The sequence below is a fragment of the Puma concolor genome, chromosome B4 (assembly GCF_028749965.1).
Source record: "Puma concolor isolate L17-30 chromosome B4, mPumCon1.1.hap2, whole genome shotgun sequence".
NCBI lineage: Eukaryota > Metazoa > Chordata > Mammalia > Carnivora > Felidae > Puma > Puma concolor.
In genome coordinates this window covers 3,739,166-3,866,298 of record NC_141673.1, presented here as the reverse complement: position 1 = coordinate 3,866,298, position 127,133 = coordinate 3,739,166, and the positions used below count along the sequence as shown (strand labels likewise).

Here is a 127,133-nt window from a genome sequence, read left to right as displayed (position 1 = left end):
GCTGTTTCCAGACACGCTGGGTCCCACCTAGCCAAGCCCCGGGCGGGAACTCTAGCTACCTGACCTACCCGTGCCCCTGCAGTCCTGCTCAGATCGCTGCCCCACGCCCTGGTAATCCTCGCAGGTTCCCTAAACCTTCGCCACGACCGGGACGCGGGCCCTTCGTCGGCCCGCCCCGTCGATCAGAGGCCGCGCAGGCGCCGCTGTCCCGGGCCGGTCGCGTGGGGAGGGCCCCCCGAGGAAAAGGACGTTGGAGATTGAACACAGGCAGGGAAACTGAGGCTCAAAGAGAAGTGGAGTAACAGCGTCGCTCCCAGGTGTCCCCTGCGCCCCTTTCGGTGGGACGGGAAACTGAGCGCCGGACCCCGAAGGCCAGGGCCCAGCCCTACGCAGCAGCCGGAGGCGGGAGCGGGGCCGGCGGGGAGCGGGGAGCGGCGGGAGGAGCCGGGCGCGCGGGCCGATGCTGCCCCCCGGCGGCGACACCACGGACGCTCAGACGCGGGCCCGCGGGCGCACTGGGGCCGGGGCGTCGCGGGCCGCGGGGCCACGCCGGGTCCGGGTCGGCGCGGTGAGCGGGGTCCCCGACCCTGTCACCGAGTCCGGGGACCACTCCGCGCCCCCCGCCGCCGCCAGCCTCAGTCTCAGCGACCCAGAATGAGCGAATGGTCAGGAGCTGTTGGGCAGAGGCGGGGCTTGAATAACGACGGCCGCGATGGTGGCCCCTCCCCAGCCCCAGTCTGGGCGACCGCTCGAGACCCCCGGCCGCGCGGACCCCCCCCCCCCCAGCCGCCCACCCCCGTCGGATCCCGAGCCTGAGGTCCCGAGGGCGGGTCGGCTCCTGAAGCAGCCGGGCAGGGCGGGGCAGGGGAGAGGGGAGGGTTCCTGCGGGTGGGCGGGACGCCTGGGTCCCTTTGTGCCTCGGTTTCCCCGGGAGGGCAGGACGCAGAGCAGCGCCCCTCCAGACGCAGAGGGACAGCGGCGCGGCGTGGTGCTGCCCCCTGCCGGCCACGGGAGGGAGGCGGCGCGGCGGAGGAAGGTATCTCCGGGGTTGGAGACCTGTAAGTCCCTCCCTGGACAGTGTGGTTTCTCCTCGGCGTCTCCAGGGGGATGGCTGGAGCTCTGAATGGCTTCAGGGCTGGGAGACATCTGGGGTGGGAAGAGCTGTATGAATCCCTTTCCCGTGTGTGTGTGTGTGTGTGTGCGCGGGCACACACACACACACACACACTCGCGTCCATACCAAAACACGAAACTGGCTCCTGCCCCAGGGCCTTTGCACACACTGTCTCTGCTTCCAGTGCAGCGTTCTTCCCCTGGTTCTGTGTGGCTCCGGCATAAATGTCCCACATCGGAGGGGCCCACACATTCCTCCTCCTGAACATACTCACTGGTATTCCCTATCGTAACATTCCATTGTTCCCTTTGTGACACTGAGGACAATGTGCCATTCCTTGTTTCCTGTCTACCGCCAGCCTGTAAGCTCCATGGGGACCATGTCCACGTCTGCTTTGGTTCTCGCTCAGCAGGTGCTCAATAAACAATCGATGAATGAACAAACGACTTTCCAGGAGGGAGCCGGCAGCCAAGACCCAAGATGTTACAAGCTGTGGGGAGCAGGGGCCTGACAGGGACTCTTTTCAACCTTGAGATTGAGCTCAGCCACCATCTCCAGTGCCGAACGCACCCCGTTCTCACCGCCTTTCTCCTGCTTTGCTCTCGTGTCTTGCTACGGGCTTCACCGGCAAGTGTTTCCTGAACCCCGTCGGCTCCGCCCCAGGTTACACTGAGTGTTGGGTGCGGCCTCGTCCAGAAAGTACCCGGCTGCTGGACCTCACGCGGCCTCGTGAAATGGTGCTAGCAGACTCACTGCGCAAAATGAGGAAACTGAGGTAGAGAAGGAAGTGCTTGGCCGAGGTCGCGAGTTGGCGAAGCTGGGACTTGAACCCAGGCCCATCAGGCGCAGAGCTCGGGTTCCTTCCGCTGCGCGTCTCGGCCTCTAGGGAGACAGGGCCTGTGCCTCATGCACACGTCCACGTCCCGATGCTGGAAGTCCCCAGTTCAAGGTGGGGCACAGTGTGGCAGGAGGCCATGAGGAGGGTGCCAATGGCACGGGACAAACCCCAGGGGTAGGGAGGTACGTGAGAAGGGCCTGGAAAGGAGCAGATTTGTGGTGGCAGAATTCCTAACAGCCCCCCCGCAAGATGTCCTGCCCTAATCCCAGAGACTGTGACTATGACGAGATAGCATGCCCGTTACGTTTCGCGGCAAAGGTGTCATAAGATCACTAATCAGTTGACTTTGAGTTCATCCAAAGGGGATCCCAAGTGCAACGGACCTAATCATGCCAGCGCTTTACCAGCAGAGAATATTCTCTGGCTTGAGGCAGTCCGAGGGATTTGAAGCACGGAAAGGATGTGGGCACCATCACCAGCTTTGAAGATGAGGAGGCCTCGCGGCAAGGAATCCAGATGGCTTCTAGGAGCCCAGAGCAGCCCCTGGCTCACAGCCGCCGGGGACCCGCCACCTCGGTCCTATAGTGTCAGGACCTGAATTCTGCCACGAACTCCCCAGAGCCGCCTGGGCTCCTGCCTGCCCTCACGCGGGCTCCCACGTTGTGAGACCCTGAGCGGAGAACCAGCCGCGCCTTGCCGGACTTCTGCGCGCACACAACCGTGGGATAACCACGGGGTGTTGTTTTAAGCTGCTTCGTGTGTGGTAATCGACCCCACGGCGATATAAAACGGGTACGGTACGATTTGGACGTGCGGAGACAGGGAGGCAGAAATCCAAATGACCGAACAGCATGAACAAGGGCTTCTGGGCGCTGGGAGGTCACGGACCAGGGTAAAAGATGAAACCAGGAGACGGGGGCTCAGACACAGACAGGCGCAAATGCCAGGCCGAGGAGCAGGGACTGGATTTCATGGGCACTGGGGAGCTATTGAAGACTGGTGAGGGAGAAGGCCCACCCGGGGTGGGTCCTGAATGGAGCGTCCCAGGCTTGCCTGAGCGGCCGACCCCTGCATTACCCTAGACCTACTTCTCCAGAATGTCCTGGGGAAGGGGCCTGGGAATCTGCATGTTTACTAAAGACTCCAATGGCTCTGGAGATCAGCACATTTGGGAAATGCTCCCACTGGACAAATGAACGTTCTGAGTCCATATCCCAGGTCCTCTCTGTGCACAAGGTTTTCCAGAGCCCCTGGCAGGGAGGGGGCCAGGGGAAGGAGTCCCCCCACTTCGTGGGATGGGCAGTGCACCCTCTGGTGAGTGGGGACCGGCGCCTGCCTGGGAGAAGAAGCTGTAGGAGACAGATGAGTTCCAGCAGAAGCTCGAGAGAGCCACGCTCCACGTGCTGCCGAGGGCTCCCCTGGAGAAGGACAGACTGAGCTTCTCCCTCCCCCGAGGGCAGACCCCAGAGCTGGACAAGATTGCATGGGGTGCCCAGAAGCCCAGAGAACTGGACGGAGTCAGCTCCTGCGGCCGGCCACCATTCCCCACAAATAAAACGTGCAGGCTATCCTATGTGACGGGGCCATGACTTCTGACCTCTGCGTAGGTTTTGCACCCAGCAGGCGAGGCATTTGTTGGGGGGCTCAGGGCCACAAAGTTGCCATTTGGCTCAAAGGTGCGGGGGGTCAGGTCGGCCCCTGTGGAGGGAAGCATCACACATTGTTACCTTGGTGACCGGGTTTCCTCCACTCATCTCCACTCTCAGGTGGGTGTCGTCCCCTCCACTGACACCTGCTGGGCAGACAGAGGACCCAAGAGAACCCCACCAACCCGGCTGAACTGGGATTCGAGAGAGGAATCCACCTTTACGGTATCAGTGCGCCGTGATGGGGGGGTGGTTTGTTTATCGCGTCTTGTGTGACTTACCCTGGCTGATGCAGACCCCACCTGCCTGGACAGGGGGGGCTGATCCCCCCCCCCAGATGTGGCACTTGAACCCAGAGAGGCCAACAGCTCAGCGGCCCTTGTTCAGACTTCCAGCTTACGGTGGCTTGTGATGCGCCTCTCCCACTGCCCGCGAACACAACCGCCAGGATGAAGAAAAGAAAAGTCTTAGAGCGAAGCACCATTGTGAAATTTGCATCAGTGGGTTGCTTCCCCCTTGGCTTATCGGGGTTCCTCTGCTGAGTCAGAGGTCTGCACCTGCCCAAATGAGAAGTAGGATTGTTACGGCCAGAGGGAGAAGGGGGGACACGGCCCTCCCTAGTTAGAGACTTTCCAGCCAGGTTTTTGCAATCCAGAGGGAGGGTCTGAGAAAAGCGGAGAGCGACTGGATATCTTGACAGCAGAATAGAGAGAAAACAGGCACCAGCTACTGGAAACCGGTCACTTGGGCTGCATGAGCCGGAGTGGAAAGGAGACAGGGCCCCCAGGATTTGGGGCCAGAGAGGAACAAGGGGACGGGGGGACCGGCATTGGTAGGACACTTGGGGACACAAGGGGCCAGGCTTTGAAGAGTTGCTCGGACATGATCCATCATATGGAAGCTCAGCCGGTGCCCGAGGACGGCCACCGTCAGGAGAGTGTCACATACCTGCCCAGGTGGAGGTGCTCCAGCCGAGATGACCGACTCTCCCAGGATGGGAGGCGGGGAGGTTCCCCAGCATGAGAGACTTCCCGTCCTGGAACCGGACAGCCCGGGAGGACCAGGCCACGTCGGCCACCCTCTATACAGCCGCTCTTCTCACTGCTGTGGAGCGAGAACCTTCCATCAGGGTCTTGCACCTGCCAGCACAGAACCCGTGAGTTTTCCATCGGAAAGACGTCTGTCTGCCTGGGACCCAGGACTTTCCCTCCCTGTCCAGATGTCCCTGGGCAAACCCCTTCCCCTCCCTCGTTTCAAAGACCCAGGACACTCAGAAGCCCCCCGGGACAGAGGGTGGGAGCAGTGACGGGCAGTGAGCATGGAAGACGAGACCCCGTGTCGGCACTCGGGTGGGGCGGCCAGTTGTGAAAGTGCCCTCCAGAGGACCGCACGCCGCATGTGCAGAAGGCGGTCAAAGCCGCGCTCGGGCAAATGCATTGCTTCCACCGCTAAAAGGGAAGACGAAAATCAGTAAAACCAAGTACTGAGATTAAGCGTGTTCGTAAGAGGGGCGCCTGGGTGGCTCCGTCAGTTAAGCTGATACTCTTGATTTCGGCTCAGGCCGTGATCTCATGGTCACGATCTCATGGTCGTGAGATCGAGCCCCATGTCAGGCTCCGTGCTTGGCACGGAGCCGGCTTAGGATTCTCTCTCTCCCTCTCTGCCCCTCCCCCACCTCAAGAAACGAAAAGAAAGGAAAAGAAAAGAAAAAAGAAAAGAAAAGGAAAAAGAGTTTAGTAAGAAATGTATTAATCCAGGATTTGGCAAACTTTTTCTGTAAAGGGCCAGATGGTAAACATTTCCGATTTTGCAGGGGCCACACGCGGTCTCTATCATATAATCTTCTTCGATTTGTTCGTTTTCTTTACAACTCTGTAACCGTGTAAAATCCATTCTTCGCTTGGGCATTTGGCCCCTGGCCGTAGCTTGCCGACCCCTGTCTTAGTCAGGACTTTTCCTGTTGCCAATGACAGAGGCCAGGCTGTAAGGAATGAAAGAGGGGAACCTTCGAGCAGGTGACTGAGGCGCCCAAGGCCAGTGCGGCTTCAGGCAGAGCTGAATCCAGGGCTCAGGTAAGATTGCCAGTGATCTCTGTTCCTCCTTCTGTGGTTCTGCTTACCTAGGAGTTGGCCTCCTTCTCAGGCAGCCCCTTTCCACCCCAGGCAGCAGCCCCTCCCAGCCCAGGCCCCTACCCTGCAGTCCCAGGACGCAGGAGGAAAGAGCTTCCTCTCCCACGGTTCCAACCAAAAGTTGCAAGATTGACTCTCACTGCCTGCGATTGGTCTGGCTTGGGTCACAGGCCCCTCGGTGAGCAGGGCAGGAAGAGAAACCGTGTTGTGTTTAGCACACACGTGTGGCACAGACTCTGTTCCTGGACCTACTCCTCGGCGCAGCCCTGTGAGCGAGCCCCCACCGACAGACGAGGGAACTGAGGCAGGGGGACGGGGGCGCTCAGGGCCTTGAGGATGGCAGGGCCCTGGAAACCTGCCCAAGCACGCTCCGTCAGGAGGTCAAGGGAGAAGGGCCACAGGATCATCTCCGAAGACGCCAAAAAGGCCCTGAGAAAACTTCAAGACCCTTTCCCGCTTTGAAAAAGCCCGCGACAAATAGAAACTTGGAAAACGTGGCCCGGAGTCTACCTCATTCCCATGACAGGAAAGGCCTGGACTTCACTAGCTCTCCCTCATCTCCCCCTCCCCCCACAAGGGCAGCCTTTCAAGCCCTGGGCATTCTGGGCTCCTGACACACGCCCCTAATGCCACTCAGCCCGGGGTCTGGGGCAGTAGTCTGTGGTCCACCGTTCGGGTCGGTGGCCACGCCCAGCTGCCAGGGGGCTGCACTCCACAGGACAGGAGGGAGCCCAACCAGGGGAGAAGGGAGAAGGGGACGATGGCTTCTGGAGGACACCCAGCAGCCTGTCACACCCTTGAGATTCCTGTCGCACCACGGCCCTCTCCGCGACCACTGCCTGACACCCCCCATGCCACTCGGTATGTTTCCATGGGCCCCTCCAGGCCTTTGACTTCACAGTTTCTGGTCTGGAGGGTGTGGCCCCAGCTCCTCAGCGCCGTGCAGGAGGCCGTATACCCAGGGTCAGGTCCCGCCCTGCTGCACCGTGTGATCCGGTCCACCCTATGCAATCCCCCCAAGTTGATCACACCTCGGGCTTTCGCACGTGTTGTTCTCCTCTCCAAATGCTGTTCCCCCATACACCCAGGTCTGACTGGGTTCAACCGCATATTATGACCAAATTCCAAACAGCAGTGCTTAAGCAAGATAAATGTGTATTTTTCTTTCCCATGAAAGAAGTCTAGATGTAGGTAAACTAGGACTGGGATAAAGGCCATATCTGGCATCAGGGACTCAGGCCCCTGACAACTCATCACTCTGCCTTCCTGAGCATGTGTCCCTTCACCTCTGACTGCAAGGTGGCTGCTAGGGCTCTGCCATCACATCTACTTTCCAGGACGCAAGATGGAAGAAGAAGGACCAAATAAGGGCATTCCTCGGATCCATTCCAGGACACTCCCGCTTACTTCTCATTGGCCATTGCTAGCTGCAAGGAAGGCTGGGAAATGTAGTCTTTTCACTGAGCAGCCCTATCCCCAGCTAAAATTGGAGCTCTGTCTGTTACGAAGGCAGATGGGGAGATGGACATTGGGTCACACAGTCACCAACCTCTCCCCACCCCGTGATCTACTCAGATGTCCCTGGCCTGGATCCACCCAAATGATTATTCAGACCTCCTCCCCGGGGGTTCAGCTCAGCCCTCCTCGCCGACAGCCAGGTCCAGGAATTCTGTGCTGAAGGAATAAAAGAACAGGTGCACACACACACACACACACACACACACACACACGCCCAGCCATTCCTGTTCACAAGAAGAGTGTCGAGTAGGACCCACTCAGGGAGTGACCAGCCAATCATTTGGGGGAGTGGGAAGCTCCTTTCTGAGCCGAGGATTCATCCTCAGGAAGCCGGATTAGCTGTCTGAAATGTCATTGCAACCGTGGCCATAATCCTATTTGCCAGGTTGACCTCCCCAAATCGATGGGACCTGAGTTCTTTGTCTCAGGCACTGGAGCGGCGGCACCAGGGCTTGACCGCTGGCTGCGGCAGCAGCCGGGAATCGGCGTCCACGCCCCACGTGACCCAGAGTCCAAGCATCAGGTCGGAGCCCCTGCTTTAAGGGTGGGAAGAAAGCGCAGGCGGGGAGAACCGCCAGGGTCGCCCGGTGGCCAAGGAAGGACTCACGCCCAAGTGCGCCGGCCCCGGCATCCAAGGGGGTCCCCTGGATGCACCACCACCCCTCCTGTAGCAGATCCGGCATCCTACCCGTGGGCTGGGGTCCCCGGCCTGGCCACGTGGACTTCCTTGCCTGCCTCGTCGAGGGCCCTGGGGAGGTGGGAGCGCGGACCCCGCCCCTCAGCATGCGCCCTCATGGGGGTTCCTCATCTTGGCCTGAGACGCACACGTGCCACCAGAAGGAGCGTCTGGGGTGTCGGGGCAGGATCCGGTCCTGGTCCAGAAGATGCCTTTGGATCTCGAGTTCTGGCCCTCGGTTTGGCCAGCTGTGAAATGGGACGTTGTCACCAATGCTGAGTCCTGGGCCAGCCCTGATGACCTGTGGCCTGTCACCTGGGCAGCACCCCACAGTGGTGAATGAATGAGCGAATGAATGAATGGAGGGGGTGATGGAACTGTGTTGGCCCATCCAAATTTGCTTCCCCCTCTGCCCCCCACTCACCTGCATCCAGGTTTAACCCCCATTCGGAGCTGCTGCTTGAGGGATCTGGGGGGTTCCCGTCTTTTTTTTTTAATGCTTATTTATTTATATTTGAGAGAGAGAGAGAGAGAGAGAGAGAGCAAAGTGGGGGAAGGGCAGAGGGAGAGAGACACAGAATCTGAAACGGGCTCCCGGCTCCGAGCTGTCAGCACGGAGCCCGACGCGGGGCTCGAACCCACGAAACGCAAGATCATGACCTGAGCCGAAGTTGGACGCCGAACTGACTGAGCCACCCACTGGGGGTTCCCAGTCTTCAGAGTGGGTGTGAACCCAGCTCCTCTGCGCATGCTCCCTGTGGGAATCGGGGGCTGCATTCCTCCCCAAGGCACCCCATGGGGGGAGAAGACACGGTCTGCCATGTCTGGACCGGTGCTGGGGGCTCCCCGGGGCCGTCACAACTGGGTCCTGCAAGCAAGTGTGAACGGAGTGACAGCCCGCAGGGGTGCCAGAAAGGCCTGGAATCAAATCACATTGGCTCTTTAGCCCTTCACAGGACGGTAACAGCAGCGGCAGCAAATATATAAATATATCGAGTGAATACGTTGCTGGGATGGTTTGCTTGGCCGGGTCCACCTGGCAGGTGCGTCCTTCTCTGGCCAGGGAGGTGCCTATTCTGGCCGAACTCTTATGAAGCCAGAAATGTAGGTGCAGACTTTCTGAGGCCCTGGGGCTTTGGTCCCCTCCGGGGCCTGTGGCCCAGGATGGGCAAGTGTGGAGGAACCCCTCCCCCCGCCCCCCCCCCCCCCGCCAGATAAGGGACAAGCTGAGGGGGCCTGCTGTCCTGTCCCAGCCAGGAGACCCTGGGCAAGGTTCCAGCCTCTCTGGGCATGGCACTGTCGGTGATTGGGGACAGAGGCTCATTCCCTGGCACTGGTGACAGCCAGAGGAGGAGGGGAGGCCACCGGCGGAGTCTGACGGTAGGCCAGAGCCCAGGGGTCCCACGGAGGTTTCACAAAAACTGACAAGAGCCTAGGGCTGTGAGAACCCCAGGGAGGGCTGCCCAAACAGCAGTGGTCGGGGAAAGCTTCCTGGGGGAGAGAGCCGTTGCCGGGCTGCTGGACGTTCCAAGGGACAATCTTTGAGGCCGAGGGACCAGCATGAGCAAAGACACGGAGGTGAGCAAGAGTGAGGCCTGTCAGCTGAGCCTGGAGGCCACGCAGGCTTGGGCTGCGCTCCAGTGTTAGGTGAGTGGCTTCCTTTAGAAGTTTCGGAGCTTTGATCTAGAAATGGGGTGTAACGCCTGCCTGTCCCCATAGGGGACCTCCCTGTGGTTCCCAGGAGCACAGTCCCTGCACCCCATCCTCATCAAGCCCACTTGCACTGAGGCTCCAGCCCCCACTCACCCCCTCTGACCACAGGGACCCCCCCCCCCCCATGGTCTATTTTGGGCACATTGCCTACAGCATCCCTTCCCAGCCCTTCTTCACCAGGAGACTCCTGAAACGCTTCTCCAGCCCACTGAAGTGGCTGGCACCTCCTCCAGGGAGCCCTCCTGGTTGTCCCAGCTAGTCTGAGACACTCCCTTCCCTTGTCCCGTACAGCCCCTTTGCCCTCCATCTCGGCCGGGGTCCCAGGGTGCTGAATCTGTCCCTGTCCCTCCGAGAGAGAGAGATCTGGGCAGATCTGGGGCCGATGACCGCCTATACCCTGCCTCACCCCCACCAACCTGAGTCCAGAGTCACGGCTGGGGTATGTGTGGAAGGGACCATGACCACATGGCCGGGGCTGGCGTGGGCTGCCCACTGATGACCGCTGAGAGTTTCTTTGGCAAGTGATCATGGTCGTGATGGAGACGGTGACGGTGGTATTTGAGGTTATGACAAGAAGGAAAATCTCTTCCCCACCCGGTGGGTCCAGTTTTGAACCTGGATTCCCGCCCCCCCCCCCCCCCCCCGTTACCATCTCTGCACAAGAGCTGCCCAGTTCGGCTTCAGTTTTCCATGGAAGTAACGGGAGGAGACGTGACAGGTGGTTCGGTCACCCTCTAAAAAGTTCCGCACCTAATTCTGACGTGGGGGCTCCTTCCGTCACCAAGCCACTGTTGGACAGCAGCCAGGGGTGCCCTACGATTGCACTCAGTGCAACACCATCTGCCAGGAGACAAGTGTCCAGCCCCATAAGCTAAGGACATCGCTGGCCCTTGGGGACTGATCCTCCCCTCCAGCCCCTCTCCTTCAGGTCCTGGGAAGGGGGCGGGAGGGCAGAGAGGGAAAATTCCAGCCCTCTGACCCCCAGGTGGGTTCTTCTGGTGACCAGCCCCCCTCCTCAGGTGTGGGCTCCCCCACCCCACCCCAAGCCACCTGATTCACATGACAAAAGACACCTTTGCCTTCTCAGCTCTCAGGAAATTCCCGGGGAGCTCCCGGTGCCAGAACTGCTCTGCAGACCAGCACACGTTTCTTGTTACAGGTCACAGTGTCACCCCTCCCAGCCCCGCCCCCAGTCCCGGGCCCCGGGGTCTCCTCGCTCTGCGTGGAGGGCAAGGGGCATCCTCTCCTCTGCGGGTAGACGCAGCATCGCAGCATCGGCGTGGCTGGAGGTCCACAGTGCCCCCGACAGGCTGGGAGGAAGTGCGTCCCTGGGAGATGCAGACCGGAGCCCTTCCGGGGCTCCCCGTCCCCTCTGCGCCTTGGGGCAGGAACACCACCCACGCCTGAGAAATCAGAGGTGTCTGCCTCCCCACCAGCCCGTCCCCAGGACTCGTGTGGGCAGTTCTTTGTCCCCAGGCCGCCCCTGGCCTCTGGCTTGACCTTGGGGTCTTTCCACCCCGGGTTTCTCCTGTGGGTCCCCGGCAACTCCCAGTGCGCCCACCAGAGGGCGCCCTGCAGCCAGGAAAGGACGTGGCCGCGGGCAGCGAGTCGGGAAGGGCGCGGGAGGAGTGTGCCCCTGGCGGGTTCCTTCACCTCTCGGGAGGGGTGTCTGCCTGGGGGGCCGTAGGGGGGCATGATGAGGACCTGGGTTGCTCTCAGCTGCACCCCTGCACCCCAGGGGGCGGCGAGTGGGACGCAGCGGAGCCCCCCCCCGCCCCCCCCCCCCCCCCCGGCGTTTTGTGTCGTGCGCGGTGCATGTGGGCGTGCGGGGCCTGCTGGAGCCACTGCTCCCCACTTTCCTGGGGCACAGCCACGAGCGGGGCTGCCGCCAAACTTGCCTCCAGGGACTGAACCAGGGTCCCAGCTTCTACCCATCCTGCTATTTCCCTTGTGTTTTTATGGTCACGATTATGATTATCTAGCCTCCTCGTGGGTGTGAAGAATTTCACTGTGCTTCATGCCTTTTCATGGCCGCGTAGTACCCCGTGCTCTCTGTCACCGGGGCGAGGGAGAGGGACCCTGGAGCCAATACCTAAACCCCAAGTGGCCAGGGCAGCGGTAGAGGCGGCGGGGTGGGGGAGAAACTGGGACTCCAGGGAAGTTTCCAGAAGGCATGAGGGGTGTGGTGAGTTGGCCCGCAGAGCAGGTCTGAGGCTCCTGAGCTCCAGGCTGGGGACACCCGGGTAGGGGCGGACCCGTGGAATGGTCCTCCCCGATCGCAGCAGAGAGGGTGGGGAGGAAGGGGCGTGCACACACACACACACACACACACACACACACACATTCTCTCACTCTCTGAGGACCAGGGATCGGGCCACCGGTCCAGCCCACTCGCCCAGCAAGACGTCAACCAACAAGTACTTTCTTGCGGCCCGCTGTATGCCAGGTTTCATGCTAAGAGATTTTGGAAATACCAAAATAAGCAAAAAATCGAACACCTTCCTTCCCCTCAGGGGGAGAAAAAAAGCCAAGGCGAGCAAGAGAGAAACCCAGTCAGAGCTGCTCAAACTGCCCTTCTCAGTGCTGGGAAAATTTCAGGTGCCAGAGAGAGCAGAGCAGGCAGATCCCGGAGGGCTTCCCTGAGGCATCGCTGCTTGGCTGAGTCTAGGGGATGGGAGCAGAGTCCGGAGTGCTGCTGGCATTGGGTACGGGACGCGCAAGGCCCCGGGTACGGCTGGGCTGGCGGACCTGGGCGAGTGCCACAGGCTAGGGACAGCGGCCAGCAGCCGGGTCCTCGGCCAGGTTGCGGCGAGGGTGGGAAGGCCTGCCCGCTGGAGCAGGGCTGGGGCTGGCGCTCGGACCTCCAGGCTCGGGGAGGGCAGCTCCACTCCAGACGTCTGCCCTCTGCACTGATCCGGGGGCCCAGGTCCTCCCGGCAGGTTCTGCAAGCCAGCCTCCTGGTCCACAGACCCGGTGGCAGGGGGATCTTCCTGTCTCCAGGGGCCAGCCCTGGTGTCACAGAAGAAGGGGGCTGTCAGCGGCTTTGACCCTGACCGGTCACTGGAGCACCCAGCCCCCGGTGCCAGAATCCTCACCCTGATTGTTGGGCCGCACCCAGAGGGAGGACGGTCTGTGGTGAGGCCCAGAGGCCCAGGTCACAGACCGCCCTGCAGAGGGCCCGTCGGCTCCCTTGGCCCAGGCTGAGGGGGCGTTTCCAGGGTGGGGAAACCAGGGAGCAGACAGACACACTGGGGTGTGGTCATGACCGCTGAGCCCTGCAGGGTGCAGGGGGGGACTGCCAGGTGGGGGCTGGGCAGGGAAGGCCGGGTGGCAGTGACTGGGGAGAACTCATACAGTCCCACTGGATACAGCTGGGACCGAGACAGGCAGGTCCCAGCACAGCTTAGAGCCAGTGTTGGGGGGAGGGGGGCAGGGCAGGGGTAACAGACAACACATGAGCACGTTTAACACGAGCGACCTGACTGGAGGGACCCTCCTGCAAGGGCAGAGAGGGACACAGGCCATAAGGAAGCATCGCAGCCGAAACCTGGAGGACAGCGTGTCAGGCAGCGGGCGCAGCCGGTGCAAAGGCCCTGTGGTGGAAAGGTCACCCTAACCCCGGGCCAGGGCTGCAAGAGAGGTGCAGATGAGGAGGGCGATATTTTCTAAAGCTCCCACCTCCCCTCCAGGCAGGGTCTTAGGGCCCCTCGTCATTTTAAAGCTGAAAGGAATCGGTCTGATTCACATGGAGATGCTTCCTCTGGGAATCTGGCACCCTAAATCACAGCGCCTGGATGCGGGTTCACTCCAGGACATGCTGTCTTCCTGTGTGGCTGGGAAGGGGCGGGGAGGGGTTCTGGCCCCAGGCCACCCCTCCCCCGCTGGCGCATTGTCTGCGCTGTGGCTGGAAGCAGCTCCTGCCCGAGGCAGGCGGGGTGTGGGGACCTTGAACCAGTGTCCAGCAACTTGCCCGCCCAGAAGCCTCTGCCGGCACCACTCTCTGTGACCAGCCCACCGCTCCCTGGGCTGGACATTGGGGTGGGGGGAGGGAAGACAGAGGGGAGAGAAAAGCCAAGACCTAATTTACAAGGGAAATGTCTCCGGGACCGGCCACCTCCTCCTCCCTAAAGAAAAATAATCCAGCCTTTAGGTTCCCACTAAGCCAGTGTAGCCGCATAGTCTCAGCTCCTGGCCCCGTGGGAATTCGGACCCGAGACTCCACGTCCCGGGATCGTTGCGGGGGGGGGGAGGGGGGCAGAGGTCAAACCCGGGAACCGGTAGGTGTCCACGGGTCCCCATGCCACCAGCTCTGGGCTGGGGGCTGCAGGGGCTGAGACCTCCCAGCCGGGCTCTACCCCCGAGCATCCTTGAGGAAAGAGGGAAATGGATTTCTCTCCTTCGCAGTTGAATTTGTATCTAGACCTCTGCATCTAGCAGCCTGACGATTCTGGTCAACGGGGTAAACAGAGCCAACTCAGAGTCCTGTTCCAGCAGCATCTGATGACGAAGGCATCACGGCCAGGGGTGCCCAGCCTTGGACGCCATCTGTCCAGGCAGGCACCCCCCTGGGGGTCCCCCTTCCAGCCAGGCCTCGGTTACTGCACTTTCTTCTTGGGGAGTCTGCAAACGAGCACCTGCTCTCACGGCCACTCCAGGACCCTGAGGCAGCCTGCATAGGCTGCGACCCTTCTCAGGTCCAGCCCCTGGTCCCCATTGACCCCACAGCGGTGCCAGGTCGGGGTCACCGGCTCCTCATCTCTCCAGAGCGGCTGTTTGGGACAAGAACTCATGTTGGCCGGGGTTCTGGCTTCTAGAAGTTTCTTTTGTTGTTTTTCTTTCAAAATGTCTCAGCCATGCTTTCCAAAGTCTATTTTAATGTCAAAAGCTGGCAAGAATGTCTGTGATCCCTCCCTGAGATATCTCCCCCCGCTCTGCGGCTGCCTGGCCGGCTGTGGGGTGCCAGTCGTGGAGAGAACGGCTCATCCCCCACACCAGGCAAGGATGGTTATGCCCCCTTGTCGGAGGGGTCATTGTGTCCAAATAAATGAGCAGATCAGAACTGTGTTCAGCGTGAGCATCTGAGGGCCTGCCACACACACACACACACACACACACACACACACACTCTCCCCCCATAACCTTCTGTGGCTCCCCGTTGCCTCCCTGAAGTCACAGCCCACCTGAGCCTCCCACCTGCCCCCACCTCCCCAGGCCCATGGGAGTCCCACCTCCCGGTCTTGGCTGACACAGGCCTCTCTGCCCCGGTAGCACACGTTCGAAAAGGACCTTCTCATCTCCTCGGCTTCAGAAGAGCTGTCGATCCACCTGGTCTGATCTTTCCTCAGCCTCCTTCCCCCCTGCTGTCCCCGACACCGCCTCCTGCTGGCTGACGGTCTCCCCTCCGGGGCGCCCTCCTGCAGGCAGCCTCTTCGGATGGTCCCCGCCTGCCCCCGGGGCTCTCGGCCCCCACGACTTTGTCCGTTGCCCCGTCTCCTGGCCAGACCGTGAGCTCCTAGGGACAGAGGGTTAGGGTGCCATCTGAGGGGCCTGTCCGATGAGAGGAGACAGCTCAGCCTGGGGGGCGAGGGGCACTTTGGGCCTGCTGTACTCGTGAGGCCAGGGGCCAGGCTAAAGGTGAACCAAGAATCGGAACAGGAGAAGATATAGAAACAAGGTGGACAGCTGCCGCTTAACTTCTACCTGTGTGTTCCTTCCATACTCAGCGTCTTACAAGCGCCCACTGACGGGGCAAGTGTGGGCGGAGGGGGTCCCGGCACCACACTGACTAGGGGACCAGGGCTTTGAGCCCAAGCCCAGGACATGAGCATCCCAGGCTTTCCCAAGGGCAGAATTCCACATCACTCGGGGGTGGGGGCATCCAAAGGGTGTGGGGACTGAGGACCCCGAAGAAAGGAGTCAGGCCTTGCCCAGAAAAGGTTTAGGGGTACAACGAACACGCCATGGGGCATGTCATTAAAAGCAGAGGCCAAAAATGAAGGGAAGGCGAGGGCAAGGAGCTGAGTCTAAGTGGAGCCAGAGAGGTGCTCACAACTTTGGTTCAAAGCTCCCTGGCGGCCAAGGCAAAAAGGGAAAGCAGCAGTTTACCCAAGTGACTATTCCATGGGTAGAGTCTGAAGGCATCAGATTTTAATCCTGAAGCTTCCCTCCGGGGGAAGGCGTCATGGGGACTGGGGGTTAGTGTGGGATTTCCTTCCGTCCTGTACATGTTCTGAGCAGCAGCTTGGGCCAGACCCGGGCTCAGCTTTGGGTGAAAACCCAAGCAGGCTGCTGAGGCATTATGGCCGCTCTGCACATGCCCGCCCTGCACCTCAGTTCGTCCTCCCGGTGGCCTGGTCCCGTGTCTGTCGCTCCTTCAACTGTACAACTTAAGGAGATGGAAGAAAGAGGCAGTCTGTCCCTCAGGATGTAGCCGGTCTGTCTGTGCTTGGCGCTCAGTCTCTCAGCTTTGTGACTTCATTCTATGGCCGTGGTGTGCTCTCTCCCCTTTGTCCCCAGGATGCCGTCACAGGCGCACTGAACCCTGGGCCACGTCCTCGTGACCTCATCTTCCCGGCCTCTGGACACCGGGCCTGCGCTGCAGGCCTCGGCCCTCTGCCTAACTCCCTGGGCACCCCCACCTCCCTGTCGTGCCCTGAGCCACTGCCTGGCGCGGGGCCCTTGCAGGGTAGCAGGTGCAGAGCCCACAAAGGCCTGAAGGTCTCGTTCAAAGTGACGAGAAAAGGCCGGGCTTCCTCACAGCCCAGAGAGGCTGCTCACAGATGCCGGCCGCCAACCGTGTCCGATGTTTGTGGTGGCCGCTGGGTTCACCGCTAACGGGTGGATGCTGACCGTGGCCATTTTACCGTGCTCACGGCCTCCCTGGGTCCAGAATTTGGACGGGACACAGCAGGAACGCCTCCTCTCTGCCCCACCCCGCCGGGGGCCTCGCTGGAGGCGGCTCAGGGTCTAGGAACCGGAACCACCTGCAGGCCAGCCGGCTGACCGCCGACCGCTGTGGGCTGAGACCCGTCCATGTGACCGTTCCTCAGCAGCCGGTTCCAAGACCGAGTGCCCCAGGGAGCTGTGCCACAGCCCTACCCCCGCACTCGCACGGCACCCTTCCATCCCTTCTACTTGTGGAGGGGCAGGGAAATAGATGCCTCCCCTTGACGGGGCCTGGAAGTTTCTAGAAGAAACTAGCTATAGCGCTCCCACTGTTCATTGGCTGTAAGCACGACTGTCTAGGCTTCCCCAGCAGGAAGGGATTTGGCCGCTACAGACGGGTTCTCTCCATCCCACACCGGCCAGGGGGCCGCCTTGCTTCTCCCGGGCCTGTGCTGGCCACTCACCCTTTATGTCGCCCGACCCACCCCCCCCACCCCACCCCTGCTCCTGCGGACCCTGGGGGCTGAGCGGGACAGACCCTCCCCTCCCCCACCTCGGGCCGCCACCCCCGCAAACTCCTCAGCTCTGCCCACACCTGTGTCCCTTTGTCAAATGCTCCTCGGGTGCCCCAGAACCAGGGTGCTATCTGCTTCCTGTGCACAGGGACCCTGTCCAGACACAAAAACCACGGTGCGGGGGTGGGGGAGACGAGTACCCTGAGAGGGTCTCCCCCCCCGACCCCGGGGTCTCACTGTCTGCAGGGCTCCGGCCAGGGGGCTGTGGCTTGTCCACGAAAGCCTCCCACAGAACAGTCCTGCCTTGAGGAGGCCACCGCCCAGGGGTGGGGACAGGGCTGAGCGTTTCGACTCCAGAAAGACCAGGCCCCGGCGGGGGAGCCTGCGCCGACTCAGACAGCTGAATAAACAGCCCCGGTCATGTTTGCAGGCCCCTGCAGCCTGGCCGCTCCGTAGGCTGCAGGCCGCTCAAGGCCAAGAGCAGGGCGGCTTTCCCCAGTGGAGGTGGGGGGAGCCACTCGCCCGGTCCCAGCTCCGGGCCCCACAGCAGGCAATGCCATAGCTGGCAGGAGGGAGCGAGGGACGGACGGACGGACGGACGGACGGAGGGACAGAGGCTGCCGGGGGCCCGGGGACGTGGCGGGAGGTGGACGGAGCTGGGACCGGAGGGCCGGCAAGAGTCACCAAGGCCCCCGTTTCGGCCAGGCCGGGCCTGGGGGGTGGCGTCACCCTCCCTGTGCCCTTTCCTCACATCCCTAGAGCTCAGGGAGCCCACTCCCCGGGGCCCAGAGGGCTGCATCACGAGAACGCATTCTTGAGGGGGCCTGACCACCACCTTGGGGAGATTAGTTCTGATTTAACCCCCAAATAATAACTTCTCAGCTTTCCTAATTGCATCCAGCTGCGCGGGGTCGCCCCCCCACCCCCCGCCGGCCGCATGGAGGCTTCCCTCCCGCCTCGTACCCCGGCCTGGACCCGAGAAGGGAGACCCTGGGACACAGGGATAATGAGAGCCAGACGCCTCCTGTCCGTACCAGGCCCCACGGGGGCAGAGCTCACCTCGGCCGGGCCCGTGGGGGCCTCGTGGCCTTCCGTGGAGGGGACAAACGGACGGCCTTTCCGGCCACTGACCCCAGAGCCAGAGCCACTCACCGGCGCAAGGTCAGACCTTCTAGAGCCTGCCCGCCCGGCCGTGACCCCTCCCTGTGCCCTCAGCCTCCTACACCCTCACCCAAGCCGCCCCCCCCCCCCATGTGCGCTGAGTATGGAAAGAGGTTTCGTACCTCCAGCCGCACGGCCTCCCTCCCCGGCCTCCCTCCAAGCCCCACGTCCCCAGGAGTAAGTACCCCTCTCCTGCCCCAGGCTGCCCGCGAGGGTTGACGTGAGCCGTGTGTCTGCCGCCCCAGACCCGGGAGGACCCTGAGAGCAGGGCCACACCTGGCTGCTCCCCAAATCCCTCGTCTTGATCCACGACGTCTGTGACTGGACAGACGTAGCGTTTTCTGTGCACCAGGTGCTACAGCATCTTCTGAGTGTCAGCTCACCGTGCTCTGTGATGTGGGCACCCTCGTCACCTCCTATGGCACAGAGAGGTTGAGCGAACGCCCAGCGACACACAGCCAGACAGGCGGGGGGCTGCCCAAGGAGGCCGGACGAGCGCTGAAGGACCAGGGGGCCAGGCCCAGCCCCGGGGATGTTTACGGCCCAGTTACCGTCTCGGGCCCACTTACCTCTGCTTGATGTGGAGGCCAAGGTCACAGGACAGCAAGATAGCTAACACCTGGATTGCCTGTATGCGCCCCCTCCCTCCACGTCAGAGTACCCGGTCAGGACCCTGGACCCCAGTGGACCCACCGCATGACGCTCACCTCCTGAGCATCCGTTCATTCAGAGGCCAGCGTCTCAGAACAGTGGAGGTTGAGAAGAGGACGCCTAGAATGACATTAGAGGTCACGGCAAGACTGGCTATCTGGCTGGGCCTCGGCCACTGGCCTCGGAGGCTGAGAGGGATAGCCTGGGCAGGAACAGGAGACTGAGCCCCTTCCCTTGCCTCCTGCCCCCTCCCTCCTGCCCCCTCCCCCCTGCCCCTGCCCCCTCCCCCCTGCCCCTGCCCCCTCCCCCCTGCCCTCTCCTGCCCCCTCCCTCCTGCCCCCTGCCTTCTGCCCCAGTCCCCTGCCCCCTCCCTCCTGTCCCCTCCCTCCTGCCTCTGCCCCCTGCCCCCTCCCTCCTGCCCCTCCCTCCTGCCAGGACCAGGCCAAGTCTCCCTCCTGCCAGTCTTGGTGCTCATCAGTCATACCAATCTGTCTCCTTCCTGGTGGGAAATTCAGGGAGATGTGGAGGGGCTTGGGAGGTGCTCACCTGCCCTCCACCTGCTCTGTCCCCTTGGGACTCAGTGCCACACGTGGGGCTGGCGATCGGACCCCCGGGATTCTGGCCCTGGTGCCACCCCAGCTTTGTGTCGGGCCCATCCTAGGCCCGGTCAGAACCTCCCTCTATCTGGGTGTCAGGTCCCCCACCAGCAAAAGCTGACGCCCGGGTTCAGTTGGATGATGGCCCTTCCACCTCTAAAACCACTTTCTCTGCTGGGTCCCGGCCGCATGCCCAGCCCGGTGCCAGCATCATGCCCACTGTGATGGGTACCCAGGCCGGGCGCTAGCAACCAGCGAGCAGGAGGCTGGTGGGGTCTGGTTGAAGAGCCCGAGGGAGCTTCGTGGAGACCAGGGAGGTGAAGGTCGTCAGACATTAGAGACCAGAGAGCATTCCTGTGAGGCAGCACCTGCAGACGGGACCCACGGGCACATTCTTAGCTGCTGACCCATCAGCCCTCCCCCCCTCCCCTCTGATGATGCTGCTGGAAATGCGTGTCCCCAGAAGTGCCTTCCACAGTGTGGTCACCACATAGCCATGAGCATGTTGCTAGAGCCTTCTGAACCCATCTGCGCCCCCCGTGAAAACCTTTGGTGATCAGCGCAGACCTGGGGGGTGTGCAGGCCCTGGCCTGGGGGGCGGGGTGCTCATCGAGTGCAGATCCTGGGCCTGGAAGCTAAAAGCTGGGGAAGCCGGTGGTAGCTCTGGGCACTCCCGGTGTGGGTGTGGGCCCTTGGCGCCCCTCTGACCCAGGGCTGGGGGTCTCAGGGTAGTAATACCACCTCATTCTCACCCCTGCACCCAGGGCCCAAACACACACCTTCCTGTTCCCATGGGCTGGGCCCTTCTCTCCTCCAGGTGGGTGACTACCCCACCCCCACAGAATAGGGAGCCTCGGTTTCCTCATCAAGCCCCAAGAGGCTGCTGATTGGGGTGGGCACTTTTCCACTTGAGGTATCTGAGTGCAAACATCACCAGCCACCTGATGAAGCATCTCCCAGCTGGCCCAGTGACCCCTCTGACTCCCTATCTGTAAAGGGACAATCGTGGCCATACCCCACCTGTGGGGGGCATGAGACGATCCACTGAAATAACGCAGGTGATGCTCTCAGCCAGGGAGCCTAGCGGGTGCCTTGTAGGTGCCTCTGGGTCTGTGGGTGCCCCAGCCCTGCAGGTGTCCCCGCACTAAAGGGGCCCCTATTTGTGGGTACCGGAGCCTGTGGGTGCCAGGGTTTAGGGTTGGGTCGCCATGAGTCCCTACGGCCACCAGGGGGCAGCAGAGGGGAGCAGTTCCTTGGGCGAGCTGGAGTCTGGCCCTCCCCGGGCGGGCTTTGTGCAGGGAAAGCAGCAGGGAGTCGGAGGAGGCCCAGCGGGGTCACTCTGGGCCAGCAGAGGAGTCTGGGCTCAGATCCTGGCCCAGCCACTAATTCCCGCACGACTCGGGCCTGCCTGGCCCTCCTCTGTGCACCCGGTGCTGTGCTGTGGTCCCTGGGTCTCTTCCAATGCGGAAATTCGAGGCGAGGCCCAGAGAGAGGCTTACCCCACACAGCTGCAGACCTGGGGGGGGGGTGCGGGGGGGAGGGCTCCTGGCATCCAGTTGAGGCCCCCTCTCTGACCCCAGCCCCGGGGCGCCTCCAGTCTCCAGATGGGGAGATTGAGGCCCAGCCAGGAGCAGGGGCTTGGCCCACGTCACTCAACAAATCAGAGGCAGACACAGGACGGGCTGGGGCTGCGGGCTGCACACCACCAGCGTCCTAAATTCCCCCAAGAGCAGGGGGTCTGCTGGGCCCAGCCCGAGAGGGGACCCTCCCCTGGCTCCCAGTGCCCGGTGAGCACCCCGGGAGGCCTCTGCGGGGCTGCTGTTCCAGGGCGGTTTCAATTCTTAGCGCCCCTTCATCCACCTGGGAGGGTGGGGGTCACCAGGCCTCGCTGGGAGCCCAGCACGAGGTGGGGGGGGGCCTGGCGGGGAGTGGGGGAGCCACAGGGGAGGGAGGGGAGTCGCGCCCGGGGACGCTCCCCTGCTCAGTTTCCATATCCGACCAGCTACCCGGAAGGGGAGGTGGGGGCCGCCTGACGCGGGGCCCAGAGAGGCCCTGAGGGGACGCCGGGTGGACAGCCCTCGGAGGGGCCAGCGCGGCGTCTCCTCCAGGCTCCGACACAAGGGGGGGCGGGCAGCCTCGAGCTCTCTGCTCTGTGGCCGGAAAAGACTCGTGTTCCAGGAATATGCAGCTTGGCAGGTCAGAGCAAGGCCGTCGTGTGGTTCCCAGACCCCGATCAGCACCGCAGGGGTCCTCCCTTGCCCCCTCCTACCCCGCCGGGGTGCCTTCATCCCTGCTATGATGCTGGGCGTAGCACGGCCTCTCTGGGCCTCGGTTTCCCCACGGGGTGGTGGCGCAGTCGCAGGGTGGGGACCCTCAGAGTCACTGAGAGGCTGCAGGCCGAGGCCGGGGCCAGGGGGCCGAGGCCAGGAGATGAGGAAATGTCTGGGGTCCCCCAGCTGCCCTCCGAGCAGGGCTGCGAAGCGCCAAGGCCCGGAGCCCCACTGCCCGACCTGGCTCCCTCCGTCCCCATTTTAGCAGCCTCAGGACAGGCAGGGCAAGGAGGCCACGGGCTGCCGTCATCCAGCCGAGCTGGGGCCCGGCCAGCAGCGTTTCCCGGTGGCCTCCTCCCGCGCTCGGAGCTGCATTACCTCATCAGGAAGCCATTCCGGAAAGGAGCTGCAAAGCCCCGGGGGGTAAGAGGGGAGCCGAGCTCTCCAAGGCCCCTCCTGGCGGCCTCGGGTGCCGGACGGGGGCAGGCGTCACGCCTCCGGGTGTCTGCCTGCCGAGCGACCGCTGGGAGGGCAGCTGGCTTCCGTCAGCTTTTCGGGGTGACCGGGCCGGGCTGGCAGCACGGCGGTGCCCTTGGCCGGCTGGCTGCTGGGTGGGCGGAGGGTTTATTTCGAGAGCCGGAACCGAATGCTCGGACAGAGGGGGATGTCAGGTCCAAGCCGACGGCGGAAGCCCGGCCCTAGCCCCTTCTGGGCCTCGGTTTCCCCTCCGTCCAGCATCCCTTCCCCACTTGGTTCTTGTTTCCGCGCCACCACCCCCCCCCCACTCTGGTGGCCACAGGGAGCACTGGACATAAGTGAGCACGTGACCGTGCTCCCTGCCGCCTGTTGATGCAAACCAGAGGCCCGGCTGCCTCCAGCTGGCTCTCAATGGGCTTTTCTGGGCCATGTGGTCAGGGCTGAGAGGGGCAGGGAGCTGGGGGGCGGGGTGCAGCTGGGGTGCTGGGGAGAGAGGAGGAACTTCCCGTACGGCCCGGGGTGGGTCCTGAGGGACGAGGGCACGGGGCAGACAGAGGGAGCCCTGGACCCTGGTTCCGCCCTCCCTCCCAGCTTAGATTCCAGAGAAATCTCTGAGCCTGTTTTCCCATCTGTAAAATGGGGCTAAGCGAGGCCCACCCACCCACCCCGGAGAATGGTTGACAGGACCCCTGAAGCCATGCAAAAGAGACAATCGGAGGCACAGGCAGACGGGCTTTTGTGGGAGGCCTGTGGGCAAGCACCAGCTCCCCCTGGGCCAACTTCCAGTCTTCAGACAGTCAGGGCCGGAGGGGTCTTCCCAAGATACGAGTCTGTTTGGTGCAGTTTCCGACCACAACCACCCCCAACCCCTCCCCCCCCCCGCCCCGCCTCCATGCCCTGTAGTACGTGCAGCTCTGTCCTCCAGCCTCAACTGACCGCCTGCGTGCCCACGCTCACCGTATCTTTTTTCAAACTGTGCCTGGAGAACTCCTACTCGTCCTGCAAAACTCCAGGTGAGGTGCCCCCTCCTCTGGAACGTCTCACGAAGTTGTTCTGAGAGCCAAACATCGTACACGTGCGAACACACGGGCACGTTTCCAAGGTGTCGACTGTCACATTCACAGCTGTCCGCGTTATTAGTTAGAAAGAGATCCAGAAAGTGCTACTGGGGTAGGAGTCAGCAGGAAGGTTTTCTGGCTTGGCGGTTAAGCCCAGCCTTGGCAGATGGTAGAATTTGCAAAGAGGAGAGGAGAAGATTGGAGACCAGGGGTAGGTGGAAGTGCGGCCGTTTTAAACATGTCTGCGATGGGGCGCCTGGGTGGCGCAGTCGGTTGAGCGTCCGACTTCAGCCAGGTCACGATCTCGCGGTCCGTGAGTTCGAGCCCCGCATCAGGCTCTGGGCTGATGGCTCGGAGCCTGGAGCCTGTTTCTGGTTCTGTGTCTCCCTCTCTCTCTGCCTCTCCCCCGTTCATGCTCTGTCTCTCTCTGTCCCAAAAATAAATAAACGTTGAAAAAAAAAATTTTTTTTTTAAAAACATGTCTGCGAATGCCTGGGTGCTCCTCCCGTTGAGAGGTGGGGTCCGCGTCCTCTCCTCTTGAATCTGGGAGGCTTGTGACGACTTCAGCCAGCAAAGCGTGGCGGCAGGGCAAGGCCGAGTCCTAAAGGGCCGCAGAGCTCGCACCCTGGGGCCCCAGTTGCTGCGTGAGAAGCAAGTTCGGGTCCCCCGAGGCCTCCGTGCCCGAGGAGGCCCGGCCTGCATGGGAAGCCCACGTGGTGTGCTGGTGCAAATCACCCCAGCCCAGGCGCCAGGGTGAAGACATATTCTGTCAGCCTCAGCTGCTACAGCCCCAGCCGCTCAGGGTGTCCCGGGTGTGGCACCACACATCACAGGGCAGAGGACAGTTGAACCCGCGGGGCCCCTGCCAAATACCTGACCCACAGAATTCACAAGTAGAATAAAATGGCTATAGTTTTATGCTGCTGCTTTGGAGTGGTTTGTTATGCACAAGCCAAGCCTGTCCGACCCCAGAATTCCATCAGTAAGGAACAATCTCCCCAGGTGCTCTCGGCATTCACAGCCCAGCCCCATACGTAACCCATCCTGGGGAAGGTTCATCAAACGAGTGGATAATGTCCAGCCTCACGCCAGCCGCACCATAGAGCCTTTTCTGAGTCACTTCCCAAACCTGGAAGAGGGTGTCCGTTCCTCAGAGCTCCCACAGGCCCTTGCGGCTTGGATGGTTGTGGGTCCAGAAGTTCTGGGGAGTTATCCAGGCTCTGCGTGGCACGTCTGTCCCCCCCCCCGTGCCCCAGTTTCCCCACCCATGGACTAGGGCATTGAACTCATCATCTCTGTAGTCTCTCCAGACTGAATCTGCCTGAATGGGGGCATCGTGCACTTGTGAGCGTCCCCTTCACATCCTCTTATCCACGGACTCTGCTTCCCGAGGAGGCAAGGGCTGTGACTGGAATCTCCCTGTGACATGCTCAGCACCCAGCCCTGGGCCTTAGCCCAAAAGAAGGATGCCTCTGGTGTCTACTGAATGAATGAATGAATGAATGAATGAGTCAGTGAGTGAATGAATGAAAGAATTCTTCCTGTGCTCATTCATTCGATCAATTTCCCACACGCACGACAAAGATTCCCTTATAGCAGCTCCAGGAGTCTGCTCTTAAACATCTCACGTGACGGCGAGCTCACTACCTTTCAAGGTAGCCCACTTCTTATTGGGGCAGCTCTGATCAGAGAGCATTTCCCTGAGCCAGCCTCCTTCCTGGGCCCCACGGGTAGCGGCCAGAGAAGGAGGGAGAGAGCACATGACTCGAGGAAGGAGCCCTGGGCACCCCAGTCCTCAGAGCCTGCGGCTCGTGACAAGTGCTGGACAGCTGGAAACCTCGGGGCTCTCTGCGGCCCAGCTGCGGTCCTGGGCGGGCAGGACGAGGGCAGCTGGGGCAGGGCCAGCACCCCAGGAGGTCTGCGGAGACTAGGCAAGCAAGTGGGCAGAGAGCAGAGCTGGGGCGGGACAGGTGGTCTGTGTCCGTTTCCATGGCTTCAGTGCCTCTGCCTGCCCAGCCTAGCCTGGGAAAAACAAGCTGGGCACTGGGCGAGTGGCGCCTGTGACCGCCAGGGACAAAGGCTGGGCTGTTTAGGCACTCGCGACGGCCAACGGGGCCTGCCTGGCGGTACACGGGCTTAGACTAGGCTGGCGGGGCTAAGCCGCCAGGCTCCCAGCCGGTCCTCTGGGCCCCTGGGGCGCAGGCTGTGGCTGGGGGCCTGCAGGGGGGAGGCTAGGGGGCCCCCGGGGGCAGTCACACAGCCCCCTCCCTGCTGAGCCTCTCAGGAGACAAGACAGCAGACAATACTCGACAGCATTTCTCCCTCTGTCTCTGAGCGAGAGGCCAAGAGACCTGGTGTCGGCGGCCACATGCCTGTGGGCCTCCCCCTACCCTTCCTAAGGGCGCCCCCAAAGAGTGACCACACACGGGCCTACGCGGGAAGGGTTTTCGCTGCCTCTGTGGGCGGACGCTGTCTCTGGCCGCAAGCCAGGCAGACCCAAAGCCCCACCGAACGGCATACTGGCTGTGTCCCCTCCCTGCCACCTCCTCCACTCCCCCTGGTGTCTCCTGGGATCCCCTCCCAAGGAAGCCACGCTCCCAAGAATCAGTGCGTCAGGGCCGGGCTGGCTTCTGGAGAGACCCGGAGCGAGCCAGGGCCCCACAGAGGGTCTCTGCGTGCATTTCGGTCTCACGGGCTTCTGCTGTCCCGGAGCTCAGAGCCCCAGGAGGCTGTACCGTGTTGTCCCGGTAGCTATGACCCTGGGGAGTGTGGGAAGCGTCAGCAAAGAAGGGCACTGAGGCCAGAAGGAGCTGGAAGCCATGAGCCAAGGGATGCTGGGACGCACCTACAGGGGAGGGGTTTTGAGTTTGAGGAGGTGGGGAAGCTGCTCAGAGCAAGGGGTGTGCCCGACCTACAGACCTACAGAAGCCCCGAAAGCCCCCCATCTGGGTCGCTGGGACCCGCCCCGCAGCCCTTGCCTGCTCGGGTCTCAGCCCCACAGCTGAGAAGGGGGGTGGGCTCTACCCAGCCCCGTGTGGCAGTTCGGGCTGGCAGGAAGTCACGCACGGGCGGGCTTCGGGGAGCAGGATGTCTGGGAGGAACAGCCTGGGGTCACCCCTGTGGCCGGGAGGGCAAGGACGCAGGCGCGGACAGGGGCCTGACCCTGCAGGAGCGCTCTGGAACAAGAAGGGCCCCCAGAGCTGGTCCGGCTCGGATGGACTCGGCCGGGCTTATACTCTTGACTGCATCCATCACTGGGTGTGGCCGGCCCAGAGGGTCCATGACCTTGATCCAGGCAGGTCTCTGCAGCTTGAGGCCTACCCTGCGGGGGCTCGAGGCCAGGGCTGTGTGTGCTGGAGGGAGCCCCGAGGTGGGGGGAAGGGGGGCTCAGAGCACCCGCAGGCAGGCGCTGACTCGGGGGCTCCGTCCTGTCCAGCCGCCTGGGACACCCCCCCAGCCCTCACGCCTGAGGGGCTGAGCTTATCGCCTTCCCCGGGCTCCTCCTGCCTCCTGTTCCTGGTCCAGGTGACGGGGCCAGCTTCATGACTGTCTCGTCCATGTGCCCAGCACGTGTCCTGGGGCACAGCAGGCCACCGGTGAACACAGAGAAGGGAGGGAGGAGACAAAGGACAGAGGGAAGGAGGGAGACAGCAGTGAGCGCGTGAATGACATCAGAGAGACTGTGGACGGGTTGTGTCCCCTTGAAGAGCGCGAAGGATGCCCTCTGGGGCCCCGCGACCCTGGAGGCCCTGGGATCATCTCAGAAAATGTCTTTGAGCTCTGGAAGGAGGAAAGAAGCCACCTTCACTCAGGACCGAGAGGCACTCTGGAACATTCCCCGGAAAAGGCTCTCAGGGGCAGAGCTGAGAGGCTTCGTGGTGCCCGCAGGACCCCCTCGTGTCCCCGGCGGCCGCCCTGCTGAGTCAGGGCCTGAGTCAGCTCCTGCCTCCCACCTGCCTCCCGCGGGGCACCGGCCGGGTCTGCGTGCCCGGCGTCCTGGCCCTGGCCAAGCCCCGCGGCCCCGGGCACCCGCAGCCCAAGCCACTGCTCAGCAGCGCTGTGTGTTGGAACTTGCATGTTTCTGAGCTCAGACGTCCTTCCAGCCACCCTCCCACGGTGCTGCCACAGCCTGTCAGATTGTCACACGGATAAGTCCTCATCCCAGGTGCTGGGGGTGGGGGGTGGTGGCTGCAAAAGGAGGTCCCTAGACCCGGGGCGAGGCAGGGCCCCCAGGGCATCCCCCCGCCTTCCAGCCACCAAGCTCAGCGGGCAGGAGTCCACACCCTCCGCTCCACGTCCCCACCTGCTCGTCCAGGCCCCGGCCCGTTCCCTCCGCCTCGTTGGCAGCCTGGTCCTATCTCTGCCTCATCACCCACCGCTCCCTTCCCTCCGGCGCCGGGCACACTCAGGCTCCTCCCTCCACAGAGAAGAACACCCTCAATGCCGCACGCACCTCCAGAAGCTGCCCCTTCCCTCCCTCTTCCCGCCCACCCCCACGCACCCACCAAGACACCCCTCGGCCACCCTCCCCTGAAAGGCTCTCATCAGTCAGTGATGAGCCCTCTCTTGCCAAAGCCAAGGTCGCCTCCGATTCCATCTCACAGCATGTGACACAGCCCACACAGCTCCTTCTGGAAGCTCCTTCCTTGGGCCCGCCCCTCCCGGAGCTCCTGGGGAGCTCCTTCCTTGTGCTGCGGCTGGCCGGGCACCCCCATTTCACAATGAGGGCTCCCCCATTTCACATCTTCGGCCCTGCCCCAGCCCAAACCCAAGGCCTCTCCAATGTCTCTGTGGCACCAGCTGAAGGGCAGAGAAGAGGAGGGCTGATGCTTATGGAGAAGATGGAGTGAACCACAGTGGGACCTGGACCGTGAGGCCCCAATGCCCAGAGATGCTGCTGCCGGGGCAGGTGGTCCTGTCTCCCCGGTACGAAACCCATCTGCAGAGCCATGGACAATAATCATCTATCTGCCTTATAATCAGTTTTTTTTTTTTGTTTGTTTGTTTTCTTATTTTTTTAATGTTTATTTATTTTTGAGAGAGAGAGACACAGAGTGAGAGTGGCAGAGGGTCAGAGAGAGAGGGAGGCACAGAATCCGAAGCAGGCTCCGGGCTCCGAGCTGTCAGCACAGAGCCCGACGAGGAGCTCGAACTCATGAGCTGTGAGATCTTGACCTGAGCTGAAGTCAGACACTCAACCGACTGAGCTACCCAGGCGCCCCTATTTATTTATTTTGAGAGAGAGAGAGAGAGAGTGAGCAGGGGAGAGGCAGAGAGAGAGGAAGACAGAGAATCCCAAGCAGGTTCCACGATGTCCACACAAAGCCCGATGCAGGGCTCAAACTCATGAACAGTGAGATCACGACCCGAGCAGAAATCAAGAGATAGATGCTTGTCTGACTGAACTACCCAGGTGCCCCAGGACTCTTATATATACACTGAGCTACCCAGGTGCCCCAGGACTTTTATTATATATACGACACAACTCTGGATTTGTCGTTTCTTGGTTCTCAATGAGAAGCTAGATGTCAATGATATCATCATTTTCCTTCACAGAACGGGTCCGTTTTTTTTCCACATCTTTCAAGATTTCCCCTTTCCCTCTGGCTTTAAGAGGTGGTTTCCCTTGCGTTTCTCTTGCTTGGGGTTTGCTGAGCTTTTTGGATCTATAGGTTAATGTTTCCTGTTAATATTGAGGCGTTTTCAGCCATTAAAGCCTCAAAACTTTTAACCCCTACATCTCAATCCTCTCCTTCTGGGGCTCCAATTACGTGAATTTGGACCACCCGATAGGGTCCCACGGGTCTCCAAAGTTCTAGTTTATTATTATTATTATTATTATTATTATTATTATTATTATTTTGCCAATCTTACTTCTCTTTTCTCTTTGGATAGGATACGTTCTGCTGACTTATCTTCAGGCTTACCGATCCTTTCTTCTGCCATCGCCAGAATTGGAGCCCACCCACCTAGTGAGTTTTGTAAAACTCCAGTTATTGTTTTTTTTCAGCCCCAGAATTTCCATGAATCATTCCCATTTGTCCATGGAGAGTCCCTATCTGTTTAGTCATTGATGTCATACTTTCATTTAATTCGTTGAACCCATTTGCCTCTAAACATAGTTTTCTTTAATTCTCTGAATACATTCACAGCAGCTGCTCCGATGTATGTGCCTGCTAAATCTGAACTCAGGACCCCTGCACACACAGTTCATCGCTGTTGACCTCCTTTGACCTCCTTTGTGACGCACACTTTCCTGTGTCTTTGATGCTCTACTCATGCGGGGTTGAACACTGGCTAGAGGAGAGAATACATTGTAGAAGCTCTGGAATCAGAAGCTGAGTGAGGTAAGATCAGCAGGGGCCCGAGTGCGCCAGGAGTCACAGGTGCAGGAGGGTGGGGGACATCCCCAGAGGTCACACTGCCTTATCCTCTGCCCAGAACAGTTTTCCTCACCACGCATCTCACCAAATCGTCATCGTGCTAGACTTGGCTTCAGAACCACCCCCTTAGGGAAGTCTCCCCGCCCCGACGAGGATGGGACCCTTTGTTAAACACAGTTCTGAGTACTTTCTACCCCTGTGGTAATTATGAACTTGGTTCGGGTAGTTTCTTCCTTTCTATCTATCTCCCCCACCACCCTGGAAGGTAGATGAAAGCAATGATGAGCGGTAAGCTGTTACCACGCGCCTGGCACACACGGATGCTCCATAAATATTTGTTTAATGAATGAGTGTTGCCCACTTTGCCTCCAGGACATTTTCCCAATTTGCTGTCTCCCAGCAACACATAAGAGTGTTCGTTCCCTGAACTCTCACTGGTACTTATCATCTTTTATAAGCACGTGCTTTAATCTCTTTATAAGCTTTTCCAATCTAATAACTGAAAATCTTATCTTAGTTTGCAGCCTTCGAAATTAAACCTTTCCCATAGATATATTAGACGTTTGAACTTTCTCTTCTGTGAGTTTCCTTCCCATATCCTTTGCAAATATTTTGTCTTATTGGTTTGCAAGGGGGTTTTATTTATATTGAGTTAGAACTATTTTGTATGGCACCTATTTTTTCCCAGTGATTGTCTTTCAAGTCTGCTTCTATTGTTTTTTCCCCCATGTGGAAATTCTGGTTTTTTAAATAGTTTTGATTAAATATAATTAAATATAGAGTCATATTATTAGTTTCAGGTGTACAATATAATCTTTCAAGAATTCTATACATTACTCAGTGCTCATGATGATAAGTGCATTCTTTTTTTTTTATTTTTTTTAATGTTTATTTATTTTTGAGACAGAGAGAGATAGAGCATGAACGGGGGAGGGTCAGAGAGAGAGGGAGACACAGAATCTGAAGCAGGCTCCAGGCTCTGAGCTGTCAGCACAGAGCCCGATGCGGGGCTTGAACTCACGGACCTTGAGATCATGTCCTGAGCCAAAGTCGGACACTTAACCGACTGAGCCACGCAGGTGCCCCGATAAGTGCATTCTTAAACCCCTTTATCTATTTCCCCCACCCCCACTCCACATCCCCTCTGGCAACCACCAGTGTGTTCTCTGTATTTAAGGGTCTCAGGGTTGGTTGGTTTGTGTGTTTGTCTCTTTTTTTCTCTCTTTGTTCTGTTTCTTAAATTCCACATATGAGTGAAATCATGTGGTATTTGTCTTTCTCTGACTCATTTCACTTAGCATTATGCCCTTCAGGTCCATCCGTGTTGCAAATGGTAAGACTTCTTTTTTATGGCTGAGTAATATTCCTATCTATCTATCTATCTATCTATTGGAACCAAGTAAAACCTTGGTTTGCCAGCATAATTCATCCCAGAAACATGCTTGTAGTCCAAAGCACTCGTATATCACAGTGAATTTCAAGAACCATTGGCTGAGTTGTGATCATGTGACATCTGGCATCATGTACGACTCATATTGCAAGACGTCCCTTGTTTATCAAGTTAAAATGTATTAGTAACGCTCGCTCATCTTGCAGAACATGCTCCCAGAAGAAGTTACTTGCAATCCAAGGTTCTACTAGATATATATCGCATCTTCTCTATCCATTCACCTGTCGGTGGACACTTGGGTTGTGTCTGTACCTTGGCTATTGTAAACAATGCTGTGCTGCGATGAACATAGGGGTGCATAGGTCTTTTCATGTTTTGGAATATAATTTATTGTCAAACTGGCTAACATACAGCGTGTTAAGTGTGCTCTTGGTTTGGGGAGGCATATGCCTTTTCAAGTCCGTGTTTTCTTCATTTTCTTTGGGTAAATACCCAGTAGTGGAATGACTGGATCCTTTGGTAATTCTATTTTTAATCTTTTGTAGAATGTCCTTACTGTTTTCCACAGGGCCTGCTCCAATTTGCATTCCACGTGTAGAAATGTTTCTTTGTATATAGCAAAAATCTTCATTATTTCTTTTATGACCCCTGATACGGGTGCCATTGTTTGGGAAGATCTGATCCACCTCAAAATCGTGTAAGCAATCTGATCATATTTTCTCCCAGTTTATTTATGGTTTCATCTTTTCAATTTAAGATTCTTAATCTACCTCAAGTTTATTTTGGTGCAAGAAGAGAGACACAGATATAATGTCATATCATTTTTCAGAATGGTTGCCAAGTTCCCCATCTCTGATTTAAAAAAAAAAAAGTAGACGTAAACAGAGAAATTTGTAGCGCACACCTCTCTCTCTTCTTAGATTTTCTGTTGTGTCTTTTGATCCACCCACCCCAGTGACGGTCCTATAATATTTTGAAAATGTTTGCCGTATATTTTACTGATAGTAAATCCCACTGGAAGCCACTTTATTTATTCTGCTAATATTTATCGAGTTCTTATTTTGAGTCTGGCACTGTTCTAGGTGCTGGAGACACAGCAATGACTAACACAGGCAAGAATTCTGCTGTCATGCAACTTACATTCTGCTCAGACACCCACTGCTCATCCCTTCAAAATCTGGAGGCCAGTACATGGCAAGTGCATTCAATGTTGGAGGGTAGAAGACAAATTCGGACATATAGTACTGTGTCCCCAATATTAAGAATACATTGGTTCAGGGACGCCGGGGTGGCTCGGTGGATGAAGCACCCAACGCTTGGTTTCGGCTCAGTCCATGATCTCGCGGTTCATGAGTTCGAGCCCTGCATCGGGCACTGTGCTGACAGCCAGGAGCCTGCCTGGGATTCTCTCTCTCCCTCCCTCTCTCTCTCTCAAAATAAATAAATAAACTTAAAAATAATAAATAAATATATAAATATATAAATAAATAAGAACTTAGCTTGCTGCTAGCCACCACCTTAAAGGGCACTCTGGCAGATTAGACTGCATCAAAGGCATAAGCAGGTCCGAGGGAGGTAAGGGGTGGACTGTATTGGGCACACGTCTCACACGAGCAGAGCCCGCTCGGCCCCACTCTGGTACTCCAGCCATCGCCGTGGCAGCCGGTTTCACAGGGGTGTACACGGTTCACAGACAGTCCCGTGCCTTGGGCGCATGCTGGACACGTCTCGCTTCCCGCCCTGGTGCTCCTCTGAGAATGTGGCGTGGACGCCTGGAGGACCCCGCTCTGCCTTCATGCTCACAGAGCCCAGGAGCGCCACGAGCCGACACCCTTGCAACCATCCTTCACCGAGCGTGAGCAGGAGCTGGTGATAAACTCTTCCTGCTTTCATCCCCTGGGTAGACAGTGCTAAGATGTATTTCCCAAGTACCCCAGACCTTCCCGGAGGATCAAGTACCAGGCCCTGGTAGCAGTGATCAGCCTGGTAAAGCATTTTCTGTGGGTTTCCTATGGGGAATCCCTTATGGGGATCTCATTCCCAACTAAGCTGTCTGCGGGCCCACTTTTGTCTCAGGCTCTGCTTTCAAGGAAACCAGATTAGGGCCCATGCCAATGCAGAGACACAGACGACCAGAACTACGCTCACAATTTTGAATAAATATAATAAGTGCTCTGAATACTTCTTTTTCAAACTTTTTTTTTTTTAATTTTTTTTTTTAACGTTTATTTATTTTTTTGGGACAGAGAGAGACAGAGCATGAACGGGGGAGGGGCAGAGAGAGAGGGAGACACAGAATCAGAAACAGGCTCCAGGCTCTGAGCCATCAGCCCAGAGCCCGACGCGGGGCTCGAACTCACGGACCGCGAGATCATGACCTGGCTGAAGTCGGACGCTTAACCGACTGCGCCACCCAGGCGCCCCTAAACTTTTTTTTTTTAACGTTTATTTACCTTTGAGAGAGAGAGAGAGAGAAGCAGAGCATGAGCAGGGGAGGGGCAGAGAGAGAGAGTGGGAGACGCAGAATCCAAAGCAGGCTCCAGGCTCTGAGCTGTCAGCACAGAGCCTGATGCAGGGCTTGAATTCACAGACCATGAGATCGTGACCTGAACCGAAGTCAGATGCTTAACCGACTGAGCCACCAGGCGCCCCTGAACACGTATTAACTCAGAGTGATGGGATGGGGTTGTGACTTACAGCTATCGTCCAATGGTAGCCACTAGTTGTGTGGGACTATCTAAATTTAAATTTGAATTGATTAAAATGAAATAGACTTTAAAATTCGGCTCATCAGTAGGACTAGCCACAGTTCAAGTGCTCAGTAGTCACCTGAGGCTAGTGGCTACTGTACGGGCAGCTCAGATACAGAATATTTCGACCATCACAGAAAGTTCTATGGGACAGAGTTGCTCTGGATTATTTGCTCAATACCTGCTACTTTGTGCAAGATTATTAGTATGAAGAAAAAAAAACAAAAACAGAGGCAATATGCCCTTGGCTTTACTCTCTGTGTTCAGCAACTAACAGAAACATACACTAATAGAGTTGAGAGAGAGAGAGCCCATGGGAGAGAGAGGGGAAAAGAGAAGGAAGGAAGGAAGGAAGGAAGGAAGGAAGGAAGGGAGGAAGGGAGGAAGGGAGGCAGGAAGGGAGGGAGGAAGGAAGGAAGGAAGGAACATAGCTTAGTCGTGGGCACAGAGGTGACTTCAGCCATCTGGAAGGAAACCAAAACCTCCCTTTGCCACTTCCCTTTTAACCTTCATGGCACTGAGCAAAGCTCCGGGTTTCAGTGTCTGAGTCTTTTATCCCCATGGGCATGAACCCCCTCTCTTGTGGGGCAGGCGGAAGAACCCTGCCCAGCCAGCTCTCCTTGGACTCCATGCATGGGTCTGGGACACTCCGGCCCCTCTTCTCTAGCTCCTTGCTCATTCCACACGGAGCGGTTTGGGTACCAGAGGAATAGGGGAGAAAGGACAAAACGGACAGGACTCTGTGATGGTGTGGGGTTCAGAACAAAAAGAGAGCCCAGGATAAGTACCAAGTAGCTGCTGGCATTTACTGAGCACTTACTACGTGCCAGGTACCATGTTACGGCTGCTATGTGATTTCACAGAGGAGGAAACCGAGGGTGGGGGAGGCCAGGCATCCTGATCAAGGGCACAGGACCAGCGAGCAGCGAGCCAGGGTCAGGCCCCGGCAGGCCGGCTCCAGCTCTGGCCTCTCAGCCTCCATGTCCAAGGGGACAAAAGCAGCAACGCGCCGTGGGACCTCGCCATCACCCTCGCGCCAGCCCCGGCCGGCCCAGCCAGCCACCCACCCTGATCCCTCCGGGGCCCAGCCCCAGGGCGGTGGCAGCCTCGGGAGAGGTGGTGCTGTGCCCGCTGAGGCCCTGGTGGCTAATTTCACACAGGAGCCCCACCCATGATGTCAGCGCCTCCAAAACCTCCTCGTTAACTGCTCCCCCCTCGTGACATAACCCAGCCTCTTCCGCGCAGTATCTGTGAGGGACCCACCGCGTCCCAGGTGCTCGTAAGGAGCCAGGACGGAAAATATGACTCGTTTCTTCCCCCAGCGTGGGATCGCTTTTCCATTGCTAATTTCCGAGGAATCCGGTGAAGTAGTGGAAAGATCTAGAAGGCGGGAGACCTGGTTCTCTCCCTGGCCCGCCTTGGCTTTAGACAAGAGCCCCCGGGGCCTCAGTCTCCCCTCCGGTTGGCCAGCCTCCAGGGGCCATGACGCCCAGGGCCCCATCCAGTCCTGACTCCAAGAGGCGCAGGTGTCCGGGAGGCCAGGGGGTTTTCACGGACAGCAGCCGGCGGACATCTGGGGCTTGCAGCCTTTGTGGGTTTTGTTTGCGTCCAAAACGTGTCTTTTGGGAGCAAAGACCAGTCCACCACGACTTCCCAATTTCATTTCAGAAATCGTCTCGTACTATTAGGAGTACAAAGGACTCAGGCATTCACAACGGGGTCCCCCTCTGCAGCCACCCTCTGGAGGTCTCAGCTTCGTCCCCCCTGATGCAGCCGGATCTCATCTTTCCCGCCTGCCCCGAGGTCCGTAGCATTGTCACTGCCATTTTGCAGCCGTTCTACTTCCTACCAGAATCAGATCAGCCCTTTGCCATCGCTTCCTCCAGGAAGCCTTCCCTGACTCCCGGGTCCTGCCCAGGCGCCCTGCCAGGCACCCCCCCAGTCATGTGGGCTGCGCCATGCAGCGTGCGTCCCGTGCTGTAGAGACTTCCTCTCCCGTCCCGCCAGCCCACACTGAGAGCAGCAGCCCTGGCATCCAGCACGGTGCCTGTGATCCTTGCCATCCTGATTGTCACGGGGAAGAGGCAAGGACCGGGTGCCCGCTTTCGGGGCCACGTCAGAGTGCCCTCTCCTCTGCGCGTAGCTGCTCCTGGATAGCACCCCGCATCTCGGGGCCGAGAAGTGTGCTTTTGCTCTGAGGGCAAGAGTGCCCCCCCCCCCCCCCGCAAACCCTCAGGCACCCGGGCACTTGTTTTTACTCACCTCGCCCCTCCCTCATCTCCTTTTCCGACCCTGACTTTTCTGTCAACCAGACCAGCTCCTGTATTTTCTTTTAATTCCGCTATCTCTAGTGATGCTGGCCACCCATGAGGCAGCGTGTATAAATGCAAAGAAGTGGGAAAATTTGCCTGAGGAAGGGATTTCCCTAAAGTGCATGCTCAGTGTCCCTGAGAGCGCTTTTAGAATGCTCCCTCTGCCTGGAGTGCTCCCTTTACCAGAGGTGCTCCCTGTGTCAGGAGTGCTCCCTCTGCCTGGAGTGCTCCCTTTACCAGAGGTGCTCTTTGTGTTAAGAGTGTTCCCCTTGCCAGGGGTGCTCCCTGTGTCAGGAGTGCTCCCTCTGCCTGGAGTACTCCCTGTGTCAGGAGTGCTCCCTCTGCCTGGAGTGTTCCCTTTACCATGGGTGCTCCCTGTGTCAGGAGTGCTCCCTCTGCCTGGAGGACTCCCTCTGTCAAGAGTGCTCCTTCTGCCTGGAGGGATCCCTGTGTCAGGAGTGCTCCCTGTGCTATTAGTACCACTCTGCCAGGAGTGCCCATGTGTCAGGAGTACTCCCTCTGCTAAGAGGTGCTTGCTGTGTCAGTAATCTTCCCGGTGTCAGGAGTGCTCCCCCTGCCAGGATGCCCCCTATGTCCTAGGAGAAACCTCTGCCCACAATTTCCCCTCTGCCTGAGGCGCTCTCCGCTCCCTCCTCCTGACAAGAAGCTACTCCTCCTTAGGACTCAGCTCAGGCAGCTCCCTCCCAAGGGGGTTCCAGCACCCTTCCAGTGCCTCCTCTGTTCCCCCTCAACACCACGCCCACCACTCACCATGCCTGGTCCCTCAGCACATTCACCACCTGCTTCCTCACCCGTCCCTCCCCGCCCCTCCTCTCTCCAACCAGGCTCTGAGCTCCCAAAGGACAGGGACAGGGTCTCATATCCTTTGGGGGGGTCTGTTCCAGTGTCCAACCCAAAGGAGGGCTCAGTGAGAGAGTCGGCCGCTGGAAGCCCATGATGCCAGCTCATTCACGAGTCCTGGCTGCGAAGCCTGTGTTCTCGTCCTGCTCTTTAAAAAGTGACCCTACTTACAGTTGATTGTTGAACAATGTTTTGTACGCTGTGTGTCTTATACATACTGTGTTCTTACAATAAAGCGAGCTAGAGAGAAGAAAGTAAGAAAATCATGAGGGGGCACCTGGGTGGCTCAGTCGGTTAAGCATCAGACTTTGGCTCAGGTCATGGTCTTGAAGGTCGTGGGTTCAAGTCCCACGTCGGGCTCTGTGCTGACAGCTCAGAGCCTGGAGCCTGCTTCACATTCTGTGTCTCCCTCGTTCTCTACCCCTCTCCCGCTAGCACTCTGTGTGAGTGTGTGTCTCTCTCTCCCAAAAATAAATAAACATGAAAAAAGATTGTTAATTTACTCCCAAAGCCAAGAGTACACTCTGTGCCCTGTGTATTAGCTAACTTGACAATAAATTACATAGAAAAAATAAATAAATAACTGGAGAGAAAGTAGCTCAGACCATCAGTGATGCCGAGGAGAGCATGGACCATCCTGGTGCCATAAAAAACAGAGATGTAAAATTGTGCATGTGCCATGAGCTCACGAGGACAAAAAATCTGTGGGGAAAAATGCAAAGGAAACATCCAAATGCTAACAGAGTTACTGATTTCCATTTCTTTATATATGCTTCTGAAACACAAAGACATTTTCTATAATATACATGTATTACTCTCATAATTCAAAAAGTGAAAATTGGAACACTGGGGAAAAAATTAAAAAAAATAAATTAAAAAATTGAAAAGAAAAAAAGAAAACCATGAGGAAGAGAAAACACGTTAAAGTACATTTGCAGAATGTAATTCTGTAATTCTGTAAAATTCATTTACTGTATATCTCGGAAAAAATTCACTTAGAAGTGGACCTGTGCAGTTCACACCGGTGTTGTTCAAGGCCCAAGTGTGTATTTAAGAGAGAGAATTCTTCGAGATCCTCCCATTTAACCTGGGGAAACTGAGGCCAGAGAGGGAGTGTCTTGCCCAAGGTCACCTCCTCTGAACCTCTCGCTCCTGTCCTGGGCCCTCTCTGTGGCAGAACTGAGCTCCCGGGCACCTCTGTGGGAATGCACTTGTATGCGCATGCACACACACACACACACACACACACAGGGGCCGACCTCACGCCTGAGCGGCCTCAGGCTGTTTCTGTAAGATGGGCATGCCAGCCTGACTCCTTATCACATAAGGACTCTGAGTCCCAGGAGGACAAGGGGCCAGTCACCAGCCATCTTCAGGTCTGGGACATCTGATTCTGGGTTGGGGGTGTGTTCAATTCAAATTAGCAGAAAGTGCTAGAATTGCCCAGTTGTGGGCATGTAGGTAAGAACCAGAGTAAACGCTGTTTATGTGCTTCCTGAGGTACGGCCTCTGACCTACCTAGTCACAGGGTAAAGACAATACCCAGGCGGGTGAGGAAAGATGCCCCAATGCCCACGTGTTGGCCTGGAACAACCCTTCTTACAATTTAGCGACTGGCGGAGAGGGCCCTCCCTCTTTCTTCTTTGTACAGCCACTTACGGGACTGATATGACCTCATGGACAAACTCTTGTCCCGGTGATGGGGACACCGGGGCCACTGGGCCAAGGAACATAAGGTGCAGCCTTTAAAAGGGCCACTGGGTAGGGGCACCTCAGTGGGGAGCTCAGTCGGTTGGGCAGCCGACTGGGGCTCAGGTCATGATCTCACAGTTTGTGGGTTCCAGCCCCGCATCCGGCTCTGTGCTGACAACTCGGAGCCTGGCGCCTGCTTCGGATTCTGTGTCTCCCTCTCTCTGCTCCTCCCCCACTCATGCTCTGTGTCTCTGTGTCTCTCAAAAAGAAAATAAAACATTTTTTTTTTTAATTTTTTTAAGGGCCACTGGGGAAAGGCGTCAGTGACAAAAGGAAACGCTACATCCGGCCAGACGGCTGGATGGTAGGAGCTCACCTCCCCAGGAGGGAGTTTGGCCCAAGGAGAGAGAACGCTGGAACCCACCCCGGGGAACACGAGGGTCTTCTCCGGTTATCTGGGGCGACTTTTACTCTGGTTCCGATCATTTAAGGGATTTTAAAAATAAAACGAATGGAAGAAACCAGAACGGGCAGGTGGGAGGCAGGAAGGGAGGACGGGCGGGCACCGAGAAGGGCCAGGCCCTCCGCACCGCAGGCCGGGGCGCGCGGCGGGGGGCGGGGCCTCCGGGAGCCCCACCCCCCCCAGGGTCGCCCCCGCCCCCAGCCCCGTGGGCCGCGCCCGGCGAGTCCGCATTGGCATTCCGCGCCGCGCCGCCGGGTGCGTGCCCGCGCCGTTCCCAGCCCGCCGCGCCGCGCGGGGACAGTGGCGCATTGTTCGCCCGGACACCCCGGGCGGCGCAGCGCCCTCGGGGCTTGGCGCGGCCCGGCCGCGATTTGCATGCGCTCCAGTCACAAAGGTTCAAGGTCAGGAGCGCCGGGCGGCCGAGCCCCGCCCGGCCCAGGCGCTATTCTTCGCCCCGGCGGCGGGAATTCCTCGCCGCCCGCGCCCGGGCCGCCCCTGCGCGTGAATGCCCGAGCGCCGCCGCCGTCTGAGGCGCTTTGTGTCTCGGCCGGGCCAGCTGGGCCCGCGAGGGACGTGCCAGCTCGGCCGGCGGCGCCCCCCGCGCCAGCGCCCCTCGCCCATGCTAATCAGCCTGGCAGCGCGTCTGGGCGGGCGGCCCGGCCGGGAGCCCCCCATGTTCCCTGCTAGGAGGCCCCCAGCCGTCCCCTGCTGCCAGGAGGTCCCCAAGTCCCCTGCCAGGGGCCCCTCCCACTCCCACCCTCCTGCCAGGTGCCTTCCACGCCTCCTGCCTTGAGCCCCCTCCTCTCCAGCTGCTAGAGTCCCCCAGCCATGTGAGAAAGGCAGGGCCACAGGGCGGGCAGCGACCGGCCAGGGAGCCCAGGCCTAGGACCCTGTCGCTGCCGTGACGACTCTTCGGTGGGCCCAGGGGCAGCCTCTCTGCGCCTCAGTTTCCCCAGAACAGCGGGGCGGGTTGCCGACGGCTGGTGGTCTCCAGAGGCCCATCGGGAACGGGGGCGTGTCTTCCAGCGCGCTGCCGGGGGGAATGCGGTTGTTGGGACAGCCTTCCCACCAGCTAGCCTCCTCTGCAGCCTGGTGGCCTGGGGACATTCCCCCTTCCCTAAGTCTGGGGTTGCCGGCTGCAGAGACGTTTGAGGACTCTGAACTCCCCAGCGTGGTGGTGTGGGCGCTGCCATCATGAGCATGGTTGTGGGAGCGTGACATCATCCTCACCCCCCCATCAAGGCCCTCCTCACACTGTGTTTCATTGTCCCCCACTCGACTGGGAGCTTCTTGTGGGCAGGAGCTGCTCAATCCCCACCGCACGGTGGCACCTAGGATACACTTACCGTATAATGAGATGAATGAAGGCCACCCAACGTGGATTACACTGAGCCGCGGTGGCTGGGGACACGGGCAATGGCAGTGGGTAATCCCAGCATTTGGAAACATGCCCAGAGCCTTTCTTTCCACAGAGGTGGAGGCAGGCCTCTCTTGGGCCTCTGAGCTGTCTCCCAGGAGTGTCCCCAACCTCTGACCCCATGGGGAAGCTCCGAAGTTACCGGGCAGAAGGCTGCACGCTGGCATATGTCGGCCCTCCAGGGCACCTGTCAGGAGGTCTGGAGCTGAGGCTGTCGGGGACCCTCCACCTTCTGTAGCACCTGTGCTCATGGTATCTGTGTGCAGTCAGCAATCCCATCAGGCGCTAGAGGACTGAAGGTTGGGGGCCGCGGGCACTGTGCACGGGGATGTATTTCCATGGGGCTTCCAGCAGCAGCCAGGGCTAAGCTGGGCCTCGTTGCCAGTCGGCCCGAGTCATCCCAGGCCCAGGAAGGAGGGACTGGGTATGTGTTGGTGGCACAGGGCACCAGAGAGGGGACTCCCAACGCCATACAGACCCTCAGGTGGCAGAGAGTCTGGCCTTTGGAGGCCGGCAGACCAAGTTCAAGGCTCTTCCCCAGCACTCACTCAGCCTGCGCCCCGGGTGGGTCCCTCTGTCCCTTTGAGCCTCAGCTGTGACGTGGGCGCAATTATATTTTCCTTCCTGCTTTGAGAATTACTTAGGGTCACACTCCCTCGTTTCCTGTCGCCGTGGCTCCCATTTCCAGTGTGTCCCTGACCCTGTCTCTGCTCAGCAAATCCCACCACTAGGTGTTTTTCAACCACCCCAGCACATGATGCTCTCCTGCAGGGAACATCCTCTCCAGCCTGCCACCTCTCTGTGCCTCTCTCTTCTCTGTCCACCCCTTGCCATCTTCTTGGCTGGTTCAGATACCACCTTCTCCGGGAGTTGCCCCCGATCTTTTCCTCCTCCCCACTCCCTCCTCCCAACTACCTACACCCTCCATGCCATGCTAAGAAATTTGACTCAAACCCTGAAGGCAATAGAGAGCCACTGGGGGGGTGGGGGGAGGCAGGGCGGAGTGGGGGAAACATGGAGTAGCGACCCGGTGACTCCCCCCACCCCCACCTCCCGCCGGTGGCCTCAGCAGGGAACGTGCCGAAAGGTGTTCTCAGAAAGACTGGAATTCACAGACTGGTCACGTTTCAAAGGAAATCTGGAAGAACTGCTGAAGGTCGCCAACCTCTTATTTTTCCATGTTGAGAGCTTAGGAAAAATAATTCATTATCATTTCCCTTTTTTAAACGTTATTTTTAAACCAGGAAAAGTAGGAACCCAAGCTCAAGATAAAGGCCGATTCTTCCTGCTGAGCACGCGTGGTGTTTAACTCACCACGTCGTCCTTACATTGTCACTTCGCCCTGGCCGTCTCAAACGTGGTCACGGCCAGGCCCGCACAGTGGGGTTTTCTCCTTGCGGTATCCCTTCCTCTCTGGACCGCTGCTTTCCTGGCCTCGCTGGGTCAGGGGGCCCTCCTGACAGGTCCCCTGGCTCCCCTGGGGCCCTCTAAGCCGGCAGCTCTCAGAGGCCTAGCGGGGTACCCAGCCAGTCAGAGATGATAGTCAAAACACGAGCAGCGTCCCCGGAAGTGGCCTGCAGCTGTGACGCGGGCCTCTCAGACCACTAAGATGGAAGTGCCTTTACGAGGACAGAGAAGAGGGGACAAAGCACAGACGCCTCTGTCTGTCTGTCCCCGTGGTGCAAGGTAAGGCATGTGCAGATGTGAGTGTCGGGCACGCACACGGGCGTTCGAGCCTCCCGATCCAGGCCAGCAGGCTCCAGTCACTTGATGGGCAGAGGAGAGCAGCGCCAGCACGAGAGAAGGGTCTGCACGGAACCTTGCAGAACGTTCCAGATGTCCTGGAACATCCTCACTTCCAAGGGCAGGCTGTGATGTGGACGTTTTGCTGATGGGAAACCGGGCATCGCTGGTAATTAGCACTGGAGTCCTGAGTCCAGCCTCAGAGCTGGGAGGCCCTGCGTGACCACAGAGGGCTGCTGGGCATTGACCAGAGGGGGTGCCCAGCCAGGGTCACGCAGCATAGTTATAGTAGAAAGACAGTTGTTCCCGTAGGTGACAAGATGGCCCCCGCTAGAGCTCAGACCTCTGGGCCTCCCTGCCCACCTCTCCTTGGAATTGTTCAGCAACAGTGAAAAGACAGTGGCGTTCCTGTCATGACGGGTCTCCTACTGGGTAGACCTCCGTAGGGAAAAAGCCCACCTGCGTGTACTCATATGCTGCCGATGCTGGAAGAATCCATTAACCCTTCCTCAAGGGCTAATTTGTAGTGTGTGCAGGAGCCTTTATTATATTTTTTAAGTTTATTTATTTATTTTGAGAGAGAGCACGTGCATGTGTGTGGGAGCAGGGGAGAGGGGCAGAGAGAGAGAGAGGGAGAGAGAGAATCCCAAGCAGGCCCCTCACTGTCAGCACAGAGCCTGACAGAGCTGGACACAGGGCTGGAACTCACAAACTGTGAAGTCATGACCCGAGCCGAGATCAGGAGTCGGATGCTTAACTGACTGAGCCACCCAGGAGCCATGGTGAGAACGTTTAAAAAGCAAATCCTTGGGGCACCTGGGTGGCTCAGTCGACTGAGCACCCAGCTTGGTTTCGGCTCAGGTCATGATCCCAAGGTTCGAGCCCTGCGTCGGGCTCTGTGCTGACAGCTGAGAGCTTGGAGCCTGCTTCAGATTCTGTGTCTCCCTCTCTCTCTGCCCCTCCCCTGCTCACACTCTGTCTCTGTCTCTCTCAAAAATGAATAAATGTTTGAAAAAACCCCACTATTTTAAAAAGTGGGCTACAGAAATATATTTAAAGACAAGGTGAATTGTTCATTGTGTATCAGTGAAAATGCAGATTATAAAACACGATATATGACAACAGTGATTTTAGGTACTTATTATGAATAGAGAAGAAAGGCGGGTCAAATAGACACACTCGAAAGTCAATTGTGGTTTCTCTGAGTTGGGATTCCACGTATTTGTTATTTTCTCATGGGTGCTTTTCTGTGTTTGTAAAATTGTCAACAGTGACTGTGTATTATGTTTGCAATCAAGAGAAAAAGGGGTGTGTATATGTGTGTGTTTATTGTGTGTTTCAGTGGCCCCGAAAGAAAAGGCCAAGTTCAGATAAAGATCCATAGTGATTCACTGCTTCCCTAAATCAGGTTTCTGTCTCCAGGCTTGGAAATTGTTATGGAAAATGCTGGATGTGTAAGGCCTGGCTTACACTGTCTCCCCAGAGCAGAGCTCCCTAGAAGGGTTGTCCCCGACCTCCTGGCAGAGTCACCCATAAGAAGCTTGCCGCTCGGGCAGGCCTTGTCCTGCCCAGGCATTCTTGGAACCAGAATCCAAGAGAGATTCCTCCCCCCACCACCCCCCAGAAATATCTTTTTTGTGTGAGTGCTAAAATGTACCTAACATGAAATTTACCATTCACCATTTCAGGAGCGTGATATACATTCCCAATTTGTTGTGCAACCATCACCCCTGTCCTTTCCAGAACTTTTCATCATCCCAAATGGAAACTCGGTACCTAATAAATAGTAACTCCCCATTCTTCCCTCCCCCCAGACCCTGGCCACCACTGTTCTACTTTCTGTCCCTGTGAGTTCGATGACTCTAGGTAGCTCACATAAGTGGAATCATTCAGTATTTGTCCTTTTGTGCCTGGCTTATTTCACTGAGGACATACGCTTTCGAGATTCATCCATGTTGTAGCAGGTGTCCGAATTTCCTTCCTTGTTAAGGCTGAATAACATTCCATTGTATTTACATACAACAGTTTGTTTATCCTTTCACCTGTTGATGGACATTTGGGTTGTTTCCACTTTTTGCCTGTCGTGGATAATGTTACTATGAACATGGATGTGAACTATTTGCTAACGTCTCTGCTTTCAGTTCCTTAGGGTGTGTCCCCAAGAGTGGAATTGGTGGGTCAGGTGGTAATACTGTGTCTAATTTTTCAAGGAACCAAGGAATATGTTCCTCACTCAACTGCACGACTTTATACTCCCATCAGCAATGCATGAGGACCCCAATTTCTTCACATCCTCACCAAGGCTTGTTATCTTCTGTTTGTTTTCAAACAAAAGCCCCCGAAGTTAAGTGTGAGGTGGCATCTCATTGTGATTTCGCTTTGCATTTGCTAATGATGAGTGATGTGGAGCAGCTTTTCAGGTGTTTATTAGCCATTTGAATATCATCTTTGCAGGAATGTCTATCCTCTCCACACTTCTTATCAGGTTTGTTACTGTTGAATTGTAGGAATTCTTTATATATTTTAGAAGCGAGAGATAATTTTTTTTGTATATTGAGTATTCTTGGGTCATATCCCTTGTTAAAACATTCATTTATTACTTCATTTTAGAAACCATGCAAAGATTTTTTAAAAAGTATATAAGAAACATCAGTGATTGTAATCTCAGATTTAGCAATTGCATATCCAGAAATTTGCCGCGAGGAATTTAAATTTTTTTTTTAACGTTTTTATTTTTGGGACAGAGAGAGAGCATGAACGGGGGAGGGGCAGAGAGAGGGGGAGACACAGAATCGGAAACAGGCTCCAGGCTCCGAGCCATCAGCCCAGAGCCTGACGCGGGGCTCGAACCCACGGACCGCGAGATCGCGACCTGAGCTGAAGTCGGACGCTTAACCGACTGTGCCACCCAGGCGCCCCGCCGTGAGGAATTTAATGAGCCTGCACAAAGATGCAGCTACCAGGTAGTCCATCATAAAAGGAGGGAGCCAGAAAGAGATGGAAACTGTAAACATCAATGTCCAATCACAGCATATAAATGAAATAAAGTAGGGACCACCCAACAGAGGGCCGTGTGATTACAAACAGCACTGTAGATGCACCCAGTGATGTAGGGACATTTATAATACAGCTGTGCATGAAAGGAGAAAGTTGCAAAACAATGTTTACACTACCATCCCAATTATGTTCCGAACATATGCGTAATTGTGTAAAACAAGGAAGGAAAAACGCCAAAATGTTAACACTGTTAATCTCGTGTGGTGGACTCTCGGGTTACTTTGAGTTTCCTCTTTGTATTTTTCAGTTTTCCAAATTTTCTGAAATAAACAAGTGGCTTTACGGTCAAAAAAAAAAAGGAGTTGTTTTTAAGGCATCCGTAAGTATGTGTACAGTGTTATCCCGATTACGTAAAAATCTCTATATTTACCCCCCCAAAAAGGAACTCTCGGCCACGGTTGGGGCTGCGAGATTCTGAAAGCGTTCTCATTTTGATCTGTGCTCTCCTGGATTTTCCAAATTCTCCATTGTCTCCTTGTTTTGTCACCCGATTAGGGAGAAAGAAAAAATGACAGGAAACTGGTAAACTTTAAAAAAATGAAAATCTAAAGTAAGTGAAAATCAGAATCAGATGAAATTTAGCTCAAACATCTCGGGTAATCCAGCGAAGGCCTGGGGAGGCTGGAAGGCGGGAAGGGCGGGACGCGGAAACTGAACCACCACCCGCCGCCGCGGCCTCACCCGGCCCCGCCCACACCCCGCCCACGGCCGCGTGAGGCCCCGCCCCAACCTCCGCCCACCAGACTGCGACGCTACGTCCACACGCCCAAAGGTCGGGCGTTCGGGCTCGGCCGCGCAGAGGCCCCGCCCCCAGCCGCGTCGAGGAGACGCCTTCGCCCCGCCCCGCCCCCTGGGCCGCGCCGCCGCGTTCGCGCCTTCGTCCGCCGCGCCTTCGCCCCGGCTTCCGGAGCCGGCCGCGTAGAGGCCCCGCCCCCTCGCCGCCACGCTGCGTCCGCGCCGCCCGTCGCGCTGGGGCTGGCTTCCGGAGCGGGACGGAAGGGCGGGCGGCAGTCAAGGCCAAGGCCAAGGCCAAGGCTGAGGCCAGCGGGGCCAAGGCCGCCCGGGCCCCCCAGCGGAAGGGCGCGGCTCCCTGAGGAGGGCCCGCGCTCACTTCCTCCCGTCCTGCTCGTTCCTGCCCCGCCTGCCCCCAGGTGCACGGGACGCGGAGGCCCAACGGCCCGAGGCCGAAATCAAACGAGGGCGCGGCGGCGGGGCCCCGGGGACGCGCACCGCACTCCGGCCCGGCCGCGAGGGAGAGCGGGCGGATCAGAGCGCGCCGGCCCGGGCCGGGCCTCCCGAGCGGGCCGCCGCAGCGCCCTGGAAGCCACGGTGTGGGCCCTCACCCTGCCTTTGCAGTGCGCACGCCAGGCCCAACCCGTCGCCGTCCCGGGGCGGGGACTGCGGAGCCCCGCCTCCCTGCAGGCCGTGACCGGGGCCTGAGCCGGAACCCTGCGCGGTGCCGCAGCTGCGGGCGCCGCTTCAAAGAAGTTTGAAGGCCCAGGCATCCCAATACAGCTGCCATTTATTGAAAATCACGTCGTAGGCGAGCGTGGGGTATATGCCTTTGTGTCATCTCGTGACTCTGCGCAGCGCCAGTGAGCGCCGGTAGGGTCAGCCCCACTTGGACAGAGGAGGGGACGGAGATCGGAGAGGCAGCTTCCCCCAGGCCTGGCAGAAGGGGCACAGACTCCATCGGGGCCCAGATCTCCGATTGTGCGTCTCAGGCTTTTACCCTCTGCGAACCTGGCTCCCGTGATAGTAGTCTCCTTTCAGTGGGCACAGCCGGCTGCCAGCTCTGTTATTCACCTTAGCTCACTGCTGCCTCATTACCAGCAGGAAGAGCCTCCTACCCAGAGGGAAGCCCCACTTCCCGCTCTGAAGGTGCCCAGCGCCCATGAGCTCTAGCCCAGGAGCCCGGACACCTTGTGCCAGGTGAACACCCACCTGTTACATGGCGTCCTCTGCTCAGGCGATAGGAAAAGACATTCTCTGGGCAGATGAGGGTGTGAAAAAGTAGGTGATTTCAGGATGACTGGTTTGTTGGTCCAGGTCAACCATGGCGCAAGGCTGTGAAGTGTGGGTGAGAGCACCCCCGGATATTCGCGCACACACACACACACACAGCCACAGACTCGGTGTTGAAGAAACCAAAGCCCCGGTTCTGTCTAGGCTGCCTGCCTCTCCTCGCCACCCACTGCTCTCCCTGGGGGACTCTGAGGGGGCATTCTGGCTTTCCACGCGGCTTTCCAGGTATAGGAAAGCCGCGTGATGCTGGACGTGGGCAGCGGACAGGACAGGACACGGGGCCCGAGCCCAGGCCAACTCAAGGCCCCGCGCAGTGTGCCTGCAGCAATCCAGATTTTCCAGCCTCTAAATGTACCTCGGAAAGGAAGCTGCACATTTAATTTTTTTTCTTTTGGCTCCATATGAAAGAACAAAGCCTGGGAACTGGACAGGCCCCTCTGTAAACAGAAAACACATGTTTTCTAAGAGAATGGGCCCGTCCTTTCCTGATCTCTTCTCCCATGGACAAAGGCCTCTTTAGGCCTCTGGACTTTGGGAGCAGAAAGGCCTCAGACCCCGGGGGGCTGAGGAGAGGTGATTCTTAAATAGTGTTAATGGGTCCACCCAGCGGTGGGGTGGGCCTGGGAAATGGTCCCAGGCAGGAAGTCCCTCAGGGACCCAAACAGGGTTTAGGTAGGAAGAGAGAGAGTCTGGACCATTTGTGTTCTCCAAGCACGTGAGACTCCTCATGGGTTCTCCCCGAGCTAGCTTGGGATGAACACGTATTTCTTGGGGCCTGCTAGCCACACACAGGGGCAGAGACCTCTCTTGACTCTGAAGAGAGGCCGGGCCCTTTACGTCTGCGAAGAGTGTGCTGAGCCTGAGTGCCCACGGCTGTGTGACCTTGGGCAAGTTTCTTAACCTCTCTGAGCTTTAGGTTTCACATCTGTAAAACGGGGATAACAATATTTGGTTGTTGAGGATTAAATAAGACAACAGGTATAGCCCTGTCAGACACATAGGAGCCAATTCATAAGTGAACAGAATCAAATGTGGTGCCAGTTTCAATGCTGGGCTATTTGCGTGGCCCCAGAACCCTCCACAAATATGTAAGATGCCTGTACTCCAAGGGCGTCTTCCCGTTCCCTTGTCCTCCGCTGGGCACTGGCTGAGCGCCACGTCTCGGCCACCTCCACACTGGCTGTGACACCTCTTTGGAAGCAGCCGCCTCCGGATGGATCGTTCCTTTGAATCCGAGAAGCAGCCTCATCTTTGTCCTCAAGGGGAGACTTGATTTGGGGAAATAACCAGACATCCTTTGGGCCAAGTCTGCCGAGGAGATGCACGGAAGCCAAGCCAGGGTCCCCTGTTGAGGGGCCAGAATGTGCCTTGACCGTGAAGTCAGGAGACCCTGTGACTCCAGGTTCCGAGAGCAGTTTGGAAGGAGAATCTGGACCTTCCGGACTACTAACCACCACGGACAGGGGTGGGTGCCCGGTGCCAACGAGCACACGTGTGAGAAAACACAGAGATAGTCACACACACCCGAGCCCAGGGGGTGAGCCAAATCAAAGCCAGACTAATTAACGGGAGGCTGCCTTTCATCTCAGCCCACAATTCGATTTTCATGGAAATCTTGGTGGGAAAATTCGAAGTGTTTCTGATATAGGCGAATGGAAGGATACAGGACTTAGGAGGTTGGGCGTCCCTCCCGGTTCTGTCCGTAACCAGCTATGTGGCTTACTGGCTGGTCACTCCCATCTCTGTAGTCCTTGGTTGTCCCATCTGAACAATGGGGTTCATGATTCCTGTCAACATGAGAAGCAAATGGGGATAAAAATGGATGTGAACGTGCCTAGAAGCCCTGACCTCGTGTGTCAAGGGCCTTGAAAACCGCTTCTGGGAATGTATTTGCAGGAAACCAGCACAGCCACACATACAAATGTCCACGGAAAGATGTTCCCAGGAGCATTATTTATATAAAGGAAAAAACTTTAAAGAGATTATATGTCTGACAACAGGGGCAAAAGTCATAACCCATCCAGTAGATGGACTATGCCCCAGCTCTCAGGGGTGCTCCAGGCAGGAAATACACAGGCCCCGCCCACATGGTGGGTGTATCTCAACCTGTGCCACTGGCATTGCTCACCAAAAATTTTTAAAAAGGGAGAGAGAGAGAGAGAGAGACAGAGGCACCTGGGTGGCTCAGTTGGTTAAGGGTCCGGCTTCAGCTCAGGTCATGATGTCACAGTTTGTGGGTTTGAGCCGCAAGTTGGGTTCTGTGCTGGCAGCTCAGAGCCTGGAGCCTGCTTCGGATTCTGTGTCTCCCTCTCTCTCTCTGCCCCTCCCCTGTTCACGCTCTGTCTCTCTCTCAAAAATAAACCTTGAAAAAATAAATTTGCATCCGCAAAGCTCTATGCACAGCAGCCAAAGCATCAGAAACAACGCAATGGTCCGCCAACAGCTGACCGGGTTAAGAAGCTGTGATAGGCCCAGGATGGGAATACTATGAAACAACAAAAGCTTGAGCTATTGGTAGACTCGGAGACACGGATGCCGGTCCATTATGCTGAGCAAGAGTTCATTCTCTGTGGGGCGGGTGCCTGGCTGGCTCAGCCGGAGAATGCAACCCTTGATCTCGGCGTTGTGAGTTCAAGACCCCCATTGGATATAGAGATTACTTAAAATCTTAAAAAAAAAAAAAAAAAAGAGTTCCTACTCTGTGATCCCATTTATATTAAATAAAGGTAAAATGAATCTACAATGATATGAATCAGATCTGTGGTTGCCCGGGGCTTGGGGGGCAGGGCTGCCGACAAGTTGAGACTAGGGGACATTTTGTGGTAATGGAGTTTTCTCTCTTGACGGTGATGGTAGTGACATGGGCATACATACACTTGTCAGAGCTCACCGAATAGCATAAGTGGAAGAGATCTCACGGAATGGAAATTAGACCTCAATAAAGTTAATTTTAAAATTCTTGGTGTTTATTTTCCAAGTCCTATAGAGGTTACTATTTGGTGACACGAAATGCTTAGGACATATTGAACGAAACGGTTGTGAAATAATCTATAGTATGATCCTACACACACATATGCAGTACGTATACATGGCTGGCTTGGAAAACACCAGAAGGACTTCCATCGAAATGTACCTAGTAATTATCTCGTGGGTAATTTTTGTTTTCTTGTTTGGGGCTTTCCCATATTTCCAAATTTTCTGCAGCACGCGTTTTTCTTTTCATAAACAAATAAGAACAAATATATCTCTTTTCCCTTTTTCCAGCGAGAGCAGGCCGGGGACGTGAGGCTGGGTCCCAGGACGGATGGTGAGGACACCCCCGGAGGGGTCCAGCGAAGGGGAGCTCCCTGGGAGGTGATCGCGGACGATGAGGGTGCGAGGGGTGGGGCCCTCCCCTGTCCCCAGTCCTTTGGCCGGGGTTTCAGTGCTGGGTTATTCACCGGCATCACTGATGGAGGGAGGAACGTTATCCTTGGCCCGGAAGCCAGACCCTTCCATTTGGAGTGCGGGGACCCGCGGCTCCTCTCCCGAATGCACTGGTCTCCTGTGCTGCCCCGAGCACGGGCGGGGGTGGGGGTTCTGGTCTCTCTGCTGCCCAGGCTGCTTGCTTTCCCCCCTGGAGGAAGTTGTCCTCGGTGAGAGTTGCAGGGACCGGGGTGGGGGTGGAGGTGGCAGACCCCGCAGCGGATCTCATGCCCTCCGTGGCCCTGGGAGGCCGGGGCCGTTATTCACCGCCACCACTCTCTCCAACTTTGGGGAAGCTGAGGCAGAAGTGATTCACTGAAGTCACCCAGGCGGTGGAGCTCAGACTTGACCCCACGCCTGGATTCTCACACGATTCAAGCTTCATTTCCCGGGAGCTTCTGGGCCCCAACTGGCTCATCAATGCGGGGTGGGTTTGGGGGCCCGGGGCTGAGTTTTCTCCCACGCGCGTTGTCTGCTCCGGGTTCTTGTGCGACTTCTTTTTTTTTTTTTTTTTTTTTAATTTTTTTTTTCAACGTTTATTTATTTCTGGGACAGAGAGAGACAGAGCATGAACGGGGGAGGGGCAGAGAGAGAGGGAGACACAGAATCGGAAACAGGCTCCAGGCTCCGAGCCATCAGCCCAGAGCCTGACGCGGGGCTCGAACTCACGGACCGCGAGATCGTGACCTGGCTGAAGTCGGACGCTTAACCGACTGCGCCACCCAGGCACCCCTCTTGTGCGACTTCTAACGTACGCACATTCGGTGGACCCGGCAGCTGAGCTTCGCAGCGGAATGTGAACTTCTCTGAGAACAGGGCTCTGCCTGCTCTTGGAGCCGCTGGGGCCCCGGCATCGCCCCGAACCTAAGGCCGCTTCCCTCTCGCCAGCTGGCCTCACAAAGGTTCCGAGGAGGAGGCCCGACCGACTCGGTTTCTCTTCCCTTCCTCACTGAGCAGATTCTGTAACAGACTGTAGAAATGGAAAAATAAAAGCCTGAAACTGTTAAAAACAAAAACAAAAAGTGAGTGTGTGTGTGTGTGTGTGTGTGTGTGTGTGTGTGTGTGTGTGTGTTAAACCAAGTCACAAATGGGAAAGAAGAGACAACAGCAAGTTAAGGACACTTGGTGATGTAGTGTTTCCCGCTCAGGTCACGATCCCGTGGTTCATGGGTTCAAGCCCTGTGTCGTGATCTGTGCTGACAGCATGGAACCTGCTTGGGATGCTCTCTCTCCCTCTCTCCGCCCTTTCCCCACTTGTGCACGCGCACACGCACGTGCTCTCTCGCTCTCTCTCAAGATACATAGATTTTTATTTATTTTTATTTTTTATTTTTTATTTTTTTTCAAGATACATAGATTTTTAAATAAGTAAATAAAATTCAGTTGATGAGGTAAAAGAAAGAAAGTTTAACAAATGTCATGTATTTATATGTCTATTTATAGAACTATAAAGAAAGAAAACGTAAAGAGAGTGGCCAAAGTCTTTGGAGTCCAGGGACCAGGATGGAAATTTTCTCCCTTTCCATCTTCCTTCCTTCCTTGTATGTTCCTTTTTTTTTTTTTAATGTTTATTTATTTTTGAAGGAGAGAGAGACAGAGTGTGAGCAGGGGAGGGGCAGAGAGAGTGGGAGACACAGAATCCAAAGCAGGCTCTGGGCTCTGAGCTTGAACCCATGAGCCACAAAATCACGACCTGAGCCGAAGTCAGACACTTAACTGACTGAGCCACCCAGGTGCCCCCCCCACCTTTTTTTTTAAGTTTATTTATTTGTTTTGAGAGACATAGAGATAGCACAAGCAGGGGAGGGGCAGAAAGAGAGGGAGAGAGAGGGAATCCCAAGCAGGCTCCTTGCTGCCAGCCCAGAGCCCAACTCAGGGCTCCAACTCATGAACCCATGAGATCATGAACTGAGAGGAAACCAAGAGTCAGACACTTAACCGACGGAGCCACCCAGCCCCCACCCCTGCCTCCACTTATGTTCCTTAAACTTTCTATAACACTCGTATTTTTTTTTTTAATTTTTTTTTCAACGTTTATTTATTTTTGGGACAGAGAGAGACAGAGCATGAACGGGGGAGGGGCAGAGAGAGAGGGAGACACAGAGTCGGAAACAGGCTCCAGGCTCTGAGCCATCAGCCCAGAGCCCGACGTGGGGCTCGAACTCACGGACCGCGAGATCGTGACCTGGCTGAAGTCGGACGCTTAACCGACTGCGCCACCCAGGCGCCCCAACACTTGTATTTTTTTAAGTATTCTCTACACCCAAAGTGGGGCTCGAACTTACAACCCCGAGATCAGGAGTCGCATGCCCTACCGACCAAGCCAACTGTAGGCGCCCCTACAGCTGAATGACTTTTAAAATAAGATGAGATAAACTTATATGAAAAGTAGGTAAAATACATCATATGAAAATACATTATATATAAAATACATTATATTAAAATGCATTATATTAAAAGCAGTCAGACTGTCCGTGAGCCTTCCCGTCAAACGGTAACCATGACAACCAAGGGTACTTTGGACTGAGTACCTGCTATGTGCCGGGTCCTCTGCGAACATCTCCCATCACCCTGTCTCCTCAGGACGCCCTGCAGGAGGGACCGGGCGCCCCCAGCCCAGGGAGCCGAGCCCCTGAGACAGCAAATGAGGCAGAGCTGAGGGCTGGACGTGGACGCCTCTGACTCTCTTGGAGCTATATTCCTTCCATAACAGCTTCCTGCGTCTTCAGGGGGCACGTTTTTCCTAAATACAATGGTCGTGGATGAAAACATTTTTATCTCGTTTACATAGAATCTGGGATTATTTCTGTAAACAGAATTTAGTAAAAGAAATATAAAAGTCATAGTTTTTTTGGTTTTGTTTTTGGATTTTCTGTTTGTTGGTTTACTTTATGACATCGTTAACCAATGTCCAAACTAAGGACCAATGTCCAAACCAAGCTACGTAACTTTCTGGGCCCAGGGCCTCTTGTTCGCAAAGGATTAAGACTTTTTTTTTTTTTTTTTTAGAAATTATTATTATTATCTTTTAATGTTTTATTTATTTTTGAGACAGGGAGAGACAGAGTATGAGCAGGGGAGGAGCAGAGAGAGAGGGAGACACAGAATCCGAAACAGGCTCCAGGCTCCGAGCTGTCAGCACAGAGCCCGACGCGGGGCTCGAACTTGTGGACCGCGAGATCATGACCTGAGCCGAAGTGAGACGCTTAACCGACTGAGCCACGCAGGCGCCCTAAGGATTGAGAAGTTTACGAGGAGGTCCACAGATCATTGATCATGCAGCACCTGCACAGGCCACGTGCCCATCGAGCCTCCCCCGACAAGGTCTTGATAGGATTTTGGTGGAGCCACGGTGACATCCGCTTTGGGGACAAACGGAGCACCAGTGACCGCACATCAGAGAACAAATGGTTTCAAGCTTCGGAAAGAGGCGCAGTTCCCGAGACATTTTCCAGTCCTGAAAAGCCAAAGTGGCTGCAGCTGAGGAGAGGAGTCGCCAGGGAGGACGCCACGGGACAGAGCAGGTAGGTCTCCTTCCCCGCGCAAGGGTGGGGCCTCTGCACAAGGAGCTTTCACAGAAAGCAAGGGATCCCTACAGCATGTTCCTGTGAAATGTCACACCCTGACACGGAGTCTTGATAAAACTTCAATCGTGTCGCCGGAGTGTGTGTGGCTGACCAGCCGAGGTCTAGGGGAGAAGTGAGCGAAAGCCAAGGCTCACACTTGCTCCAGTAAAAACACAGTAAGAGGGGCGCCTGGGGGGGCTCAGGCGGTTAAGCCTCCAACTTCCGCTCAGGTCATGATCTCGCGGTTCGTGGGTTCGAGCCCCGCATCGGGCTCTGTGTGGACAGCCTGCTTCGGATCCTGTGTCTCCCTCTCTCCCCGCCCCTCCCCTGCTTGTGCTCTCCCTCTCTCTCAAAAATAAATACGCATTAAAAAAAACCTTAGAGGGGCGCCTGGGTGGCGCAGTCGGTTAAGCGTCCGACTTCAACCAGGTCACGATCTCACGGTCCGTGAGTTCGAGCCCCGCGTCAGGCTCTGGGCTGATGGCTCAGAGCCTGGAGCCTGTTTCCGATTCTGTGTCTCCCTCTCTCTCTGCCCCTCGCCCGTTCATGCTCTGTCTCTCTCTGTCCCAAAAATAAATAAACGTTGAAAAAAAAATTTTTTTTTTAAATAAAAAAAATAATTAAAAAAACCTTAGAAACACAGCAAGAAACTCCATTCCACCTGCCGTGGCGAAGGGTCTTAGGCTTCGTTGGCAGGTGGATTTCCCTCCACCGCCCGCCCCCAGATGAGGCCCGTGGGCCCTGGGAACACACTGGAAGCCTATGTGTGTAGGTTGAGGAGGATTCCGCGGCTCAGAAGACGGCTCCGCACGGCACTCCAGCCAGCCCCAAGCGCAACCCCCTTGCTCATTTTCTCTTTAAAAAACAAACACACAATCCACCCTGCTTCTCCCAGCGTTTCGGACACTCTGGAGTAGCAGGCCTGGAACAGAGTAGTCTCTCCATAAACAGTCTTACAAGGAAAGATGGACAGACACATGGATAAACAGGGCAGCGCAGGGGCATCCCAGGGCTGATTGGTAGGTGGCTACTCTGTGCCCCCCAGCTCCTGTTCCAGTGCTCACAGGACCCCTGAAGGGACGGGGCTTGGGTGGTGCACAGGTTCCCAGACCTAGGGCCGCTCAGCTGCCTCCCCCAGCCCGGATGTGTCCCCAGGACGCTGCCCCGGGTAGGTTCCAAGCCAGGCGGAGCCAAGAGGGCAGAAAATGAAGAAGAGCAGCCCAGGGCTGCCAGGTGTGGTCAAGGCCTGGCACACGAAACATGTGCCCGAAGGGCAGGAACGGGGTCCTGCATTCACTGCAGATGCCGGCTGGGCCTCTCCGCGGTCCCCTCCCGGACACCGGGGCTCACCAGCTGTCCTTCCACTCTGAGGACAGAAACATAGGGTAGCTGGCCGCAGTGGCTGACTCAAGCCCTTTGCTGGGGGGACAAGACAGACAGAGACCCAGGGGCTGCTGCTGCCCCGGGGACTCGGTGTTAGTGTCACTACCTTTCAGGAAGCATATGTTCTGCTCTCTTCGCCACCCCCTCCGCCCCCCAATTTGCCCAAGACACTTGGGAGTGGGTTATAAAACACACAGGTGCCCCAGGAGGGTGCCCAGCAAGGCTGAAGGAGACCCTCCAGAGGGGGAGGGGTGGTTGTTTACCAATTAAGAAAGAAACAACCCCAAAAAGCTCTGGGCGGAATTTCAAATTGTCGGATTTCTAAGTAGCCAGCACCCCCCCCCCGCCCCCCTCCAGCGTATTTCTTTCTTTCCTCCCCTCTCCCGGCCTGCTTTCCCTCTTTGTTGCCAAGCTCAGACGTCGCTGCTGAAACCCAGCCCAGCGCCCGCGAAGCCCGGAAACTTCCAGCTCCGCGACCGGGCGGAAAGTTGGGGTCGCAAGGCCAGGGTGACAGTGGCGCCCCAAGGGCCGGGCGCGGCGGGGACCCGGGGCGCCGCCCGTCGCGGCCTCGCTCCGCCCGGCCGCGCCGGGACCTCGGACAGTCCAGGGGCCGGACGTGAACTTGACCGCGCGGGGCTCCCCGGGACGACCCGGTAAGCGCGCCCGCTCCCCCGCCCTCGCCCCACCCCGTGCGCCGCGGCCGGCCGGGGTCCGAGCGCGCGGCCCGGGCTTCGGGGCTTCGGGGCTTCGGGACTTCGGGGCTTCGGGGCTTCGGGACTTCGGGACTTCGGGGCTTAGGGGTGGGCGGCCCGGGGTGCAGGGGCCGGGTCTCGGGCCGGGAGGGGGCGCCGCGGCCGCCATGAGAGCGCACCGCCGAGCCCCGGCCCTCCAGCGCCCCGCGAAGTCTGCCCTCCCCGGCCTCCTCCCGAACAAAGCCTCGGAAGTTCGGGAGGGAATCTTCCCGACACGTTCCCTCCCGGGGGCTGCTGCGTCTGGGCGGCGGCCATCCAGGCTCTTAAAGGGGAAACAAGACCACTCGGGCTCTCTCCTCTGTTTCTTGCACGCCCCCCCCACTTTGGCTGAGGGAAGCAGGGGGGGCGGGGGGGTGCCACTGCACCTCTAAGGTGGTCACTCTCTCGGGCAGGGGCCTGCCCGGGGGGCTCCACGCTCGGATTAGGGCCTGCCAAGAAGAGGGACCCCCCAACAGTTCAGGGAGAACCTGCCCCATCCGGGCCGCAGCAGGAGCGGTCCTGGGGGCTCTGGGGGGACACTGCTCCCGACCCACCCCACTTCGCCCGGCAGCTTCTCTGCAGCCATGCCGGGGGGCCCTCCTGAGCAGGACGCACCCGGCCACAACGTCCCTGTCTGCTCTGCCTGGGGTGACTGTGCCAGGGCAGCCGGAATGCCAAGCCACCATGACACAACATGGCAGCCGTGGTCGGGGCCTGTGGAGGAGAGGGAGCCCGGGGCCTGTGGGACCTTGTCCGTGGGGAGCAAGGGCGGGGACACGGGTGCCTCCTTCACCCGCTTTCCTCTGCCCACAGACCCAGGCCCAGCAGCCACTCCAGCCCATTTCTCCACACCTTTCCCCCTTTGCCTGAGACAGGCCTGTGAGTGTCCTGATCCCTGGAGGGGGGTGCACCTACGGGATAGGGAAGCCCCCCCCCCCAACCGGGTTGCTGGCAGAACCTCGAAAGCTCCAGAGTTCTGCCTTGGGTCTGGGCCTGGATCTCTAAGATGCACTGAATGCCCCCCGACCGGAGCGGGGACTGCCTGCGTGGCCTTGCTCTAGACAGTGGCCAGGCTCCTGACCTTCTGGAGATCTCCATTCCCAGGGCTCCCGGAGCCCACAGTCCTCAGTGAGAGGCCCGCAGGGCAGTGGCTAGAGCACCCTTGCGGGAGCGAGGCCTGGGCCAGCTGGGGATTGGGCAGGTCACCACCCTCAGTGCCCCGGACATTCCAGCGGGGGCCTCCAAAGGGCAGCCTGCAGGGTTCAGGCAGGCCAGGTGGGGCCCAGTGGAGATTTTTCAGGGACCAAGGAACAGAGAACAGATCCCAGGCCTGCCAGCAGCTGCCAAGAGGGTAAAGGCCTAGGGTTCCAGAACTGCAGACTCTTTAGGAGAAGAAAACCCATACTTGTGCATGGAATGTCCAAACTTTGAAAATATCACAGGACAGAAGAAATATATCCTTGGGTTGAACCCAGCCTGTGGACCCCCACTGTGCAACCCCTTGGACACATGAGCTGGTTAGTGGTAAAAGGAGGCAGATTTCCTAGTGACCCTAGTCCCAGCTCAAGCTCTGGCCAGGAAGCCCCATAGATCTGGGGAACAGGGAGGGGAGGTGATCCGCACCCCACTTGCCCCACGTCTCAGGGAAGTCGTGGCCTCCGCATACTGAGTGCTCCAGACAACTGAGGCTGACGTTGCCCCCTTGGGCCCACGTTTGCTTAACTGAACTGATTTGAAGTTAAAAATCTCGCTTTGAATCAGGTAACAGGACTGCCCCGCCCCCACGTCCTCGGAGGAGCCTCGGTGCCCTCTCAGCCTGTGCCCACAGAGCTCGCTGTGTAGGACGCAGAAAGCGAATCTGAACTTGAACTTTCTTCCTGTCCCAAGCAGTACAGTCAACCTCCAGGTACGAAAACCTGGGCCTGTTGCTGCACAGCGGGCGGGCCGCAGAGAGGCGGGGCTGTGCCTCCAGCCCGGGGGCCCTGGGAGACTGACCTCGTCTCCCGGCATCCTCAACTTCCTCACTCATAAAATGGGCTCAGTACTGGCTCTGACTCAGTGGGATCGTGGGGAGGATGGCGATACCCGCGTGCACACTTAGCGTGGTACCAGCACACAGTAGGCACTCAGTATGCGTTCACTGCTCCGTCGGACTGCAGTCCGGGTAGACCCTGCCGCTGGCTCCCCTCACAAACCCACCTGCTTCTGGGGCCGTTCAGGACTCTGTCTCGCCATTTCATGTCAACCCTCAATTGCTTGCCTCTCCCCGCTTCCTTTGTTTCTTTTCTTATCCTCAAAGAAAGCATCGCTGAGCCTCTCCCCTATGTCGACAGCCCTGTGCTGAGCACTGGGGATCGAGAGGTGAGTCTCATACACACGGTACCTTGAGAAGCTGCTGGAGGCTCTGTGCAGCTATGACACCGGGGTGAGGTTCTCTGGGCTAATTTCCCATCCAGAGAGGGTGTTTCCTGCACAGTGCTCCTGCTGGCAGCCCTGCAGTCTTTGTTGAATGCCTCCAGAGACGAGCAGCTCACCACTTCCCCGGTGGTGTGTCTGCGGCAGCCTCGTCGGTATCCCCGAAACTTGACTGTTTGGACCGGGTGTAGACAGGACTACAGCAGTGGCTCTGGGTCTGAGGCGCCTGGTTTTACAGGGGGGAGGGGGATACACACACCTGGTAAGAGGGTCCTAAAAAGTGGGTGAGGTGCTCGTCTTAGAAGGGACGGAGGCGTGTTGTTACAAAACAGAGCCCCGTTTCCCACTTTTGCCGGTAGCCTCTGTAGCAAGGAGAAGAAGACGACAGGGCTCTCTGAGCGGGACATTAACCAAACATAGTACAAAAAGCTGGTCGCTGCACTAAGGAAGCCGGGGAGCCAAGCGGGGGCGTCCGGAGGTCTCGGGTCGCCCGCTGGGACTCCGGCTGCACAATCCGCAGAGCTCAGTATGAAGGGAACGCGTGCGGCCCTTGTTCAGAATGATCAAGAATTTCAAGATGGTGACAGCAGGGCATTAAACGAAGGGTGGGCCCTTCTGAGCACAGGGCCTTCCCTTTGTGACAGGTCACCAACTCGTGAGGCCGGCAGGGCTCCTTGAACGCGCTCCCGCCGCGAGCGGAGGCCGGAGAGGACCCCCAGGCGGTCCCTCCAAGGAGCGTGACTCCTCTCCCGCACTGCCTCTTCCTTCCATCACTGATGTTACATGCTAATTTTAGAGCATTTTGAATCCTCACCAAAGAAGAAAAATATTTTCAATCACCTGGAAAACCCCGCTCTCGGAAATAGCCAGTGGGAGCGCCTTCGGCAGCTTCCAACTTCCACAGTTTGAAACAGAATTAGCATTTTAGCTTCTTCTGGTAATATGTATCATTTTATCTCCTGCTTGTTTCACTAAATATTTTATCACCGCCCCTTCCCAAGTCAGAAGATCTCATTCTTGCACCGGTTGATTGTTAATGACTAAATATTCCGTTGGATACATCTTTTTTGACAACCCTTGTTATTGGATGCCGGCTATTTCCTGTTCTCTCTGGTATAAACAGCACTTTGAGGAATGCCTGTGGGCACATTTCTGCCGATTTCCTAGGAGAGCAAAGGCTCTTAGGTCCCAGAAGTCTCTTGGGGGGGGGGGGTGTCTCTGAAGTGCCTCCTTGGCCACGGTCTCTGGATGAGGACCCTGGGCCCAGGGAGCAGAGGCCCCGGCCCCAGAACTTCCTGCCTGGCCTATCGTGAGGACAGATTAATGATAATGAGGCGGAAGATGGCCCCTTATCCCACCGAACTGTGGACCGGGTTTCGGGGTCTGGGCTGCCTCGGTCACTAAGCCCGCCAGGCTGGGGATGCAATAAAATAAGGCTTAGCGGGGTGCCCTCTCTTGGGCAACACTCGGACATGGTGGCGTGGAAAAGCAGGAAGAAGGGGAGGAGGAGGGGCGTGGGGAGGAAAAGCAGAAGCCGGGAGGTGAGGTGAGAGCCCCCTTAGGAGAGGAGGGCTCTGCGGGGCATCTGGTCACTTGGCCGAAGACTCCAGAGGGCAAGATGAGGTCTGCCAACCGCAGCCCAGCACGGCCCGCCACCGATGCGCAGCGGACTTTGTGTGGCGTGGATACGGAGGTGGGCTGCACCCGCAGCCTCGCTCAGAGGCGTCTGGACATGTGGGGGAGGAAGGGAGGTGGTGTATGAGTTTCCTATTGCTGCAGTAACAAAGGTCACTGGTTTAGTGGCCTCCACCAAGGCAAGCTCATTATTGTGCAGCTGTGGAGGCTGGGAGTCCGCAATGACTCACGGGGCTAAAACCAAGGTGCTGGCAGGCTCGGTTCCTTCTGGAGCACCACCCCCCCCTCCCCCCCCCCCCCCGGGGGAGAAACCTTGCCTCGGCCTTTTCTAGCCTCGAGAGGTGCCCACATTCCTTGGCTTCTGGCCCTTCCTCCATCTCCAGGGAGAGACTGCACCCCTCCTTCTCTGATCACCGTCGGTCCAGGGGCTCCATGTTCAAGGGTTTGTGTCATTACATCGGACCCAACCGGATAATCCAGGATCCAGGCCCTTAACTCGTCCACCCGCCCAGTGGATTTGGACTCTTCTGGGTTTGCTCCTGGGCTGAGTAAGTTCCTGCCAGAGGCCCTGTTATTGGCTCCCCACTTGGCCTACCTCCAGGACAGAGGTTCTGGGAGCTCAGGCAGGTTCTCTGCTCAGCCAGGAGCTGCTTTGCCTCACCTAAACCCCACAGGGCAGGCATCATGGGCGCTATTATCCCCATTTCACAGGTGGGCAAACTGAGACCTGGCGAGGCTGGATGATGTGCTTAAGGCCACACAGCTAGCGGGGGACAGAGCTGACCCTCAGTAATGGCGGACCCTAAACCCAGGGCCCCACGGGGCCTGCCACCTGCCCCTAGGAATACAGCCTTCCCTGGCTCTCCCTTAACCATAGCCCTTGATTCTTTCCAGAAGGGCGGCAGGCCTTCCTGCCTCTTTTCCAGAACAGGCCGGCTGTTCTCAGGGACAGAAAAGCCACAGGGCGGCCCTTGGCAGGGGGCTCGTGTGAGCGCGAAGGGATGTGGGAGCCTCACCAGGCGGCGGGGCCTCACCGCGGCTTGCGTGTTGGTAGGCGAAGGTGTGGATAGCAGAAGACACGCTTGTCCCAGCCTGGAGGGCAGCCGCCCTGCCAGGTCCTGCTCCCCGCTGAGGGCCTTTGGGACGTCTCTTAACACAGAACCAGCACAGCACGTTGACCTGACCAATGCAGAGTTGCTCTGAATAAGGAAGTGAGGAAGAGAACGTTCCTGGCTCAGCATCTGAAGCTGGGCTGGCCCTCCATACACAAAGGCAGGCAAGGGCGTGCACCCCACGGCTGGGACTGTGCAGAGGGCACGGCCCGCCTTCCCTCCAAGCCACCCCCTGCAGCCGATCCCCCCACCCCCAGGGGCCTGAGCCTGGCACGGGAGGAGTTAAGCGGCTGCCGCGGGCACCTTGGCACACGGAGCTGCCCAGAATGTCCGGCTCCCCACCCCCACTGCTTTTCTTCCCTTTTTTTGCCTTTTTCCTTCTTAATTAATCATACGCTGCTGCCCAATTTAAATATGGAAATGCCCAGGCCTGGCGATGCAATTATTCCCCAGGCCAGGCGGGCTGTCCGGCCCTGGGCTGCGGGGAGCATCGTGGCATCGCCTCCTTTCTGGTGTGTGTGAAATTATGTGCACAAAAGGCGTCTCCTTATCTGAGTGTGTGAACTAACTAAATAAATAAGGGCTTTTGTTTGTTTCCCGGCTCCTGCACATGACTGTTTTGACTAAAGCGCCCGTGTTGTCTGTGCCTTTATGGGGCTCCGGAGAGGGGCCGGGGGCGGGGGGCGGCCGCCGGGCATCTGGGCCTCTCCCTCCCCGGGCACCGCCGCGGCCCGCACCCCTCCCCGCACACACCCTCGCCGGAAAGTTCCCCTGCCCGGGCCGGGCTCCCAGGAGGCTGGCACGGTGCCAGGCTCGCCGCCGAGCGCGGGCAGCGGGGTGGGGCGAGCGGAGGCGGCGCCGAGGACGTGGCCGGGCGCCCCGGGCGCGAGCCGGACCGAGGCCCGGAAGGTGAGGGCACCCCCCCCCCCTCCGCCCCCGACACACACACTCCCACCCACCCGGGCGGGCGCAGGGTGGGCACGGGGCGGCGGTGGGGGTGGGGGTGGGGGGGGCGCCGATCGGGCCCGGAGCTGGAGGGCGGGCGGTGGGGGAGGGGAGGGCACAGAGCCGGGCAGTGCCAGGCGGCCGCCCGCCCTCCCTCCGGGCCGGGGCTCCGCGGGGAGGCCGCGCGTGCACGGGGGGCCAGGCGGGCCGTGGTGGTGGCCGGAGGAAGGCCGGCGGGGCGAGGCGGGGCCCGGGGCTGTCAAGGAGAAAAACATCCCAAGGCCTGCAATTTGCTGCCCTCAGCTTTTTTTTTTTTTTTTTTTTCCTCCTGCTTGGGAGGGGAGGAAAAAAAAAAAGCAGTGCTTCCTCTGGAGGCGGATGCAAAAAGGATGCAGAATTTTAACCATCTCCTGCACCCGGTCCTTCCTCAGCAGGGTGTCCAGGCCCAGGCCGGGCACCGCGGTGTGGACCGAGGGCGGGTGGTGAGGGTGCCAGGTGCCCTTCTCTGCCAGACGCTGGAAAGCCCGCATCCTCTCCAGCCCGCATCCCCGTCCAGGAGCTGGGCCCAGGGCAGGGGGTGTGAGGACTGGAGGTCATGGGGCAGGTGGTGGGCCCCCGGCGGGTACAGCTGCCTCTGGTGTCACCGTCCCCTGCCCTTGGTGGCTTGGTGGGCTTTTCTCTGGGTGTCGCATGGCATGCCTCGGCACAACGCTGGGGGGGGGGGGGGTCGTGTCTTGGTTCTCCCTGACTTGGGGCCTTCGGCTGTTCTGGGATCCCCCGGCCTTTCTCGTGACCAATTTCTGTGCTTAAAAAATAATTTGGTAAGTTTTCCGGCGTCTGGCAGGGGCTCCACACACCGTACATTCAGGGCCGGACGTAAGGAATGAATTCTACGGTGCGGAAGGTGATTTGGTCACCGGAGGGACAGCAGGGCAAGCCCCGGGTGCGGAAGGAGAGGCCCGTGCCCCTCGCGGCGCTGTGTGGGGAGCGGTCCCGGGAGCTTGGTGGGATGGTCCAGGGAGGCACAGGGCCTAGGGCCCATGAATATGTTTTAACTTTAATGTCCCTTAAAATCCGGAGAAAAAAATGACTGCAATCATAATGAATAATATAATGATGAATTCAGTCATCTTTATATACCAGTGCAGTCATAACATATAATTTTAATATGTAAGGAGCAAGGGGCCATGAGGCAGAAGCATTTGGGTCCCTGAAAGTCACGATGGGGCCCTAGGCTGGTCAGCCTGTCCCAGGACAAAGGGTCAGGTGTCTGGCTCCTGGGAGGCCTTTGGGGGCCATCTGGGTGCCCTGTGAATCTGGCTTCTCCGAAAGCCAGCCAGGACAGGTTGGCACAGCCAGCTGTGCAGAGGAGCCAGGGCCCTTGTGTGTGTGTGTGTGTGTGTGTGTGTGTGTGTGTGTGTGTGTGTTCCTATGCACACGTATGTGTTTTACAAAGGATTCCCACGCACGTCAGTGTGAAAGACCCGGTTCTGGAGACAGGTGAACCCAAGGCTGAGGTCAGACGTGGCCGTGAGAGCCTGGTGTTCCTGGCCGTGGGGTGAGGGGTTGTGACTCGGCCAGGAGCTATGGTGGCATCCCCCCCCTGCCCCCGGCCATTGTCTCCCTGGGAGAGAGGGGATTTGGAAGCCCACTCCCAGCCCAGCCCAGCTCTGTGCAGTAGACACAGAACACGAGCTGCAGACCGGGCCACATGCGTAATTTCACGTGGCTGAACACCCACCTTTTTTAAAAAGTAAAAGCAAACAGATGACATTCCCTTTAATAATACAACTTACTTTATCTAGTATATATTCGAAGGAGTATATTTTAGTGTGTAATTAATACGAAATTATTAATGAGTTTTTGCTTTTTTTTCTTCTATGAAGTCTCTGAAATCCAGAGTGTATGATCCACATACATCTCCATTCAGACGGACTCCCTGACTTTCAGAGGCTTAGTGGTCACATGTGGCACGTGGTGAGGGACTACCGTATCGGGCAGTGCGGGTGTCGCAGGTCCCCAGGCCCACCACCACCCACCTCCACACCCCAGAGTGGAGGAGACTGGTTTTTCTGCTTCTATTTTTTTTTTTTTTTTTTTTTTTTGCTGGTGGCCCTTCTTGGCCAGGGTCAAAGATGCTCGTGGTGTCTAAGTCAGGCCCCCAGCATCCCCGAGAGCTGCAAGCTTCCAGGATGAGGGGAGGACTGCTGGGAAGGGTTTCTTCGGCCATGCTCCCAGACGCCAGGGGGACGGTACAAAGGGCTGGCTTCAGGGTACAATAGTGGGGCGGTTAGTCACAGTGCCGGGCAGCGGGCAGGCACACAGAGCTCCCTGTGTCTGTGCCTGGCCGGGCTGGGCCCTGCAGCCCGGTTTCCCCTCTCTGCCTTTTGTTTGCACCCCTCCCTACTCCCCGATTAACCCCCTGCTCCCCGTTGCCTACCTGGCTGCTTGGCTGGGCCATCCTTACTAAGCTCCGGTTTCCATCAGCCACCCTGGCCAGGGGCAGGCTCCTTCTGGAAGGAGAGCTCAGGCCCTGCACGGTTTCACTGGCAACTCTTGGGAGAGGGGCATCGGAAGAGCTCCGACGCTGTGGTTCTGCCGTGTTTGTGTGGTTTTTGCGTGACTTAGAGCAGTTTTTGCGTGAGTTAGATAGCCGTGCGTGCTGGCTCCCTACTTCAAGATCCCATCAGCATTTGAGAGGGTGCCTCGTGCGAGGGGCTGTGCATTGCCGGAAACAATGAAAAGCCAAAACTGTGAAGAATTAAGGAGTGGCCCCGAAGCGTGTGCCCGCACGGCACATTTCAAGGCGAACAGACTGATATAAATATTTTAATCCTGTGCAGAGATGATGGATAAGATAAAATAAATTAGTCATGTCCCAGCCCTGTCTGGGGACACTTGGAAAGCGGGACTTCGGCTAGCATTCGGTCCTTAGCACTGACAACTAAACTCTCCCTGCTGGCTTGTGATCCTGGCGACCCCGGGATGGAATTAGCTGTTTGTTGTGATTTGACAGTTAAATTATTAACATGTGGGGAAGGTAACTGCCCTGCAAAAGGTATAAAATGCAGTTAGCAGTCTCTCTCTCTCTCTGTCTCTTTTTAATTAAAAATTATCTGTGCAGAAATTCTGCACCCTGGGTTGTCTTTGCTAAAGTAAAGTGGCATGTGTTTTCATTTTAGAAGGCAGGGATGGTTTGCTGTGCCCTGGGTGAGGAGAAGGAAAAGAAAGGGTCTTTTGAAAATGTGCCCATCTACTCCCCGCTTAAAAATTCCAAGCGCCAGACGGTTTCCTTGGAGGAAAGAAGTGTCTCCGATGCATTTATCTTACCTGTTGATTACATGGCATAATTACTTTTCACAAGAATTTAATCCCTGTCCGAAACCGAAGGCGTCTGTGGAATGTGAACGGCCTAGGTGTGCTTGGCCCACAAGAGGTTGACATCTCGGTGTTAACAATCACCGCGTGCCAATCCCGGGCCCAGTCCGCTGTCCGGACGGCACAGGGTCCCCGTGCCGTAGCCTGTCCCACGACTGCCTTTCGAAGTGATGCAAGACATATGTTCGGCTCACATCATTTTGTTCTGATTTATTTTAAACCCCTTCAGATGATTTTAGCACAAAGAGTGGTATATCTTCCTTGCATTCGGAGAGCCATTGGATTTTCAAGCTGGAGTACGATTTTTTTTTTTTTTTAATTTTCTCAAAAATCCAAATTTAGCACTTGCCTTTTAGAGTAGAAAACGGCATGCTGGTTCGTCTCTTAACTCACCGCGAAAGAGAGATCCTTCAGATCAAATCCGTTTGATTTGTTCATTCGTTCCCACCCATTGTTGTCAAGGGGCTGAAAGTGGCCCACTTTTACAAAATAACATAAGGAAAAAGGCGTGCTCCCACCCAGCCTCATGAGTGCTTGTGGGGTGGACTCCAGCCCCAGAGGAGTCACAGACGCGTCTGGGAGTCGAGATCCTTCCCCGGGGGCGTGTGGCCCTGGGCTCCCACTCATCCTTGCGCAAAAGACAGTCCTCGCCTGGATGAGCACCGCACACCTGGGCCGGCCACTTCTCGGCGCTCCCCGCATCTCTCAAGTGATAAACAGACCCTCTGCAAATACCATTCTTTTAAAACAAACCCGACAAAATCTTCCCTAATTGCAGTTCTGCCCTGGACCACCTCCAGAAATGGAGGAAGAAAAAAAAAAAAATTGGACTAACGGGAAATACAGTCGATCCCCGGGGAAAACAGCTCGCCTGCAGGAAGGTGCCCAGACCAGGTGTGGAAGCCGCTGTGGACACCTTGGGAGACTCAAAGGCTCAGCTCCAGTCCTGGGGCTCTTCGCTTCTCTGAGCCTGCTCCCCAGATTTAAAACGGGAAGCGCAGTGTCCACCCGCGCCCCGTGTCAAGGGCTGTTGCAGAAATACTCCCACGGCAGAGCCAGTATCTGCACGGCCAAGCTGCTGCCCGGTTTCATTTTCTGTTTGCGAGTGTTTTTCCAAAGGGTGAAGTGCTAGAAACACGTGAATGGCCATTATCATCGTAGTAACTTGTCCGGCAACATCCGACTCTTACTGTTTACGTTACACTCGTAAATACTTAGCAGTCATCACTCCATTCTTCCAATGAAGTCTGTCTACCTGACTTACAAGGAGTGTCATCTGATCAGTAACATGATCCTTTTCTGCGGATGAAAGCAATTGACGCTCATCGTAGAAAATTTGGATAGTACAGAAAAACGCGTGTAAGGGAAAACTTGTTCATCCCGGACTCCACCAAAGCCCTGCTCTTGCTTCCAGGATTTCCTTCCAGGCTTGGATTAACCCCATGACTTCGGTGCTGGGCCCTCCTGCCCTCTGTATTCTCGTTCTTCAGGGCCAGCTCCTTCCTCGCCCATAAGCCGCCTCCTTCAAGCAGGCCCCGCCAGGCCCTGGTGTTCTGGAGAGGACCTCGGGCTCCATGGCACCCAGCCTTCTTCCCCCCGTGCTCCGCGAACCATGTCAGGGCAGGCCAGACAAACCGCCACTGCGGCCCCATGACAGAGCCCTGGCTGACTCAGGGCGTTGGAGGAAAGGGGAGAGTGGCACGAAACACAGCCCCTTGCGAGGCCCGAGCCTTCTCCTCCGGGCAGGACAGGGCAAGGGGGCGGCAGGGCAGCAGGCACCTGGCAGCTTGGTGGAAGGGGTGAAAAGCAGGCCTGAGGTCCGGATTCTCGGCAAAGAGAGCTGCGTGAGCCAAATTACTTCTTAGACACGCAAAGTTTCGTCAGAACTGTTGAGATAATGTTTCCAAGGTGTTCAGCTTTAGGGTCCTGACTTAAACCCACCGCGAGGCTGGGGGTTCATGCCGAGTGGCTTGGTAGGGCAAAAATAGGCCAGCCTGCAGCACGAGGGCACAATTCGCAAACACCGTGTTGGAATCAGGTACGTGCCTCGGCTGGTCTCGCAGATCCGTCAGGCCTCTGGAGGGGGACAGACTGATTCCCAGCCAAATTGCTTTCTGGAGCAACTGTGATCTGGAGGGCATTCTAGAATTTCCAACTTCGCTTCTTTTTTTTTTTAATTTTTTTTTAATGTTTATTTTTATTTTTGAGAGAGACAGAGACAGAATGCGAGGGGGTTAGGGGCAGAGAGAGGGAGACACAGAATCCGAAGCAGGCTCCAGGCTCCGAGCTGTCGGCACAGAGCCCGACGTGGGGCTTGAACTCACGAGCTGTGAGATCAAGACCTGAGCCGAAGTTGGACACTCAACCGACTGAGCCACTCAGGCGCCCCTCTAAGTTCATTTCTGATAGGATAGATGGAGTCTAACCCCCCCTTAGAATAATGTAGTTTTTCAGCCCCCTAAGATCAGACCGTTAGAGATTTATTAGTAACCCACATTGCAGACAGCTTGCACAGGCAAGGCCATCGAGGGTAGTGTGAGTTACAGCAGAGAAATATTAGCAAGAACTAAAATTTGGAATAACAGGGACCCGTGGGGTGAATTATCACGTAACACAATAATGCAATAGTGTGTCCCTGTTAAAATGCTGTTGACAAAGAGTTTGCAGCCGCGTGGGGAGGACTTGGGGACGACAATGGATACAACATTTCACAAGCAGTAAATATATATGTAAATTATGTAATTGTACGCACATGTTTACTGTTGGGAAGGGAATATAATAGACTATTATTTCTGGATAGTAGCACAGAGGTGAATCCTCCTTTCTCCATGTGCTTTATACTTGAATTATTGATATTTTAGGCTTACTGCTTACATGATGTCTCTCTTAAATTTCTATCTTTAAATTACTCAGACTTCGGACTTTGCTGTCCCTTCTCGAAACACGTGGTATTTTTATGAGCAGAAAAAAAATAATTTTTAAAGGCGTGTGAGTCGAAACAGAGACAAACGGCAAATTTTCCTTCAGTGGTTGTGGATAGATGGCACGTAGCAGAAATATTCGTTAGGCCAACAAATATGTATGTAAGTAAGTATTATTCGTTTCTTATAAAAGACCTACACCTTGATAGCTTATTAATCAAACACTCCATGGGCCCGGTAACCAAATTTGCACAACCAGGGCATAAACATCTCAGTTAAGATTTTGCGTGAACTTGAGGAGAAATATTTTTGTGCCCTTAGTCATAGCATTAAGAAGGAAAAAAAGGCATTCTTGTTCTTCTTGGATACTTTTTTGGATGAGCAGCCACCATAGTTACACCCTGCGCTCCATCTGGGACTTCTGCATTCTGCTTCTGCTGCTGGGTGTTTAAGGGCCATTTAAAAGATTCTTCAAGTTCTTATCTGGAGGAACACAGAGATCTTGGGATTCATAATGTCAGATCATAAACTGTGGACTTTGGGTGGAAATCTTAGTGGTTTATTTATGTTTGCTCGCCTTCTTTGAAAAAAGAAACAAAACAACGTTCTTCCACCCCCCTACCCCCCCCCCCCAAGCTGCACTTTGCAGGACTTCCATATCTCAAAATATTCTCCTGTGGCCTTATAAGTCACCTGCTGACTCACAGCTGGAGACGCACGGGAGCATCTCTTGCGTCAAGACACGAGGCGGGAATTTTCTTTTTGAACCGTAATGCTGCAGGATTTTGTGATGCGGGAAAAGGCCGTCCACGTTTCCATCTAAAATACCTTAGCCTTCGAGCAAGTGTCATTCTTCTTCCCTGTAAAATGAATTCCCAGGAGCAGCCGCGTTGGGTAGGCGAAAATCTTTAAAACGCAGGGGTCCGGGAAGGAACGCAGTGCCTCCCACCCCCCACCCCCCACCGGCTCAAAAGGCCCGAGTGACCCTGCGCGGCCCGCCACGGGGCGCAGGTGAGCCGAGACCCGCGGGGACCCACCGGGGACCCGCGGGCCGTCCGCAGAGTCCCCCTCCAGGCCCCCCCGGCCGCCCCTCCGCCCGCGCTCCTGCTCCCCCCGGCCCCCCCGTCAGGGCCTGGCTGGCGCGGCCTCAGTTTCCCCGGCTGTCTCCGCGGGCTGGGGCGGAGGCCAGGCCGGCGGCGACCCGGGGCGCCGGCGGGAAGGGGGTCTGCACGCGGTAGGCCCGGCTGGGAGGTCCCGCCGGCCTCCGGGGCGCGACCCTCTAATCCGCTTTAGTCAATATATTGTGCGCTTTTCCTTCGGCAAAGTAAACAGGGCGGGCGAACAAAGCGGCGGCCGCCCGGCCCGCGACTCCCTGACCCCGGGGTCGCGCCCTTTGTTCGCCCTCAATGGGGCCAACCCACCGCCCGCCGCGGCTAATTGGGGCGCGTGCCGCCGCCAAGGCTGCCGCCGCGGACCCCAGACCCCGGCGCCTGCTAGGGCCTGGACCCGGACCCCGACCCCAGACCTCGCACCCCCCGCGCGGACCCGGACCCGGGGCCCCGGCTCGCCTTGGAACTCGGACCCGCACCCGGACGCAGACTGAGACCCCCGCCCCCGGACCCCGGCAGGGCTCAGGACTCGGACTCGGACTCGGACCCGGGACCCCTGCTCGGATCCCGATCTCTGCCCCACGCAGACTCCAGACCTCGGTTCGGACCCCGGCCCGCGCGCCCTGCCCCGCTGAGGGCCCGGTCCCCGGCCCAGGTCGACCCGGTCGCAGGCTGGGACCTCAGCCTCCGCTCTCCGAGGGGTGTAGACCGCAGACCCCAGACCCGCTGCAGACCAGGCCCCGCGCCGACCCCGCCCGCCTCCCTGTGTCGCGAGCCCGGGGGCTGCCAGGAGGAGGCGCTCGCAGGCCTCCTCGCCGCCAGAGCAGGTGCGGACGCAGTCGTGTCCCCCTACCCAGCCCCGACCCGCTGCAGGAGACTAGGCGCGGGCGGCCGATGCGCCTGGTCCGCGAGCAGACCCTAGACCGCCACCGCAGCGACGTGGGTGCCCGTCCCCCTGGGAGAAGGGCCCCGGGACCCCAACAGAAGCCACCTCTATGCAGCGCCCTTTAGGTACGGCGGAGGTGCGGAGAGGAGAGGAGAGGCTTACTGTGACTTGTCTTTTCTTTCTCTGCTCTTTATTTCTGCTGGGAATCAGGCAGATGGGAAAGAAAAGGAGACCCGTGAAGCAGAATTCTGAGTCCCAGTGAGGGCAAGCTGGAGCCTTTAGACCCTTTGCCCACCAGGCTTCACCCCCTTGCCGGAGTCTGGGGGTAGTTCTAGGTAAGACTGGGGTCACAGAGGTATTAGGAAGGCAGTTGATGCTAAGGTCAGGCCTCGATCATTCCATGGCCTCTGTGTGCTTTGTTTTTCCCTCACATTCAGGACAAGGTTATAATTTTTATCCCCCAAAGCTTTGGAGACTTAGCTCCTTGCAACTTTTTTTTTTTTTAAGATTTTTCTTAATCTTTTTTTTTTTTTTAAGCACTTTCTCTTGTAAATTTTTTTTTTTCAACGTTTATTTATTTTGGGGACAGAGAGAGACAGAGCATGAACGGGGGAGGGGCAGAGAGAGAGGGAGACACAGAATCAGAAACAGGCTCCAGGCTCCGAGCCATCAGCCCAGAGCCTGACGCGGGGCTCGAACTCACGGACCGCGAGATCGTGACCTGGCTGAAGTCGGACGCTTAACCGACTGCGCCCCCCAGGCGCCCCTAAGCACTTTCTCTTGTAATTAAGGTGCAGAAAGGAAACAGGAGAAAGGGGTCTTAGAAGGCTTTGCGTTTGGAGAGGAACATCAGGGTGTCTTCTAGTTCTCGGTCAGCTCAGGCCAGGCCCTCACACCGCCCTCCTCATTTATTTCGTAGCTGCATTCACCTGGCTTTGTTCTGGAGGCCCTCTTAAATGTTGGGTTTGTTTCTGAGCTTGTCAGGTTTGGGGGTGGAATATTCGAGCTTGGAGTTTGGCTTCGGGAAGGTTCGGAGTTGTGGCTTGCTGTCGTGAGGCTGGAGCCCAGGTGGGGGGTCCCGCATGTGAGCGAGCTGGTGGGGAGGCGGGTGCTTCAGTACACTTCTGTGTGTGGCTCAGATCTCAGCTGCAAAGGGAAACCCTCTGGAGGCATGCTGTGCTGCCCTCACCTTCCCCAGGACTGTTTCCTGAAGAGCCCAGGTCTGTCTTTCTACATTCCTTCCTCTTTGTCGGTCCCCCATTGCCGCAGCAACTACCTGTCCTTTCTCTTTTCCGAGGCGCCGTAACACCATCAGGTCAGCCAGCCTACATGTGCCCCTGCAGGATGCTGATGTGTGGGCCCAGGCCCCTGGCCACCGCTCCAGGAGAGAACTGCCCCAGAGAGGCTCTCTGCAGGCAGCCAGTCGTCAGTGGTCCTTGCCAGTGTGAGACTTGGTGAGACTTGGAGCTTCCCCCCCCCCCCCCCCCCCCCCCCCCCCCGGCTGTCCTGGTCACCTGCTTGGCCATTTATATTGAAACGACTTTCAGTGAGCTGCCAGGTTCACAGAGGGCTGAAGGCGGGAGAAGGCTCAGGTGGGGCTCAGAGCCACCCACCCTGGCTGCTTGGCTGGGGAGACCCTGCTCTCGGGGTGCTGCGCACGCCCTGGCAGGAGGGGTGGTGGACAGAGGGCATTGCAACCCCCCGGCTCTGGCGAGGCTGCTTTGTCACGAGGACTCTGGCCGGCCCAGCCGCGAGCTTGTGGCTGTGATTTTACACCGGAGGTAGACGCATCCCAGCCCAGATTTGAGGGCGAGATCAGGATGCACCTGGCTGGGAAGGGTGGACGCCTTAGATGACCGAATCTGGCCGCAGGGGTGGGGGATCGCCAAAGCTGGCCTGCTTAAGGCAGGTCTGGGACCCAGATTTCAATGGGGCTCTGTTTTTCCTGGGAATGGTTCTTACCTATAAAATAAGCCTATGTGTGTATGAGTAGGAAGCGGTGGGTGGTGATGTTTTTAAAAAAAGAGAGAGAGAAAGAAAGCCAAAATAACAAAGTGGTGTGTGTTGGTCCCGGGTCTGTGCGGTATTAGGCCAAGTCACTGTTCCGTCCACTTGGGCCTCAGTTTCCCTGGCCTTTAGGGAGGCGTGATCATTCTTATTCTGTCTTCCTCTTGGGTCGTGAGGATCCCATGAGCCTGAGGTGGGTGAGAACGCTGTAAATTATGAAGCACTTGCTGTAGGTACTTGAGATTCTGTCCTTATTACCTTAGGAAAAACCCTGTACTATAGGCTGCTGTTTTATGATCGAAACTCCCGGGGACCCTGTGGTACCTGGCACAGACCGAATGCTCTGGGTGTTTTTGGTGACTTGAGCTGTATCGAAACCCGCTGCCTTAGCTGTAAGAAGGATGCGGGCCAAGCCTGGGGAGAAATTGGGCAAGATAAAGAACATCCTTGTCCCCTAAGGCCTCTGGACCTGACGCCAAGATGGCCCCCAATTTGGGGGATTGGACGTGACGGTTCCAGAGACCCTCTTCCTTCTGGCACATACGCCTGAGAACCTTGAATGTTTATCCCAGAGTCCGAGTCCAGACTCTTGTCTGCGGCCACGCCTGGCCTGGTTAGGGTAAGGGTCTGTGGGGCCCAAACCCCTGGCCCAGCCCGCTTCTCCCTGAAGAACCCAGCTCACGTGGCTCCCGGAGCTGCGGGTGCAGAGAGCACACGTCGACGCTGGCCCCCAACACCGGCCTTGCCGCGTTTGTCCTGGTGACAAAGAATGAGGTCAGCTTGGTTTGCCATCCACAAATCATGATTTTTTTATTCCAAGGAGAGACTGTTTGTATGTGAGATCAGTCCTTGTCGTCTATAGCAGGTTGTGTTTTCACTGGCTTTGGGTGTTTGCACGTGTGTCATAAGAAGGGAAGTGACCCCCAAGAGAATTCGGGTAGGGCCTGCCCTTTGCCTGGTTTAGGGGCGCCCCTGCTGGACCTCAGATCAGCTCCAAGCCGTAGGGCGGCAAAACTCTTCTTCCTATATACATACACACACATGCACACACACACACACACACACACACACACACACACACAGGCAAGTGCGTGCACATGCGCACACACATGTATCCCAGGATATCCTCGTGTTGTTAACATTTAATGTTCTAATTTTAAATTTCGAGGCACCAACTGACTGTCTTAAGAGTCTCATTCAGCCTGTCTGCCTTGGAGCGATTTTATTTACAAGCCTTTGCATGGTGTCAAAGGGCTCTGTGTTTCTTGCAGACCGTGTTCGGGTGGTTGAGTGTTTTGGTTTTCGGCCACAGCTGGTTAGTTTTTCCGAATCTGTAGATCCAGGTGTGCGTTGCGAAGTTTTCTTTTTTTCCCCGGCGAGAGAAGTTTCCCGGTGAGCTTTGGAGCCCTCCTAGAAGTTTCCGGCATTCTACGTGTGAGAGTAGAATGCCAGTTTCGGGGCTGTCAGTGTGCGGGCAGGAGGCGGCAGTCACTCCTCCTAGACAAGAAGACGCAGAAGGGGCCACTTTGGAAGCAGGATCCCGCAGCATGTTTAGAAGGCAGAGTCGAAAAACTGGTCAATGGAAAGAAATTAGCAAAGGCGCAAGCCTTTGATGGTGGTTAAAAAAAAACACTGCCTGGGAGCATCGTGGGGAACCAAGCCTGTGTGCACCTCTTCTTATTTTGAAAGAAATTCTTACAATATATGTTCCTCATGTGAAAATTACATGGACTCTTATTTTCAAGATTAATGCCACCGTTACCTGATTGCCTACATTACTACTTTCTTTTCTTTAAGAAAAATGAAGTTCATGTCCTTTTAATATTAGGAGTGACACCAAAAGTTGCTCTACAAATAGCCAGAAACAAAACAGGACAAAAGCGTCGGCCTTCTTTTTTTTTTTTTTTTTTCCTTCTTCAGTATTTTTCTTTGCAGCCATTAAATATGATCTTGTCCTGCAGTGATAAATTTAGCTAAAACATTACTTTTCGTAGAAAGGGCATCTGTGAAAAATCCAGCCTTAACTTTGTCTTTGTGTTAACCACATCTAAAAGCTACGATATTTAGACAGGGAAAAAGAAAAAAAAAAAAAAGAGGCTGTCCTTCTATGTAAAGCAAATTACTCGCCCGTGTTGTGTGAAATCAGATTTTAAGAAAATAAAATGGGAGTATTTTGACAAGACCACTGTGGTCAAATTTCCAACAACTTGAAATTGTCACCTCAAAAACCCCTCATTCTGTACGTGATCACTTTGTAGGTAGCTTGCTTGGGTTCTGTTGCAACAATATTTTAAAGAACGGACCTGTGAAATCTTCGTTTTAAAAAACATGCCTGTTGTCCTTTGCAATGTAACAATGAACCTTTTGAGTTCTAACTCAGGATTTATTTCCTTTCTTTCCTTTTTCTTTATTCTAAGGGCTTATAATTTACCTAGCTCACTGAGGAACTGTATGGCTAAGAAATGGTCCTAAAGTTTTCATTTCAGCTGGGGCTGGGGGAGAAAAAAACTCAACTGACTTTCAGCATTATTTTAGAAAATTAAAAAAAAAACCACAAAAACGTTTGACAGTTTTTAGTTTAACATTGCTTTACATTTTTTAATAGCTCAAATCTGCTTAGATGTGGTTCAAAAAGAATATATAGTCATTGAAATAGTCAGTGACTGTTTCCGGCTCCGGATACAGGACCGATAAGGTGCAAAAACATTTCAAATAAATCAAGGCTTCCAACTGAGAAACGAAGGCATTCTTCGGCTATTTGGGGAGAGAAGTTCTTTTCAGATTTTCTGATGTCTTTTCATTTTTGTGCGAGTAGGTAACTTTGTCTGCTGGCAACTGTTAAATTACAAATTCCAATCCATCTTTAATTGCTAACACAAATTTGCTACACGTGGCATCCTAAATTCTTCAGGAAAATGTTAATTTCCCAATTGATGATGATTCCATTTTAGGAATTGCAGAATTGAGCGACGCAATTCAGAACCCACGTCTCATGGAGAGTTAATTTTGATTTCTAAAGACTTTAGTCTGTTCTGTGCTTTTTCTAATCCCTTATACGATGCTGAGAACCTAGCTTTACCATTTGGTGTATATGTGTGCAACCAGGAGTACTGGCCTGTCATCCTGAATTCATTTTTCCTGACTTACTCAAAGTAGTCACTCGGACTACTTCAGAGTGAAAAAGATGAATTGTAATTTTTCATCTGCCAGGAGAAATTTTTTTTTAATGTTTATTTATGTATTTTGAGGGAGAGAGAGAGAGAGCAGTGGAGGGGCAGAGAGAGAGGGAACGAGAGAGAAGCCTAAGCAGGCTCTGCGCTGAAGGCCGATACAGGTCTCGATCTTACGAACCGTTGGAGATCATGACCTGAGCCGAAATCAAGAGTGAGTCAGACGCTTAACCGACTGAGCCACCCAGGTGCCCTCTCTGTAAGGGGGAATTGTGGTTACCAGCCTGTGTGTATTATATACGGTATATTCACTACGTGTGTGTGCGCAATCGAGCACATATTTATTGCAGCCTTCTGGAATGGTCTACCAGCATGCTCGGTGTTTGGTGGGGGAGAGGGCTGCTAATGTGGAGTTTTGCCCCCTGCTTTGTTTCTCAAACATGCTTGTCCTGTGGCCAGAGTTTTATTTCGGTTGCTAGTGAACGAATGCCAAGTTTAACATGAAATGGGGGGAACTAAAGCAAAAGATTTTGAAAATGGTTCATGATGCTTGGAAGGAAGGAATCCTTTCTGTGTGGATGCTTGCTCACATTCCTTCCCCGGCCCGAGAGCCTAACTCAATTATCTTTTACTTGTTTTGCCTGTACCTACACCAGCAGGCTTCTTTCTCCCCTCTCCTCTTCCTCGGCTGTCTCTGTAGGAAAAAAACCAAGGGCTTTCCCAAGGCAAATTGATGCCGGCGGGTTAGTGTGCAAAAGTAGGGGTACACGCAACCACAAAACAGGCAGAGCGAAACGGAATCCCAAACCGGCAAACTACTTCGAGACAAAAGCAAACGAACGAAACGAAACGAAACAAACAACCAAAAAAAGAAAAAAAGAAAAAAGAAAGAGAACAGAACAGAAAAAAGAAAAGAAAAAAATCATAAGCCTGCTTTGCCTTTATACACAGCACCCAAAGCTTCTTAGCAGCTCCTCAAAAGGGCACATTGTCTGGGATGACTAAAGAAGGGGTATCTAACCCAGGAGCCGCCGCGCTCTCACAATCTCAAGCTGATTGGGCAGCTTTGAAAGCATGGTTCTTCTCGAGTGTGCGAAGTTGACTGTTCAAAACCCAAGTGAAAATGTTAAGTTTTCACTCACACGCATCCTGCTTGCTTTTAATGAGATTAAACGCATCTGTTTACTAAGTCCTTGGAATGTCTTGTACACCGAATTTTTTTTTTGAACTATTAGAAGTCGCCGCGTAGGGAAAAGGGAAAGTAAACTGGAGTGCCCGCGGCCTTCTGGGCTGTTCTGAGGCCGGACGCTGGGCCGGGGACACGGGCTCGGAGGCAGAGCAGGAAGTCGCCAGCTGCATTCCCATTAGGCAGATCTTGGGAGAAATCAGGAAAAAATAACTGTATAAGGCCGATACTATAAACATCCTGGTATATCGAGAGCCTTCCTATGACTTATTTTTTTCAACATCTGACCTTAGGCACGGTGTGGCTCACAGACCCAGACCAAGTTCTTTCTCCAGGAAGCCTGTCCATCATAATAACACTCACCAACAAAGTAAATGTTCCAGGTTTCTGTTTTGAGAATTTGAGCACGCTTGTTAATATTATTTGCTCTGAATAACGTAATATGATAGCAAGTTGGGAAAAGACTTTAAAAAACCAACCTGAATAGTAGCCAGTGGAATTACCTGAAAGCTATTATTTTCCTTGAATGAAGCAGAATTTGATTTCTGAATTTGTAACCAAATTATATGTAAATCCTTGCCAAGTATAGAGAGGATTAAAAAAAAAAAAAAAGTGCGTGTTCTCAAATATGGTTCTGACTCACCCGATTTCTTGTTTTACCAAATAAAAATTAGGAGGGGGCGGAAAACAGCATCGCATTAACTTATTAATGTGTGTGAGAGCAAGAAAAAAAATCAGCTAATAAAAAGGTTAGCAACTCGGGTGTGATTATACAATGATTTCAGGTGAAAATTACAAAGTGAATATGCTGGCATTCAGTCACTGCCTTCCGTAATGATACCGTTGTCAAAGTTGTATTTGTGCCAAAGAAACAAAAATTGTAAGTAGCATAATGTAAGATAATCTCTTTTTCTCTGTGGCTTTTTAAATTCAACGTTTTAATCCACCCACGGAATCACAAAACATGTATCACATTAGTTATAATACTTATAGTGTTTAGGAAAGTGATTATCAATAGATTAGAGTGCAGTTGTTGGAGTGCAGTGTGTGTTCCTGTGTGTGTGAGAGAACGTTATCACAGAGGTATACACATCTCTAGAGTTAGCACTTGGGGAACGGTTTTATGTGAAAATAGGAACCATATATTTATTTTCAAAATCCCCGTTCAGTAGTTACCGAGCTTGCTCGTTATTTTGGAAAAACAAGGTTTGGTATGAAAAGGGCCCGAGACTTAGTGCGTTTAGATCTCTGCATTCAGCCAGTCTCGAAAAGTATTGTTGTTCTGGAGTCCCCAAAGTTGCTAAGCCACAGAATGTCTGGATGGGTTTTTTTTTTTTTTTTTAAAGCCGTTGAACCATGCAGTAGAGATGGGGGGCTGGGGGGGGGGCGTGTATAATGGCAAGCGGTGCTTGGGTTCTTCCTCGGTGTGGCCGCAGCAGCGGGGGGAGGTGATAGAGGGTTCTGGGTGGCTCTTTGGGACTGCTTTGCACATACTCAGTTTGTAGGACGTGCTCTCTTACCCCACAGGCCTAGTCAGGGCTGGGAGCTGTAACAGGGAAGAAGATTATAAAGGACGGGTGCTAGACAAGAGACGTAGTTCTGCCGTATTGCTAGAATACAGACACAGCATTCCTAAGCCTGGAGCTGCTATGAGGGCGTCCTTTACTGAGGAAGGAGGAGCACAGAATTCCTGGGCACCCAGCTTGGGACGCCACGGTCCTTGAGGCTGGGAGGGCCACCCTGGACCTTCCTCGGGGAAAGAGTGAAACCCACCCCATTGTGAAGTCACCCGGCTTGGGCTGTCGCTGCTCTGCTGTGAAAAGTGAAAGTTGGTCAGCATTTCAATGAAAAGAGTCACCGGAAAACATTTCTACTCCATTTTCTAAAACTCAATTTTCTCAGAGAAATAAGAAAAACTGCCTCTAAAAAGAGGCCACGGTAAGAGTCTAACACCCAGGAAAGCAATTTGGGAAGATTCCTTAGTATATCCTGACCTTTTCCCCTCCCCGTGAAACCATGTATCTCACAGGTGGGTGTCCAGCCACAGTTCAAGGCCAAGGTCATAGGGGCCTAGAGAGCTTCCAAGGTGGGTGGGTGGGTGGGCAACCCAGGCCCCAGCCCAGCCCTGCCTCGAGCGGCCAGTTTCCTCTTTCTGGGCAGTCCAATCCAATATAGAATGGAGTTTCCTGGGAAGCAAGGGCACACGAGGAACTTTTGAATGTACCAATGGCATAAAAAGTATATATATTTTTATGACAACGAGCAAATTTCAATTGGTTGACAGAAATGGCGAGATGTGACGTCAAGGGACACTGGTTAGAATGCCAAGGCCGGCTGGGGGGGGGGGGTGGGCGCTGGGGGGAGACAGGCACAGAGAGACATTGGGATGGGGCCCAGGAGACCTTGTTCCCCTCGGGCCCCCGTCGCGGGCGTCCTGGGACAGCCAGGTCCATCTGGCTCTGAGAGAGGGCATGCCTGGACAGGGAGAGGGGGTCCGAGCATAGTGACCCGGTGTCGTCCCCGAGCGACGGAGGCCCAGGTCGGCCTCTCTGCGGGGAAACCACTCAGGCGCCCCCGCGGAGCCGGCGGTTCAAGCTGCTGAGGCCTCCTTGGCATTATAACCAGTGTCCGGGCCCTGGAGCCCTGCCTGTCGCGACCCCCGGAAGGGGGCGCGGGAGGGAACCGCGCGGCCCCGGGGTGTTGCAGTGTAGTCGTCGGTCTCGGAGAGAGCAAAGCTGCGGCCTAGAACTTCTCTCCGCAGCTCCTACGCTCCGGGCCAGGGGAGCAGGAAGTTGTTTCTGCGGGGAAGGAAGACAGCGAGCTCGGAGCTGGGCAGCGGCTCTGGGCACGGTGCCCCGCCATCCCACGCCTTCCCGGCACCGTGAGGGCACCCCCTTCCGCCAGGCACCTTGCACACCCCCTCCATCTCTGGGCTCAGTGCGCTACCCCTCTCCACTTCACCAGATCCCGTGCAGCGCCCCCCCCCCCCCCCCACCTGGCACCGCGCCCCTCCCTCCGCCGGACCCGCGCCGTCCGGAAAGCCGCCGCGGGGTCGCCCTGGTGCGCGCCCTGCACCGGGGGAAGCCCGCCGCCGTGGACCCCGAGCCCTGTCCCGGGACCTCGTCTAGAGCTCCGTGGCACACGCTGGCCCCTGCAGTGCCGAGTCCGGCGACCCTAGCCGCTCTCCGCGGCGCGCACGGGTCTGCGCGCAGGCCAGAGACCGTCGGTCCGCCCGGGGTCCCCGAGTCGGGCCCGAGCCTGCGCGCGCGCCCCGCTGCCCGCAATCATGGCAGCCGGAGCCTCGGAACGCAGCCGCCGAGCGCGTTCCGGCAGCCGCCTCGGTGCCAGGGCGGCGGGGCGAGCTGGAGCCAGGGCTCGCGCCTGCCCGCCCCAGCAGCCGCGCGGCCCCGGGGCGCGAAGCCGGAGACGGATGGGTCCTCGCGGCGGTGCCCCCCTGGCCGCGCCGGCAGGCGGGCGGGGCCGCGGGCCGGGGACGCGCGGCGGGGAGCGCCCGGGGCGGCGTGCCCGCGGGGGCGCGCACGCGGGGCTGCGGGGCGAGGCGCGGGGCTCGGGCGGCGAATCCGCTGCTCGCGCCTCCCGCCCCGCCCGCGCGCGCGGGCCCCGGGAGGAGGGTGCGCGGCGGAGGGGGGAGTCGGGGAGGGGCCGCGGTCCGTCCTCGCCCGTAGCGGGCACGGCCGCGGCGGTGGGGGGGGGGGGGCGGAGGCCTCGTTGGTATTCTGGGCACAGCCGAAGACTTGACCTCCCCGCGGAACAGAGGCGCCCGGGCGCGCGGGCACGGCCGCTGTCCCCGGGAGGTCTTTCCTGGCTGCGGGGCCCGTAGGCGCCTTGCTTCCCCCCACCTCCCCGTCTTCTCCTCTCCGGGTCCCCTGTACCCCCTCCCCCGCCCCGATCCGGCGGCGAAGGGGTGGGCAGGGAAACGCGCTCTCTGGGACAGGTGCCAACTCCGAGACAAAAGACATAAAATAGGCGGCAACGTGGGAAGCGCGGCCGGCGCGCTCGGGCGGGGACGGAGGCGCCGCGGGGGCCGCATCCTCGGTGCCGACCGGGGAAAGTTTGGGAAGTCGCCGCGGCGGCTTCGCAGCGGCGGGGGACGCGCGGGCCGGGCCGCCCTCCGCGCCGCGCTCGCCCTTTCCGCGCCGCTGCTGAATAATTCATGGCGCGGCCGCCGGCCATTAGCATGCACCGGGCGCGCGGCGCGTCTGTGCCAAGCCGCCGCCGCCGCATTCGGCGCCCGGGCCGAGCCAGACGAGCGGCCGCGCGGCAGCCGGGCCCACGCTGTCCCCGCGCCCGCCCGCTCGCCCGCCCGGCGGCGCCCATTGTGCCCGGCCCGCGCCGCCGGGCCGCCCGGAGCCCGTCCGCGACCCGCAGCGCGCCCGACCACCCGGCCCTGCAAGTTCGGGCCCGCGCCGCCCGCCCGCCGGGGAAGCACGTGAACTTGGAGAAAGTCGCGGGGCGCGCCGGCCCGGACCTCCGCGGCAGGGCGTGGGCGCCCCCGGCGCGGCGCGCTTTCGTTTTCGTCCCGGACAAAGGTCCCTCGAGGCGCTAGTCTCGGATGCGGAGACCGGGTTCTGCCGGCCGCTCCTCCCGAGAGGTCCGGTGGTTCCGTACGGGCAAGCCGGAGTCACAGAGGAGGAGCGGCGCGGTGCGGGACCGGGAGAGTGGGGCCTGGCCGTGCGCTTCGCCCGGCCGTCTCCGTCCCGGAGCCGTCCCGCCCTGCGAAGAGTTGCGGGAGATGGCACCGCGCTGCTCTCTGCAGTTCGCACGCGTGAAGGAGGGAAGCGTTTGGGACCCAGGACGCATACCCGTCGCTCGCCCGGGGCCTGTGCGGTGTGGGCACCACAGCGCAGCGCTGGCTGCGTCCGGGCGCGTTCCTCCGGCAAGGGCAGTCGACCTGCGAGTCCCGGGGTCACCATCGGGTTCCGGGCGACTCCTGAGGATGGTAAGTGCATTTCTCACTTTCGCTACTTAGTGAGTATTTAAATATTAATGAAGGGATTTCTAAGAAGAGCCTGTAGGGCAGGCCTTCCACAGACGGAGGAGGTTGCTCTTGAACCTGAAGCCTGGCCAGCTTGGCAAGAACTCCACCGGGCCGTCATTAAAATACAGGAACTTGGAATTCGTGAAATACAGCTCCTGATCTCAGGTGTGCGGACCGTTTGCCAGAGAGAATTTTGTTGAACGCATAAAGTAAATAGTGCTGGCAGGCGTCTTAAACAGAATAGAAGGAAAAGAGAAAGCATCTGTTTTTGGGTTTGATGCGATTGGAAGGGTTATTTGGACGCTGGGATTGCTTTTTTTTCTTTTTTCTTTTTTGGAAAAATTGACATCTTTCATTCCCTCCTACATCAGGGAAATTGTTGCTTATTTATTTATTTATTTATTCATTTATTTATTCCTTTATTTATTCTTTCTTTCTGCTGGTCAAGCATTTATGGAGAGCCGATTTAGGGGGCCCTCAGTCAAGCGTTGGCAGCCGCTGGGCCCAGCAAGTGAAAGGCCCTTGTGTGGAGGCTCTTGTTTATGGTGGCATAAAACGAAAAACAACTCATAACTTTTCGTAATAAATCCCCCTTTATAGGTGGCTCCCACACAGGCCCAGCCGGCGGCCCTGGGGAGTTTGTGGGGAGCGAGACATGGGTGAAGGAATGCGCGTTTGCCGTAATTACAGGGTTTTAAGGTAACGCTGAAATTAATTTCTTCAAAGTTGGCTTTCAGAAGCCAAGGCGGTCTCCACAGGCCAGCACTGTCCTCATTGCATTTTCGTTCGTTGGTTCTGGCCATTTGGGATTTTCAAATGCGTACTTGCACTCTCATATACCTATCCCGTTAAAGTGAAACCCATGGGGGGGGGGGTGCGGACTGAGCCAGCTTTTTAACACCATTGTATCACAGGTGTGATTTCCCCTCTGCTCTCCCCATCTTATTGATGTGGTTTGGAGAACCTCGCCGGGTCCTTTGACCACAAAATAATGGGCAGTGGGGGCCTGTTTCCATAACACCCCAGAGTTGCAAGCTGGCTCCTGAATGCCGTGTTTCCGGGAACGTGGATGGAGGCCTGAGTAGCCCAGGCCTGCCTCACGACAACCTCTCCCCGGGCTGCCTGGTTCCCTAGAGCCCAGAGGAAAGAGGAGACCACCTCAGTAAGATCTGGCCAACCCCGGCACAGAGGCTGGAAGTTTGCTTCAGTGCCGTAGAACGGACCCGGCGGCCGTCTTTTCTGCTAGGCCCTCATCTTCCTCTCCCGAGCCACCTCCCCACCTCCTCCGTTTTGGATTTTTATTTATGACTTTACGAGAGGCAGTTAGGAGCCGTGAAACCCGGGTGGGCCCTTCAGGAGTGATCTCGGGGATGGGGGCGCAGAAATGGAGCTGCTGCTTGGCGTCGGCGGTGACCGGGTTAGTAATTAGAAAGAGCTCGAGTTCCATCGGATCCTCGCCTGCAGAACGCAGGAGATGCTTTCCCCAGGTCCACGGAGGACCTGTAACGCGTCTCACGATGGGCAGGAAGGTGTGGCCTCCTGCTGAGGCTCCTAGGGAATACCCCGGGATTAAACCAGACCCCCGAAGAAGGGGTATCCGCTGCTCCCTCTCCGTGGGCCTATGGGAGCAGGGAAAGGCTAAGCATCCAAGGAGGCACCCCCAGGGCCACTTCGTGGGGGCTTGCTATTTGTCAAAGCTGCCAAGGCCCATCTCCCCCGCCAACGTGTGCCCCTGGCGCATGGAATGTGATGGGCTTGAGAGTGTCTATAGTAAACATTTCCGCCCCCCCGCCCCCGCCCCCGGGAAGAGGCACTATCTCAGCACCAACGTTGTCCTGTCTTGCCTTTGTCCTTGATTCTCAGAGCCAGCCCAGTTTCAGTGGAGGCTTGGGCCCCCACCAGGGGCTTCCTACCATGTTGGGATAGCCCATCCAGGCACGTTTTATTTTTGAGGACATGCACACCAAAGTCAAGGTTCCAAAAACGAACTGGCGCCCGTCTGGTTTTTGTCACTTCTGGATTTAATAGGAAGAATGTGCTAAGCAGGGGCATAGGGACTCGTGGACTGTGGTGGGCGAGTGGGAGGTTGGCCCTGGTATTTCCATTTTTGTTTTAAGCCGGGGCCAGCCCTGTAGTGTTTTGTCGCCTGTACTTGGGGCTGTGTCACGCCCAGCCTTTGGCCGCTGGAGGCCCCAGATCCTGGGCGATGGGTCTCCGGGGTGCTGGTGGGGGCCAGCTGCTCAGCACAGGCAGTGTGTGGCGAGGAGGTCTCTGCTGTGACCAGGTTCCACGCGCCACCTGAACAGGCGCAGACGGCAGTTTGCTTTGCTCAGTGGGAACAGCCGGGAGGTTTACAGCAGGATGACTTTGGGCTCTGTGTGGTTTGCACCTGATGGGGCCGTCTGTGACCCAGTCTTGCTTGCTCTCGTCCTCAGAAGGGTGTCGGGCCAGGGCCTGTTCTGCCCTGGTGTGGATGAGGCCTGAGTGGAAGGCAGTCCCTGGGGCTGAGAGAGGGTCCGGAGGGCTTTGCCTACCCTGCCGGGCGCTCTCTCTGAACAAGCACTCCCTGCTGTCCAGGGAAACCAGTGTTTGGGGAGGGAGGGAGGCCCTTGCGGGCCAGCCAGGAAGACAGCTTAAAACCATCATGCTTGGTATTCGTTGGGCTTACACGGTGTGCTTGCACATCTGGGGAGAAGGGAGGATACTCTTGCAGGCACCCCGTTAAAAGGGGGTGTCCCGGCTCACATCGGGCAGCTCCAGTCCTGTCCTTGCCCCTGGCTCACTGTGTGACCCCGGACAGGGCATATCCTTGTACCCCGAGTCCTGTACCCCGAGTCCTAGAGCAAGAGTAATAAATCCCACCTCGGAGGGTCGTTGGGAGCGTCCAGGCACCGTGAATTCCACAGAGCACGGTTCCTGGCACGTGGCAGGGAGCCATACATGGCTGCTGCTGTTGTCATTGTTATTGTTGCAAATGGTCATCGCCATTTTTATTGCTGGTGACGATTATATGTTTGAGTTTCTAAGAAACGGGGAGTCCGGTTTTGGTTTCTCTAGAAAGGGCACCTACAAGTTCACTCCCCCGCCCCGCAGGTGGTGGTGCAAATGAACTTTGATATTTCCTATCTGGTAGACCGCGAGGAGCTTGCAAATAGGGCTTTCCTTCCCACGGGGACCTGGCTAGGATGCACTGGGGGCACTAGAGGGGAGCAAGGCCTCTGGAGGTCCCGGGACGTGCTCCCAGAGGAAGGAGTGGAACCTCCTCCCCGCCCCGGGAACGGCATTTGAGGAGGTCACTTGGGCGCCGACCCCAGGGTCTGACGTGTGCCCCTCACCTATTCAGGGTCTGGGGGAAGAATGAGGGCAGGATGTCGCGACTCGGGGGTCCAGAGTGGCCACAGCAGCTGCCAGCATCTTGCTGGCAATGCGGCTGGCGATTTGGTGGGAGGGTTTCACCACTGATGAGCTAATTGCTTTTTGGCCGAATACAAGCATACGTTCACCAGAACACTTCGCTGAGGAGAATCTTGTCTCTTCGCTGATGGTTCAGGAAGACCCAGCGAGATTGGCCTTGCTGAAAACATGTTGTCCGAACAAGAAAGGAGCCTGGGCGTCCTGATGTTATGTGGCTGAGGACCGAGAAAAGGCAATAACTGTTCTCAGGCAGAGACAATGGATCTTTTATACGAAATGCTTATTTCCAGGGCTGACCAGTGTCCCGTTGGCTTGGGCCGGCAGAGCTCGAGTATCTGGGTATCACAGGCCCTCAGAACCCAGTCAGGGACCGAGATTTATAGAAAGGGAAAAGAGAAAGCCCCCCTGACCCATGGTTCTTGGAAAATCCAGCGGGAACGTCTGGCTTTCTTTGTTGAGCGGGGGCTAACTTTCTCAAGTTTAATTTTTCCCTTCTGTGATCTCTTTCTCAAGGGTGCAAGGGCACATTCGCAAGCACCGGAAAGGTGGCCAGGTTTCCGGGTGTTGGATGGTGGGGGCTGGAGGGACCCTCCCTTGGGCTAGACCCCGTTGGGCCTTTGTCTGCTGGAGGTGATGGGTAGTCCAGGGCAAGTGAGGAAAATCGGGACTGTTCGAGGAAGGGTCCGTTCCCGGAGGAGGAAGCCATCGAGGGCGATTTTGGGTAATATTTGTGACTTTCTGGGGCCCTTTACTCCTCCCAGAATCCATTCTCCGATGAACTCGGGAGGAGTCCGCAGGCTGTCAGGGAGTCCGGCCTGCCACGGGTAAGCCGCACGCTAACCCTCACGTACCCTCGCTGGCCGGAGAGGGTGTGTTTGTCACTCCTGACAAACCGGCCCGGAGTCAGCACTGGACGGACGTTTTCTGAATTACTAAAATGAACAGAACTTCCCTCTGACGCTTATCCAGCAGCCATCTCCCTCTTCCTGCTCTGTGGGTAGGGTCCAGCCCCGTTCCTGCTAAATCGCCAGCCTCGACGCAGCCAGGAAGGCGCCCTGAGAAGCCAGGCCCGGCTCCCAGGCTCGAGTTAGGGGCTCGGAGGAACGGATCCGCCTGGGGCCGGGAATGAGAACGTGTTCCTGGCGTTGGGGGGACGTTGGAAAGGCCGCGGGGGATAATCGGCCTGGGCTCCCTGCCAGCTGAGGGGGTCCTCGGCCTGGACGCCCCTTCGAAGCGGGTGAGGACAGGGGAGGGAGTGGCCCCAGTTCGGGTGAGGGATGAGAGTCTGCTCCCTGCCAAGCTTCCCCTTCCCCTGTGAGTCTTTGTTGGCAGATGATAATATTTGGCTTTCAGAAAATGAAGTTTCGTTTTTTAAAACTGCTTTTGCGTCCCCCTTTTTTTTTTTTTTTTTAATTTTTTAAATCCTGGGACCGCTCAGCTGTGGTCTGTTTACCCTGACCCCCCAAAATGCTCTGAAGAGATCTCTCTTTGGGGGGGGGGGTGACCAAAACAACTTCTGAGGCCGTGTGGGTGGGATTGGTAAAATCTAAGTGGGAAACACTGGAATGGCGTGGCATGAGGCAGAAAACCCTCCCAATACAAGCTTTCACTCGGTGGGGGCGGCTTCAGGAGTCAACGCTGGACTGGGAGACAGTCCTTGCTGTGAGATTCCAGATGGCAGGCTTGTTTGCATCGGATTCCGGATGGGTCAGAAAGCCGTGTGGCCACCGTAGTGGGGCCCTTGAACACGCGGCCGGGCCTGCTGCCCCGTCCGTGGCCGAGAGGTGGGTTCTCTGAGTAGACCTGTGAGCCGGAGAGGCAAGGATTATTATTTGTCAAGTGATTGGCGGTTGTGGTTGGAAACGTGTGCCCGGGATGTAAGAAGTGAAACGGCCTTTTTTCTTTTCTTTTCTTTTCTTTTCTTTTCTTTTCTTTTCTTTTCTTTTCTTTTCTTTTCTTTTCTTTTCTTTTCTTTTCTTTTCTTTTCTTTTCTTTTCTTTTTTTTCTTTTTTTAAGGGAGGGATAGAATTTTCCTTCCGAATTGAAACAGGATTGTTGTCCCTGATGCCTTTGGCTTCTAAGGCCAGGGCTGGGTTTTTCGGTGAAACGCCCTTCCTTCATTCTGGGATCTCCAGTGGCAGGAAGAGCGTTTAGCTGAACTATTTACCTGCTGGTTTGGGGCTCTTAAATCTTGATTCGCCTTTCATGTGTTTCACGGCGATATTTACATTCAAATCAGCCTGTTATAATTACATTTTAAATTATAATAAAACGGTGGTGCGGGGCTCGAGTGTTCCTTATCTTGGAACGTCAAGAGACTGCGGCGAATCTCAGGCAGGTTGTTCGTCACGTTACCCAGACCTGCCCGGCCGCCCTGACTGATGTGTTGTGTCCTGAGACCCACGCTGGCTGCAGGCCTTGGGGTGGAGGCCGTTCTCTCCTGGGCATCCAGCTGGCGCAGCAGAGGCCACTTCTGGCTGTGGCGATACTGTGCCAAGCTGTTCCTGGAATGGAATCCCCGGCGTTCCTGGTCAGGCGCGTGGCATCAGAATCCTACCTGCTTTGTCTCTGGCATCAGCTGTTGAGCTGGTCACGTGGCGGTGTGCGTGAGACCAGAGCCCGAGGACCAGAGGGCTCCTCCTGGGCTGCTTCCTTCCTGCTCAGTCGCCTCGCCCCTCCACCTCCTTCTTGGGCACCACCGGATCCGAGCTTGAGCTCCCGTCCCCGGTTGCTCAGGTGTCCAGACAGCCCCTTACTCCCAGGCGCTGCCAACACGCCCATGAGCCGAGGCGGCAGGCCCGGCCACGGTCAGTCCACGCTGTCCCCCCCCCTGCCTGGGGAGCCCCCATCTCACCCTGACAGCCCTGGGGCTCCCCAGGCACAGGGGCGGCAGGTGCCCGGCCACGTAAAGGGCCGAGGGAGAGACTTGGGCAGACAGAGTGGCCGCGCGGACGTGGCCCGGCTGCCTTCGGCGGAGGCCAGCGGAGTCTGATAAATCTCCGAATAAGAGCACCCCGTTAAAAACCCTCAGGCCCGCTGGCCAGGTCTGAGGGCTGGAGCACGGGCACACTTCGCCTTTGTCCCGTGTGGTGGCCAGGATTGGCTTTTGTGGGGCCGAGGGGTCTGCGATGGTCTCAGAGGGTGTGGTGACGTGCCTGGACCCGACCTCATGGCGGCCTCGCGGCCCCTCTGGGCAAGGCGGCCGGCTGCCCGGCCCGGTGCTCGGCCCTACGTGTGCGTTTTTCATTCCGTCGTCCGGCAGCCCTGAGTGGTAGGAGCCGTCCTCCCTGTGCCTCCTGTGGCTGGGGAAACCGAGGCCGGGAGAGGTGGCACGGCCCCGGGGTCAGGTGGCCGCTCGGACACAAGGCCGATTCAGGGCCCGGGCTCCGGGCCGAGGTGGCACGGCCTCCCGGGCGTCACTGGGACGGGCTCACTCCGTGGCCGGGCCCGGGGAGCTGGCCGGGTGGGGTGGGGGGCCCCCCTCCCCGAGCCCGGCCCCCCGGGGAGCACGCCGGGTGCCGGCCGCCGCCTGCTCCCCCTCGGGCCCGGCGCGGGAACAATGCGGCCTGTGTGCCCGCGGCGGGCCCGGGCCGCCCGGCCTCCGGAGCAACATGGCGCCCAGGGCCGCGCCGCCTGGCCACGGGGAGGGCTGGCGCCGGGGCCGGGCCCGGGCCGGGCCGGCTCCCCCGTCCTCCTCGGCCGGCCGCTGAGTGGCCAGCCGCGCCTGCCGCCTCCTCCCTCTCCCGCTCGGCCGCCCCCCCCACCCCCGCCCGCCTGGTGGTGGGTTCGGGGGTCCGGCCCACCCGCCTCTGCCACGTCTGCCATCCTCCCAGCACCCAGGAGCATCTTTCAAAAATTCCCGGTGGGCGGGGCCGAGCCGCAGCGGCCGCCTCTGGCCCCCCCTCCCCGGGCAGCCGGTGCCAGATGAGAGCAGGAGACAAAAGTAGCATTTTCCTCGTCCTCCTGGGCTGGCGGCAGAGCCTCCCCCAGCACCACTTGGCTCCTGGCGGCCCTGCCTCCGGGTGCCGGGGTGGCCGAGGCCCAGGCCGCGCCGGCCGGGACCGAGGGACCGACGGACGAGGGTGGCCAGAGAGCAGGATGCGTGGGGGCCCGTCGGACCCGGGGCTGGCACCACCCTCCCCCTCCTGCCACCGTGCCCGGCCGGCCCAGGGGGCACCAGTTCCACTCCCTTGCTTTTGAGCAAGCTCCCCGTCCTCCTGCACCTTGGGTAAGTCACCTTCTTCCCTTCTCTTTTGCTGGAGACGAGCCGAGGGCTCTGCCATCTTGTGCTTGGTGCCTGTTACGTTTCCTTCCCTCTAATTGGTTCTCCGAAATTCAAAATTCTATTTCCGACCCCCCCCCCCCCCCCACCCAACCGGTCTTCGGTGAAGTAAGCCTTTCCGAAACCTGCAGGGAAAATGCAGAAGCCGGGCCCATTTGTTTTTAAGATCCGAAGCTATAGGCTTTGGGAATCACAATAAAAATGAATGTTTGTTATTTTACAGTAGCCGCGTGCTCGATTGTAATTGGAACGAATGTTTCAGGAGGCATTAATAGGCACGGCCTATTCGTTCGTGCTCAGTGGGGTCGGTTCGTCGTGGGGGTCTCCTTACTGTTACTGTTACTACGATTGTCTCAGTTTTTGGTGGTGCCAGGAGTGGCCGAGAGAAAAAACACCCAAGCGCCCTCGCTCCCCCCTGCAAACTCCTCGGCAGGCAGGGCTGGGCTGGCATACGGGAGGGTGGGTTCTGCATTGAGAAACAGAGGCCCTTTTATTTTATCCAGCATCTTTAATGCTGCCGTGTCCACAGTTTAGGGATCCTGTTCTTTTCTCCCTTTCGTTTCATTTTATTTCGGGCGAGGAGGGGAAGAAAAAGAAGGCCCTTTTCGGCCCTCAGCTCAGCACGGGGAAAATCTTTTAGGCTGCTCGGTGCTTTGTTTTTTAAACACTTATTTAAGCCCGGGGATTCCGCCTCACGGCGCTGCGCCCAGCGCATGACCGCCCTGCCCACAGACGGTGCGTGGGGTGCACGTGGGCACGTCCACCAGACGGACCCTCGGGGGGCCTGAGTTGTCCGGGGCCGGCCTGTGCCGGATCCCATCCTGGTTTCCCATCTGCAGAGCTGTAGGCCGAGCCACTCGACTGTCCGGGGCCTGAACCGTGGCCAGCGGGGGTGGGAGTCCCTGGAAGACCTTTGCGTCCCCAGGCCACGCTGCCGCCACGGTCCAAGAGCTGAACTCCGTGCTTGCCCGAGTTCCCGTGATGGTCCCCGACCCTTCAGAACTGCTGAACCTTTTCATTTAAAAGGTGGGCTTTGCAGAGTTCAGCTGCGAATCACCTCCATCCTCCGGCAGGCTGACGGAAGTGCCCACAGATGCAGCCTGGGTTCCCCCCCACCCCCCCCACCCCCAACGTTTGGGGGTAGCTGGGGTCTTGATTTATGGAAAATGGAAAATCAGGCCCAGAAAGTTCTGAATTGCAACTGAGAAGAAACTTCCCATGTAAATACATCCTTGTTTTCCTAATTCGGAGGCGTTGGGCCCTGTTTGTGTGGGTCTGAGCAGCCGGCCGGGGCAGACACGACCACGTATAAAAGTGAGCTGAGCTCACACAAGGACTATTACGGCTGCTTTTGTTCTTAGATTAGACAGCAGTCGATACGGGAGGTTTGGGGCTGTAGAGACAGGCGTATATAGCAGAGATCATTAAAACATTTCCACGATTGTGAGCGTAGAACGCCACATTCTGCTGCTACAAGCCGGAGGGTCATTCCACACGAATATTTAGCAAGCACCAAATTAGACACCGGCGACAAAATACGAGTCATAGGAAAAAACCAGAGTGTCATAAATTCTGACACGAAAGAGTCGAGAGTGGAGAGAGGTGGGTCGGGGGGAAGGAGGGGCCGTCGTTTTTAAAGAATTTATGCTTTTGATAGTTGCCCACGCCTCATCTCCCACAATTTTATTTTTTGGTGTAATCAGTGTAGGTAAATAGGCCTGGAATCCCAAGTCCTGGAATGACAGTCTGATTTCCTTGAACATGACTTCATCTCCTTTTTGGAGGTAAGGGCAAGTAGCATAAAATCAATTAATTTCCGCAGATGAGCATTTTCATCCTGAGTTAGTATTTTCCACCGAGATTCTGTTCACCTAAAGGTTGTAACGTATACGCATAACACGTTTTCCAGCAGAGTGGGGTGGTTATGCGTAATCGGTGACCATCTTTGTTTTTTCAACTTGGGTAATAACATTCTGCCTCCTCCCCCCGTCCCCAAGTCAGGAAAATGCCATGGAATCTTTTGTGTTCTGAATCAGGCAAAATATCAGCCTTCTTCACGGCACCCATTTCTTCTTGGCTGTTTTTTTTTTTGTTTTGTTTTTTTTTTTTTGTGTGTGTGTGTGTGTGTGTGTGTGTGTTTTTTTTCCTTTGGGAAAGTACCACACAGAGCAGTCAGTGTTCCTATCATCGCTTCTATATAAATTCCACTATAGGCTGAAATTATACATTCTCACAACACAGATGGGCTGGTCTGTCATTACGACTGCTGGGTCCTTGTTGGAACACACAGCATATTTCAATTGTGGAGTCGACAATTTCAAAGAACTGAGGTCAAAATAAACAAGTTGCGCTTGTGTGGTGAAACGGTGCCCTGAGCAATTCGGTAGAGGAAACACCCGCACCGTCATTAGATGATAATTTAAATTTTCGTCTTTGTCTTTGCCTTTTAAGACTCCAAATGCCCTACGTTAACGGACCTTAAGTGCTTTAATTAATTACCAATTTTTATTTTGTGTGGCAGCGTGAACGGGGTTAACGCTAGATTAAAATTCAAAATTACGGGGTTTGGGACTTTAGATTTTGAGATCTTCATGAAATCTCTAGCTGTTCTGTATAGGCTGACATAAATTTATTTGGGGATGTTTATGAAAAATCACATAATAAATATTTTGCCTGGTTTAAAGGTACGTTTAAATCCCTCCCCACCCCCCCAAAAAACATTCAACAGGTGAACAGCAAAGAGTAGCTGTAAACTTGAAAAAAAAAAAAAAAATCTCACCAAGATAACGAGGTGCAGAATTCATTGGCCATCGGCGCACGTGAGGACAGAGAAGTTTTATGGCCACCGTAATTTGAAAACGGTGACTGCTTATTTTGTGAATTTGCTCACGTTATGATGTAATCGGTTCTGAGGGTTCTTCCCCACGCCCCCCTCCCCCGCCTCATTTTCAAGTGACTGCTTCTGCTTTTTCCGCATTTTGGGTTCAGGCTCTGCCCTTCCCAGCCGCTGAGGCCGCCTTCCCTCGCTGCCGAACCTGAACGAGAGAGACACCGGTGCTTCCTTCCGCCGTCTTCTGCGGGCTCCCCGAGGCTCCTTCCATTCGTTAATAGAAGTGCTTTGTTGTGGCTTGTTTATTTCAAGGAAAAGTACCTGTTGGTGGAGGTGTTGGGAAGTAACAGGAAGAGTGAAAAGCGGATGAAATTTGCCGGAGCTCCTTGGGAGCCGCTTTCTCTAACGATTCTGCTGCCACCTCTTGCTGCGTTCCCGTTTGGTCTTTTAGCCTGTCCACCCCTGTGCCCGCATCAGACCCGTATTTACCAGCAGCTCCGAGAACGTGGCTGACGCCGGTCTGGGGGCCCTTAGAGGTCGGCAAGGCAGAGCAGCCCCTGCCCTGCGATTCAGCGGCAGAGAAGCGAGGGTGATGGTGGTTGTATTGGGAGCAGTGCGCGCCCAGGGCGCCCGCACCACGCTGGGCACCTCTCCCGTTCGAGAAAGCAGAGTACAGAGGAGCGTGAGCTCCGGGCCTGAGGCTGGGGCTCAGACCCAGTCGGTGTCGTTTCCCGGCTGTGTTGATCCAAGGCAAGCCATTTCGTCTCTCCGTGGCCCCGTTTCATCTCTCCGTGGCCCCGTTTCCTCCTCTGTGAAATGGGCGCAGTAAGTGTCCCTGCCTCGGAGGAACACGCACGGTGCACGCTTAGCACGGCGCTCGGTTCACAGAGAGCACCCCATACCTGCTGGCAGTCCTTGGTTTATTTCTGAGTCTCAGAAACGCCTGCCGGGCGGGGGTTCTCGCCGGCTCCATTCAGCCAGGGGAGGCGCTGGGCCCGAAGTGGAGCCCTCGCGTTCGACCAGCTGGTGAAGATTGGGATGGGGTTCGACCCAGGCCTGCCGTCCTCCAAAGCCCATGTTCGTTCTGCAGGTCCCCACAGTGGTCAGGTGGGGACCGCAAGCCTTTGCCAGCGTGTGCGCACCTCGGTGTTGCAGGTAACACACACACACACACACACACACACGTGTCCTGTGCACGTGACACACGTGCGCACACGTGTCCTGCCATGCAACCCACGTGCCTGCACGTGTCCTGTGTGTAACGCACAAGCACACGGCATCCGGTGCACGTAACACGTGTGTGCACACGCGTGTCCTGTGCCTGCAACACCGTGCACACGCGTGTCGTACGCATGTAACGCGCACGCGCGCACATACACGGTCCTGTGCTTCTCTTGGTGTGTTGGTGGTTTCCGGAGGTGGGCTGGCCTTTGGAGGCGCCGTGCCTCCTCGAGGCAGGCGCTCTTCGTGGCCTCTCAGTGAGCCATGGAGCCCGTGGGCCACCCCCGGGGACACCCGCCAGGCGCTGCGCTGCCCCACCGTGATGGGTCATTGTCCCCAGCCCGGGGCGCCCACCCGGCTCCCGGGAGGTGAAGGAAGGCCCTTTGGCCGGGCTGGCTGCACTCTGGGACCTGGCCCGGCAGGGCACGGGCTCTTCCGAGGGACAGGCTGTTCCGGGCACCGGCCATTTGCAGACTCCGAGGAGTGGAAGTGAGCCTCCGGGCCCGCGAGAGGAAATGGCGGCACGGGCAGGCCCAGCACAGGATCCGGGAAGGCGGCCGAGGGAGGGGAGCGGCCGGAAGGCCCAGGGGTGGGCCTGTTGGCGCGCTGGCGGCCCTCCCGAAAGAAATGGCCAGCGGGGCTGGTCTTCCCCGGGCGGGTCTGCGTGTGTCCGTGTGTGTGTGTGCACCTGAGTGTGGGCTCGGGCCGCCCGGGGGCCACACCGAGAAGGTCTACGGGCCCAGCTGCCCCACGGGTACCGTGGTGGGGACTGGGGGGGGGTCTGATGAGGCCGCGTGCGCGGCCTGCGCACCTCTGGACACAAGAGGCCTCGAGGAGGATGATTCTTACTGCAGCCTTGGTTGTCTTTAAAGCGGATGAGACCGCATCAGACTCGGGAGACGGTCCGCGGTGGCAGGTGAGAGCCGAAAAGTTGGTTTGTATTTCCCCTCTTTGGGGCCTCTTAGGTGGAGACCAGAGGCCTGGGTTCTCGGGTGAGCCGCGTGCCCGTCCCAGCCTCAGTTTCCCCATCTGTAAAGCAAGGGGACAAACCCTCCCCGCAGGTTGCCGGGGGCATCCAGTGTGATGATGGCGCCTGCCGTTTCTCCCCTCGATGGGGAGCGGTGGCGGGTGGGCCCTGGGGAAAGGGCCCCCGGCCTCGGGGCTCCGAGCCCCGGGCCGGATGGGAGACCCCAGGAGGGAGCAGCGGTGGGGGCCGCGGGGACTGGGCCGCTCCAGCGTGTGCGAGGGAGCCTCTGGCCCAGTTTCCTGGGAGCCCGGCCCTGCCCCGGGATTCCTGCAGTGGGTGTGCCCGCACTTCCGGCCCAGGCGTGGGTGGAGGGGTCCTGGAGGCAGACGCGGTTCCTGCTGTTCCCTCCGCCACAGCCGCCTGGTCGGGCAGCTGCTTTCCGCTCAGCAGGACGAGGGCTCCCACCTGAGCCCGCCGTGGAGGGTCCAGGCAGGCGGCCCCCCGCCCGCCGGCCGTGCCCAGGCACGTGTGACGTGGCGGTGGCGGCCCGGGGCGGTGGCAGCGGGGCGTGGGGGCTTCTGCGGGGTGGAGAAGGTGCCCTCCGGCTCGAGCCCTCGCGGTTGCGGGCACGCAAACAGTAAGTCGCCCGACGCCAGGACCTGCGGAGGCTCTCGGCGCCTGCTGGGGGGGCCTCAAGGATCTCCGGCCTGAGTCCAGGGGGGCTCCAGCACCAGAGGTGAGCTCTGCCCCCTCCCAAAGATGGAGTGTCGCTTGGACGGCTGTCCCCCCGGGGCTGCCCAGCCTGTGGGACGGTGCCGGCGGGGGCTCTGGGAGGCGGCTTCCAGGTGGGCGCTCCTGGGCCAGGCAGCGTGTGGGCTCCGCCTTGGCGGATGCCGCGCGGAAAGGGATGGCAGCTGCCAGGGTAAGGGAGAGCGAGACTGGCTCAGGCGGGACCAGCGGGGGGACCCAGAGCGGCAGAAACCCCAGAAACCCCTGCCTCGGTCCACTGGAGAGAGAGTTGGGGACCACACTGGGCTCCCCTCAGATGCTGCGCACGAGACTCAGTTCCTGGGGGTTTGGGGGAGTATCTTTTGTTGACCCACTAAGTGCCAGGCCCAGGGCTGGCTGTTTTGACCTCTTTTTTTAAACATCCATTTATTTTATTTTATTTTATTTTATTTTATTTTATTTTATTTTATTTTATTTTATTTTTTAAAATTTATTATTTTATTTTATTATTTCATTTCATTTCATTTCGTTTCGTTTTAGTAAGCTTACTTGTTTTGAGAGAGAGCAAGCGAGTGAGGGAGGGAGAGTGAGAGAGAGAGAGAGAGAGAGAGAGAGAGAATCCCAAGCAGGCTCCATGCTGTCAGCACAGAGCCCGGTGCGGGGCTCGAATTCACGAACTGTGAGATCACGACCTGAGCCACCCAGGCGCCCCTCAGCATCCATTTTAAAATGCACAGTCTGCCTCGTTCCATTTCATGCTAACGTCCCGTCAGAGCCAGCCGGTGCCGGTGCTGTTCTCGTGCTGGAATAGGTGTAGACAGGGTGGCCGAGGGCCCTGCTGGTGTGGAAGGTGGGTGTTAGTGTTAGCGATTTTCTGTGTGAGAAAACCGAGGCTCAGAGGGGCCAAGGAACGTCCCCAGCGTCACACAGCTAGTGAGGGACAGCCTGCACCTGCCTCGGCTCTCTGACCGCGGGACCCACGCTCTCCCCTCACCGGGTGGGAACAGCTGGGTGCCGGATCCCTGCTTATTATTTACTTCTTGTGGTTACTGACCTTGGTGGGTTCTCCCCAGACACGCAGTGCTAGGAGGGACCTGTCCTTTGCGCTGGAGTTTGCCCCCAGTAAGAGCCAGGATTGCCTCTGTCCCTTCCCTGCTACAGACCCTGTCGAGCTGGTCGTGGAGGTCCCAAGGACCCGTCTCTGGCTGACCCCAGACAGTGCCCAGTGTGGCAGAGGCGATGGGAAGGGGGAGGTCAGGTTGTCATCCTTGCTGTCCATGTTCTTAGGGCCTAGAGCAGGGAAACGTACCAGGCCCAGTTGATCTGCAGACTTCGCCACTCAGACACTGAGAATAAAAACCTTTGGGGGCTGTAGAAACCTGGAACAGGCAAGACCATTTTGCAGCCTTTGATGTTCTCAAAATGGCCCTTTCCGCTCTGTGCCAAATTCATACCCTTCCATTGTGCCGGGAGCCTGCGGTGTAGATGACGAGCTGGGGTTTTTCAAAGGTTCTTCACGTTGGGGCTGGTAGCAGACAGCACCGCGTGTGATGGGCCTGGGCCTCTTTCTCACGGAAACACCCGCACCTTGTGCCAATGTGGATAAGGTGGATCAGACGGGAGCCGGGCGGGGGGCGGGGGGGGGGTGCACGTCGGCACCTGCTGAGTCTGCTCCGTGGCAGGGGTCTCAGCTGGAGGGGGGATCCCTCAGGTCAGGGCAGGACAGAGATGCTGGGGTGCCGTATGTGGGCCAGGATGAGCTCTCGTGAAAGCTGTCTGCAGAGAGCTCTCTGCAGGTGCATGGGGACCATGTCGTGCTTAAGAAACACTGCCCTGTCTGTTCATGTGGTCGCTGCTGTGGCTCTCGTGCCCCTGGTCCCACAAGTTCCAGTGGGTCTCAGCATTGCTCAGAGGACACCCGATTGTCTCGGGCACCTCCCGGAGGGGCTAGGGAGCCTGCTGTGGCCAGGCCCTGACTTGGGGTCCGGGAGGAGACAGACCGCATCATCCAGTGACTGGACCAAGCAGACCTTGTTGAGTACTGGGTCCTCTGCTAGAGGGTTAGAGCCGTGACAGGCAGATGTGTCTGTCCCCCACTCCCGGGCACAGGGACCTCAGTTAGCAGATGTGGGCAACCTCAAGGAGGCCCGGACCCAGTGCTGGGTCGGGACTGGACCCAGCTGGGCAGGGAGCAGAAAGTCAGCCTGGAGCACCGAGGGCCGGCCCGAGGAATCCAGGAGGCCTCCCGGAGGTGGTGGACCCACAGCCCCAGGCTCATTACTGCATCCAGCCCGGGGCCTGCCACGTCCCAGGGCCCTGGTGCCAGGCACAGCGCCGCCCCTCCCGCCACCCCACGCCAGCCCTGCACAGGCCACATCTGCTGCCGCCACCGAGCCAGAGCTCCACCTCCCGGGCTCTGTCCCCATGGAAACCACGGGGGGGGGGCGGAGAAGGGGGGTGTTCCTGCTGCATTTGGCCCGCTGACTGGTTTCCATTAGAGCCAGCCTGCTTTCCTTGAGCCCTGCCCCTGAAGTTCAAGGCTTGTCCCCCCTGCCCCCCCCCCACGGGGTTTCTCTCTGCGTATACTGAGCTCCAGCCTTCTGGGCCACGGGACTAGGACCTCCTGGGTGGAGTGAGGGCCTGGGGGGATTCTCCCCACCCCCCCGCCCGGGCCCAGGGTCCCTCCCAGGGCCATGACTGCTCTTGTCTTGACCGGCTGTGGGCTCAGACCCTGTCCGTTCTTGCCCAGGTCCAACAGCTGCTGAAGGCCCCCGCTCCATCCTGGCTGGGCCATAGAAGCGGGGTGTGTGTGTGTGTGTGTGTGTGTGTGTGTGTGTGTGTGTGTGTTGGAGGGGGGCGGTCAGCAAGCCCCTTTTCTCTCTCTGGGCATCAGTTTACCCGTCTGTAAACGAGAGGGTTGAAATGTGTCTCCAGCTGGCTGCCGTGCCAGACAGGAGGAGAGAACGAAAGAGAAAATGAAGCCGAGGCATCACCAGCTCTCCCTGGTTCACAGTTCTGGGATTTTTGTTTGTTTTCAAAGAGGGATTTTTTTTTTTAAGGGAAGGAGTCATGGAATTTGACCGGAGATGGCTGTCGGAGAGCCAGCGGGAGCCCATGGACCCAGGGCTCGGGAAGGCCTGGCGTGGCTGCGGACAGCCGGGGGCCTGGGCAGCTGTGCCCGTGGGCTCCCCCTGGCATCTGCAGGGTGGCAGCAACCTGGCTGTGAATGCGGCGCGCGGAGGCATGAAACGTGCCCGTGATAGAATCCAGAGGGCTCTGGAAAAGTACCCGAGAGGCTTCCGGAGGTCAGAAATGTGGGCAGAAAATGAGATCCAGATTTAAAAAAAAAAAAAAAACCTGGCTGGCTCATCCCCCTGGGAGAGAGGCCTGGGAGAACACTGCTGCTTGCTGACTTTGAAATGCTTGCCCAGGGCTGGTCCACGGCAGCACCCCCCAGCCCCAGCCTGACGTCCTGGTGAAGGTGCTGCCTTCCCCTCCACCTCTCAGGAGCCGGGAGTTTTACCGAAGATGATGGGGGACAACTTGAGGACTTTGGCCGGACCTGCCTCCTGCTGGGCCCTGCCACCGTCATCTGGGGACGCTTTCCAGCTTACGTACAAGGAGCAGAACCTCAGGAGCGACAGACCTTCGCAGCAGCCAGGAACGATTGGGGCAAATTGCCTTCCTCCCCGGGCCTCAGTGTTCTCGTCTGTGAAATGGGGATAGGAACACAAACCTGCAGGCACATGGGAATTAGGCGAGATTTGGGGTCGGGCTGGACGCACGGTGGATGGCGACATCAGAACCCCGCCCACCCCGGCATCCTCACCACGAATGAAGCAGGCTGCACCTTCCAGATTGCCACACGCCCTGGGGAGGCTGACACCCGCCCAGCCTGGCCCCAGGGAAAGGTGTTTCGCAAGGTCGTGGGTATAGCTGGCCCTCTTCTTCGCCCGGGACCCCACTCCGCGTTGGGCCTGCCTCCCCGGGGAAGCCCGAGGCCACCTGGGTTTGCCAACAGATCTTGGTGGCGGGAGAAGCAGCCGACACCGGGAATGTCATCACCGCAGCTCAGAGGATGGGCCTGGTGGCGTTTTCAGCTTGCTTTCCCGGGCCGGAGCGACTTGCGTTGGAGCAACCGCATCCCGGTGGCCTCCACCCTTGTGCGTCCCAGCCCGCCCTCCCTCCGTGGAAGTAGGCCGCCACGAGAAGCAGGCTGTGGCGTGGCCGAGGTTGATTTAGACATGCGGGGAGACTGGGATAATGTAGGAAATGAAGGAAATTTCCCCAGGGAAAGGGGAAGAGAAGAGAGAGGAGCTTAAGTGCCTCGATAATTATAAAGCATGGCGTGGTGATTTATGGCCAGCAGGCAGGCTCCTCTGGTCTCTGCCGCCCCTCCCCTCTCAGTCCCTCGTGCCCCCGGAGACCCGCTGGTGGGGGAGGCAGTGAGGCCAGCGGGCGCCGCCCAGCACCCAGGCCCTGCTTTGTGTCCTGGGGACAGAGCCCCTCTGTGTGCGAGCCCTGACGTCCGCTATCTGGGGCGACCTCACGGGACACTGGTGAGCTGCCAGCCGGGGAGCCGAGGCCTGAGAGGCTGAGCCCCTCACAAGGATTCTTGACGGAGGAGCCGAAGCCAGACCGGCCGGCCCAATAGAGCAGCGATGGCCAGGGTGGAGGCGTCGCCTCTCATTCTTGCTGCAGGGGGAGGTGGAGCCGGGGCCACGGATTCGGGCAGAGGCCAGGAGGTGCGTATGTCCGGCTTGGGATCTGTCTGGGTGCGCCCTAAAGCTAAGTGAGGGCACGGCTCGCCACGTTGGCCAGGCTGCGAGCGAGGCTGGTGCTGGCCCAAGGGGGCTGCCTGGACAGCACGCCCTTTGGGGCCCAACTGTGGGCAGCCCCTCACCCCCCCCTGCTGCGGGGTTTCCTCTGCTGGGACCAAAACTGTCCCCTCCCTGCCTCCTAGAATTCCTGGGGGCTGTCCCCCAGCTGCTGACCTGCAGGCTCGCCCTTGACTTCCCCTCCCTGCCACACCCAGATGGTGCCCAAGTCCTGCCAGTGCTGCAGCTTAGACTGTATGTGTCACCCATACAGGGACGTGGGATCACCATGCAGGCGTCTGCCCCAACTGCTGCCCTGTGGGGTTGCCTTCCAGGTCCTGGCTAAAGTCCAGTCTCCCCCCCTTCGGGGGACTTGAGAGTCCAGCAGCCTGGACTGTCCCTCCACGTTGCCATCTGTCCACACTCTACGGTGCAGCACAGCGTCACCTCCTCCTGGAAGCCCTCCCTGCTCCTCACCTGCCCACTGCCCTGTAGTCCCATGGCTCCAAGCTTGGGTGATCCGCTCATGTCATGTGTCTGCCCTGGAAGACTGAGCCTCTCCAGAAGGACAGGCCAAAATCACCAGCCTGGCACAGGGTAGGCTCTTGGGGAACATTTCATGAATGAATGAAACGGGATCCAGAGACTGAAACGGAAGAAGCCGAGGCTGTGAATCAACTCCCTGCACTCAGGGCAGCAGCATGAGCCACTGGGCCGGCCTCATCCCCCGGGGCACCCGGGCTCTCGGAGAAACGGGACAGAGGCTACTTTTCCACCCCCACCAGTATGTTCCCTTCTGGGAGTAAGTTGAGGGGCTTGTGAGCCTAACCCTAACCTCCCCACAGACCACGTGGAGGCACCCTGAGCACCTCCGGCCCACGGAGGGAGGATTCCAGGCCACGGGAAAACCACAGCTGCTTCTCTGGGGGTTCCAGGCGGGAAGACCAGGCTGTGAGAGGTGTCCTAGAAGGCTCTGGGGCCGTTTCCCCACCGCGTGTCATTAACAAGTACTGGCACATTCTGTTTAGGTCGGACGTTTCCAGTTCGTGAATTTCCCGCACGGCTCTGTCGCGTTGCGGCCTGTGGGGGTCCTCCTCCTCCAGGAAGTCCTCGAAAATGCCAAAGCCCCCCGGCCTCTTCCCCCCCCCTGCACCTCAGTCGCACCTCCCGCACCCCTCTTCTTCCCCGTTGTTCGTCTTCACGGGTCTGTGATGAGTGAGGGCATCGGTGCCCAGACCTTTCCGAGGGCCCTGGCGTCTTTGTCCAGCCAGGACAGGTCTGGGGCAGCCTCCATTAAGGCTTTTTTTTTTTTTAATGTTTATTTATTTTGAGAGACCAAGTGTGAGCAGGGGAAGGGGAGGGAGATTTGGAGAATCTCAAGCGGGCTCCATGCTGTCAGCCCAGAGCCTGACACGGGGCTCAATCTCGTGACCTGAACCGAAACCAAGAGTCAGATGTTTAACTGACTGAGCCACCCAGGCGCCCACCATTAAGGCCTTTTAAAAAGCGTTCCTCGGGGAGGTGACGCCTCCCCGGCTCTGCTGTCGGCTTGCTGTGTGAGCTCGGGCCCGTCCCTCCCCCGCTCTGAGCCTCCATTTTGCCACCATCTCTGTGACCTCCACCGCCGCCATCTGGTGAGTCTCTGGAAGGTTCTGAGGCCCCAGGTTTGGAGCGGCTGCCTCGGGTGTCTGTAGGTGCCCCTGGGTCTTCGGGCTGGGACCCCACTTCTGGGGGTCTCCCCTGGGGAAGGGGGAAAGATCTAGGCCCACAGACAGAGGCGTGCGTCCTCACGCCTCTCCGGAACACGAGAAGCAGAGCAGCCGGGTAGGGTCTGGTGTTGACGTCTGGGCCAGGCGGCTGTGATGGAGCCACCGGAGGGCACGCCGTGTCGAGACGCTGAGAGGAAAGGCCGAGGCAGCCCGCCGCGACACACAGCGAGCCCCTCCTGGGAGCGGGTCCGCCCAGGGCTCAGCAGAGGAGGGCCGAGCGTCTGCTGCGTCTTTCTCGCTTGCGCAGATCTTGTTGAATGAAGAAAACGTCACTTAAGCCACAAAGCCCACCGCCTGGCCGGGGTGACACTGACTCACATCATCACCGCATAGTGCGCCCCGAAACCAGAGACATTGATGTCGTGGGGGCTGGCAAGGCGGCGCCCTGGCCGGGGCGTGTTTGGGGCCATTGAAAATGAGCAGAGGCGACTTGGGGGGGTGCTGAAGGGGCCGCTGAGGTTGGGGAGCGCGTGGGGGCCCCTCAAGGCCGATGCTGGTGGCTGTGCTGCCGCGTCAGGGTGGGGCCCGTCCTCAAGCGTCCGTCCGCGTGCGGAGCGTTCAGAGCGTGATGTCTGGAAGGGACGTCTGTGGAGCACAGTTCTGTGGTCACGTTAGCACTGGGCCCGGTACTTTGCCCTTAAGATACCTTGACATCCTTTTCGACAAACCCCGACTCCGTAGAGCTCAAGGCGGGTGTGCGAACGGAGGCGCACCAGGGAGCGGCTCACTTTTCCGGAACCGAGTTGGGGATTAGCGTGGCGTCGGCAGCTGACCTGCGGGAGGACCCCCCGTGGGCCCCGACACTTGCCGTCGGGAGTTTCGTGTTCGTTCGGCTTCTGATGTCAGGCGCTGTAAATGGCTGCTTTTTTTTTTTTTTAATTTTTTTTTTTTTTCAACGTTTATTTATTTTTGGGACAGAGAGAGACATAGCATGAACGGGGGAGGGGCAGAGAGAGAGGGAGACACAGAATCGGAAACAGGCTCCAGGCTCTGAGCTATCAGCCCAGAGCCCGATGCGGGGCTCGAACTCACGGACCGCGAGATCGTGACCTGGCTGAAGTCGGACGCTTAACTGACTGCGCCACCCAGGCGCCCCATGTAAATGGCTGCTTTTTAAGCTACAAAACTGGGGCCCAGAGAGGCCAGGCTTCTGAAGGCCACGGAACCCGGAAGATTCTACGTGGCCGTCTGGCGCCGCAGCCTGGGCTCCTCCCCGGGGCCAGCGGCTCTGCCACTGGATGCCGTGTCCTCGGGGATCTGGGCTTCCTGTGCCCTTACCACGCTGGCCATCGGCGCCCCACGTCCCTGCCGGGGCCGTGTTGACCCCAATGAAGCCGCAGGATGTGGCTGCCCGCAAGCTCACGGCCTACTTCTGACCCCTCCCGGCCTGTCTTGGGTCCCTCTGAGGCCTTGGGTGTCCGACAGGACCCAGGGCCAGACCTCCTTCCTTCCCACTTCTGCACCTAAGTCGAGGGTGTGCTCTGCGTGATTCATTAGCAACTGGCTCTTGTGGGGAGGATGTTTCTCCTACACGTGACCTTGGAGAAAGGCCAAGTTTAATGCCGAGGAGACGTGTGGACTAGGCAGGCCGAGCCCTCTGGGGGTCTGGGCTTCCGTGGCTCTGGGCCCTGCGGCTCGGCCAACATCAGGGTTCCTGCTGGGGGCTCTGAGCTCCTGCCGCACGGTGTCCACTCGGGCCCCAGGCGACTTGGTCACTGGTAAGACAAGAGGCTGGGAAGGAATTTCTCCAGGATGACCCAGAGTGAGTTGTCACATGTCCTCAAAGCATCGGGGGTGGGGGTGGTTGGGTGGGGGCAGGGCACAGGGGTGGTGATCATGCTGTCCGGGGAGCCCATTCGGCCTGGGTGTGGAGCAGGCATCGCATCTAATCTTGTGCGTAAATCTGAGTTGTATGTCGCTGTCTCTGTGTGACACTTTGGGAGCCTGAGGCCCAGAGAGGCACAGGGACTTGTCCAGAGCTGAAATGGGACCTCGGTGGCCGCCGGACCACCCTGCAGATAGACACAGGAATGTTCCAGAGACCAGGGATACTCATGGGCATGGGCGTGGGCAAGGAGGGGACCAGGGTGGGGCCCTGGTGTTGGTTCTGAAAGATTTAAGCACCAGCCTCATTGTGACAAAGCCTTGCAGGTGACAGAAATACAAGAGAAAAAGCTGCCAAGGTGGCCTGGGCCGCCCCGTCATCCGAGTGACCGCACCATGGGGCACAGGCTCTGAGGGGGAACGGGGTCACAGTACAGGGCCCCTGGGTGGTTCCGGGGTCCCGGAAGGGGAGCAGTGGTAGGCATCATTACAAGCCAGCCCCGGGCTTGTGACTTTTGCTTTTGTCCCCTGAAACGCGGGCCACAGCTCTGGGAGGCAGGCAGTGTCTCCCACGTCCCAGGAGGAGACAGGGCAAGAGAGGATGATCTTGTGCCTGGAGCCGTACCCCAAACAGAGGTAGTAGATCTGGCCGGCTCCCCACGCTCCCCTCAACCTGCCTTATGACCTCTGGAACCTGGGGGCCCAAGCTCGGAGTTGATTAGTGACCCTGAGACAGGCGGGGGCCCCTGCCACCCTTCCCCGCCCCCCACACCATGTGGGCCGGCCTGTTGATGGAGGACAGCGTCGGAAGGCTCAGACAGCCCAGAGGGGGAACGCTGGACTCGGCAGATTTTTAGAGGCACCGAGGGCAGGCCACACAAGGGCAGTCTAGCTCAGGAGCGAGCAGAGTGAAGGTGGGAAGACCGAGAGAGTGCCTCAGTGTGCCGGTGCCCGCTGGGGCCTCCCATGAGTGGGTCCCTGGGGGACACTCAGCCCTCTGTTCTGTGCCGTCATTGGGAGAGTGGGTGCAAGGATGTGGGAGCCACAGAGTATCCCAGGGGGAGAGCATGCTGTCAGTGCTGCTCTGAAGTTGGAAGGGGCATCCTGGCTTCACATCACCCCCCCGTGGGCAGCCGTCCTAGAGAGTTTTCCAGCCGTGGCCACGTGTGGTTCCTGTGTCTCAAGGGTTGGGCCAAGAGCCACACCTGCTCCTGCAGCTGGAGCCCAACTCACCTGCCAGGACAGAAGTTTCACACCACTTGTGTGTCCAGAACAGGCACGGGGGGGGGGGGGGGAACCCTCCCCCAGCTCCCCGGATATACTGAATTGGGCTATTTGCAAAAAGGGGGCGTCGACTGCTGGGCCTGCGGGCACGGTGGTGTGGGAGCAGCCCCTGCCCTGCTCGTCGTCCAGAGGGAAGAGTGGCTGCCTTCTCTGTTGGCTCCCTGGTGCTGTTTTGGGGGCTCCTTCCCTGGGCGGGCCCCAGAGCAACTGTCCCATCAACTCCCGGTGAGGGTGTCAGAGACAGCCTCGCCCGAGGGATTTCCTGACCAGCCCCGGGGGTATCTCGTAGGCTAGGGCAGGTGGGCCTGGGGTTCTCAAACATCAGTGCACAGGCGGGGGGCCCCATCCTGCTGGTAGGAGAGGCCGGGAGGGCGTCCCAGCCCGCTACGCAAGGGCTGTGTGGTCTCAGGGCAGTCCCCTCCCGGGGATGGCCCCCCTGTTGTAAAACGGGACAGTGAGCTGCTCCAGGTCAGAAGCCCCATCTTGCAGCTAGGGAAACTGAGGCTGAGCTAGGAGAAACAGGATTAGAACCCAGAGCTGTGTGACTCGGGGGTCTGAGTCCACACTGCATACGATTGGGGCATCGGGTTCACAAGCTCCTGTAGGTCTCCGTCAAGGGGTGACATTGGGGCTCCGCCCAGCATTTGGGGACTGGGAGTCCAAGCACATCCTTGGGAACCGAGCAGCAGTCAGGTCCCCTCTGGCCTCTGACAGCCTTAAGAGTCCCATGACACCCACTGTCCAGGGCCTCTGCCAGGAGGGCTGTGAGCCACTTGGTGGCTCCAGGTAGGACCTGCTCAGGTGACAGGAAGGTCCCATTCCTGAGGGGACAGAGCAGCCACATTCTTGCACTTGGGTGGGGGCCTATGGGAGCCTAGGCATGTTCAGGAACCTGGGGGCGCTGACAGAGGGCCGGGGAGGAGGGTGTGGAAGGGAACCAGCACCTGGGACTCGGTGCTGGGACTCTCCTCCTCCAGGCCACCGTCCACGCCCAGCCTGGGGCAGAGGCAGAGTGGGTCTGTTTCTTTCTTCGGAGAGTTGGACTGGGTCTCCCGTTACATATGCACAGACGGGGTGCCAGTCCTGCTTCCGGAGAGCCTGCGACCCCAGACACAAGCCTGAGCTGGGCCTCGGAGTCACCCTGGGCCGGATGTTTTGCTCCGTCCGTTCTGGAGTGTCCTCTCACTGGCTCACTGAGAAAAGACCCAGAGTCCTGTCTACACCATCTGAGTCCCAGCTAGCAGACGATGTTCCAAGAGTGGGGGGCACTTGCCGTCATCCTGGGTGCTGGGCAGGGGCGAGGCTGTGCCTGTGCGAGGCTGCAGGGGTGATGGTTCCTGCTGCAGAGCTGCTGGCCTTGGGGGAGGCGGGCAGGGCGGGACTCTGTGAGCTGATTGCAGGGGACCCCCAGACCACTCTGACCCAGGCGGCATCCCTGGAAGAGTGACCTGAACGATGGGTATAGGGATAGGTGTTTGATGGCAGGAGAACGTTCCGGGCCCAGGGGACAGCAGGTGCCAGTGCAGGGCTGGAGCAAGCGGGTGGAGACACTGTGATGGCAACCTCACCGTCGGCCCTCTCCCTGCAGACACTGGAGCCGTGTGCGGCTGGGCTGCCAGGAAGCCTGTGGTTGGGGCTCAGTTTTGGGTGGGAGTCCCGACCAGGGCGGTCAGACGAGGCTTTCCTTGCAGTCGGTAACCTCCGGGCGCTTCGGCACCTGCCCGCGGTGCGCGGTGGGCCCGGCCCATCTGTGGGTGGTTGTGGTGGGGAGGGTCACGCTGAGCCCTGTCCCATTCTCGGGGCCACGTGCCCCCAGGGCCTGCCCGGCTGATTGCTCGGTCACCTTGTGTCTTCTGGGACGTGCCTCATCCCAGAGCACCCCCACGGAAGCGGGACCCATCGTGGCCTTTGGGAGACACTCCAGGACCGCGTGGCCCAGGTAGATGGTCTTTGTCCTGGGCCGGGGCGGGGAGGCAGCCCTGGAGGCGGGCTGCCTGGCCAGGAGGGGAGTGTGAGCCCATCTTTCAGAAGATTCTGGCAGCAGGACCCACCCTGCCCAGAGCTCCTGAGGGATTCGTTGGCCCCTGGCAGGTGGATGAGATCCTTCTTCCAGGGCGGAAGCGAGGTGTGCGCAGAGCATAGGATTCCCTGGCCTGCCGTGTGCCCGTGCCTCTCAGTCCTGCGGCCCGAGTCTCTGAGTCACCTCCTCGAAGCAGATGGGATCAGGGAGGGCCAGGAGGGCCAAGCTGTTGGCACAGAGACTCTCCTGAGCCAGCTCTGACCGTCGGCACCTGTGGCAGTGGGGGTGACGGGCGCGCCCGGCCCCAGCTGCGAGCCGGCAGACTGGACGGCTCCTTTGCGGCCTCAGTTTACTCATCCCTAAGACTCAGGGTAGGTGTTCTTCCTGGTGGAGTGTTGGGGACACAAAGTAAATCCCAGAGCACACGTGGCTTCAGTGAGAGGGCCCAGGGGATGGGACAAAAGTCTTTGCACACGGGACGCAGCCAAGAAGCACAGCGGTTTATACTTCACTCAAAGGCAGCAAACTCTCCGGGTGTTTGGGCCGTGCCGGGCTCTTTCCGTGCTGCAGCCCAGCAGGGTCCGGTCCCCTCCCTCCGTTATTTCCCGTTTACGTGTTCTGGTGCTGCGGGAGGGGAGACGGTGAATTGAGGCAGCGTGAGGACTCGTGGGCAGCCTCCGCCCCAAGCGGCCAGGGGCCTTGTCGGCAGCATCTCTGAGGCAGCCGGGAGGGTCTCCGGGCCCCGGGAGCTGGACCCCAGGCCTGCCGCGGCCACGGCCACAGGCTTCTGGTCAGTTCCACAGCCTCGGGGAGACATCCATGTGGGGAGAGGTCTCCGTGATCTGAGCAGCTCTGTGTGGCGGTCCCGGGTCTGTTTGCACCTGCCCGTGGCAGGGGCTGCGTGGGGCCGGCCGGGGGTCCAGACTGGTTGTTTCCCCCGAGGCTCTCTGTCCATGCCTTCTGCAGTGTTCCGGAACGGCACCTCCAAACCCACGCTGCTCCTGGGACAGCCACTGCCAGCCCTGAGGGCTCACGGGAGTGGCCACACCATCGCAGGGGACTGGGCCCCAGTATCCAGATCAAACCTCCTGGGGCCCAGCCCCACCTGGCCCTCGCTGCCGTGTGGTCTCGGGGAAGCCGTGGCCTCTCCCTGGGGTTCTGTTGCAAAAGGGGCATCCAGACCTCTTGTGCGTCCCCCTCGGCACCAACAGAAGCGGAAGAGGGAGCCTCTTTTTCTGGCCAAGAAGTGGGCGGGGCGGGGGGTCTGGCTTGGGAACAGACACAACCCACCCCTTGTAAAGATGAAGCCTCTGCACGTAGCCCCCACCGATCACGCGGGCAGAGAGGGAATGAAGGTGTTTTACGTTCTATTTGCTTCTGTCCTGCCACATAAACAAGTAGGCGTAGAACTATAAAAAGTGCGTACGTTTACGTTGAAGCTTCGAGCAACATAGACAATGCAGAAGAATAAAAATAAACGGCTGAAGAAATTAGGGCAGAGGGAAAATCGAAGTTAGGCCTAGCCGAAGCCAAGTCGTGTAGAAGTCTGCCGGTTGCCGGTGGGGACCTGTAAATTCAGCTCTGAACTTCTAGCGTCCAAAGCAAAGAGGAAAAGACTATCCCTTGCAGGAAGTGACGTTCAGAGAGCGTTTTCTGCACCAGTGATCCCAAGAGAGCTGCCTGGGGCTGACGCTCCAGGATGCCCCAAAGCCCTGGACCAGGGCGGGTGGAGAGGAGGGCCCTCCCTCACACTCGGCACGGCCGTGGTCCCCTCATCCTCGCCAGAGCCTCACGCTCTCTGTCACTTGACTGTCCCCAACCCGAAAAGCCTAGTTTGAGAGAGAGGCAGTGAGGGGCCCTGGCCGAGCCATCAGGCCTTGCCGAGGCTGATGGCGAACGTCTGTCTGTGGCCCCGAGTCCGCACGTTTGGAGCCCAGAGACGGACGACCCCAGAAAATCGGGGTGTTCCGTTCCCAGTGTTTGGGGCACACGGTCACAGCTGGGGCCCTTGAGGTGACCTCACAGGCTCTCCGGGCAGGGTGGGTTGGGGCAAGGGCACTGCACGTATCCTGGGGGGCTCTTTCCCGAGACTCACATAGCATCTCTCTGCTTCCAGGACTCACCCCTGCGTCCCGTCACCTTGTTCTGCAAGTGACCCCTGACGTTCAGACGACTGACCGTGCACCACCCTCAGGTCAGTGCAGCACCTTGGACATTGAAAGTCAGGGCTCCCCCTCCCCCCAGGTACCGCCCGGGGCCGGGCACGTCTGGAGCGGGACACGCGCACGCACGTAACACGCGTGGAGGCTAGTGGAGGACAGAGGAGCGGGCTGGCGGTACTCACGTTTTTGCAAGCTCAGCTGGGCCTGCTCCAGCGTCGGCCCTGACCTGCCACCAGCCTCTCTCCGTAGCCGAGGGACCAAGGTCCGCCAGAAGCCAGGGGCTTGCCCTGGTCTCTTGCCCCGGGAAGCTGGACTCAGGCCCGTCTCTCTGGCTCCCTTCTGCACAGAAGCCGAGGGAAGCTCCTTCTGCAAGGCGCCATCTGTCTCGGGGGTCCGTGGTGGGAGGGCCCGGGCCAGCTGCTGGGGACTGTTGGAAGTGTCTGTGGAGTGGGCAGAGCTCAGGGGCTCAGCAGGTGAGGGGGCCCCGGCCTGCCACTCCCTATCCTGGCGGCCTCGTGGCCCTGGCGGAGGCCTGTCGTGCCCAGAGGCCCCCTGCCCACGCCCCGCGCCCCCCCTGAGAGCCAGCCCGCGGTGCAGGCCGCGGGACCCACTCGGCTGCTTCCAGCCTCCTGGGGAGTCAGTGGGGCCATGTGGGCCAGACAGGCGTCCCCTCCCCTCCCCCGCTGTTGCCATGGCCAGGGGCAGGCCTGCCTCCCGGGTCTGGGTGGAGAGGACCCCAGGCTGTTGTGTCTGGGCTCAGGACCCCTCTGCCATCTGGGCCTCGTGTGTTTATAGGTCCAGCTTGCCCACAAGACTCTGCAGACGCGGCCCCCGGGGCTTTTGTGTCTGCACGCAGAGCGGGCGCCAGCCGGTGCCCGAGATGGGGGGTGGAATGTGGGTGGGGAGAGGGGGAGGCCCCCAGAGGACACGGGACAGAGGGAAAGGGGGACATGGGGGGGTTACCAGAGGAAGGGGAAGGACAGAGTGGAGGCAGAGAGAAAGCAGGGCAGGGCACAGGAAGAGAGGAGACACGGAGCAGAGCGACAGGAAGCTGGGGGGGGGTGGCCTGGGGTGCAGCTGGTCCCAGATGTCCCCAGGGCCTCCTGGGCTGTGCCCAAGGCCATCTAGTCCAGGTGCTTTCCCGGGCGCACGCTGCGAAATCCCCCGATGTCCCGCTGGCTGCAGGTAGCCTCCAGGCTCCAAATGAAACCCAGGCCCCCGGAGGTTCGCTCCTCGCACAGACGCGGGCACCAGACTCGGGTCCTGAGTCCCCAAGCCCTGACAGACACAAGCAGGAGGCCGCAAGGGTGTGTCCCCAGGACCGTGGGCGGAGGTCGAAGGAGGCAGGGCCGGCCCGCCTGGGAGGCCAGAAGGGCTCTTGGACCAGGACGAGGGGGTCCGTACACAGTAGCCGAGGCCCAGGTGACGTGGGGAGGGTTGTGGGCGGAGAAGGACAGGCCTGGAAGAGCGGGCTCTCCCGGGGCAGGACCTGTACCCCCCCATACTGTGCAGGGGACAGAAGACCAGGCCGATGCATACAGTAGGTGCTTGCTCTGTGCTCATCCAGAGCCTGAGTGGTCACCAGGATGACCTTACAGCCCAGGCAGTCACTGCAGGGGTGAGAACATGCCCCGGGCCAGAGGGGAGGGTGCCCCTCCCGTGTGCACTCACGCCCTCCTGTAGCCCCAGCATCACCAGCAAGGTGGGGTTCATCATCTCCATTCTGTCCAACTAGAAACGGAGGCCGGGGGCTGCGAATAGCCCAGCTCTGGCCTCACCTGTGGCCTGGGGGGTTGTTGGGATGATGGAGCCCCTTCAGGACGCTGGGCTGGGGGCACCAAAGGTTTATGGGGGGACGGTGACTTGGTGAGTGGGCTCTTTCTGAACTGACCCAGCACTGCTCTCCTTGAGGTCTGCCCAGACTTGGCCCCGAATGGGGAGAGGTCTGGGCACGGGAGGCTCCCTCCGTCTCTAGTCCCTTCCCCTGCACTGAGCCCCTAGTGTCTCCCCCACGCCAGGTGAGGGCAGGAGCCACGCGCCTCTGCTCGGCTCCCAGTGGTGGCCTGCTCTCTGAAGGGACGTGGCCCTGCCCTCCCCGGCACCCCGGCTGCCTGTAGGTGGACAGGCTGCCGTGTTCTTCCGAAGCTGACACAGACGGGGGTTCACGGAAAAGTGAGGCCTGGGGTCACGGGCCCGACACCCCACGGCAGAGCCATGCTGAGGAGCCGTATCTGCCTGCTCCGGGGCTGACCCGAGTCTGGTGCCCACGGCCGAGGAGAAGCAGGAATTTGTTCTGACGCTAAATGTCCAGCCAGCCTTGATTTACTCGGAAGTTGAGGCCTTAAAAAATACCTTGCGTCTGATCTTTTGGTCCCAGTGAAAGCACAAAATGCAGAATGACGGGCTTCATTCGGTGCTTCTTACTGGTTCTGAGCAGCAGCGCGCTGGCCGGGAATGGTTAACCTTGAGACGTGAGGAGAGAAGGAGGCAGCAAACGCTTTGCTGCTCTTCGAGAGAGCCGGACGCCCCTCCCCCCAGTGCCATCGCTGGTGCTGTCGGCCCTGCTGGGCGGCTGTCTCGGTGCCACTGCCCGGGGGGGGGGGGGGGGTAGGGGACAGAGGCTCAGGGAGGTCAAGGGGCCAGCCCCAGACCACAAGGCCGCCCGGCAGCAGAGCAGGGGCCTGGCCCCAACCTGCTGAGAAGCACGTCTGTCTGGGCTCCAGGAGCGTGTGGCCTCCCTGAAGCGTCGGGGTCCCCCTGAGCTGTCGGGCTGCTGGACCCTAAGAGGCAGCCTCCCCGGGGGGTGGGCAGGGGGCCGGGGCCGGGGCCTCCAGCTCAGGCCCTCGCCGGAGTGGTGCCCAGGGTGGGCCGGGGGGTGTCGAAAGAGACTTTCCGACAGGGTGCAACCCAAAGTGCCATTTCCCCCCAGGTCTGGGCTTGGCTGGACGCTTGGCCTCGGACCCCCCCGGTTGGAGGCCTTATTCCCCAGATACTACGGTGCTGGAAGGCCAGCTGGCCAGCTCTGGTGGGAAAAGAGAGGCTTCCACCCTCAGCAGCCGGACTGCTGTCCCTGTTCCGGTGTGCTTGGGTCCGAGCTTCTCTTCTCCACCACCACCGACGCTCACCTAGCCTAGCGGCCTTGGAGAATCGGGGACGCCACAACACCCTGTCGCCTTGAGGAAGAGAAGGCAAACATCTCAGAAGTGGGGCTTCCTAGGGTCCCCCAAGTACAGAGGAGTCCGGTCCTTCTTAGCAGCTGTGTGACTGGGGCTCCGTAAGTGGAGACGTCCGTGGGTTTCCGCTCCCCAGTGCCGTAGGCACAGGATGCCTGTCTTTGGCTGTGTGAGCGTGGGAAGTGCCTTAGCCTCTCTGTGCTGGTCCCTTCTCGGCAGATCAGGCTGTAACGGGGACCGACTGAGGCCCTCAGCGGGATGGACGCAGGTCTGTGCCTGGCATGTCGCACGTGCTGGGGGTTTGCGTTGGCCGCGTGTCCGATGGGGAGCACGTGCCCGGGAAGGGGGACACGCGTTTGCAGCAATATTGGGCAAATGGGGGTCGGACCTGGGCTGTGAGGCTGTCTCATCCCCGTGGGGCAGCTCCCACGGAGAATCTGCTCCCGGGAGCGGTCCTCGGTGAGGACACCGCTTTGTTCATACCCGGTGTGTGTAATCAGGACAGCCGTGGTTACGCAGGTGATGGGGACCGTGGCACCTGCCCTCCATGCCGTGCCGTGGCCTATGGTAGCAGCCACCCTGTAGGAAAGGTGTGGGGCTGCCTTCCCAATCCCACCGTCTTGCTCCTTTATAAAAAAAAAATGTTTATTTAATTTTTGAGGGAGAGAGTGTGAGTGGGCGAGGGGCAGAGAGCAAGGGAGACCCAGAATCTGAAGGGGCTCCAGGCTCTGAGCTGTCGGCACAGAGCCCGACGCAGGGGCTCGAACCCCCAAGTCACGAGATCGCGACCTGAGCCGAAGTCGGACATTTAACTAACTGAGCCCCCAAGGCGCCCTTCACTGTCTTATTTCTTGACACAGGCCCTGCCCCTGCCTCTGGATCAGCCTGTCCCCGTCAGAGCACAAGGCCCCAGCTGTGTGAGTGAGGACTGTCTCCCCGGACCCTTGGCCTCAGTCTGCCCATCTGTAAAGTGGGATTGGCCTGGGCCCAGGCTTTCCCTCTGCACAGGCAGGGAGGGGTGGCCTGTGCCTGGGCCCAGGGCCCCCGGAGCAGTCCTGCGTCTATCTGCCTTCCATCTGGGGTTCTGAGCAAGACGTGCTAAAGGTGCGGAGACCACGGGCAGCACAGAGTCGGAAAGACGTGGGCCCTTGGGGTGTATCCACCGCCCATCGGGCGGTGTGGCAGAGGGGGCTTCCTGTCCAGCGGGTGTTTGATGGGGCAGCGCCTCTCGCCCACAGGACGTGGGCAGGGGCTCCCCAGAGGGGACACGAACAGGAGGTGGGCTGTCACCGGACGGAGGCAGAACAGGAGCCTCGAGGTTTGGGACGTGGCTCGGGGTCCCGTCGGGCAGGGCCCTGGGTGCTGTGGGAGGTTGGGGAGGGGCTGGGGCCGGTCTCCCCGGTGTCCCCGCCCCCGGCGCTGCCCTGGCACGGCCGGTCCTGCCAGCTGTCCCTGCGCCTGCCAGCAATGGGCAGGAAGAAGCCGGCAGCCTGGACCCCGGGGTGGGATGTGCTGGGATGTCCCCGGAATGCGGGCCAGCCCCTCCGGCCATCTGGTCAGAGGCCACCCCGCCACCAGGCAAATGAAGACCACCCTTCGAGGGTCTGGGGCAAAGGAGGATTTTCCTGTGGAAGGAGGCCATGAGCCTACACTCTCGCCTGCCTCCCCGCATCGCCGCCCCGAGCCGGGCCATCTCCTCCGTAAGGCGGGAGAGCGTCAGTGCCACCGCCCTGGGCAAGAGCTTCTCCCCAGACCACCCGGAGCCCCTCGAGAGGGTAAGCTCAGGGTGATGGGAGCTTGGGCAGGAGGAAGCTTCCAGAGAAGGCACTGCCTGCCCCCCCCCCAACTTTTTCTGGCCAGGTCCCCCTGGGCCTCCACGCAGGACAGGCGGCCGCACTTCCAGAGTGGACATTACCCCTCCCTGCCGCTGCGGGGCCCGTCCCTGCCCCGGGCTATTGGCTGCCTTTGTCTTTCTGGGGCTCCACAAAATGGCCGCCGCAGCCTTCCGCCATTTTGTGTCTGAGGCAGGCGGGCGGGTGGCCGGCGGGGGAGGAGGGAGGGAGACCACCGCCCGCCCGCCTGCCCCGAGTGGCCTGGACGGAGCCCAGCAGCAGCCCCCGCCCCAGCCCGGCCTTGGCCGCGGCTGCCCTGGGCTTGGCACCAGCCAGAGTCTTGGCAAGGCCGTCCGGGAACCCCGGCCCTTCACCCAGCCCGCCGGCCCCCTCGCCACCCCCCAGCCTCCCCTGACGAGCAGACGGAGATGCTGTAGACCAGAGCCCAGAAGAGCTGTAATTAAAGCCATGCTCCTGGAGGGAGTCCTGGCAGCCACGGGGCCGGCACGGACAGTTCTAGAAATGACGCTCGCCCGAGTGGGTGGGGATGGGCTCCCCGGACCCGCCGTGACCAGGGCCCCATCTGTTTCAGGCCACACTGGGGAGACCAGCGGCCCCCTCAGTCCTACACCAGCCACCCTGCCCCCTTACCTGCCTGAGGAGCCTCCGGGCTCCCTGGCTGGGCCTCGTGCTGGGCCCGGGGCTCATGGAGGTCAGTCAGGTTTCCGGTCTGGACGCAGCTACTGCCCGTCCTCAGGAAGCAGGGACGGGGGGCTTCCTGGAGGAGGTGAGCTCTGCAGCCGGGCTTCCCGTGGGGCTGGGGCCAGCCGAGAATCTAAGGTGCACCAGGCTGGGGGTGAGCCCGTTCCAGCCCAGCCCGCTGCCCTACGCAGTCCTCTCTTCCGCGGGACCCACATCCCCCGAACCTTGGCTTCCCTGAAGGGCATTTTCCGGAGCTGGGAGCAACCAGGCGTCTCCCTCCTCGTCAGAGAGCCTCCGGCCTCCTCCTGTGCCTCCTGCTCTCGTTCTGCGCACAGCGTTCTCAAGCTTGCCCCTCTGACAACACCCAGTGGGTCGGAGGGAGCACCCTACAGAGGGGAGTCGGTCGGGCAGGAAGTGGGCGCACGGCATCCGGACAGCCTTGGCTGCGGGGCCTGGGAGCAATATCAGGGAGACGCGGTTGTCCCTGGGCCCGTTCACTGGAGGGACAGGGACTCCACCGGCCTTGGCAGGCGGAAGGGAGCCGCCGGCCTGCCGGGCGTCGATGCCCACCCGTGGTACCCAGCCGTGAGGCCGTCAGAGGGCAGTGGACCTCCTAGAGGAGGTTCGTAGAAACGTCCTCGTAGAGGAGGGAATGGCATTTGAGGAGAGCAGGCGCCTTTTAAAGGGGCTGGTGCGGATTCTCAGGCAGCATGCGGGGTAACGCGGGCGCCGTGGGGGCAAGCGCCGGCCTGTGTTCCCTGCATCGCCGAGGGTCAGTTCCACGCCGTCGAGGGGTAGAAAGCAGGCGTGCAGCAGGGCAGGGCCCCGGGAGCTGTGAGACGGCTTCCCCAGACACCTGTGGCCCAGCCAAGCCCTTCAGGCTGGGAAGGCCGCTGGACGCTGCCCCAGGCCCTTCCCAGACGCTCTCTCCTTGCGGTTCCCAGAGAGAACATTCCATCACCATGAAGTGAGGTTTACTCACGCCCCGGCTCCCTCTGGGGAAGGCCTGCCGGACGGGATGGTGACCACACGCCAGGCCAGGCGCAGAGCCTCCTGGAGGAGCCGGGAGCCCCGCAGCGGAACGACCGACCGTCTCGGAGGGGGCGGCCGCCAGGTGTGGTTGCTGCGGGGCGGGGTTTCATGCTGGGTGTTTTTAATGGTACGGGTGCGTCCGGTCTCCTCCCTTACCCCTGCTCCTCGCCTTGTGACCCAGACTGTGGCCCGAACTGGGAACATTTCAAGTCCGCGTGCGCCTTTGAGGCTGACGCTGTTGCTTCTGACACCCGACGGAGACACGCTCGGGATCAGAGAGGGCTCTGCGTTCGTGCTTTTCCCTTTGGAATTTGAGCGAACCCTGGACAGAACAGCCCAGCCGACGCCTTCTACCCGGGCACAGAGGCACCTTGCCCTTCCTTCTGACAGCCGCCGGCATCCGGGTCCCACTCTACAGGGCGGGCGGCTGAGGCCGGAGGTACCAACTTGCCCACGGCTCGCCGCCAGAGCAGGGGGCCCGGACCGTGACCCGGTGGACCTCCGAGCCAGCTGTCCCCTCCTGCCACCTGCCCACAGCCCCCGTGGATGCAAGTGTGTCTGCAGAGCTGGCCAGCCTCCCCGGGCAGCGCCAGCCCCAGCCCCCCGGCTTCCCAAGTGGTCCTTTCTGGGACCTCCAAACTCGGGCAAATGTGGCAGTGACAGTTCAGCCTCCTCTGTATGCCTGGCCCTCCTCTAGGCTCAGGACATCACGGCAGGCCCGGCCCCTGCCCTGGGGAGCACCCATTTCCCCAGGCCTGGCCGCCTTCACCACGCCAGCTCGGAGGCCTCTGGGGACAGGAAAGCAAGGAGCTGGAGTGGGACAGTCTTCTGAGGCGACAGCCGTGGGGGAAGCTGGACGGGGAAGGTGCCAACGAGAGAACGCTTTGGGGCCCTGAGACAGAAGGAGGGCTGGGGCCGGGGCTCCGTCTGGAGGCGTCACCCACCTGTGTGGCCTTTGCGGCCCAGAGGGAAGCGGGGGCCGTGGAAAGGGCCTGGGGCCAGAGAAATTTGGATTCCAGCTCTGGTTTTGCTGGCCCACCCCCCCAGACAGGCTTCGGGGGCCGTACTCCCTGAGCGGAGGAGTCCGTCTTTAGGTTGGAGGTTTTTCCGTCACGGGTATTTTCGCGTTCATTTTAAGAATTTTACTTCAGAATAATTTGTCCTCGTCGCCTGAGTTTCGGCGCCCCATAAATTGTGTGCCGGAGGTGACGGTCTGGCTGGCTCCTTCCTGGCCACACCAGGCCCACAGTGGGCACACGGCCCCTGCGCACGTCGGTCAGACTGCCTGGTACGCGTGTCTCCTGAACTTTATGGGCCATGTTTGCAGGGACGGACCCACACCCCCCGCCCCCCCCCCCTGCCACTGCCCGGGCCCCCGGATGCCACCCCCACAGCTTTTTCCCAGACTCCATTGTTGGCACGGCTTGCCGAGCAGAAACACTGGCCGCTTTATGGGGAGAAACCTAATCGGGGCGGCAGTGGCGGGGGGCAGCCACGGGGGGGCTCCCGGCGCTCAGTGGCCCCGAGCCAAGCCCGAGGTGACTGCGGGGTGACACCGTCTGTCTGCCTCCCTTGCTCCAGACATCCGCCCAGCCCTGAAAGGGCCACCTGCCCGCCGAGGCCTCCCACACACCTGTCCCTGGCCGGCCCGGCCCCTCCCACCGGGGCCCGCCCAGCACCCTGCCCACAAGCGGACACCGAGGGGGCCTGGGACGGGGCCGCTGCCCACCACTCTCCCCCACAGCCCTGCTCAGGGAGCCCCGTTCACAGTGCGCTCCTGCCCCTGCTGCCAGCCCTCCTCCAGGCTGACGGGGAAGGCTCTCTTTGGTCTGTCTCGGGATTCCTCCCCAGGCCGAGGGCGCTGGTGATTCGTGGGACTTGCCCGGCAGGTGGACCCGGCCAATCTTCCCCTCCAGCTCAGACTCCCCGAGTTGGGGCCTTTTCCCCGCTAGCTCAGAAACGTCTCTGCACATGGGCCACCGGCCCAGAAATGTAAACCCTGCCCCTGACCCAAAAAACCCCGTCTCCAGAGCTGTTGGCTAAAGAAAGCCGCGTTTTGGGTGGGCTCTGTTTTGGTAAGGGCAGAGCCAGAGTGGGGACCCTGTTGGGGGTCACGATACCTGCGTCCTGGTCACCTAGAGAAGTTTGAAGCAGGCTGTCGAGTACGCAGGAAACACGCCCCAGGCCCCTGGGGAGAGTGGATTCCCGCCTCCTCCTCCGTGGGCACCGCTCCTACCCACAGCACCACCTGCCGCAGGGCCGGGTCCCGCAGACGTGAGCACAGCTGGTCCCAGAGCTGGGACTCCCCTGGGGGGCCCCCCGAGGCTTCCGGATGGGCAGTGAGAGAGGCCCATGGTGCGGGAGATGGGGCCCTTATGGGCGAGGAGCTGGGACAAGTGGGGCTGTCATCGCCAGCAGAGAACAAGCAAGGACAGAGACAGATGGGCCGGGCGGCTCAGAGGAGGCCTGCCCTGGGCATTTTTCTTTTCCTTGCAGGACGCGTCTTGCTGGCTTCCCTGCCCCCACCCCCACTTTACGCCAGAGTCCCGAACGGTCGCCTGGCCAGAATGGCCCAGAACCAGAGGGGTTCTGTGATCCTTCGAGCAAGCCCTGGCTGAGGCCTCAGGCCGGGTCCTGGGAGCCCTTTCCTCGGGGTTCTGCTCTCGGGAGGACCCCAGGCCTTGCTTGCCACAGGGCAGGAGCCCCCGCCCGCCTAGAGCTCTGGAAAGCGGGGACCTCAGCTCCTCCCTCTTGGGTCCTCCCTACTCCAGGCCCCAGAACATCTGTGCCAGCTTGGCGTGGGAACGTCGGTGGTCTTGACCATTCAGGGACAAGCCCGGGTCTCAGTCATCTCTGACCCAGAGTCGTCCAGCTCACGGCGGCCACGGAGGCCGTTGTCTCCAGGCCCTTGCGGGGAGCGTGTCCCTGGCACTGGAGTGCGGGATGTGAGGGTTGGTGGGGTGTGCCCGGGCAGGAGGCACAGAGCGGCCGTGGGCGTGTTTCTCCCACACCTGATCCTTGTTACTTTGTCTCTAAATCCCCGACAGGTCGAGAAGCGGTGTCTGGAAAGGGGCTTCTGTCCACGGTCGGCCTTCCTCGAGGTGAGTGGGTGTCAGGGCAGGGCCTCTGGGCCCAGGCGGTCTCCACCCTGCGAGGGCGCCCCCGCCACCCACCCCCGCTCTGCCCAGCCCAGCCTGAGCCCGCGGGAGGCCTCGCCAGGTCATCCTACGGGAAACAGGCCGGTGAGTCTGTGGCCCCAGCCTCAGACTGGGGCTGGCGTGGGTGCACGCCCAGTGACTCACACGACGGCACGGGTGACCCCCGGCCCCGCCGCCCACCTCTGCCGCCGTCCTTGCTCTGGAAGTCTGGCTGAGGAGCTGTCCCCCTGCCCTTCGTCCCCAGGTCCTGCCGTCAGCCACGAGGGTCCTTGGACGGAGATCTAACCGTCCCACTGCCAAACCTTTGCCCAAGCCGTGCCCGCACCCGAAGCCACGCCTCCTTTCCTGCCACTCTCCGGCACACTCCCCCAGGCGACGCGCTTCGTCCACCCACCACGCGCTTGTGACGCTGTAACTTTTGACGGTTCCCGGACGTGGCCCGGAGGAGCCCTGGTCTGTGAGAGCGGATGCAAGCGAGGTGCTCGGCTCTGTCTCTCCGGTGCACCTGCTACCCTCGGGCTCACCTTGCCTGGAGGGCCTCTGGGGCCAGGAATCCTTGAGGGAGCCCCCTTGGCTCTGCCCAGCCGTGAACCAGCCCTCGACTGCAATCCTGATGTGCCTCGGCCGCCCGCCACTGGCCCAAGAGGCCACTCGGTAAGTCCAGCCTGGAAACAGAACAAAGGGCGAACGAAGGAAGCCAAGCGACCTGCTTCTCAGGCTGGGCTGGAGGGCGGGGATGAAGCGGGGGTACGTGTGGTGACCGCCAGGGTGGACCAGGATGAGGGTCTCTTACCGTCTCCCTCTCTGTCCCCACCCCGCAGGGCCCGGCCCGCGGCCCGGCCTGTCGTGCCGTCTGTGTCTCCCAGCTGGGGCTGGGCCCTCCCTGCAGCCTTAGCACATGGATGTCTCAGCGGCCAAACCCTGGAGCCCAGGCCCGTGCTCAGGGTCCCTCCCCCTGGGACGTTCGGGGGAGTCCTGGGCTGGGAGGCTTGGCCAGTTTTCTCCCCAGCAGTGGGACCAACAGCAGTCAGTCTCCCCACAGCGCAGTTGGGCGGGCACCCAGGGTGCTTAGGGGACGGGCATGAGACCTCCGTCTGCAGCAGGGGGCAAAAAGCCAAGCCCAGCAGAGCCCAAGAGCAAGCCCCCCGCCGCCACCACACGCATGGGGCCGAGGCCCCCACTGGTGTGAGCCTCCGTTTCCTCACTGTAAAAAGGGATCAGTAATCCTAGCTTCCCCAGACCCGTGAGGGCCAAATGGCACGGCCCAGCCTGGGGCCTGCCTGGAGGAGGCAGCCTGCTAGGAGGGGTGTGGAAGGAAGCTCAGAGCCCTTATACCGCTGGGCGGAAAACAGAATGTCGTAACCTCCCCTCTGCTGCCTGTCAGCTGTGTGACCCCGTGAAGGTGAGGTTACCTCTCTGGGCCCCAGTCTGCTCACCTACAAGATGGGCTGACCGTAGTCCTTGCCTCACCAGCCTTTCCTCGGGGGCCCCCGGCAAGGTGGTGGCCATGGTGGACATTTATCCAGGCTGCCTGTGCCTCCGGGCACTGAATGCCGAGCCCTCTAGGGCCTGCGGTTGTGCCCCGGCTGCCTTCCCCAGGGGAGCCAGGTCCCTTTGGAAAGAAAGAACAGCGTCCTGGGATGTCTCCCAAAGTGGGGACAGCTCAGGTCACTTGGAACAGCGGGACCGGACTGACCAGAGTCTATGGGGAAGGCCGCCCCTCCCCCCGCTGCCGCCCCGTGGGTGGAGGGAGTGGGCCCTGAGGCCACCCGCGCGTCTCGGGCAGCCAGAGAGGGGAGGCTGTGCTGTCAGAGGGCGGGCGGCCAGGAGGACACGGCACCTTTTTGCCACATGTTGGCTTCTGAGTGACAGCCTTCCAGTGTCACCCTTGCAGCAGATGTCCCTTGGCCACGCGGTGGCCGCTCCGTCCGGATGGGAGTGATCAGTCACCTTGTAGCGCTTGCCCAAAGCCACACTGCAATGCTTGTCCCCTCCCTCCGTCTCCTCGCCTCCTTCCTCTGGTTGCTGGCTTTCTCCTGCGGGACCCCCTCTGCGCGGCGGCTCTGGGGAGTACACGGTGCCCGGGGCCCCTGCTGGCCTGCCTGCCGGAGTCCCTGAGCCCTCGGCGCCCGCCGGCCTGGTCCCCCCCTCCTCCCCCACAGCACTCCCGCCCCCTCCAGGAGGTGCCTCTGAAGCCGCGAAGCCTGTCCCTGCGTCACGACCGACCGACGGTCCTTTGGGGTGAGGTAGTAGGTTGTATAGTTTGGGGCTCTGCCCTGCTCTGGGTAACTATACAATCTACTGTCTTTCCTGAAGTGGCTGTAATCTCGCCGATGGACAGCACCCGGGACCCTGGCTGGGCGGAGATCCGGGTGCAGGTTGGGGATGGGTAGCGGCCGTGGTGGGGTGGGGGCGGTGGCCGCCGGGCAGGAAGTCGGGCGGGCCGAGGTTCCACTTGCCTGTGACCTTGGGCAGGTCGCCTTTGACCTCTGGGCTTCGCTCCCCCCATCTGTGAAATGGGGACTAATGAGGATTGAAGATGACACCGTGTGAAGTGTCCAGAGCGGGGCGGGGCTCAAAGCCGACCCCCTCCCCCTCCCTACACTGCACTGAGAGCCGCCCCTGTGGCCGGCCGTGGGCACCAGTGGGGCGCAGCCGTGGACCCAGAAGGACGAGGGGCAGCTGAGACTTGGCTGGGGTTGCAGGGCTGGCCCCCAGGGACTCCCACGGGCGACCTTAGCGCACCCCCCCCCCCACCATGTCCTTCCCAGCCTGCCCGGCTCAGCGTCTGGGCTCTGGTCAGCGGTGGGACGTCCCCCAGAGAGGGAGGCCGAGGCCGCCCCATTCCTCCCCACTCGCCATTCCAGGCAGGAAAGCGGGAGGAAGGCTCCCCGGAGTCTGGCCCCTTGGGGACACACGCTCCCTACCCGCCCCCCCCCCGCCCCCGACAGCTCGTAGGTGGACGGCGTGGGCCTCACTGTGTGTGGGGAAGCCCACGGGCCATCTGCGTCGTCACTCCTGCCCTGCACCTGCCCAGCCTTCCAGCTCGGCTCCGGTGGCCGCAGACCACCGGGCAGGGGCCGGGGCTGGGCGCGGGGCAGTGGCGGGACATCGGAGCCTCCCGCTCCCCGGGCACCGGCGGGGTGAGGTAGTAGGTTGTGTGGTTTCAGGGCAGTGATGTTGCCCCCTCGGAAGATAACTATACAACCTACTGCCTTCCCCGAGGAGCCCAGCGACACGTGCCCGCGGGAGGGCCGCCCCCACGGCCGGCAGGCGACTCCGGGGCCCCGAGCGACGGGCCGGGCGGGGGGGAGGCTGCGGCGTGCACTGCTCGACTTCAATAAAGGCTGTTCTGATGTGACTCTGGAATCACGTCTTGTTCGTTCCCAAAGCCCTGGAACCGGGTGACGAAGGTGGGCGCATCGGCCGTGGAGGAGTGGGTGTGTGTGTGTGTGAGACTTGGCTGGGGAGCTGGATGCGGGCTGTTGGGGGTCCCCGGGCCTGCCCCCTGCCTGTCCGTGGGCCTTTCCAACGGGTTCTGTCCCGGACCCCGGGCCCCAGCCCATCGCCCTCACGCCCCTTTGAGCACAGGCCCCGGATGTGTCTCTCAGCCCCCATCCTGTAGAGAGGACCCCTAGGAGCCCCTTGCAGGGTGGAGCCCAATCAGCAGCTCCGAGCGCAGGCCAGGGCCTGGCCCCCAAGGCCACCTCAGCACCTCGTGCTCAGAAGTTCCCATTGCCCACACCCAGCAACTTCGGGACAGCTTCTGGGGACAGCCCTCATTCTGGTGGCCGTCCTTGGGCCGAAGCGTTCACTCACGTTTCTCCCGGAGGCCTGGAGCCTCATGTCGATGGCCAGTGTGTGCCTGTCCCCACAGTTCCAGTCTGGCTCCTGGGAGAGGCCTGTCATGCCTGCCCCCGCCCTGAGAGCACCCCTGGGGGAGGGGAGTCTACATCCTGCCCCTGTGCCCCTGGCGCCCGGCACAGACCCAACGAGGCCCTGCCTTCCTCAGCTGGGGCCAGCCCCCTGAGTCTGCCCACCGCCCCCTGTGAGAGGCAGCTCCAGGCTGGCCCTTGCTGGTGGCACGGGGCACACCAAACAGGACACGGACACAGCCCCCAAATGTCCCAGCCTGACAGGAGAACAGATGAGACCTAGAGAGTCCTCAGACGGGGATTCGGGATCGGGGACCTTGTGACGGGGACCAGGAGAGGCTGTGGAGGGGCCGGCTTAGCCGGCCACTTCTCGGTCGTGTGCAGGCCTTATGGGGGCCCTCCTCCTGGTGCTCTGGTCTCTCCTACCATGACTGTCCCCAAGCCACCATTTTGGCCCCAGCCTCCGTCCTGAGCATCCCGGCCCCCCCTGCCACGGGGGGTCTACACCTGCCCGCCCTCCGGAAGCCTCTGCTACACCACAGGTCGGGGACTGTGGGTGCCCAGAGCAGGGGCCCTGAGAGGTGGAGAAACCTAACAATGCTGGGAGCTGTCTGAGCTGGGTCTTGACGGCTGTGTAGGAGTTCACAACCGAGACTCCCGAGAAGAGACCTCCGTGGAGCGTCTACCCCCTCACCGCTGCCCCTGTCGTCCTCTGGCACCAGGGTGGGTGGGAGACTTGGGCACTGCCCACTTCCTCTCCCGTGGTCAGTCAGTGGCAGAGCCTGGCCACTCTTGTCCCCTGAACATTGTGTCTGTCCCTGCCCTCTCTGCAGACCCGTTCCGTGTGCCAGGCCTCAGAGCTTCTGTGGGGGGGGGGGGGCAACCCCTTTCTCCAGACTCTCCGTGCTCATACCTGTGCGTGCCCTTACCTGGACCCCTCTGCTCCCCCCTGCTTCTCAGGGCTCTGAATGCACAGCGCCCCCCTCTGGGTGTCGTCCGCTCAGTCGCCACCTCTGACCGTGGTGGTCTGTGTCTGAGCCGACGCCCTGAGTTCAACCATTCCCTCCTGGCACCTCCACTGTGCCCAGCCCTGCAGTTGGAGAGCAGCCAGGGACATGTGACAGCCATTCCTTGCGGTCAGCTCCACGGTTGGGGCAGCCTGGGGGCTGGGAGAGCCCCCAAGGAGCCCTGGATCCTGCCCTGTAGTCAAGGATGGCTTCCTGGAGGAGGGATTCCCTGGATCACCCTGTGTCTCTTGCCACATTGCAACCGACCAACTTCCAGCCTCTCCTCTGCCGCCTGGCTCTCCCCAGAGACGAGGGTGTCAGAACCCAGCAAAATGTGGGCCTGAGTGATGGGGGGGCATGGCCAGGGTTACCCACCGTGGGTCATCAGCGACACATGGAAGCCATTCGGTCCTGAAACACACCAGATGGCGTGGACGGCACGGTCAGAGCAGCTAGTTTGTTCTCCTCCCCTCATCCAGCGCTGGGAAGCCCTGCTAGGTGGCGGGAAGGGCCCCCACCTTTGGGGACACAGGCCCCAGGCAGTAGCTCCACTCACCAAGCCTCCGTTTCCCCATCCCGCTCGGTAGGGCGGCCTGCTCTGGCTCGAGGGGGCGCACGGTGGACACAGAAGGGCAGGGGCCTGGCAGGAGGCCCGGAGGCCAGATTTGCGGCTGGGCGTCTGGCGCCCCCTGCTGCCCGATCTGGGCTGTGGCTCTGGCCTGGGGCTGGGCGGCAGGTGAGGCTGGGCAGAGGGCTTAGGCCCCCCGCCCCGTGAGCAACCCGGGCAGGCCGGGACTGTGCTGAGATCAGAGCCAGGGCCACGTGGCACTGAGGGATGGGGCGGTCACCCAGGGCCGGGACTAGGCGAGGGGGCAGAGGCCCAGCATCTCGGGGGCCTCACTCTGGGGGTCACGTGGCAGGATGGCTTGTCCATCAGTCTGGTGGGCACAGAGCTAAAGCTCACAAGAGGTTTAATTTCAGTTTCCTTTAAAATCCGAGGAAAAAAATGAATACAGGTGTCCCCCACTATCCAAAAGTAGAGCGCTCCTGTGAAAACTTCCGGAAGCCAAAATGCCGTAAAGCAAAGAAGCAATTACCGTTAATTTATATGGGAAATGTTTGAGGGTTTCCAGACGTAATAAATCACCTCCCTTAGCCTTTCTGATACTCTTAGGACCCGCCTTGCTAAAGGATGCACAAACTCACTCGAGATACAGCACAGAGGCTCACAGACAGGGTTCAGAGCTGAGGCGGCTGGATGCTGAGCGTTTCCCAGGAAGGAGCTGGGCGGGGCCGTTCGCGGATCCGTTGCTCAGCGCGCGCACTGTGTCTATACCGGCTCACTGTGAAAACCAGTGCTGAATGCTATCTTCCCTTCTCACTCGTTTTCGTAAAAGGAGAACTCCTGTTCGGATTTCTTTTCAGTTAGCGAAAAAACAGGTGCTACTATAGAGAAAACGGACGTCTTTTGTAAAAGGCAAACAGTGTCACGTGAAATTTTGAAAACAGTGTATGTATACGATATGTATAGTGAATGATATCATAATACGCAGTATACAACCCCTGACCTCTATAATAATGAACCTGTCCCGATGTTATATTCATTATATACCACCCAGTCATACAACATGTTCTGTAATGTGTTTTACAAAGGAAGGACCCAGGGAGGGAAAGCGCCCCGTCCCACGGAGCAGGGCTGGGACCCGCCAAGAGGGTGAGCGCCTCCTTCTGCCTCGTCCTGTCCTGCCGTCATCCCCACCCTCGTCCTCCGCATGGCCCCCTCCCCTTCCCCTCCCTGCCGCTCCCTCCCCTCCTCCCGCCCCCCTTCAGCCAGAGCCCCGGCCCAGCTGCTGAGCAACACTGTCTTCGTTTCCCGACAGCAACAGCGACACGGTGTGGCGGTGAGAGGCAGCGCAGGCCGTGAGCGCTGCCCACACCCCTCCCTAAGGGAGGGGCCCAAGGCTGTGGCAGGGGATGACCCCTCTTGGGCCAGATGCCTCAGGTTCCAGGTCAACTCAGGGGAGGGGACCCTGGGGACACTTCTGCTCCTCTAGCTTGTGGGGCCTGTGCTTCAGACCAAGTCGGGTCTCCAGCAATTACCCGGTAGCCCCTGCTAGCAACAGCTGGGGCAACCCCAGCCTTGGTCCCGCTCCCAGAGGGCGCTGAGTCCCAGGGGACACAGCTGGTAGTGTCCCATTCACTGTCACTGAGCCCTCAGCATCACTGCCCTCCAGTGGCACAACCACACCCAGAGCAGACCTGTGAGGGGCTTGGGGACCCTCCGTATGGGAGGGTTCAAGGGACTTATGCTGCCTGCTGGCCTGAGGCCAGGCTCCCTCCGGGAGGGGAGAGGCCCCCCCAAGCGTGGGAGAGTTGGGGGCACTGGGTAGTTTGCAGAGCTGGAGATGGGGGTGACCCCCCGGCAGAGGAGCCTGGAGAGAATGTGTCCGGGGGTAGGGCAGGGCCTTGCTATCGTGACCGTGGCCCCCTGGCAGAGACCTAGGGCCCACCCGGTGTCACTGAGCAGAGACGGGTCTCCCTGACGGGTCTGAGGGGCCAGAGTGGGCCGGGGGCTGGGGGGCTGGGGAGTCTCCACGCAGCTGGGGAAGGTGCTGAGCTCCGCCTCTCTCTCTAGAGGGAGAGGGGGCGGTGGCAGCCGGAGCCACGTTGCACATGTCAGACCCTGGACAGCGTGGGGGGCCGAGACAGGCCAGTGGGGGAGGGGGCCATCCGGGGCCTGAACGATGCTCATCTGGGAAACTGTTGGTGCTCCTGGGAGGACACCCA

At 58.7% G+C, this 127,133-nt stretch overlaps 2 protein-coding genes and 1 long non-coding RNA gene across 3 annotated transcripts; all 3 read left to right on the top strand.

Moving 5' to 3' along the window:
- Positions 1 to 55,723: 55,723 nt before the first annotated feature.
- LOC147578833 (uncharacterized) lies at positions 55,724 to 62,242 on the top strand. Its single transcript, XR_015253232.1, has 2 exons — positions 55,724 to 56,407; positions 58,247 to 62,242. It is a non-coding gene; the product is annotated as an uncharacterized LOC147578833 (long non-coding RNA).
- An 8,652-nt stretch (positions 62,243 to 70,894) lies between these two features.
- LOC147578831 (uncharacterized) lies at positions 70,895 to 122,825 on the top strand. Its single transcript, XM_086711867.1, has 6 exons — positions 70,895 to 70,939; positions 80,214 to 80,719; positions 81,205 to 81,403; positions 81,447 to 82,209; positions 109,522 to 109,599; positions 119,354 to 122,825. Exons 1-6 carry the CDS (start codon positions 70,895 to 70,897, stop codon positions 119,677 to 119,679), a joined length of 1,917 nt encoding a protein of 638 aa, XP_086567993.1. The 3' UTR covers positions 119,680 to 122,825.
- LOC147578832 (uncharacterized) lies at positions 113,443 to 117,361 on the top strand. Its single transcript, XM_086712002.1, has 2 exons — positions 113,443 to 114,515; positions 115,165 to 117,361. The coding sequence occupies exons 1-2, from the start codon at positions 113,954 to 113,956 to the stop codon at positions 115,902 to 115,904; spliced, it is 1,302 nt and encodes a 433-aa protein (XP_086568128.1). The 5' UTR covers positions 113,443 to 113,953; the 3' UTR covers positions 115,905 to 117,361.
- Positions 122,826 to 127,133: the final 4,308 nt, after the last annotated feature.

Coding starts and splice junctions, on each gene's coding strand:
- LOC147578831 (XM_086711867.1), top strand. CDS start 70,895: ATGCGCCTGGTCCGCGAGCAGACCCTAGACCGCCACCGCAGCGAC. Junction 70,940..80,213: donor TAGACCGCCACCGCAGCGAC/GTGGGTGCCCGT, acceptor CCACTTCACCAG/ATCCCGTGCAGCGCCCCCCC. Junction 81,404..81,446: donor GCGCCGCGCTCGCCCTTTCC/GCGCCGCTGCTG, acceptor GCCGGCCATTAG/CATGCACCGGGCGCGCGGCG.
- LOC147578832 (XM_086712002.1), top strand. CDS start 113,954: ATGGGGCAGCGCCTCTCGCCCACAGGACGTGGGCAGGGGCTCCCCAGA. Junction 114,516..115,164: donor ACCCGGAGCCCCTCGAGAGG/GTAAGCTCAGGG, acceptor CATCTGTTTCAG/GCCACACTGGGGAGACCAGC.